This window comes from Salvelinus namaycush, chromosome 21 (assembly GCF_016432855.1).
Source record: "Salvelinus namaycush isolate Seneca chromosome 21, SaNama_1.0, whole genome shotgun sequence".
Lineage (NCBI taxonomy): Eukaryota > Metazoa > Chordata > Actinopteri > Salmoniformes > Salmonidae > Salvelinus > Salvelinus namaycush.
In genome coordinates this window covers 40,540,021-40,684,199 of record NC_052327.1, presented here as the reverse complement: position 1 = coordinate 40,684,199, position 144,179 = coordinate 40,540,021, and the positions used below count along the sequence as shown (strand labels likewise).

The window sequence follows — 144,179 nt, the reverse complement described above, 5'->3', positions numbered from 1 at the left end:
AAATATCCGCAAATTCACTGATGCAAAGATAGCGGAGCATTCCATCGGCCCGCACGACATCATAAATATGGATGAGGTTCCTCTGACGTTTGACCTGCCTCTCACTCGGACTGTCAACAGGAAAGGCGAATCATCCATCACGCTGAAAACAACTGGGCATGAAAAAACACACTTCACCTGTGTTCTGAGCTGCACGGCATCGGAGAAAAGCTTCCACCGATGTTGATTTTCAAACGCATGACAATGCCAAAAAGAAAAATTCCCGAGAGGAATTGTTGTGAAACTCAACAAGAAAGGATGGATGACGGAAGGCCTAATGCATGAATGGCATACGGAGTGTTACGGCAAGCGACCGGGAGGATTCTTTCACAAGAACAAGGCATTGCTCGTAGTTGGACAGCATGAGGGCCCACATAACAGATTTTGTGAAAGAAGCCATCAAGAGGACAAACTCAATTCCAGCTGTGATTCCTGGGGGCACAACAAAGTATTTGTAGCCACTCGACATCAGTGTAAATCGTGCATTTAAGGTGGCGCTCCGTGTTCAGTGGGAGGCTTGGATGACAAGTGGGGAGAAATCCTTCACTAAAACGGGCCGCATGCGAAGAGCAACTTATGGTCAAGTCTGCCAGTGGGTCCTGACAGCGTGGAGCATTGTCAAAAAATCCACTATCATCAACGGGTTTCGAAAGGCTGGACTGCTGCGTGTTGAAGGAGGGCAGCATGAGCTCAGCGGGGAATTTGCCTCTGGATGAAAGTGACGAGAGCGACAATGAAAACGATCCAACATCGGATGAAGCAATTCTGAGGCTATTCAACTCCGACACCGAAGGAGATGACTTCAGTGGTTTCAGTGCACAGGAGGAAGATAGTGACCAATGACTTTCTTGGTAGGCTACTGTTTACTGCTATTTTTACATTTTTGTTACAAGCCGTGTTTCGTTAAAGCCTATTTATTTTTGTTACAAGCCGTGTTTCGTTTAAAAGCCTATTAATTTTTGTTACAAGCCGTGTTTCGTTTAAAAGCCTATTTATTTTTGTTACAAGCCGTGTTTCGTTTAAAAGCCTATTAATTTTTGTTACAAGCCGTGTTTCGTTTAAAAGCCTATTTATTTTTGTTACAAGCCGTGTTTCGTTTAAAGGCTGTGTAAAGTTCATTTGTTCCAATGTACCGGTAGGCACCTGCGGCTTATAGACATGTGCGGCTTATTTATGTACAAAATACTTTTTTAAATTTTATTCAGTGGGTGCGGCTTATATTCAGGTGCGCTTAATAGTCCAGAAATTACGGTACTCGACACACTCAACGACAGTTACATCCACTACTCACTCGCCTGCGTAGCCGAGGGAAGAAAAGAGGACATGATGCTGGGTGTTTATAGGGGGTGGGGGCACGCGCATCACACGGATTTACTCTGATATTAATACCTCGGCTCATCCTGCCGCCAGGCGAAAGGATATCCATTGAGTGACTAGCATAGTCCCTAGTTCATTGAACTCTGGTTAAGTGAGTAACCTTGGTTCCATTGACCTTCAGTCTAGAACACTAGAGGCAATGCCATTTAGCAGATGCTTTTATCCAAAGTGAGCCACACAGGACCACAAGAGGCAAAAGGCAACAGGCAACACATCCAAAATCTCCACTTTCGCTTACCTGTGGGCGTGCTGCTACGGAAGGAGGAGGAGGGTGTGATGGGAGGAGTCACGGGGGGAGTCAGGTTGCCGTTGCTGTGCCGTGGAGGTGTGGCCACGCTGTTCCGAGACACGCCACCTGTGATTGACAGGGAAAGTTTGGGTGTGGCCTTCTTCTTCAGGGTCTCCTGCTCCCGACGTGCCGCGTCCGTCATAAACCTGGACACAAACATTGCTACACAGGTTACACACACACACACACACACACACACACACACACACACTATTTAAACAATATGTATTATTTATCTCCCTCTCTTCTGGCTCCTTCTTTTCTCTCACCACTCCTCCACCCACACTAGGGCTGTGACGTTTAAACAAATTTGGGATTGTTAACGTTTAGAAAAAAAAACTAACCAATTAAAATCACAGTGCAGTAATCGCAAATCTACCATTAACAGGTTCCGATCATGATCATAAAAGGCAAAAATGTAAATTCACCAAATACCTAACGCAACAATGCTGTAAGGAGATGGCTATGCATCTTTCTAATGATTTGCCACTCCGCACATCAAATGGTGAGACAGGGTAGCGACAGCTTCGAAGTACTGTATGGCAATACTTTGAGAAATTAAATGAGAAGGTGATGAAATGCAAACTTTGCGAGGTGGAATTGAGATACAGTGGTAGGCAGTACAGGTGCAATGCTGAAAGGAAAGCCCGGTGAGACCCAGCCTGCTGCTGGCAGCAGTGCGATAAGGGACGGAGTGAAAATCACAGCGCTGACTACAGAAATGATTGATATGCAGCCATTGTCAATGGTAGAGGATATCAGCGTCAATGCCTTAATGGCATATCTAGAACCAGACTACAAGATGCCATGTGGAAAAACTGTGACAGCCCTGAAGGAGGAAAGTGCATTCAGCCACAAGAGCGTTAGTGAAGTCAAGCACTGATGTTGGGCGATTAGGACTGGCTCGCTATTGGCCTTCAAATTCATCCCAAAGGTGTTTGATGTGGTTGAGGTCAGGGCTCTGTGCAGGCCAGTCAAGTTCTTCCACACCGATCTCGACAAACCATCTCTGTATGGACCTGGCTTTGTGCACGGGGGCATTTTCATGCTGAAACAGGAATCAAATCACATTTTATTTGTCACATGCGCCAAATACAACAGGTATTCACCTTACAGTGAAATGCTTACTTACAAGCCCATAATTAACCATGCTGTTTTTTTTTTTTTAAGTACGAAAATATTTAAGAAAATAATTCAACTAAAGTAAGAAAAATGTAACACAATAAAATAACAATAACGAGGCTATTTACACGGGGTACCAGTACCGAGTCAATGTGCGGGGTTACAGGTTAGTCGAGGTAATATGTACATGTAGGTAGGGGTGACTATGCATAAATAATAAACAGCGAGTAGCAGCAACTTAAAAAAGCGGGTCAATACAAATTTATTTATTTATTTATAGGGGACAATGCACATTAATCAACAGCAATATTACAATAACGCAACATCCATGTAAATATGGCGGAGTTAGCATAAAGCTAATTTGCAGCCTTAGTCCCAGGACAGCTAAGGACAATTACACAGACACAATACACATACAAATACATTATATCCAATAATACATCATTCTAACGACAACACTATCATCAACTGTCGTCTTACATACAGTTGAAGTTGGAAGTTTACATACACTTAGGTTGGAGTCATTAAAACTCATTTTCAACCACTCCACAAATGTCTTGTTAACAAACTATAGTTTTGGCAAGTCGGTTAGGACATCTTTGTGCATGACACAAGTAATTTTTCCAACAATTGTTTACAGACCGATTATTTCACTGTATCACAATTCCAGTGGGTCAGAAGTTTACATACACTAACCTGACTGTGCCTTTAAACAGCTTGGAGAATTCCAGAAAATGATGTCATGGCTTTAGAAGCTTCTGATAGGCTCATTGACATCATTTGAGTCAATTGAAGTTGTACCTGTGGATGTATTTCAAGGCCTACCTTCAAACTCAGTGCCTCTTTGCTTGACATCAAAAGAAATCAGCCAAGACCTCAGAAAAAAAATTGTAGACCTCCACAAGTCTGGTTCATCCTTGGGAGCAATTTCCAAACGCCTGAAGGTACCACGTTCATCTGTACAAACAATAGTACGCAAGTATAAACACCATGGGACCACGTAGCCGTCATTCAGCTCAGGAAGGAGATGCGTTCGGTCTCCTAGAGATGAACGTACTTTGGTGCGAAAAGTGCAAATCAATCCCAGAACAGCAGCAAAGGACCTTGTGACGATGCTGGAGGAAACAGGTACAAAAGTATCTATCTAGTATCTATCACAGTAAAACAAGTCCTATATCGACATAACATGAAAGGTCTCTCAGCAAGGAAGAAGCCACTGCTATAAAACCGCCATAAAAAAAGCTAGACTACGGTTTGCAACTGCACATGGGGACAAAGATCGTACTTTTTGGAGAAATGTCCTCGTCTGATGAAAGAAAAATAGAACTGTTTGGTCATAATGATCATCGTTATGTTAGGAGGAAAAAGGGGGAGGCTTGCAAGCTGAAGAACACCATCCCAACCGTGAAGCACGGGGGTGGCAGCAGCATCATGTTGTGGGGGTGCATTGCTGCAGGAGGGACTGGTGCACTTCACAAAATAGATGGCATCATGAGGGAGGAAAATTATGTGGATATATTGAAGCAACATCTCAAGACATCAGTCAAGAAGTTAAAGTTAGTTGCAAATGGGTCTTCCAAATGGACAATGACCCCAAGTATACTTCCAAAGTTGTGGCAAAATGGCTTAAGGACAACAAAGTCAAGGTATTGGAGTGGCCATCACAAAGCCCTGACTTCAATCCTATAGAACATTTGTGGGCAGAACTGAAGAAGCGTGTGCGAGCAAGGAGGCCTGCAAACCTGACTCAGTTACACCAGCTCTGTCAGGTGGAATGGGCCAAAATTCACCCAACTGATTGTGGGAAGCTTGTGGAATGCTACCCGAAACGTTTGATCCAAGTTAAACAATTTAAAGGCAATGCTACCAAATACTAATTGAGTGTATGTAAACTTCTGACCCACTGGGAATGTGATGAAAGAAATAAAAACTGAAATAAATCATTCTCTCTACTATTATTCTGACATTTCACATTCTTAAAATAAAGTGGTGATCCTAACTGACCTAAGACAGGGAATTTTTACTTGGATTAAATGTCAGGAATTGTGAAAAACTGAGTTTAAATGTATTTGACTAAGGTGTATGTAAACTTCCGACTTCAACTGTATGAGGAACCACAGATAACTCATGTGTACATGTTTGGATAGATTTTAGCCATGTTTCCAATTCAAATGTAAAAGTACAATAATCAGTGCAGCCTCTCAAGTCCATGGGCATTGCAGTCCAGTATATTGTAGCTCTAACAGAGAAGACCAATTGGCCGATTTTACTGTGTCGAAAAGGGACAACGCAGTCCCCTCTAGTTACTGCCCTTGTTATCCTGGAGGTGCTTTCCTTGAGCATGATATGCCGACATAGGGGTGGCTGGTCAAGACCATGCAGCATCTTAAAGACAAGGCTTGCATCTACATACTGCTTAAAGCTATCCAGACTAAATAAATGATGTTTGTAAATGACATGACAATGGTGGTAACTGTTTGGTTTGTTATCAAAAATCAAAAAAAAAATTTTTTAAGAGTGATGCAATTGGTTTCAGAATAGTAGCTCCTGCTTGTGACCAGCATGTGAGGCAACATATCAGATGTGAGAAGATCATAGCATACATAGTTTGGCGGCCTCCAGAGGAAGGAACGGTCTGATGAACCTAAAGTTGGATAATCCAAACATAACCGTGTTAACCACCTTCTTCACATGTTTCTTAAATTTCAAATTGGAGTCCAAAATGACACCAAGATACCTGAAGTTAGACAACTTTCAGATTCTCCCCATTAACAGGAACAGCTCGTTGGGAAGTAGTACGGGTAGCCATTTGAGTAACTGTTTAGCAGTCTAATGGCTTGGAGGTAGAAGCTTTTAAGGAGCCAGACTTGGCGCTCCCGTACCGCTTGCCGTGCGGTAGCAGAGGAAACAGCCTATGACTAGGGTTGCTAGAGTCTTTGACAATTTTTAGGGCCTTCCTCTGACACCGCCTGGTATAGAGGTCCTGGATGGCAGGAAGCTTGGTCCCAGTGATGTACTACCCTCTGCAGCGCCTTGCGGTCTGGTGCCGAGAAGTTGCCATACCAAGCGGTGAATCAACCAGTCAGGATACTCTCAATGGTGCAGCTGTAGAACTTTTTGAGGATCTGAGGACCCATGCCAAATCTTTTCAGTCTCTTGAGGGGGAATAGGGGTTGTCGTGCCCTCTTCACAACTGTCTTGGTGTGTTTGGTTTGGACCATGATAGTTTATTAGTGATGTGGACACCAAAGAACTTGAAGCTCTCGACCCGCTCCACTATAGCCTTGTCAATGGCCCCCCTTTTCCTGTAGTCCACAATCAGCTCGTTTGTCTTGCTCACGTTGAGATAGAGGTTCTTGTCCTGGCACCACACTGCCAGGTGTCTGACCTCCTCCCTGTAGGCTGTCTCATCGTTGGCGGTGATCAGGCCTACCACCGTTATGTCGTCAGCAAAATATTATGGTGTTGGAGTCGTGTGTGGCCACGGAGTCGTGGGTAAACAGAGAGTACATGCGGGGACTAAGCACACACCCGAGGGGCCCCGATGTTGAGTATCAGTGTGTCAGATGTGTTGTTGCCTACCCTTACCACCTGGGGACGGCCCATCAGGATGTCCACGATCTAGTTGCAGAGGGAGGTGTTCAGTCCCAGGGTCCTTGTCTTAGTGATGAGCTTTGAGGGCACTATGGTGTTGAACGCTGAGCTGTAGTCAACAGCATTCTCACGTAGGTGTTCCTTTTGTCCAGGTGGGAATGTGCAATGTAGAGTGCAACGGAGATTGCATCACCTGTGGATCTGTTGGGGCGGTATGTGAATTGTATTGGGTCTAGGGTTTCTGGGATGGTGGTGTTGTGAGCCATGACCAGCCTTTCAAAAGCACTTCATGGCTACAGACATGAGTGCTACGGGGCGGTAGTCATTTGGGCAGGTTACCTTGGCATTCTTGGGCACAGGGACTATTGTGGTCTGCTTGAAACATGTAGGTATTACAGACTCTGTCAGTGAGAGGTTGAAAATGTCAGTACAGTCGCATGCTCTGAGTACGCGTCCTGATAATCCATCTCGTCCTGCGGCCTTGTGAATGTTGACCTGTTTAAAAGGTCTTACTCACATAGTCATCCGGAACAGCTGGTGCTATCATGCATGGTTCAGTGTTGCTTGCCTCAAAGTGAACATAGAAGGCATTTAGCTCGTCTGGTAGGCTGGCGTCACTGGACAGCTCGCAGCTAGGTTTCCCTTTGTAATCAGTAATAGTTTGCAAGCCCTACCACATCCAACAAGCGTCAGAGCCAATGTAGTAGGATTCAAAGCCAGTGTAGTAGGATTCAATCATAGTCCTGTGTTGATGCTTTGCCTGTTTGATGGTTCGTTGGGACTTGATTTGATTTATTAGGATGTATTAGGATTAGCCGATGCCAATGAAAACAGCAAATTTTACTGGGGTCTGGCATACAGTACCAGTCAAAAGTTTGGACACACCTACTCATTCAAGGGTTTTTCTTTATTTTTGCTATTTTCTACATTGTAGAATAATAGTGAAGACATCAAAACTATGAAATAACATGTATGGAATCATGTAGTAACCAAAAACGTGTTAAACAAAATATATTTTATATTTGAGATTCTTCAAAGTAGCCACCCTTTGCCTTGATGACAGCCTTGCACACTCTTGGCATTCTCTCAACTAGCTTCATGAGTTAATCACCTGGAATGCATTTCAATTAACAGGTGTGCCTTAATGAATTTGAGCCAATCAGTTGTGTTGTGACATGGTAGGGGGTGGTATACAGAAGATAGCCCTATTTGGTAAAAGACCAAGTCCATATTATGGCAAGAACAGCTCAAAATAAGCAGAGAAACGACAGTCCGTCATTACTTTAAAACATGAAGGTCAGTCAATCCAGAAAATGTCAAGAACTTTGAATGTTTCTTCAAGTGCAGTCGTAAAAAGCATCAAGCGCTATGACGAAACTGGCTCTCATGAGGACCGCCACAGGAAAGGAAGACCCAGAGTTACCTCTGCTGCAGAGGATAAGTTCATTAGAGTTACCAGCCTCATAAATTGGCAATTACTGCACCTCAGATTGCAACTCACAGAGATCAAGTAACAGACACATCTCAATATCAACTGTTAAGAGGAGACTGCGTGAATCAGGCCGTCATGGTTGAACTGCTGCTAAGAAACTACTACTAAAAGGACACCAATAAGAAGAAGAGACTTGCTTGGGCCAAGAAGCACGAGCACTGGACAGACTAGTGGAAATCTGTCCTTTGGTCTGAGTCCAAATTTGCGATTTTTGGTTCCAACTGCTGTCTTTGTGAGACGCAGAGTAGGTGAACAGATCTCCGCATGTGTGTTTCCCACTGTGAAGCATGGAGGAGGTGGTGTGATGGTGCTTTGCTGGGTGACACTGTCTGTGATATATTTAGAATTCAAGGAACACTTAACCAGCATGGCTACCACAGCATTCTGCAGGGATACACCATCCCATCTAGTTTGCGCTTAGTGGGACTATCATTTTTTTTCAACAGGACAATGACCCTACACACCTCCAGGCTGTGTAAGGGCTGTTTGACCAAGAAGGAGAGTGATGGAGTGCTGCATCAGATGACCTGGCCTCCACAATCACCTGACCTCAACCCAATTGAGATGGTTTGGGATGAGTTAGACCGCAGAGTGAAGGAAAATCAGCCAACAAGTGCTCAGCATATGTGGGAACCCCTTCAAGACTTTTGGAAATCATTCCCCGTGACGCTGTTTGAGAGAATGCCAAGTGTGCAAAGCTGTCATCAAGGCAAAGGGTGACTACTTTGAAGAACTTTGAATATAAAATATATTTTTTATTTGTTTAACATTTTTTTGGTTAATAAATTATTCCATTTGTGTTATTTCATAGTTTTGATGTCTTCACTATTATTCTAATATGTAGAAAATTGTAAAGATAAAGAAAAACCCTTAAATGAGTAGGTGTGTCCAAACTTCTGACTGGTACTGTATAACGAAAAAGATATTACAGACAAAAGACTTTACAATTTACATACATTTAAAAACATCTACCACGTCGCAGCTGAGCCGTTGTTGCTCCTAGATGTTTCCACTTCACAATAACAGCATAGTTGACTGGGGCAGCTCTAGCAGGGCAGACATTTGATGAAATGACTTGTTAGAAAGGTGGCGTCCTATGACGGAGCCATGTAGAAAGTCACTGAGCTCTTCAGTACAGCCATTCTACTGCCAATGTTTGTCTATGGAGATTGCATGGCTGTGTGTTCAATTGTATACACGTCAGCAACGGGTGTGGCTGAAATAGCCGAATCAACTAATTTGAAGGAGTGTCCACATACTTTTGCATATATAGTGTATATTTTTGGTCTAAATTTAAGCATAAGGTTAGCTAAGCATAAGGTTAGCAGTGTGGTTAGGAGTTAGGTTTAAAATCACATTTTTAGAAGATAATTTCAGAAATAGGTGGGCTTTATGTCTTTGTGGCTATGGCAACTAATGACGACCAGTAGGTAGCCATCACTGTGGTAGATTGAACTGCATTGCCCCATAGCGGTCATATGCAGAATTTATGCAGGATTGTGAATTCACCTCATTGGCAGTTTAAAAGTTAAGAACATTTGTACATTCGTCAAATCCCTAACTCACACACAGTATGATTTAAGAGGTGTGAGATTGGACATGAAGCTTTGGGATTAACACACATCTCATTCTCATTTCTGTGTTTGGCTAGGCTGTAACTGTGTAGAGAGCACGTTTCGCTTCTTCTGTGGTTTTCGGTGCTTCTAATGACAACACTGTTTATCTGGGAACGGATCAGTCATCCAAACACAAACAAGACACACTCACAGTCACACCAGCACGGTCACACCAGCACGGTCACACCAGCACGGTCACAAAAACACAAAAAGCACCATAACACACTAGGGGCAATTAGAATATCACAACTGCTAAACAATGGTCAAACACAAGTCTGATACAGGCCTCAGAAGAAGAAGTCGTATCAGATTTGCTACTAGACAGAATCATGTTTTTCAAACCAAAAGCCTGAAGAAAACCAAGGATGTGGTAGAACTGAAGCCAGGAATGTTGATCACATCAAATTTCAAATGACTGGCCACTTCTGTCCACGTATGCTAGTCTTTGTCGAAACTACTCCATCGGTGGAGCAACACTGCCCTGTGTGTAGGTTACCTGTTGATGTAGCTCAGGGCCAGGTAGGTGGGCTGTTGTTGCTCCTGTTTCTCCAGAACACGAGGATCTGTGTCTGAGACAGAGAGACCAAGAGAGAGAAAGAGAGAGAGAGAAACCAAGAGAGAGAGAAAGAAGGAGAGAGTAGGGTATTTAGTTACCGTAGAATAAATCTAGATAGATCATATGGATATTTAGTGCCTTCAGAAAGTACTCACACCCTGACTTAGGCATTTTGTTGTGTTACAGACGGAATTCAAAATTGATTAAATTGTGTTTCTCACCCATCTACACACAATACCCAATAATGACAAAGAAAACTTTATTGAAATTGAAATACAGAAATATCTCATTTACATAAGTATTCACACCCCTGAGTCAATACTTTGTAGAAGCACCTTTGGCGGTGATTACAGCTTTGAGTCGTCTTGGGTATGTCTGTATCAGCTTTGAGTCGTCTTGGGTATGTCTGTATCAGCTTTGAGTCGTCTTGGGTATGTCTGTATCAGCTTTGAGTCGTCTTGGGTATGTCTGTATCAGCTTTGAGTCGTCTTGGGTATGTCTGTATCAGCTTTGAGTCGTCTTGGGTATGTCTGTATCAGCTTTGCACATCTGGATTTTAGGATTTTCTCCCATTCTTCCCTGCAGATTTTCTCAAACTCTGTTAAGTTAGATGGGGAGAGGCGGTGAACAGTCTTTCCACAGATTTTCAACGGGAATCAAGTCTGGGCTTTGGCTGTGCCACTCAATGACTTTCACTTTCTTATTCTGAAGCCATTCCAGCATATGCTTTGGGTCATTGTCCTGTTGGAATGTAAATCCCGTCTAAGGTCGTTTGCACTCTGGAGATTCTCATCAAGGACTTGCCTGTATTACACTCCATTCATTGATCCATCTATGCTTACCAGTCTCACAGTCCCTGCTGATGAAAAGCATCCCCATAGAATGATACTGCCACCACCATACAACACGGTAGGGATGGTGTTAGACAGGTGATGAGCTGTGCCTGGTTCTCCAGAAATAGTGCTTCGCATTCAGGACAAATAGTTCAATTTATGTCTCATCAGACCACAGAATATTTTGCCTTATGCTCCAAGTCTTTCAAATGCATTTTTTGCAAATTCCAGGTGTGCGGTCATGTGCCTTTTTCTCAGGAGTTGCTTCCGTCTGGCCACTGGGTTCTTGGTCACCTCCTTCTGCCCGGTTGTTCAGTTTGGTCTGACAGCCAGCTGTAGGCAGAGTCAGGGTAGTTCCATATTTTTTACATTTCTCAATGATGGAGAACACTGTGCTCTTAGAAACATTCAACACTCTAGAAATTATTTTATCCCCTTCACCCAGATATATGCCTCATCACACTTCTATCTCAGATCTACGGACAGGTCCTTGGACTTCATGGTAGTTTCTGCTCTGACATTCACTGTGGTACCTTCTATAGACAAGTGTGTTTCTTTCTAAATCATGTCCAAACAATTGAATTGGCCACAGGTGGACTCCGATCAAGTTGTAGTGACATCTCAAGGATGATCAAAGGGAATTAGATGCACCGGAGCTAAATTTGGAGTGTGATAGCAAAGAGGTGTGAATACTTACAGTACCAGTCAAAAGTTTGGACACACCTACTAATTCAAGGGTTTTCTTTATTATTACTATTTTCTACATTGTAGAATAATAGTGAAGACATCAAAACTATGAAATAACACATATGGCATCATGTAGTAACCAAAAAAGTGTTAAACAAATCAAAATATATTTTATATTTGAGATTCTTCAAAGTAGCCACCCTTTGCCTTGATGACAGCCTTGCACACTCTTGGCATTCTCTCAACTAGCTTAATGAGGTAGTCACCTGGAATGCATTTAAATTAACAGATATGCCTTGTTAAAAGTTAATTTGTGGAATTTCTTAATGCATTTCAGCTGATCAGTTGTGTTGTGACATTGTAGGGGTGGTATAGAGAAGATAGCCCTATTTGGTAAAAGACCAAGTCCATATTATGGCAAGAAAGTTTCTTCAAGTGCAGTCGTAAAAACCATCAAGCGCTATGATGAAACTGGCTCTCATGATGACCGCCACAGGAAAGGAAGACCCAGAGTTACCTCTGCTGCAGAGGATACGTTCATTAGAGTTATCAGCCTCAGAAATTGCAGCCCAAATAAATGCCTCACAGAGTTCAAGTTACAGACACATCTCAACATCAACTGTTCAGAGGAGACTGCGTGAATCAGGCCTTCATGGTCGAATTGCTGCAAAGAAACCACTACTAAAGGACACAAATAATAAGAAGAGACTTGCTTGGGCCAAGAAACACGAGCAATAGCCATTAGACCGGTGGAAATCTGTCCTTTGGTCTGATGAGTGCAAATCTGAGATTTTTGGTTCCAACCGCCATGTCCTTGTGAGACGCAGAATAGGTGAACGGATGATCTCCGCATGTGTGGTTCCCACCGTGAAGCATGGAGAAGGTGGTGCGATTGTGTGGGAGTGCTTTGCTGGTGGCACTGTAGGTGATTTATTTAGAATTGAAGGCACACTTAACCAGCATGGCTACCACAGCATTCTGCAGCGATACGCCATCCCATCTGGTTTCCGCTTAGTTTTTCAACAGGACAATGACCCAAAACACACCTCCAGGTTGTGTAAGGGCTATTTGACCAAGAAGGAGAGTGATGGAATGCTGCATCAGATGACCTGGCCTCCACAATCACCTGACCTCAACCCAATTGAGATGGTTTGGGATGAGTTGGAGGCAAGGAAAAGCAGCCAACAAGTGCTCAGAAAATGTGGGAACTCCTTCAAGACTGTTGGAAAAGCATTCCAGGTGAAGCTGGTTGAGAGAATGTCAAGAGTTTTCAAAGCTATCATCAAGGCAAAGGGTGGCTACTTTGAATAATCTCAAATATAAAATATATTTTGATTTGTTTAACACTTTTTTGGTTACTACGTGACTCCATATGTTTTATATCATAGTTTTGATGTCTTCACTATTATTCTACAATGTAGAAAATAGGAAAAATAAAGAAAACATTGAATGAGTAGGTGTGTCCAAACTTGACTGGTACTGTATGTAAACAAGATATTTTATATTTCATTTTCAATAAATGTGCAAAAATTATAAAAACGTGTTTTCACTTTGTCACTGTGGGGTATTGTTTGTCGATGAGTGAGAAAAATGTTATTTTTTTAATCCATTTGGAATTTGGGCTGTAACACAACAAAATGTGAAATAAGTCAAGGGGTATGAATACTTTTGGAAAGCACTGTAGATCATGAATATGGAAATGGCGTCGGAGTCTTGAAATCTTTCAGTATGTATCCGCATAGTAAATCAGATGTGCAAGGGGAGGCAAAATGGTAGCAAACATCCAGTACAGTACACCGGTTTTGACTGAAAGTGCTTGTTTATGGGGTTTATGACTTGATTTGTGGAGGAATCAGTATGCAGTAAGGTGAGATGGGTGTGTGTGCAAATTCATGTCTGCTTGATACTTTAAGATACTCACACTAGTCTCTCTGTTCCAATGTTGTGTGGAGTATCAGTAAAGAAAGCCTATATTCTGTCCATGGTAGCAGAGGGTATCTAATTTACAACCCCTGGTTTCATTAAGTGTTCTTGGTTACATAGCCCTCTCTGTAACATGGTGCTACTGTATGTACACTGCATGTCAGGGGAGGGGAGGTTGATGGATATACTATATAATTACACACACACACTTTTTCCAGCCTATTTGCCAACTCAGTAACATTGCAGCAGGGAGCTTCCACTGCCTGAGGCCACCAGCCCAAACTTCAAAATCCCCCCTGCTAACTCAGCGTGTGTGTGTGTGTGTGTGTGTGTGTGTGTGTGTGTGTGTGTGTGTGTGTGTGTGTGTGTGTGTGTGTGTGTGTGTGTGTGTGTTCTCGTTTTTGAGATCGTATTAGGACCTCAACTTATATAAACACCTTCCATATTAGGACCTTTGACCAAGTTAGGTCCAAAACCATGGTCTCAACTAGGGAAACCATTGGAATAGCCTGCAAATAGCATGCTAATATGCCTGGTTTGAAAATCACACAAAACTGTCAGGGTCCTAAGAAGGGGGTATTTTTGTAAGCCACCTGGTGGTAACATACCATACTGCAGCGTATCAAAACAAATCAAATCAAATGTTCTTGTCACACACACACACACACACAGTCTTGTATTTGTAACCATTTTAGGACACATTGTAGTAATATCTAACAAGTAATCTAGCAATTCAACACCAACCGTTCCAGAACAACTACCTAATACACACAAATCAAGTAAAGGGATGGAATAGAATATATACATATAAATATATGGATGAGTAATGACCGAGCGGCATAGGCAAGATGCCATATATGGTATAACATACCGTATATAAAGACACATGGTTAGCAGATGTTATTGTGGCGAATGCTGTAAATCAGTCAGTTCTTAATGTAAAGACTTGAAACTCAGGATTCTGTAAAAGCCTACCCCAATGAGGATATGTGTTTATTTTCAGCTTCCTGTGACAACCGGAAGTGCCTTGAATTGGGGTCATAGGGGCTGTTTCAAAGGGTTAAAAAGGTCACATCTTTCTAAAATGTCATGTGTGTGATTAGGCAACCCTCATGAACCGGTACATATTATAAAAACAGATTTTTATCCGGTTTTTTTGGCTCTTTTTGGAGGACTTACAAGTTCCACCTAGGTAGTGCTATGTATCCATGTATAGTCTGAATTTAATATATTTCCAGATTATGGTTGGGGGCCATATACAGAGCCACATATGTGAAGAGCAGCTGTCTCTGACGTTTTTGGGGAACGATATTGACATCCAGAAAGGTCTTAGCACAAGGCCCAAAACGAAGCCTGACCTAAATGTGAGGTGCTTTTGGGTGACAGCGGCAGAACCGTTGAGGCTAGAAGCACAATTCAATCACAGGAACCTTCCCAAGGTCCTCCCGATCTGTGCAAGCCTAACCTTGACAGTGTGGAATTAACCCTTAACAGTGAAAACAGGGTGTTTTCTTCTAACAGTTTACATTGACATCTCTCCCCATAGGAATACATTGCCTGCTGCCCTAAATTCAACCTGATGCCTATGTGGGTTATGATTGCCATCTCAAGCTGTCTTCAATGACAATCCATCAGGCCACTATGAGGATTACCTGTGTTGAGTTTAAGCTTCCTAGAGCAACCGGAAGTGGTTAAATTACCCTAAAAGTGGTTTTGATATACCCAACCTGCAGTTTGTATAAACACTGAGTTCAACCCTCTGTAAATCAGTCAGTTCTTAACGTAAAGACTTGAAACTCAGGATTCTGTAAAAGCCTACCCCAATGAGGATATGTGTTTATTTTCAGCTTCCTGTGACAACCGGAAGTGCCTTGAATTGGGGTCATAGGGGCTGTTTCAAAGGGTTAAAAAGGTCACATCTTTCTAAAATGTCATGTGTGTGATTAGGCAACCCTCATGAACCGGTACATATTATAAAAACAGATTTTTATCCGGTTTTTTTGGCTCTTTTTGGAGGACTTACAAGTTCCACCTAGGTAGTGCTATGTATCCATGTATAGTCTGAATTTAATATATTTCCAGATTATGGTTGGGGGCCATATACAGAGCCACATATGTGAAGAGCAGCTGTCTCTGACGTTTTTGGGGAACGATATTGACATCCAGAAAGGTCTTAGCACAAGGCCCAAAACGAAGCCTGACCTAAATGTGAGGTGCTTTTGGGTGACAGCGGCAGAACCGTTGAGGCTAGAAGCACAATTCAATCACAGGAACCTTCCCAAGGTCCTCCCGATCTGTGCAAGCCTAACCTTGACAGTGTGGAATTAACCCTTAACAGTGAAAACAGGGTGTTTTCTTCTAACAGTTTACATTGACATCTCTCCCCATAGGAATACATTGCCTGCTGCCCTAAATTCAACCTGATGCCTATGTGGGTTATGATTGCCATCTCAAGCTGTCTTCAATGACAATCCATCAGGCCACTATGAGGATTACCTGTGTTGAGTTTAAGCTTCCTAGAGCAACCGGAAGTGGTTAAATTACCCTAAAAGTGGTTTTGATATACCCAACCTGCAGTTTGTATAAACACTGAGTTCAACCCTCTGTAAATCAGTCAGTTCTTAACGTAAAGACTTGAAACTCAGGATTCTGTAAAAGCCTACCCCAATGAGGATATGTGTTTATTTTCAGCTTCCTGTGACAACCGGAAGTGCCTTGAATTGGGGTCATAGGGGCTGTTTCAAAGGGTTAAAAAGGTCACATCTTTCTAAAATGTCATGTGTGTGATTAGGCAACCCTCATGAACCGGTACATATTATAAAAACAGATTTTTATCCGGTTTTTTTGGCTCTTTTTGGAGGACTTACAAGTTCCACCTAGGTAGTGCTATGTATCCATGTATAGTCTGAATTTAATATATTTCCAGATTATGGTTGGGGGCCATATACAGAGCCACATATGTGAAGAGCAGCTGTCTCTGACGTTTTTGGGGAACGATATTGACATCCAGAAAGGTCTTAGCACAAGGCCCAAAACGAAGCCTGACCTAAATGTGAGGTGCTTTTGGGTGACAGCGGCAGAACCGTTGAGGCTAGAAGCACAATTCAATCACAGGAACCTTCCCAAGGTCCTCCCGATCTGTGCAAGCCTAACCTTGACAGTGTGGAATTAACCCTTAACAGTGAAAACAGGGTGTTTTCTTCTAACAGTTTACATTGACATCTCTCCCCATAGGAATACATTGCCTGCTGCCCTAAATTCAACCTGATGCCTATGTGGGTTATGATTGCCATCTCAAGCTGTCTTCAATGACAATCCATCAGGCCACTATGAGGATTACCTGTGTTGAGTTTAAGCTTCCTAGAGCAACCGGAAGTGGTTAAATTACCCTAAAAGTGGTTTTGATATACCCAACCTGCAGTTTGTATAAACACTGAGTTCAACCCTCTGTAAATCAGTCAGTTCTTAACGTAAAGACTTGAAACTCAGGATTCTGTAAAAGCCTACCCCAATGAGGATATGTGTTTATTTTCAGCTTCCTGTGACAACCGGAAGTGCCTTGAATTGGGGTCATAGGGGCTGTTTCAAAGGGTTAAAAAGGTCACATCTTTCTAAAATGTCATGTGTGTGATTAGGCAACCCTCATGAACCGGTACATATTATAAAAACAGATTTTTATCCGGTTTTTTTGGCTCTTTTTGGAGGACTTACAAGTTCCACCTAGGTAGTGCTATGTATCCATGTATAGTCTGAATTTAATATATTTCCAGATTATGGTTGGGGGCCATATACAGAGCCACATATGTGAAGAGCAGCTGTCTCTGACGTTTTTGGGGAACGATATTGACATCCAGAAAGGTCTTAGCACAAGGCCCAAAACGAAGCCTGACCTAAATGTGAGGTGCTTTTGGGTGACAGCGGCAGAACCGTTGAGGCTAGAAGCACAATTCAATCACAGGAACCTTCCCAAGGTCCTCCCGATCTGTGCAAGCCTAACCTTGACAGTGTGGAATTAACCCTTAACAGTGAAAACAGGGTGTTTTCTTCTAACAGTTTACATTGACATCTCTCCCCATAGGAATACATTGCCTGCTGCCCTAAATTCAACCTGATGCCTATGTGGGTTATGATTGCCATCTCAAGCTGTCTTCAATGACAATCCATCAGGCCACTATGAGGATTACCTGTGTTGAGTTTAAGCTTCCTAGAGCAACCGGAAGTGGTTAAATTACCCTAAAAGTGGTTTTGATATACCCAACCTGCAGTTTGTATAAACACTGAGTTCAACCCTCTGTAAATCAGTCAGTTCTTAACGTAAAGACTTGAAACTCAGGATTCTGTAAAAGCCTACCCCAATGAGGATATGTGTTTATTTTCAGCTTCCTGTGACAACCGGAAGTGCCTTGAATTGGGGTCATAGGGGCTGTTTCAAAGGGTTAAAAAGGTCACATCTTTCTAAAATGTCATGTGTGTGATTAGGCAACCCTCATGAACCGGTACATATTATAAAAACAGATTTTTATCCGGTTTTTTTGGCTCTTTTTGGAGGACTTACAAGTTCCACCTAGGTAGTGCTATGTATCCATGTATAGTCTGAATTTAATATATTTCCAGATTATGGTTGGGGGCCATATACAGAGCCACATATGTGAAGAGCAGCTGTCTCTGACGTTTTTGGGGAACGATATTGACATCCAGAAAGGTCTTAGCACAAGGCCCAAAACGAAGCCTGACCTAAATGTGAGGTGCTTTTGGGTGACAGCGGCAGAACCGTTGAGGCTAGAAGCACAATTCAATCACAGGAACCTTCCCAAGGTCCTCCCGATCTGTGCAAGCCTAACCTTGACAGTGTGGAATTAACCCTTAACAGTGAAAACAGGGTGTTTTCTTCTAACAGTTTACATTGACATCTCTCCCCATAGGAATACATTGCCTGCTGCCCTAAATTCAACCTGATGCCTATGTGGGTTATGATTGCCATCTCAAGCTGTCTTCAATGACAATCCATCAGGCCACTATGAGGATTACCTGTGTTGAGTTTAAGCTTCCTAGAGCAACCGGAAGTGGTTAAATTACCCTAAAAGTGGTTTTGATATACCCAACCTGCAGTTTGTATAAACACTGAGTTCAACCCTCTGTAAATCAGTCAGTTCTTAACGTAAAGACTTGAAACTCAGGATTCTGTAAAAGCCTACCCCAATGAGGATATGTGTTTATTTTCAGCTTCCTGTGACAACCGGAAGTGCCTTGAATTGGGGTCATAGGGGCTGTTTCAAAGGGTTAAAAAGGTCACATCTTTCTAAAATGTCATGTGTGTGATTAGGCAACCCTCATGAACTGGTACATATTATAAAAACAGATTTTTATCCGTTTTTTTTGGCCCTTTTTGGAACGTTTACAAATTCTATCTAACTAAGGGTATTCGTACATTTCTAGTCTTCAAAGCTATTGAGGGGATTTGTCTAGGGGGTCATAGCTTAAACATGTCTATGGCAATGAGGGGAGATGCGTATGTGAGTCTCGAGCTAATCAGACCATTGATATAAGAAGCCTTGCCCCTGGACACTTGTAACTTAACTGGGTGGCACAACGTGGCACTCCCGACATCATACTTGAATACTGAGCCAATAGCAGCATCTATATATTAGAAATGGCCTTAGGCCCCATAAAGTTCATAAACGAGATGGGCGTGGCCACCCTACCTTCATACTTGAGGCTTTAGCCAACCGCAAAATATATATACAGTACCAGTCAAATGTTTGGACACACATACTCATTCAAGGGATTCTATATTTTTACTATTTTCTACATTGTAGAATAATATTGTAGACATCAAAACTATGAAATAACACATATGGAATCACATAGTAACCAAAAAAGTGTTAAACAAATAAAAATATATTTGAGATTTGACATTATTTTAAGTAAACACCCTTTGCCTTGATGACAGCTTCGCACACTCTTGGCACTCTCTTCGCACACTCTTGACAGCTTCATAAGGTAGTCACCTGGAATGCATTTCAATTAACAGGTGTGCCTTGTTAAAAGTACATTTGTGGAATTTCTTTCTTTCTTAATGCGTTTGAGCCAATCAGTTGTGTTGTGACAAGGTAGGGGTGGTATACAGAAGATAGCTCTATTTGGTAAAATACCAAGTCCCTATTATGGCAAGAACAGCGCAAGTAAGCAAAGACAAACGACAGTCCATCATTACTTAAAGACATGAAGGTCAGTCAATGAGGAAAATGTCAATAACTTTTTAAAAGTTTCTTCAAGTGCAGTCACAAAAACCATCAAGCGCTATAATTAAACTGGCTCTCATGAGGACCGCCACAGGAAAGGAAGAACCAGAGTTACCTCTGCTGCAGAGGATGAGTTCATTAGAGTTACCAGCCTCAGATTGCAGCCCAAATAAATGCTTCCCAGAGTTCAAGTAACATCAACTGTTCAGAGGAGAATGCGTGAATCAGGCCTTCATGGCCGAATTGCTGCAAAGAAACCACTACTAAAGGACACCAAAAATAAGAAGAGACTTGTTTGGCCCAAGAAACTCTAGCAATGGACATTAGACCGGTGGAAATCTGTCCTTTGGTCTGATGAGTCCAAATTTGAAATGTTTGGGTCCAACTGTGTCTTTGTGAGACGCAGAGCAGGTAAACGGATTATCTATGCATGTGTGGTTCCCACCGTGAAGCATGGAGAAGGAGGTGTGGTGGTGCTTTGCTGGTGACACTGTCAGAGATTTATTTAGAATTCAAGGCACACTTAACCAGCATGGCTACCACAGCATTCTGCAGCGATACACCGTCTGCGCTTAGTGGGGATATCATTTATTTTTCAAAAGGACAATGACCCAAAACTCACCTCCAGGCTGTGTAAGGGCTATTTGACCAAGGAGAGTGATGGAGTGCTGCATCAGATGACCTGGCCTCCACAATCAGCCGACCTCAACCCAATTGAGATGGTTTGGGATGAGTTGGACCGTAGAGTGAAGGAAAAGCAACCAACAAGTACTCAGCATATGTGAGAACTCCTTCAAGACTGCTGGAAAAGCATTCCAGGTGAAGCTGGGTGAGAGAATGCCAAGAGTGTGCAAAGCTGTCATCAAGGCAAAGGGTTTAAAGAATCTCAAATATAAAATATATTTTGAGTTGTTTAACACTTTTTTGGTTACAACATGATTCCATATGTATTATTCTCAGTTTTGATGTTTTCACTATTATTCTACAATGTAGAAAATAGTAAAAATAAAGAAAAACCCTTAAATGAGTTTGTGTGTCCAAACTTTTGACTGGTACTGTATATTAGAGTTGGCTTTAGGCACTTAAAGTCACAGATCTAGGATCAGTTGACCTCCACTCAATGTTAACATGAGCCACTAATATCTTACTTCAGTATTGTCTATAGCAGTTTCTTCATTAAGACTTATATTTGGCCTTAATATACACTGCTCAAAAAAATATAGGGAACACTTAAACAACACAATGTAACTCCAAGTCAATCACACTTCTGTGAAATCAAACTGTCCACTTAGGAAGCAACACTGATTGACAATAAATTTCACATGCTGTTGTGCAAATGGAATAGACAACATGTGGAAATTATAGGCAATTAGCAAGACACCCCCAATAAAGGAGTGGTTCTGCTGGTGGTGACCACAGACCACTTCTCAGTTCCTATGCTTCCTGGGTGATGTTTTGTTCACTTTTGAATGCTGGCGGTGCTTTCACTCTAGTGGTAGCATGAGACGGAGTCTACAACCCACACAAGTGGCTCAGGTAGTGCAGCTCATCCAGGATGGCACATCAATGCGAGCTGTGGCAAGGAGGTTTGCTGTGTCTGTCAGCGTAGTGTCCAGAGCATGGAGGCGCTACCAGGAGACAGGCCAGTACATCAGGAGACGTGGAGGAGGCCGTAGGAGGGCAACAACCCAGCAGCAGGACCGCTACCTCCGCCTTTGTGCAAGGAGGAGTAGGAGGAGCACTGCCAGAGCCCTGCAAAATGACCTCCAGCAGGCCACAAATGTGCATGTGTCTGCTCAAACGGTCAGAAACAGACTCCATGAGGGTGGTATGAGGGCCCGACGTCCACAGGTGGGGGTTGTGCTTAGAGCCCAACACCGTGCAGGACGTTTGGCATTTGCCAGAGAACACCAAGATTGGCAAATTTGCCACTGGCGCCCAGTGCTCTTCACAGATGAAAGCAGGTTCACACTGAGCACATGTGACAGACGTGACAGAGTCTGGAGACGCCGTGGAGAACGTTCTGCTGCCTGCAACATCCTCCAGCATGACCGGTTTGGCGGTGGGTCAGTCATGGTGTGGGGTGGCATTTCTTTGGGGGGCCGCACAGCCCTCAATGTGCTCGCCAGAGGTAGCCTGACTGCCATTAGGTACCGAGATGAGATCCTCAGACCCCTTGTGAGAACATATGCTGGTGCTGTTGGCCCTGGGTTCCTCCTAATGCAAGACAATGCTAGACCTCATGTGGCTGGAGTGTGTCAGCAGTTCCTGCAAGAGGAAGGCATTGATGCTATGGACTGGCCCGCCCGTTCCCCAGACCTGAATCCAATTGAGCACATCTGGGACATCATGTCTCGCTCCATCCACCAACGCCACACTGCACCACAGACTGTCCAGGAGTTGGCGGATGCTTTAGTCCAGGTCTGGGAGGAGATCCCTCAGGAGACCATCCGCCACCTCATCAGGAGCATGCCCAGGCGTTGTAGGAAGGTCATACAGGCACGTGGAGGCCACACACACTACTGAGCTTCATTTTGACTTGTTTTAAGGACATTACATCAAAGTTGGATCAGCCTGTATTGTGGTTTTCCACTTTAATTTTGAGTGTGACTCCAAATCCAGACCTCCATGGGTTGATAAATTTGATTTCCATTGACCATTTTTGTGTGATTTTGTTGTCATCACATTTAACTATGTAAAGAAAAAGGTATTTAAGAATATTTCATTCATTCAGATCTAGGATGTGTTATTTTAGTGTTCCCTTTATTTTTTTGAGCAGTGTATATGACTTTGTGGTTGTGGGTGGATGTCAACTGCTGGCTGGAATTCTCACTCAACTGTACCACTAATATGAACCTGTTCTACAGACTCTTGTAGACTACTATGCACTGAAAAACAGTTAATATGTTACAAATCAAAGCTTAACATTGAAATATGTGATTTCAAATGATTAAGTTAAATTCAGATAGGCATGTTATGTGCTCTCTAACACAAACATAAAATGTGTTGTTGCTGTAGACCTTTTAACAGATCTAGTTGACCTCCACAGAATGTGCACATTAGCCACTAATATCTGACTTCAGTACTGTCTATAGCTGTTTGTTCATTAATACTTATATGTGGCCTTAATATACAGCATATGACCTGGTAAAGGAGAGGGGGATGGGAGCAGAGAAGGGGATGGGAGGCTGCTCAATGATTGGCTGTAGTGTAGGGCGTGTCATACAATGTATCAAAATTTCAACTGCTGGCTGGAATTCTCACTCAACTGTACCACTAATATGAACCTGTTCTACAGACTCTTGTAGACTACTATGCACTGAAAAACAGTTAATATGTTACAAATCAAAGCTTAACATTGAAATATGTGATTTCAAATGATTAAGTTAAATTCAGATAGGCATGTTATGTGCTCTCTAACACAAACATAAAATGTGTTGTTGTTGTAGACCTTTTAACAGATCTAGTTGACCTCCACAGAATGTGCACATTAGCCACTAATATCTGACTTCAGTATAGTTTATAGAGGTGTATATGTCTGTCTGTGTCTTTCAGTTTCTATTTAGACTACATCAAATATGAAGAAGCTGTGCAGCCACACCATGTTCAACATGTTACCTAATTAGCTAGCTAGCTGACAATCTGGTTTACCTGTAGCATATAAACATTTGTTGGCACAGAAAGAAAGGGGATACGAAAAATGATTGATCAAATTCCTCCTGACACTATCTGACTGGGTTAATAACTTAATATTAAGTTAATATGGACCCATTGTCTTAGACTTGAACTCTTGGACCAAACAGTGGGACTCTGATTTCAGCCATAGGGACTTGTGACTCGACTCCTGACTCCAACATTGGTGACTTTGACTCAACTCAGAGTAGCCATAGGGTCTTGTGAATTGACTCGGACTTATGCTTTTGTGACTCAACTACAACACTGCTGCCATTACATGGCTACTACTACTGCTTCAACTACCAATTCTAGCAAGTTGTACCCCAGGTTGGGTACACTTTTCTGCTGCTCCCTCAAAAGCATTAAGCAGACATTTTGATTATACCTCCCTCCCCATAACTCTCTGTTGGGGTGAGGCTTTCTACAAATATACGCAGCAAGAGGATTACAACAGCTAACACAGGAAGCTGAAATCCTGGGGTCTGCCTTATGTTCCCTCAGTTCTACCCCAGTTTGAAAATGTGCTTTTCATCCATGACCAGGCCATGTTTCGGCCATTTTGCCGCACTAGGCAAGTCTGCAATAGACCTTCTCCTACCCGGAAAAGAAATAGGCCTATAGTGTACAATGTTGGCCTATAATGTCATTTTATAACTAGGCCTAACATTTGATAGCCTACCATTTGTAAAACATGCAGTTGCGTTGGCTTTATTAACCCAGTCCTGATTCCTGACAAAGGCTTATAGGGACTTGTCCTTTAAGATATGAACATCAGCTACTCATCAGCTACCCAATGTTATTATGAGTTTTCTTGAGGCTTTTTGCAAAGAGATCAATGCTGATGTAAAGGCCTACGTCTTCACAGCAGTACAAACCTGAAATCACGTATTATCATTACATTTTATTCCACATTGTGAAACCAGGGATCTAGTGGAAGATAAATGCAAATATGATTAAAAAAAGGCCTGTTATAAGAGAGAAAGAGAGATTGTGGGAGTAGCTGAGTGCCTATAGTGAGAGATGGCTGTTAATATCAGTAGGCTGTTTGAGTGGTCTGTGGGCAGGTAATTAATCTGATTGCTGATGGGTTAGGTTGCTAGATCAAATCTTAACCTGCCATAAGCTACTTTTGTGTCAGCAAGTCTCCCCAGTGAAAAATGTACATATCCACCACTCCATCTTTCATGTACAGACCATTCAAGTAGCTGCACTTACCACCTCACTGATACTGATTGTGTAAGCTACAAACCCAAATTGTCTAAGGAAATGTGGCTAACAGTAATAACATTGCAGACATATTCAGAAATCTGGGCTGATGGAATCATTGTTATGCATATCTACTGGCCATAATTTCCGCTTGAGGTCCTGCCCCTCCCCCACTGCAAAGTGCACAACAGTACCAAACTATCAAAGGTTTTATAGGTCAACACAGTCCCCCCCCTCCCCCGTCCTGTATATTATTTATATATACTTGTGTTCCCATATGTACTTCCTGTATTTATGTGTTGTTAATAAAAATATTATAATAATAAAAGATACACAGTTCCCCCTCCCCCATGTTGCAGCATAAATCTCTGCTCAAGGTTGCCATGTACACTATTTGTGGTTTATTGATGTACTTTTAAAACTTTGTGGCAGGTGAAAGGTTTTGGTCGCTAGGTGGAAGTTGTTATACTACTTCTATATTGCAACGTTACCAACATGGCATTTAAAAAAAATCATTAATTTCGCCGTATTCTGCTAAAATTGTGCTAGTGAAGGTGGGTTTTGAAGGCTGGTTTTGAGCAGACTCCTAGAAATTTGAAATTGACCTGGCAAACCTGTCCCTGCCTGAGCGTGATCACCACTGAAGTAGCTGTGCAGCACGTGTTTTAAGGAAGAGGAGGATGGTTGCAGATGTTTGCATTCATGCAAGAAGGTAAGCTATTAACTAAACTGTTAACCAATATTCTAGCTAAAATTGTATTTGGTGTATTGACAAGCAATGCATGTTCTCGTTGTCTTTATTTTTAATGAATTAATGTCAGTCATGTATGTCTTTCGGTGGAATCCAACATGCATTGACGATGTCTGAAAGCCGCATTGTGTCAGATATACTGCGTCATGACATTGAAATTGGCAGGTTTATCCAAACAATTCATTAATGTGCAATTGTTACTTTGCATGTTTCTACCTTATAGTTATTTGTGGCTTGCTAACGGTTAGTGTGCTAGCTAACTGTTAGCGTGCTAGCTAACGGTTAGCATGCTACCCATGCTAGTTAAAAAAAGAAATATGCTAGCTATGGTTGCAAGCTAGCTAATAAGTTTAGCATAATTGGTAAACGTGTCTATGATTTAGAATACATGATTGTGGTTAACACAATGTTACATGCATTGGAAAATAATATTGCTATAGTGTAACAAGCTAGCAAGAAAAGCCAGTTCCTTTTCATCTGTTTTGTCAAGTCATAAGCCTGTATGTGTGTTAAAATATTTAAACCCCCTCATTAAATTAATGTATTGAAGTTGCGCCCGTTTTTTATAGCCCTTTCTTACCCAAATACCGTTTTTTACATTGAAATAATTCAGATGAAAATAAGAAATATGTTAAACTAATTAAGAAATAAGTGACCAGATTTTTTTTATTGAAAACCATGGACATTAGTTTGGGTGGGGGGAGGGGCGTGGTGGGGTTCCTAGTTCTTTTTTTTTGCACATAAAAGAGTGAAACACCACAACAAGTATAAGGGTTGTGGAAAGTGTCCATTTTGGTAGGACTGTGACAATTCACTGTCTTGAAAAAATATATACATATACTGGCAGATTCTTTAACCAAATCCCTATTTCTTACACACATTTTTTAAGATCGAAAACATAATGGAAGATAAGAGTCCAGGAACCTACAAAGTAACCAATGCGGTATGTTTTCTGATTTGCCTAGTATTTAGAGTACGCTTGCCTTGCTTTAGCCAAACCACTCATACTGATTCTCTTTTAGTCCATCCATAAAAGCAGATTCAGCTTTAGTTGCATGCAGGAACTTGCATAATGTGCTTCTGTTATGCTTATACTTGCTTTTTTACCTTGAAAGTAGTTTTAAAAAAACAGAAATTGTAATAGATGTTTGTTGGACCTCTATTAGTCAATGATAACAGCCCCTCTATTAGTCAATGATAACAGTCATTGGTGTCCCCCAGCCCCTCTATTAGTCAATGATAACAGTCATTGGTGTCCCCCAGCCCATCCCCTGTTGTGTGCCGAGCAATCTTGTCATTCTATTAAGTCTCAACGTTTCTTTTTGTCTTCCTTTACAAAGGCACTGCAGAGGCTAAGAAGGCGCATGGAAAATCTAAAGAAGCATAGTTCAACTTGTGAGGCCAGATTTGAAAAGGAAAAGATAAATCCCGAAGCGCAGGTTTGTCAGTTGTTTAGAATGAGGATACTGGGGATGGTTGAATCGTTATCATATCCTATTGCCTAATTTGCACATGACTAATATCATTTTATTGTATCCTTAGATGTCAGACACCGAGGCTGCCAGTACCTCTGAGGCTGCCAGTACCTCTGAGGCTGCCAGTACCTCTGAGGCTGCCAGTACTTCTGGGTCGATAGTCAATGTGTTGGATGATGCACCACCGTTGATCAGAACAGACAGTATATACGTAAGTTAAAGTGTCATTCAACACCAGCACATACTGTAAGTTCTTGTGAATCAGCTTTGTAAATCAAAGATGGGCAAGTCTGCACTTTCATCCCATATTCATAGTATTATAACATAAACAAGTAGAGGAGCACAGTCGTAACTAATCAAAATGTGCCGGTGTCCAAATACTTTGTAATCTGTCTAGTTATCCAATATAATTTTTTTCTTCAATACAGTTGACCAAAGCTATGCTTGGATACAAGACTGATGACTCAATAACCAGCATTGACAACAGTGAAGGTGATTATGTCCCAGGGCCATCAGAATCATCAGAGGAAGACAATTCTGATGATTTTTCAGAACCAAAGACAAGGGTGGACAGCAGTAAACACGTTGATTTAGTCTCAGAGGGAGACAGTTCAGATAAAATAGCAGGAGTCAAGAGAAGGAATCACTACAAGAAGACTAGCAAGAGATGCAGAAGTTCCTCAGAAGAAAACAGCTCAAATGAAGAAACAGAACTCAAGAGAAAGAATCAATATGCAAATACTTATAAGAGATGTACTAGTTCCCCAATGTCAAACACTAGCAGTGAATCATTGCTTGTAATGAATGTCTCAGAATTAGATGGATCCAAAAAGTACCACCAAAAAAAGCACTTCTGTCTGTTTTGCGAGCAACCGCAATCCAAAATTGCCCGTCATTTACAACGTAAACATGGGGATGAAATAGAAGTAGCTACTGCACTTCGGTTTGCAAAGAGATCAAAAGCTAGGAGACTTCAGCTGAATCTTCTTCGCAAGAAGGGGAATCGGGCACACAACATTCAGGCACTTAAAGAAGGAAAGGGGGTTTTGGTACCATGTAAACAAACAAGTAATGACAAGACCAATCACCAGGACTATCAGCATTGTTTTGCCTGCCATGGGCTCTTTAAACGCAAATCTATGTGGAGGCATGTGGCAAGGTGCACACTAGCACAACACGTTCGAAAGGAGATGCCTGGCAAAACCAGAATACAGGCGCTCTGTGCTAATGCTCAACCGGTTGCTAAAGGAGTGAGTGAAAAGGTATGGAAACTTGTGAGTAACATGGCTCAAGATGATGTAGCCCATGCAGTAAAACAAGACAGATACATCTTGGCATTGGGTGAAAAAATGTACAACAAGAAAGGGGAGAACCCCTCACAACACCAGCACATTCGTCAAACTTTGCGAGAACTAGGGAGACTTGTGATTAAAGGTAGAAAGGTGACACCACTGAAAAAGATGAAGGATTATATCAACCCAAAACACTTCCAACACATCATAAAAGCTGTCAAAGAAGTGACTGGCTATGATGAAAAGACAAACAAATTCGAAAAAGCAACCCTGGCGACAAAGCTTGGGCAAAGCATCCAGAAAATTGCAGACATCATGGAGGGTGAAGCTCTTATTACCCAGAATGAAGAAAAGTTGAAGCTTGTCCGAGACTTCCAAGGCATCTACCGTCTTCGCTGGAATGAAATGATCTCTTCTGCTGCATATCGTACACTTGAACAGAAGAAATGGAACGCACCGCAGCTTATTCCATTAGCAGATGACGTTAAAAAAATACACATGTACTTAGATGAAAAGCAGAAACAATACTACAACCAACTGTGCGATGAGAAAACCTCAGGAAAATGGAGCAATCTAGCAAAAGTGATACTGGCTCAGATGATTATCTTCAACAGGAAAAGAGAGGGAGAGGTGTCAAAGATGTCTGTGGCAACATTTCACTCCAGGGACAAATCCCCACTTAACAAAGATGTTGCAGTGGCGCTAACAGAGGTTGAGAGACTACTCTGTGCGCATTTTGAACGCATTGAAACCTGTGGGAAGCGTGGCAGGAAGGTGCCTGTAATCCTTACTCCAGTGATGGTGGAATCTTTAGAGCTGCTTATCAAAGAGCGGTGCTCATGTGGAGTGAGCGAAGGAAATATCTACTTATTTGCCAGGCCAGGATATGATACACATTTTCGGGGGAATGACTGCATCCGCGCCTATGCCAAACAATGTGGTGCCAAGTTACCTGAAGCATTGTCATCAACTAAACTACGAAAACAGGTTGCCACCCTCTCCAGAGTGTTAAATCTCAATGATACAGAACAGGACCAGTTTGCTGACTTCTTGGGTCACGACATTCGGATTCATCGAAAGTTCTACCGTCTTCCAGAGGGAACGCTTCAGTTGGCCAAAATAAGTAAAATACTGATGGCATGTGAACAGGGCAGATTGGCAGAGTTCAAGGGGAAAAGTCTGGATCAAATAACCATCAGTCCCAGTGGTAAGTTTACCCCCAGTGTTTAGTTTAATGGCAAAAAGTTTACACTGACAATAAAAACAAAGGTTTTGTTTTGCGCAGATTTAGCTTGCCTCAATTTAGCATTCTTCTTTTGGCCATCTTTTAGAAAAAAGCATGGCTGAAAATAATGAGGCTGCAGACTCTTGTTCATCAGAGAACGACTCTGAGAGAGAGGAGTCATCTGAAAAATCCTATGAAGAAAATCTGACCGGTATGCCTATACCTTACATAGATATGGACGTATTCTTAATTACAATGTCCTTTTCGAAAAATACATGTTTTCCACTGATGTTTTCCAGGAGAGATGTCAGCGATTCGGGCCAAACAGCCAATGACTAAGGGAAAGCTGGGACAAAAGAGAGGCTCACATGGTTAGACTGTTTCCTGCTGTCTTCAGTCAGTGCATTTTCACTCTGGCAAAAAATGCTGACTCTAATTTCTTGTGCACTGATTTAACTTGCTGCAATTTGCTTTTGTTTTTATTGTCTTTTACAAACTGTTATGTCTGAAGAAATTGATGCTGCAGCCACTGATTGTGCATCAGAGAACGACTCTGAGAGAGAGGAGTCGTCTGAAAAATCCTATGAAGAAAATCTGACCGGTATGCCTATACCTTACATAGATATGGACGTATTCTTAATTACAATGTCCTTTTCGAAAAATACATGTTTTCCACTGATGTTTTCCAGGAGAGATGTCAGCGATTCGGGCCAAACAGCCAATCACCAAGGGAAAGCTGGGACAAAAGAGAGGCTCACATGGTTAGACTGTTTCCTGCTGTCTTCAGTCAGTGCATTTTCATTCTGTAGTGTCAACGTATAGTACAGTGCTGGTCCAGATCAATCCTGTCTTCATCAGTTGGTGTATTTCCAACCATGCCAGTACAGAACGGATTAGTTTGGATTGGACACAAGTCAAGACGTTAGATCTGAACTAGTGTGTCAGGATAGATGATAACACAGAAGGATTACCACACTTTACATTGTTTTTCCTGGGGGAGGGAACTTAATTTAATAAGTATTGCTTTTATTAGAAGGTTTACATTGCAAACAATTTGATGGGCTTAGATTCCATACAGATTGAGTCTGCCTTGATGTCAGCATTGCACATTCTTCTCTCACATCCTTATCTATGTAGTTATTTAGTTGGGATTGTTAGTTTAACCTCAACACACTTTGCAGAAACAGCTGCAACCTTGTAGAGTTAATACAGAGATGAACACATACTGTATTGTACTCAACCTTTATTTAATGTAGTCATTCATAATGTCATCTCTTTCCAAAGGTGCCAAAGGAACAAAAAGGTTTTGGTCGACAATAGAGGTGGATGCAGTTGAAGATTCCTTGATGAATTTTATCCGAATGGGAAAAACGCCTGGAAAACAAGACTGTGAGAAATGCATTGCTGCTTCTGGCCAAGCGCTAGTAAACAGGGACTGGAGAGCAGTAAAGTTCTATGTACACAACAGAATAGTTGCAGATCAGAGAAAATAAGTGTATAAGATGCTTCTATCTTGGTGTACCTCTGAGGATTTAATGGGACTTACTTGACTTAAGCTCATAGGCAGTTAATGAATGTCCTCCATCTCACTCTGTTTGGGGGAAGTTTTCCCAGGTGGGTTGTTCACTTTTGGAGTGATTAAGGTCTCAAGAATACAAAGCCTGCTGACTTTGAATGTTACAGAAAAATAAAAAACATTTTTCTAAACTATTAATCTGTTACTTGGATATAATGACTCTATTACTGAAATGGTTGTTCCAGTTTAAATACTTTACAGAAGAACTACACTACAGTAGAACTACACTACAGTAGAACTACACTACAGCCGTTGAGTTGCCATCCGTGTTGCATCATTGTGGCATTCTACATGCAATATTTTCAGTCATAAAATAGAATGAATGCATCAAATATCGATGTAATAAATGTATCACTAGTCACTTAAACAATGCCACTTTATATAATGTTTACATACCCTGCATTACTCATCTCATATGTATATACTGTTAAACCAGCTATAATGGTACCCTACATTACTCACCTCATATGTATATACTGTTAAACCAGCTATAATGTTACCATACCCTACATTACTCATCTCATATGTATATACTGTCCTCTATACCATCTACTGCATCTTGCCTATGCCGTTCGGCCATCGCTCATTCATATATTTATATGTACATATTCTTATTCATTCCTTTACACTTGTGTGTAAAAGGTAGTTGTGAAATTGTTACATTACTTGTTAGATATTACTGCACGGTCGGAACTAGAAGCACAAGCAATGCGCTACACTCGCATTAACGTCTGCTAACCATGTGTATTTGACCGATTTGATTTGATTTGATTTGCAATGTGCGGTCTCAAGTAGGTGGTAAAATTACAAGTGATCTTTTTTCAAGATGTCGGCAACTTTCGGTGATTTCCTCATATTAGATTTTTTTTCTAGCTCATGAGTGTAATTTCTGTGATTCTATGATGTCTGGAAAGCAGGGTCCTAAAAAGGTATGTAAATGTGAGGAGTCCTAAATTGGTTAGAAATGCAAGACTGTGTGTGTGTGTGTGTGTGTGTGTGTGTGTGTGTGTGTGTGTGTGTGTGTGTGTGTGTGTGTGTGTGTGTGTGTGTGTGTGTGTGTGTGTGTGTGTGTGTGTGTGTGCAAGAGAGAGAGTGTGAGAAGAAAGAGCAAGGTGGGCGAAGGTAGATGTGCTGCAATGTATAGCAGAGAACAATGGACACACACACACTTACAGTACATCACACACATCACACAAATATGGTCATGATAAGTACAAGCTGATCAAAAACTGTGCTGGGCTTGTGGGCTAGTTCTGACTTCATGCTTTGTAGATGTTGTGGACATTGTAAGAGAGAAAGTGGAGTTAGTACCATTTTGGTGTGTATGAATACCCAATCCCTCTGGCTGTGAGCTTTGGGCTGAGCCTGTTTCCTCTATTTGACTTAGATAGTTTGTGTGTATGTATTGAAATGTAGGCTACGTGTGTCTTTTTTAAATTGATGTAGTTCTGTCCTTGAGCTGTTCTTGTCTATTCATCTTCTGTATTATGTCATGTTTCATGTTTTGTGTGGACCCCAGGAAGAGTTGCTGCTGCTATTGCAACAGCTAATGGGGATCCTAATAAAATACCAAAATACCAATACCAGAGCATCCCTCCACATAAATCCATATAAATTGACGTTTTAAAACTGCCACCCTGTGGCTAAATGTTCACACTACACTTTCTCCATCGATTACTTACCACATTTTCTCTTTAGATGCTTGCAGAGGGGTCAACACTTAAATTATTAACTGTGTTATACACACATTATTAACTGTGTAGGCACATACATTATTTTGTTAATGACTTCAATTTGCAGGTGTTCGATTGCAGCCCTTCATTGTTTATACTTGATCTGGATTCATTCATAGGCTTTCTCTGGCCCTAGCCAAATGGCTGTCTGATTTACATAGCAAGCACCAGGTTCTCTCTCTCAACTCTATTTAGTAGAATCACATGGTATCCTTTGAATTAATGCTGGATGAAAGCTCACAGAACCACAGTCGATGAACAACTCAGACCGCCGTGTCTTTACACACAACCACATATCTTTAATTAAAAACAACATGACTTTTATGTCCTTCAATACAATATGTACATCCCTTGAACCACGTGCAGAGCCATAATAATAATACATTACATTATATATACATATCAAAGAATACAATGAAAACCAGCTTTTCCCAGGGAACTGGTTTTCAGGTTGTTTTCAAGTCTAACACCAAATTTAAGGTAAAACCTGAAAACTGAAGTACTGTGCTGAGTGGAGGGCAGCTCTACCTGATCAGTTTGTGTTAGGGCCTCCTAAAGTCAGCTCAGAGCACTGTACAGTCCAGTGTTACTTTCATCTTCACTGATCACAGGGGGGGGGGGGGGGGGGATAATGATGAAGAAAAAGATTGAGTTGTTGGTTGAAGAGAGGGAGGAAAAGAGAGATACAGGGCGAAAGAGATAAAAGAGAGATACAGGGCAAGTCACATCCTGGTGATGTCACTTCATATGGCTCTCTATCCAGTCTTTGAAGTTGGCCACATGTGTGTACACTGTAAACAGGTCTGGGTCACACTCTCCCTGGTCATACCCAAAACTCACCAACCCCAGCAGCCGCCACTCCCCTTTGGACTTGTCCCGCCACCCTGGAGAGGCAAGAGAGGGGTCTTGGGTGGATCCTGTCTGGGCAGGAAGGATCAGGATACCCCCTGTGTCCGCGGGACAGATGTTAGATGGGCTGTAGTCGGGTCGCTGGCGGCCACAGAGCATGTTGTCCGTGACGCTCACGGGCACCCCTTTACGGGCATACTGCTGCTCGCAGGGCACCACGTCGGCCAGGTGCTGCACACCCACCCTGGCCTGCTCCTCTTCCCCGATACGGGGATCTGGCAGGGGGGCCCAGCCCATCACCAACCCTTCTCTGGAGGTCACCTCTCCCCCCTGGGTATCAGGTAGGCAGAGGGGCAGGACCTTCTCCCCGATACGAGCCTTGTCCAGCAGCTTGATCACTGCCAGGTCTGAGTCAAGAACCAGGGGGTCGTAGTTGGGGTGGATAGAGATTGAGGCCACCTGAAGGAAAATAGGAGGGATGGGAAGAGAGACAGAAATACATTATTATCAGGGAGTGAGAGAAAATAGACTGGTCAGAGAAAGAAACAGTACAGGTGGGATGGTCAGGGAGCGAAGGGATAGTCAGAATGAAGAAGGAATTGTCAGAGATAGAGAGGAGGGATGGTAAGAGAAAGAATAGAGAGAGAAAGGCGGTGTCAAAAAAAGAGAGCTCCTGTGCCAAACGTAACAGCAGGGTGACAGCTTGGCTGTCAGTGGAATGACGTTAGCTGTGCTTGTTACCTGGCAACTCACTCACACTCCTCAATCATGTGCACATACACTAGATATATACACAAAATTATTTGGGCACCCCTTCAAATTAGTGGATTTAGCTATTTCAGCAACATCCATTGTTGACAGATATAAAATTGAGCACACAGCCATGCAATTTCCATAGACACACATTGACAGCAGAATGGCCTTACTGAAGAGCTCAGTGACTTTCAACGTGGCACTGTCATAGGATGCCACCTTCCCAACAAGTCTGTTCATCTGTTCATCATTTCTGCCCTTCTAGAACTGCCCCGGTCAACTGTAAATGCTGTTATTCTGAAGTGGAAATGTCTAGGAGCAACAACGGCTCATTCGCGAAGTGGTAGGCCACACAAGCTCAAAGAACGGTACAGCCGAGTGCTGAAGCATGTAGCGGTTGTAATACTTACTAACGAGTTCCAAACTGCCTCTGGAAGCAACATAAGCACAATAACTATTTGTTGGGAGCTTAGTGAAATGGGTTTCCATGGCTGAGCAGCCACACACAAGCCTAAGCTCACCATGCGCAATGCCAAGCGTCGGTTGGAGGGTTTAAAGCTCGCCGCCATTGGACTCTGGAGCAGTAGAAACGCGTTCTCTGGAGTGATGAATCACGCTTCACCATCTGGCAGTCTGACGGATGTATATGAGTTTGGCGGATGCCAGGAGAACGCTACCTGCCCCAGTGCATAGTGCCAACATTGTCAGCATGACAATGTCCCTGTGCACAAAGTGAGGTTCTAGTGGAAAGCCTTCCCAGAAGAGTGGAGGCTGTTATAGCAGCAAAAAGGGGACCAACTCCATATTTCTGCCTATGATTTTGGAATGAGATGTTCGATGAAAAGGTGTCCACATACTATTGGTAATGTGGTGTATATTAATTGACAGCCCTTTATAAAGCGCATAATGTACCATTAGACCATATTATTTACAATATACTGCAAAATGCCAATACGCTACTGTATATGTTAGTTAGATCCAGACTAGCCATGTCGCACAACCACATTGGTGTTTACTTACGGTCAAAGTAGCTTTCTGGCACTTATTCAATGACTGAACGTAAAAAAAAACATGGGGCTGTTTTACATGGCTAGATGGAGTAGACATGATGTCATGGTTGTGAAATTATACATTTTAATTGGACACAGGTTCAAAACCACCCAGCCATTCGTATTATATAGATGTAGACCTTGAGTTTTTACCATCTCATAAGGCTTGAAAATGTACTTATAGTGTGTAACATCATGTGTGGTGAACTGTACACCATAGCTGTATTTCAGTCTAATCATTGCAGTGTGTGGCTGAATACAGGTGGTCTCAGCCAACCACATCATTCATCATTCCCTACTCCTCTCCAAACTCACTCTCACTACCCACCCCCACCCACTAACCCATTTAGCCACTCTCACTCTCTACTCCCCACCCTTAAGCCCTCTCCATCCCCTCTCTTACTTTGAGATGCTGCAGGCCCTTGGTCTCTCGGAGGTCACTGCGGTAGTGTTTTCCCATCACCACCTTGACCGTGGCTGCATCCAGAGGGTACAGCTTCCCCAGCTCAGTCACACAGTGGGCTGCCAACACCACACTCCGCTGGTTCACCAGGGCCCCGCTACACACCAGCTGCCAGCCTGAGGCCTCATCCTGCCCCTGGGATCCAGCCCCAGCACCTGATTCAGCTCCAGTCCCCTTCTTTAGTGACCCCGCAAGGCTGGCCTTCTTGTCCAGCTTGGTCCCTGCTCCGTTGGTGGGGCGTTGGTAGATGGCGGCTAGCCAGGGCCAATGGTACTCTGCCGGGCTCTGGGGGTCAAATGTGGGGTGCTTCCCACACACTGGGAAAAGAGAAGGATGGAGAGACAAGGGTGGAGGAGTGGAAAGTGTGGCCGGGCGTGAGAAGGGTGGGAAAGAAGAGGAAGGAAGATGTTAAACCTCAGATCTGCCAAAGTGATAAAACAACACTTGATACTGTTTGGAAACCTTATTCCACATCACACACACACCCTGGAATATTACTTTTTCAATCCAATTTTCTTGATTGCTTAGTGTCTATGTGTGGTTTGAAAGCGCAATTCTAGCATGCCTAGGTGGCAAGACAAACCTTCCCTTATATTAAGATATACATCAAGTAATGTGGCTCTGCTGCCCTCACCTGGCGAACAGGAGACATGACGTCCGCTCCACTTGCCAGTCTTGAGGCAGGTACGGCGTGCACTGCCTGAGTGCTGGTAAAAGGGAGAGGCACACTCGTACGCTATGTGAGTGTGGAGGTGGTGGAACCCCTGGTGCAGCTGGGATAGCATTGGGGGAACTTTGGTGGGACCGACAGACTGGAACATCTTCACAAACCCAGAGGATGAGTAGAGCTTATGCACAGGGGTCTTCCTGCGAGATGAGAGGGGTCCATTGAGATGCCTTTACAGAAACAAACTAGTGTATAATGTACCTAAAGAGGCTAGCAGTATTATAACTATTTTTAGGCTTTTAAATGGTTAATTTATAGGCAGAGGCTGCGGATCTGTAGGTAACCGCCCCGTTCCACCCCCGTCCCGCCCCCCCTGGAAACCCCGGAAAGATCTGTATCACGTTCTGAGCATGTGTTTCTTTACCTCTACTTAACGTCCCAAAAAATGTGTGGTCACTCTCCCTTCACATTTCTCACTGTCAATTGTGAATGATTTTCTTAGTTCTGTACGGTGTTGTTTTGAATGACGTACAGTGAGCAAATTGTAGAGCAGGTAGTGTTAACAAACTGTAGCATAGCCTACCTGTCTTTTGTTTCAATCAATGCACATATTTTGCCTGGTGGCACACTGTTTAGTTATGCGCGCATGAGAGAAAAATGCGACCATTCGCAAAATCATCCTAAAATCTCATTGGAAATGAGGTGGTGTTTTTTGTCTTATAGTAACGTTACATTTAGAGTATGCTATTATATTCGGTTCTGTTATGTACAATCTATCATTATGTGATCTTGCAGATATTGATTCAACTTTGATCGAGCACCATTTGCCAGAATAGCCCGTTCTCTACGAGTAGAGATTAGAGACTGTGCCTAAAGTAGAGAATCGTACACATGCACAGAAGCTGTGGGACCTTTAGCTGTTGGGAAGAAAGATCCAGGAAAAGTCAGATCCGCAGCCGCTCCGTAATTTATATGTGGGCTTCACGTGGTAAAGTGGTTCTGTCACACACAAAAAAAGAGCTAAGTCTTCTGTTGTGATGTGTGCATTAATCAGGGTCATACAGTACATCGTGTTTATGGTCCCTCTCGTGTGGTGTGCCAATGATGTTGATATATGATTATGCACATATACTATACGTTTTATGTATGTGGTTTTGATATATGATGATTTCAATGGCAATGTGGATATACAGTATAGTGTTGGTTAATGCTTACGTCTGGAATTAATGTAGACTATATAATGTGTATTATTATGTGTGCTCTGTAACATAATATATTATACGTCGTTAGACATACCTGGATGGAGCTTGTGGAGGCAGAACTCTCTGTCTGACCAGCTCTGAGACCTTGGGCTCTCTGCAGGCTGCAGACAAACACACACAGGGTTCCCATTAATACCTACTGACAGGCTGGCAGCTGCTTTCATTATCAATGTTGGGTTGATTAGAGGCTGCTAAAAATAGTGCTCAACTGGCAGGTGCTACAGTGTGTCCCTTGTTGATAATCACAAAGTAGAGGCACACACGCATGCACGCTCGCATGGACTCACAAAAACTCACACACACATCAGTGCCTACCTCTCACACAAAGGGGATGAGTGCCCCCCCAGGTGCCGCCAGGCTGGCAGGTGCGTCTGGCGTCACCACTCAGAGCGTAGGAGTGATTACAAAAGAAATCCACGGTCTCTGGCACCAGCCCTGGCACTACCTGCTGGTACCCATGGTAGAGCTGTGGGAGAGGGGGACAGCTCTCCTCTGGAAGGAGAGACGGAGGGAAGAGAGGGGAAATAGACCAGGTGCAGAATGTAAGATAGATAGGTGGAGAGCGAGCGAGAGAGTGGAGAACAAAATGTAAGATGCTAAGGGTCATTATAATATCTGTTTCAATAATGCAGTGTATCGTACAACATGCACCTGAAGTGTTTGGGGTGATTCTGAGTCTTACCACTGATGCTTTGGTTTTCTCTCTTCTCATCATCAGACTCCTCTTTAGTTGTTTTGTCAGAATCTTTTCCAGTATTTTCCTCTTCAGGTTTGTTTGTACTTGCCATTGTATCTTTAGTTGCTCCGATATCTTTGTGTGGCTTTTCCACCAGCTTCTCGGTTTCCTGACCTCCTGATGAATATGGGGTGAACTGTGTGTTGTTGTTTCTAGTTGGAATAAAAATCTTCACAATGTCTTTAGACATTGTTGTATTCATACCCTGCTCTATGTCATTGGTGCCAAACACATCCGTAACAGTGTACTCTACAGCAAATGTGTCTCCCCTAGGTTTTAACTCAGTGTAATCTATGGCAAATGTGTCTCCCCTTGGTTTTAACTCAGTGTAATCTATGGCAAATGTGTCTCCCCTTGGTTTTAAGTCATTAGGATCCACTATGTTTGGATCACTGCTTTTATCTACTGGTTCCTCTTTCTTCTTCTCTTCCTCCTGTCCTTTATCTTCCTCCACCACCACTATCTCAGGGATCTCTGTTGTCTTTCCTATCTCCCGTATCACGTCTGTGTCTCCCCCAGTATCTGGACTGCCATCTATGTCTGTGGTGGTTTTCCCCACGTCATTTTCTCTCTCTCCCTCCACTGTGTTTACAATGTCATCAGTTTCTTTATTGTCCACTTTATCCTTGGTACCTCCAGTAGGTTTATCTAGCCCAGTTTCTTTTTCTTTGTCACTCGTTTTATCCTCGTTTCGTCCTGGGATGTTAACCAGAGTAATGTCTATGTTTTTATCTTTACCATCTTTTTTACCGTCCACTGTTGTGTTCCTCAGGCCTGTGTCTGGATCTTTACCAGCCACGTCCTCTTTGATACCTGTATTATAGTCTATCTCTTTGTCTTTGGGTTTTTCAATGTCTTTGTCAGTGTCTTTCTCTTTTTCTGCATCCTTTTCTTTGTCCTTTTCTCTATCTCTTGCTTTGTCATTTCCTTTGTCTTTGCCTGGTTCAGCAAGTGTATTATTCACTGTAAGAAAAAAAGAGAGAAAACAAGTGAATTTCTGGATTGAAATAAGTGTTGTTATACAGTTGGCTAACCATTCTAATAACCATTCTGAATGGTTGTACACATTCTACTAGTGAAATATTATCAATTGCCTGGTCATGTAGTCATAGTCATTCCTAATAATAGTAGGTCCACCTTTGATGTCTATCAACACCTGTTCCCACTGTCTCCAAACTCTGATTCCCATCATGCCTTGCTCTGATCCTAACCTTTACCACATGTGGGGGGTGTTCCGCTCCAGGTGTTGTTGGGCAAACAGGTCCTCTGGTGCGTCCCGCTCAGCTTGTAGGGCCGGTAGCACAGGTACTGCAGGGCTATGATGACATCATTGGGCCCGTACACTAGGAAGTGGTCTCCATGGACAGGCTTGGCTGGGATGGCACATAATTTCACCATAGGCACTGCAGAGGAACACAGATAACATGTAGGACCAGTGATGCTGGGAGTCAGATTGTCAGACACTGTTGAATTTGCAGATGAGTTGTAAATATGTTTATTCCTTAGAGGAGCTGTTGTGTTAACATGTCTCAAATGGTATTGTATAAAACAAACCTACAGTGTCAAGGTCTCTTAGGTCAATCAGGTTGGATTTTTCACCAAGCATCTAAATTGTTCGTTGTGCTGTGCCCCTCTCTCTCTGGCCTCTTACCACACTGGGGGGCAGGGGCGCTCCAGGTGCCATCCTGGAGGCAGATGGCGGTGCGGATCCCCCTCAGCTCGAACCCAGGGTCACAGCGGAACGTGACTCGCGTCCCTGAGTGATGGAATATCCCCTCTGTGGAGCCATGGACAGGTACTGGGGGCCTCCTGCACCCTACAACTGGAAGGACACAAAAGCATATGTACAAAGTCATTAGGAGACCTCAGAATGTAGTGCTACACACACACACTGAAATATAAACAACCCTCCTCACACATTCTTATTTAATTGGATATCACAATTTCGTGATATCCAAATACAATCTTGTGTCATCACTGCAACTACCCAACAGGCTCGAGAGAGGCATAGGTCGAGTCATGCGTCCTCCGAAACATGACCCGCCAAACCGCTCTTCTGAACACCCGCCCGCTTAACCCAGAAGCCAGCTGCACCAATGTGTTGGAGGAAACACGATTCAACTGACGACCGAAGTCAGCCTGCCGGCGCCTGGCCCGCCACATGGAGTTGCTAGAGTACGATGAGCCAAGCCAAGTAAACAATGCCCGACTGTGAAAGAGAACTTGATTGACACAAATAGCACACATCAACTTGTAATTCACCATTGGGTCTCCTCTCTCTGATCTGGAACCAAGCTAAATACCAATCACACACATGTCTGCACAAACACATGCACACACCTACACACACCTACACAGACTTATTATGTTCATTCTATATCACTCTGGCCTTACTGTGACTATTGGGGCACAGCATTGCAGGACCCGCCCCATGCCTCTCTCCCTCTCTCTGGCCGTGGTCTGACAGCAGTGTAGTCCAAAACCATCAGAGGAACACTCCCTATAATCACTGTCTCCCTGCCATCCAGTGTTTCCACCCTTCAGTTGAGCCGCACGTGGGACGGGACAGGGGAAATTCGCTTGGAATTCCAGACATGGAAAATAAAAAACGTGCACAACCCTATTGAGTCATTTTCTTATTGGAAATACAGCTAAAATGTATAGGGATGTTGAATTGAGAACCAATCATGTCCTCTGTTTGCCCACACCCAAGTCCTCCCATACCAGTGTCTGTCTGTCTGTCTGTCTGTCTGTCTGTCTGTCTGTCTGTCTGTCTGTCTGTCTGTCTGTCTGTCTGTCTGTCTGTCTGTCTGTCTGTCTGTCTGTCTGTCTGTGTCTGTCTGTGTCTGTCTGTGTCTGTCTGTCTGTGTCTGTCTGTCTGTCTGTCTGTCTGTCTGTCTGTCTGTCTGTCTGTCTGTCTGTCTGTCTGTCTGTCTGTCTGTCTGTCTGTCTGTCTCCGCCAGTATATCTCCCACTGGGCTCTCTCTACTTGGATGAGTCATAGTGCCATTATGAAGGAATGCTAACAGAGGATGTTATGATTAAAGAAGCACAATTAATTCACCACTAAGTCCTGTCAACGTCTCGGAAACTATGGTTCAATATTCTTAGTCTAAAATAAAGACTGCATCGGACATATACAGAGAGTTAGGAAAGAATCCTTTCTTGAAATCATGTTATTCTGACAAAGGTTGTATACGACATTAGTGTTATCCTAAATCTACCTCACAAATGAGCAGTCCATCCCTCCTCACGGGAATACCAGATGGATGAAATTCCATCCCTCCACTTCTCCTATGCGTTTTATGATCTCCTCTCATCCAATGGAAAAGCTGCCTCATATTATAGAAGCAGTTTTGTTCAACATTAGTTGAATAGACTCAATTTTAGCCCTGAAAAAATTACAAGGCTCTTGGCCCGGGCTGTTTTTCACAGGGTCCGGGGGGAGGACAGGGGCGGGTGGAGGGGTGTGATGCTGGGTAAGGAAACCTAGGCCTGAGTCCAGACGGCCATAAAGAAGCAGGGTTGTGGTGGAGCTGTGGACAGAAGGAGCTCCAGCTATACAGGGCCCTGTTGGAGCCCTCTCAGGACGAGGTAGAGGGCTGCCTGGCATGGTTTGGTTGGCAGGCAGGTGACTGACCCAGATTCAGATGGGCTGAGGGAAGCTTAGCCTAGCTTAGTCTTGCTCACTTATTTTCCATTTGCTCATATCTGTCATTCTCTCTCTCACTCTCTCTTCCTCTCTGCCTCTCTCTCTCGCTCTCGTCATTCGCGCTGGGTCGGTCTTTCTCTCCAAGATGTTTACTATCCATACATACAGTAAACTCAGATGGTGAGGTGCAGTTTCATGAAGTCAGAATTCTGTCAGGTGGTCATAGTGGTTTATTGACCATCTGTCGACATGGGACACAGCTCATGTTCGTGCTGATTGCACAGGGCTAGAGAGGGAGATGACAGCAGGGAATAGGGAGATGACATTTACATTTACATTTAAGTCATTTAGCAGACGCTCTTATCCAGAGCGACTTACAAATTGGTGCATTCACCTTATGATATCCAGTGGAACAGCCACTTTACAATAGTGCATCTAAATCTTTTAAGGGGGGGGGGGGGGGGGGGTTTAGAAGGATTACTTTATCCTATCCTAGGTATTCCTTAAAGAGGTGGGGTTTCAGGTGTCTCCGGAAGGTGGTGATTGACTCCGCTGACCTGGCGTCGTGAGGGCGTCGTTGTTCCACCATTGGGGTGCCAGAGCAGCGAACAGTTTTGACTGGGCTGAGCGGGAACTGTACTTCCTCAGAGGTAGGGAGGCGAGCAGGCCAGAGGTGGATGAACGCAGTGCCCTTGTTTGGGTGTAGGGCCTGATCAGAGCCTGAAGGTACGGAGGTGCCGTTCCCCTCACAGCTCCGTAGGCAAGCACCATGGTCTTGTAGCGGATGCGAGCTTCAACTGGAAGCCAGTGGAGAGAGCGGAGGAGCGGGGTGACGTGAGAGAACTTGGGAAGGTTGAACACCAGACGGGCTGCGGCGTTCTGGATGAGTTGTAGGGGTTTAATGGCACAGGCAGGGAGCCCAGCCAACAGCGAGTTGCAGTAATCCAGACGGGAGATGACAAGTGCCTGGATTAGGACCTGCGCCGCTTCCTGTGTGAGGCAGGGTCGTACTCTGCGAATGTTGTAGAGCATGAACCTACAGGAACGGGCCACCGCCTTGATGTTAGTTGAGAACGACAGGGTGTTGTCCAGGATCACGCCAAGGTTCTTAGCGCTCTGGGAGGAGGACACAATGGAGTTGTCAACCGTGATGGCGAGATCATGGAACGGGCAGTCCTTCCCCGGGAGGAAGAGCAGCTCCGTCTTGCCGAGGTTCAGCTTGAGGTGGTGATCCGTCATCCACACTGATATGTCTGCCAGACATGCAGAGATGCGATTCGCCACCTGGTTATCAGAAGGGGGAAAGGAGAAGATTAATTGTGTGTCGTCTGCATAGCAATGATAGGAGAGACCATGTGAGGTTATGACAGAGCCAAGTGACTTGGTGTATAGCGAGAATAGGAGAGGGCCTAGAACAGAGCCCTGGGGGACACCAGTGGTGAGAGCACGTGGTGAGGAGACAGATTCTCGCCACGCCACCTGGTAGGAGCGACCTGTCAGGTAGGACGCAATCCAAGCGTGGGCCGCGCCGGAGATGCCCAACTCGGAGAGGGTGGAGAGGAGGATCTGATGGTTCACAGTATCAAAGGCAGCCGATAGGTCTAGAAGGATGAGAGCAGAGGAGAGAGAGTTAGCTTTAGCAGTGCGGAGCGCCTCCGTGACACAGAGAAGAGCAGTCTCAGTTGAATGACTAGTCTTGAAACCTGACTGATTTGGATCAAGAAGGTCATTCTGAGAGAGATAGCAGGAGAGCTGGCCAAGGACGGCACGTTCAAGAGTTTTGGAGAGAAAAGAAAGAAGGGATACTGGTCTGTAGTTGTTGACATCGGAGGGATCGAGTGTAGGTTTTTTCAGAAGGGGTGCAACTCTCGCTCTCTTGAAGACGGAAGGGACGTAGCCAGCGGTCAAGGATGAGTTGATGAGCGAGGTGAGGTAAGGGAGAAGGTCTCCGGAAATGGTCTGGAGAAGAGAGGAGGGGATAGGGTCAAGCGGGCAGGTTGTTGGGCGGCCGGCCGTCACAAGACGCGAGATTTCATCTGGGGAGAGAGGGGAGAAAGAGGTCAAAGCACAGGGTAGGGCAGTGTGAGCAGAACCAGCGGTGTCGTTTGACTTAGCAAACGAGGATCGGATGTCGTCAACCTTCTTTTCAAAATGGTTGACGAAGTCATCCGCAGAGAGGGAGGAGGGGGGGGGAGGGGGAGGAGGATTCAGGAGGGAGGAGAAGGTGGCAAAGAGCTTCCTAGGGTTAGAGGCAGATGCTTGGAATTTAGAGTGGTAGAAAGTGGCTTTAGCAGCAGAGACAGAAGAGGAAAATGTAGAGAGGAGGGAGTGAAAGGATGCCAGGTCCGCAGGGAGGCGAGTTCTCCTCCATTTCCGCTCGGCTGCCCGGAGCCCTGTTCTGTGAGCTCGCAATGAGTCGTCGAGCCACGGAGCAGGAGGGGAGGACCGAGCCGGCCTGGAGGATAGGGGACATAGAGAGTCAAAGGATGCAGAAAGGGAGGAGAGGAGGGTTGAGGAGGCAGAATCAGGAGATAGGTTGGAGAAGGTTTGAGCAGAGGGAAGAGATGATAGGATGGAAGAGGAGAGAGTAGCGGGGGAGAGAGAGCGAAGGTTGGGACGGCGCGATACCATCCGAGTAGGGGCAGAGTGGGAAGTGTTGGATGAGAGCGAGAGGGAAAAGGATACAAGGTAGTGGTCGGAGACTTGGAGGGGAGTTGCAATGAGATTAGTGGAAGAACAGCATCTAGTAAAGATGAGGTCAAGCGTATTGCCTGCCTTGTGAGTAGGGGGGGAAGGTGAGAGGGTGAGGTCAAAAGAGGAGAGGAGTGGAAAGAGGGAGGCAGAGAGGAATGAGTCAAAGGTAGACGTGGGGAGGTTAAAGTCACCAAGAACTGTGAGAGGTGAGCCATCCTCAGGGAAGGAACTTATCAAGGCGTCAAGCTCATTGATGAACTCTCCAAGGGAACCTGGAGGGCGATAAATGATAAGGATGTTAAGCTTGAAAGGGCTGGTAACTGTGACAGCATGGAATTCAAAGGAGGCGATAGACAGATGGGTCAGGGGAGAAAGAGAGAATGTCCACTTGGGAGAGATGAGGATCCCAGTGCCACCACCCCGCTGACCAGAAGCTCTCGGGGTGTGCGAGAACACGTGGGCAGACGAGGAGAGAGCAGTAGGAGTAGCAGTGTTATCTGTGGTAATCCATGTTTCCGTCAGTGCCAAGAAGTCGAGGGACTGGAGGGAAGCATAGGCTGAGATGAACTCTGCCTTGTTGGCCGCAGATCGGCAGTTCCAGAGGCTGCCGGAGACCTGGAACTCCACATGGGTCGTGCGCGCTGGGACCACCAGGTTAGGGTGGCAGCGGCCACGCGGTGTGAAGCGTTTGTATGGTCTGTGCAGAGAGGAGAGAACAGGGATAGACAGACACATAGTTGACAGGCTACAGAAGAGGCTACGCTAATGCAAAGGAGATTGGAATGACAAGTGGACTACACGTCTCGAATGTTCAGAAAGTTAAGCTTACGTTGCAAAAATCTTATTGACTAAAATGATTAAAATGATGCAGTACTGCTGGCTGGTGAAGTAGGCTAGCTAGCAGTGGCTGCGTTGTTGACTTTGTTTGAAAGTGTTGCTGGCTAGGTAGCCTCGATAACTGGCTAGGTAACCTCGATAACTGGCTAGATAATTACTCTAAACTACACAATTATCTTAGATACAAGGACAGCAAAGACAACTATGTAGCTAGCTAACACTACACTAATCAAATCGTTCCGTTGTACTGTTTCGGTAGAAGTTGGCTAGCTGGCTAGCTAGCAGTGTTGACAACGTTAGGACGGCGAAAATAGCTGGCTAGCTGACTTTGTTTGAAAGTGGAGCTGGCTAGGTAACCTCGATAACTGGCTAGATAATTACTCTAAACTACACAATTATCTTAGATACAAAGACAGCAAAGACAACTATGTAGCTAGCTAACACTACACTAATCAAATCGTTCCGTTGTACTGTTTCGGTAGAAGTTGGCTAGCTGGCTAGCTAGCAGTGTTGACAACGTTAGGACGGCGAAAATAGCTGGCTAGCTGACTTTGTTTGAAAGTGGAGCTGGCTAGGTAACCTCGATAACTGGCTAGATAATTACTCTAAACTACACAATTATCTTAGATACAAAGACAGCAAAGACAACTATGTAGCTAGCTAACACTATACTAATCAAATCGTTCCGTTGTAATGATTCGGTAGAGGTTGGCTAGCTGGCTAGCTAGCAGTGTTGACAACGTTAGAAGATGACAGCAGGGAATAGGGAGATGACAGCAGGGAATAGGGAGATGGCCAGTAGGGAATAGGGAGATGATCAGTGATTGACTTATTGTTGTAAGCACTAATGGGACTCTCTGAAGAGATGGTCATGGGAGAATTCCAACATAGATACTCTGCATGCTTGTTGTCTGAGGTCTTTGTTTTAACTGTACTATACAGCTGGAAGACACCAGTAACACAAGTCACATCACCTCTGTGAATAGTTTGACCCAAAGTTTAGTGTACACACCATTCTCACACCTCTGTCCAGTGTAGCCAGCCAGACAGCCACAGTGGTAGGAGTGGGACGTGTCCAGGATACAGGTTCCATCATGGAGACAGGGGGAGGAGCTGCATGCTGAAAACACACAGGAGCAGAAAGGATGCTTAGACACATGACATGGGCTACATAACAGTAGTTAAAAAATATACAAATAATTGCAGGCTTTCCTCGCTCCCACCCTTCATCTGCACTAATCAAAGGAGACCAGGAGAGGAACCATTGATCTGTCCTGAGTATTGATCTGAAATACAGTCAAAGTTTGTGGTGGATTGTTTATTTTGGGGATATGGCAAAAAATGTATCAACTGTATATAGGTGAGAAAATACTTTGGTGTTTAAATTCATGCCTACTCTCCAACACCCATCCCCAAAATGTACAGTAGCCTGTGGTAAGTATTTTTTGGCTTGAGTGGAGTGCTTGGAGTACTGTGTTACCATGTGTGTTCATGGTGATTGGGTTTGAATGAGGAGCTGAGTGACAGGTTAAGTTGGTACTTATGTGGTTTCTCTCTTAGGCTGCCAAGCAGGGATTCCCTGGAATGAGTATGATAAGGGTGTGCTCTGCTTAGTTATCATAACAGCCATAAGTTAACATTCAGGTTGCTACCGAAGCCCTCAAGTATTTTTCTAAACTTTCCCAACTTATGATGGGATATTTGCAAACCACAATATATTCCCAGATCTTATTCATCAATTTGCCAACTTTAGGTACTAAATCTACTCTGGGAGGTACTGTTCCTACCTGAGCTTTCTTGGAAGGTGGCGAAGAAGCCGTCAAAGTTCTTATAGCCATCGGCTACAAACAGGACGTGTAGGGAGTTGCCAGAGCTCTGGATTGGAGCAGGCCTGTTGTTCCCACAGAACCGACCAATCACACGAGAGTTGATACTGTCACCATCACGCACCTCGATGTAGTCGTAGCGACAGGAATGGTCAAACTCCAGGCTCAGCATCATGAACCTGTGGGTGGAGAGGAAGGGATAGAGGGAGGGAGGTGGTTAGAAGTAGCTTGGGGAGACTGTTCTAAATTATTGTACCTGTAGCAGAGGTCAACTGAGTTTATTTAGTGGTTTTGACAGTTTACCTCAATGTGAAGTACTAATGGGAGTATAGGCTTTGGGGGGTTGGTTTGCGACACAAATCCACATAAATTGATCTCCACACCTTGAATAAACCTGGAAATAGATGTGTCTACAGCTAAAACATTGCAAGTGAAAAAAGTATGTATTTTGACAACGTACCTATTCTCTTGCAGTGACATTTAAAAGGTGTGTATACGGAAGCCAATTGGCACAGTTTGTTTCAGCTAGTCACATATTGTCACGTTCCTGACCTATTGTTCCTTTTTCCTTTTATTTATTTAGTTGGTCAGGGCGTGAGTTGGGGTGGGTTGTCTATGTGTGTTTTTCTATGTTGGGGTTTTGTGTTCGGCCTGGTATGATTCTCAATCAGAGGCAGCTGTAGATCGTTTGTCCCTGATTGAGAATCATACTAAGGCAGCCGGGGTTTCACGTGTGTTTTGTGGGTGGTTGTATCGCGTGTCTGTGTTATCACCACACGGGACTGTTTGCGGTTTGTCACGTTTGTTGTTTTTGTATGTTAAGTGTTCAGTCTGTTTTCATTAAACAATCATGGACACTAACCACTCTGCATATTGGTCTGATCCTTCTCGCCTCTCCTCCTCGTCCGAGGAGGAGGATTACGACGATCGTTACACATATACCATTCAGTCATCCCGTCACTCCTCTGTTTATTTCAGCCAGAAAGTTTTCATTGCAGTAGCCAGGCCTGGATTTTCCATTTAAAACCAATTAAGAGGTTTCTCTCTTGGTATATATGGTAAACATGATGTAAATGGTGTGTTATTGCACCTCGTTGCCCCCCTTGACTCTAAGTAGGGAGACTTCTCGTTCTTTCCTGCTAGAGCCCTTGTTTTACTGGAGCACTCTGAGAGGGAGCGCCTACCTGGCTTTACAGGCTCTGCCATCCTGGCTGGCACCATCTCACACCCCTGACTTTTACTACAGCCAGCAGTAGTGATTGGAACAGTGATTCCACTACTTTGCACAACCCACTTCCTTTTAAATGGAGGTGAGAATTTAATGTTTAAATTCCTCCCATTGTGGTGGAAGCGAAATCTATTACGGATATGGAATCTTTTTACCAAGGCAACACTGATGAGTACTTTTTCATACAGTCATCTTTTTTTATGCTTCCCTCGCCTGCAAAAGAGATCAATGCTAAAAACAAATTGACTCAGTCGTTATAAAAAATTAATCTGCAAGGCTTTCAGCTGAGATCATGTCTAACAAAGCTACAATTGTTACTGTATGGAACTAATGGGAGAATAATGCACTTGAGCTAAGGTGAAAAATGTAAGATATGACAATACAATTGTTAGTGACACGGACTGCAAAAACAGAACATATTTTAGACATACATTTTACAACGACAGATGTTTAACACATGTCCAGTTATAGAAAACAGACGCTATATTAATAGTCAAGCTTCAGTGCTATTAGAAACATCTTAGGGATACTTGACGTGTTCACCCTAAATTTAAGAGTACATTTGCACATAACACTCAATATGGATCCCCACAGATTTCCATCAGAGTTGTATATTTTGAACACAGTGACAAATGTATGGTATGTGTGTTTGATGCCTGTAAACATCTCATCTCATTCTTCAGAATCAGTCATCAAATACAAACGTGTGACTGGTCTGATTGTAAGTGATTGATTATAAGTTGTTGAAGTGTCATTGATGTATGATTGCTTATTAACTCAAAATGTCACACTGCCAAGCTAAATAGTATGATTGGTGAATACACTGATGTCAACTCCCACCACGCTTCATCAGCTTTCTCTGTGAATATAAGGTCATCCAGAGGTCTGTGTGGGTTTGGGACCTGTTTTAATTGGAGTTTAAAGGAATAGGATTATTGGTGAGAGAAACATATTGGTGTATATCCTTTTAATGAACATGCTTGGATTTGTGTTGGGACAGAACAGTGAGTGATGCCAGCTGGAAACAGTACAGGGAATACAGAGAACAAGGATTTGGATGCAGTGTGAGTTTACAATCTATATTGGTAGATTTAAGATCTTTGGCTCGACATACAAAGGAGAATTTTACAGACTTTGTCACAATACCAAGTTCCCCTAAGTGTTATCAAAGTCTCTTAGGTCAAGGGCGGCAGGGTAGCCTAGTGGTTAGAGTGTTGGGCTAGCAACGAAAAGGTTGAAAGTTTGAATCCCCTAGCTGACAAGGTACAACTCTGTTGTTCTACCCCTGAACAAGGCAGTTAACCCTCTGTTCCTAGGCTGTCTTTGAAAATAAGAATTTGTTCTTAACTGACTTTCCTAGTTAAAAAAAGAAAAAAGGGGGGCTTGTGCTAATTGGCCCTGGGTTTTCGTTTTCAGGAATATCTTAGGGCCTTAAAAGTATTGGCGTGCAGCATGTGTTGCTGTGTAACTCGCTGAGTCTGTTGTTGTCCGTCATTAGTACGGCAATAAATAAGTGTGATGTAGCCAAGAGTAGTGAGTAATAAATAGAAGATGGCCCTGCCAGTAAGGTTTAGCTGGCTGATGCCAAAACTCATAACTTTCCATTAGTCCAACTATGAGCAGAGCAACATGAAACAGAGAGGAGCACTATTTCATTCATGGTTTATGTGGCTTGTATGTCATAAAATACATAAAACAGCAGTATGAGGCCCTATTTCTTCACTTGGAGATATTTCATCAATCTCTTTCTGTCAATAGACCATGTCGTGTGACGATAGCCCAAGCGGGCCTGGAAACCTGTTTTATTTCTTTACTGTACTTGCAGACGCATTTTTCATCTGATCATGGAGCTTGTTTGAGCTTGGCATGGTTGTGTAGTTTAACCTGGAACTTTATGTGTATGTGAAAAATGCTAATGTTTTACTATGGATCTGTTTATTTTAACACAGAAAGCTATTACTGTATGTAATACGTATTGTGCCAACAGACTGAATGCAGCTCAATATTCAATGTGGCTTTTTTTAATGATAAAAGCCCTCAAATATATGCTTGCCTGTTCAAAGTTTTATGTATTTTGGAAAAAATACATCACATAAAAAAATACATCACATAAATGAAATGCAATGACTTTCCTCAAGACTATGAGTGGTTCCAACCTAGTCTTAAATGGGTCAAGTAATAGGAAAATATGACTAAGTGACACTTATTGTTTCACAATGCTAGACTAGCTAGAACTAGCTGTCATTTAGCAACACCAGGCTTAAATTAAAACCTCCTAAGGATCTGACCCTTTTTTCCAATTTTCGCCAAAAAATGACATACCCAAATCTAACTGCCTGTAGCTCAGGACCTGAAACAAGGATATGCATATGCTTGATACCATTTGAAAGGAAACACTTTGAAGTTTGTGGAAATGTGAAATGACTGTAGGAGAATAAAACATATTAGATCTGGTAAAAGATAATACAAACAAAAAAACATGAGTTTTCCAAATATGTTTTGTTCCATCATCTTTGAAATGCAAGAGAAAGGCCATAATATAATAAGTACATAACAATAGAGAAAATACAAAAATGGTATGGTAATATAACATTTAAGTTTACACACTCCTGGGAATGTCATACATGATGGATCATTAGCTTATACACTAACTTTCACACATCTAGATGGCTAGGCGGGATAGGTGTGGAGCCGGAGGCAGCAGGGGTTCAAACTGTAGAATCTTACATTTGAATATAAAAATTGATTTTATCAAACAAAACCGTGGTACATTTTATCACTGGGACCCTCAGGATTCAAATCAGAGCAAGATTACTGAATGTAAGTACATTATTTACCTTCAGAGGTGAATGTATCAATTGATTAAAAAGAAAATTGTTATGCACTCTCCTCAAACAATAGTATGGTATTTTTTCACTGTAATTTTACTGTAAATTGGACAGTGCAGTTAGATTAACAAGAAGTTAAGCTTTCTGCCCATATAAGACATGTCTATGTCCTGGAAAGTTTGCTGTTACTTACAACGCCATGCTAATCACATTAGCGCACATTAGCTCAACCGTCCCGGTATGGGGACACCAATCCCGTAGAGGTTTTTAAGTTCAGTGAACTAACTCGGTCTTGAAGTTCAGAGACAACCCAGGTCAAATACATGGTTGGTCACACCCACCTGAAATCGATGGTGAATCCTCGGTCCACCTGAACAGTCCACTCACAACGAGCGTTGGTCGGGTAACTCTCCAGGACTATGTGGCCCTGACGTTTACGGATCACTCCTCCACACTCTGTAAACAGGAAAAGAACCACTCAGAGTTCACACTTTACATAATTATGCAATGCAATAGGCTATTCATTTCTTGATGTAATTATATGTTACTGTAAGACAGCATACTAGTTGATCATTTGAATCATAATTTGGCCAGTTTCTGTTCAATATAAGTAAATCATTGTGTTGTGTAGCTCATACAGTGCCTTCAGAAAGTATTCACACCCCTTGACTTTTTCCACATTTGTGACTCATTTCAGTGAACTAGGTGTATGTTGCGCCTCACTACTTTTTTAGAGTATGATAGCTAAGGGTATGAAGGAAATTCTGCCATTTGATTGCAAATACGCAGAGGGAGATGAAAAGAGAACACACAGAAGGCTGTTGTATAAAACACCTGGCTCCGGATTACATCTTCAAACTAAGGGCAACCATGGCATTCATGACAGAGAGGGAGAAGGGTCCATCCATGTATACGGTTAAGATAGTCTAGCTAGCTACATTTTCAGATATTATACTTTCTAATTTTGTCAGAAAGTAATTTCATTTGAAGTTAAAACATACTGTTAGCTAGCTAGCTAATGTTAGCTGGCTGGCACGTTAGCTAATGTTACGTGTATGATCTGTCTAGTAATATTATTTGTATCGCAGAGCCATTTGCATTGCTAGTTATAGCCTAATGTTAGCTAGCTAGCCAACATTGAACCTGAATGGTTGGCTACCTGAAGATTCATGCAGGGTTGTAACATTATGAGTTGGGATTATGGTTAATTATTTAGCTAGCTAGCTACATGTCTAAACAAAATACTCTACTATGCAAGTAACAATTTCACTACACCTTCTGTAACCTGTGCATGTGACAAATCAACTTAGATTTTATTTGAAATAGTATGTGTTTACCAGAGACGGTAATGTGAAGAATGTGACCTGCACCAAAGTCAAATTAGAATATAACATTAGGTCAATGAGACAGTGTCCAACTTCTAAAATTCTCCGGTAGAAAACCCTGCTTTTCTTTTGTCACACTCACACCCGTAAGCTATTTTCTGTAAAAAATAATGGCTCGCCATTAACTTGTAAATAATGATTTGTTGTGAGTTTATTTTTCTGTAATAATGAAGACAAATGAGCTAAAGTGAAGACGTTGTCAGCTATACGGCATGGTCATTATTTGAACTGGCTAGCTAGCTAACTTAACATTAGCTAGCTAGCTAACAAGCTAAAAACAAACCAAAACATTGTTTAGAAAAGTTGCTTTTAGTTGCCTGGTTTGCTAGATTGAGATACACTAAATACATTTTTAAACGGGTGGATTTATTGGTGTTAAAATACACTACAGGAGTTATGCTATTTTGTACCACCAGGCTGCTGATGTCATGCAGCCTGTAGTTTTTGTGTTTATACTTTTTCAAAACGACAACGACAAGTTTGATGTCGGACAACAATAGCATGTTCATGATGTCACTGCAACAACTGTCAATAGACATAGTATAAACCAGCCCTGTCTTGAAATCTTTGGTTGTTTAGTACTTGGCCTCACTTCTTATGGCTGCAGGGGCAGTATTGAGTAGCTTGGATGAAAGGTGCACAGAGGTGCCCAGAGTAAACGGCCTGCTCCTCAGTCATAGTTGCTAATATATGCATATTATTATTAGTATTGAATAGAAAACACTCTGAAGTTTCTAAAACTGTTTGAATTATGTCTGTGAGTATAACAGAACTCATATGGCAGGCAAAAACCTGAGAAGTTCCACTTCCTGTTTGGATTTTTTCTGAGGCTGGTAGATTTTCAACCAAGATCCCATTGAAATTACAGCGAGATATGGATGAGTTTTCACTTCCTACGGCTTCCACTAGATGTCAACAGTCAATAGAACTTTGTCTGATGACTCTAATGTGAAGGGGGGCCGAAGGAGACAGGAATGATTCACCACTGCCATGAGGTGACCACGCATTGAACACGCGCGTTCATGTGAGAGGCAGCTCCGTTCCATCGCTCAACTGAAGTCAATGTAATTCTCCGGTTGGAACATTATTCAAGATGTATGTTAACAACATTCTAAAGATTGATTCAATACATCGTTTGACATGTTTCTACTGACTGTTACGGAACTTTTGGACATTTCGTCACGTTATAGTGGACGCGCTTTGTGACTTTGGAATTGTTTACCAAACGCGCTAACCAAAGTAGCTAATTGGACATAAATAACGGACATTATCGAACAAATCAAGCATTTATTGTGGACCTGGGATTCCTAGGACTGCATTCTGATGAAGTTCATCAAAGGTAAGGAAACATTTATCATGTATTTTCTGGTTTCTGTAGACTCCAACATGGCGGCTAATTTTACTATTGTTCTGAGCTCCGTCTCAGATTATTGCATGGTTTGCTTTTTCCGTAAAGTTTTTTTGAAATCTGACACAGCGGTTGCATTAAGGAGAGGTATATCTATAATTCCATGTGTATAACTTGTATTATCATCTACATTTATGATGAGTATTTCTGTTGAAACGATGTGGCTATGCACTATCACTGGATGTTTTTGGAACTAGTGAATGTAACGCGCCAATGTAAACTCAGATTTATTTATATAAATATGAACTTTATCAAACAAAACATGCATGTATTGTGTAACATGAAGTCCTATGAGTGTCATCTGATGAAGATCAAAGGTTAGTGATTAATTTTAGATATATTTCTGCTTTTTGTGACTGCTATATTTCGCTGGAAAAATGGCTGTGCTTATTGTGGTTTGGTGTGACCTAACATAATCGTTTGTAGTGCTTTCGCTGAAAAGCATATTTTAAAATCTGACATTTTGGTGGGATTAACAACAAGATTACCTTTAAAATGGTATAAGACACATGTATGTCTGAGGAATTTTAATTATGAGATTTCTGTTTTTTGAATTTGGCGCCCTGCACTTTCACTGGCTGTTGTCATATCATCCCGTTAGCGGGATTGCAGCCATAAGAAGTTAAAGAGATGGGTGGGACTAAGGTTTAAGAGGGTGTGAACGATGCTGAATGTGTGTAGACAAAGGAGAGCTCTCCAGTAGGTTTACCAAAACATTCAAGTGAGGTTACAAATGTATCAACTTTCAAAGCAGAATTACTTTTACATTGTTCCTCAACTGTAGTGTATGATATACCATTGTCTAGTTCTGAGTCTCTACTTTTATCCAATGTAAAAACTACAATTTCAAATTTTGCGACATAAGACCGAGGTCGGTCACATTTTGTTGTGTTACTGCCTGAACTTAAAATTGATTATATTGAGATTTTGTGACACAAATCTACACACAGTACCCCATAATGTCAAAGTGGAATTATGTTTTTAGAATGTTTGCCAATTAATTAAAAATGAAGAGCTAAAATGTCTTGAGTCAGTAAGTATTCAACCCTTTTGTTATGGCAAGCTTAAATAAGTTCAGAAGTAAAGTAACAAGTCACATAATACGTTGTATGGACTCACTCTGTGTGCAATAATAGTGTTTAACATGATTTTTAAAGGACTACCCCATCTTTGTACCCAAAACATCCAAGTATTTGTAACTTCCCTCAGTCAAGCAGTGTATTTCACGACAAAGACCAGGGAGGTATTACAAGGCCTCACAAAGAAAGGCACCTATTGGTAGATGGGTAAAAATAAAATAAAGGAGACACTGAATATCCCTTTGAGCATGGTGAAGGTATGAATGACATTTTGGATGGTGTATCTATATACACAGTTACTACAAAGATACAGGCACCCTTCCTAACTCAGTTGCCAGGGGGGAAGGAAACCGCTCAGGGATTTCACCATGAGGCCAATGGTGATATTAAAACAGTTACAGAGTTTAATGGCTGTGATAGGAGATAACTGAGGATGGATCAAAAACATTGTAATTACTCCGCAATCCTAACATAAATGACAGAGTGGAAAGAAGGAAGCCTATGCACAATAAAAATATTCCAAAACATGCATCCTGTTTGCAATAAGGCACTAAAGTAATACTGAATACAAAGTGTTATGTTTTGGGCAAATGCAACACATGACTGAGTACGTGTTTTCACGCATGGTGGTGGCTACATCATATTATGGGTGTGCTTGTCATTGGCAAGGGCTATATAGTTTTGTTTTGGGTAAAAATAAACAGAATAGAGCTAAGCACAGGTAAGATCCAAGAGGAAAACTTGGTTCAGTCTGCTTCCCACCAGACACTGGGAGAGAAATTCACCTTTCAGCAGGACAATAACCTAAAACACTAGGCCAAGTGTTTACTTACCAAGACAACATGGAATATTCCTAAGTGGCCTAGTCACAGTTTGATTGAAATTCGCTTGAAACTCTATTGCAAGACTTGAAAATAGCTGTCTGGCAATGGTTAACAACTTGACAGAGCTTTAAGAATTTTTTAAAGAATAATGGGAAACTATCTTACACTCCAGGTGTGCAAATCCCTTAGCGACGTACCCAGAAAGACTCACAGCTGTAATCGATGCCAAAGGTGATTCTAACATGTATTGACGCAGGGGGTTGAATACTTACAGTATCTAATCAATATATATTAGTGTAGAAATGTATGTAAAAAAAATATACAGTTGTTGTCGGAAGTTTACATAAACTTAGGTTGGAGTCATTAAAACTCGTTTTTCAACCACTCCACAAATTTCTTGTTAACAAACTATAGTTTTGGCAAGTCAGTTAGGACATCTACTCTGTGCATGACACCAGTAATTTTTCCAACAATTGTTTACAGACAGATTATTTCACTTATAATTCACTGTATCACAATTCCAGTGGGTCAGGAGTTTACATACACTAAGTTGACTGTGCCTTCAAACAGCTTGGAAAATTCCAGAAAATTATGTCATGGCTTTAGAAGATTCTGATAGGCTAATTGACATCATTTGAGTCAATTGGAGGTGTACCTGTGGATGTATTTCAAGGCCTACCTTAAAACTCAGTGCCTCTTTGCTTGACATCATGGGAAAATCAAAAGAAATCAGCCAAGACCTCAGAAAATAAATTGCAGACCTCCACAAGTCTGGCTCATCCTTGGGAGCAATTTACAAATGCCTGAAGGTGCCACGTTCATCTGTACAAACAATAGTACGCAAGTATAAACACCATAGGACCACGCAGCCGTCATACCGCTCAGGAAGGAGACGCGTTCTGTCTCCTAGAGATGAACGTACTTTGGTGCGAAAAGTGCAAATCAATCCCAGAAGAACAGCAAAGGACCTTGTGAAGATGCTGGAGGAAACTTATATCGACATAACCTGAAAGGCCGCTCAGCAAGGAAGAAGCCACTGCTCCAAAACCGCCATTAATAAAGACAGACTACAGTTTGCAACTGCACATGGGGACGAAGATCATACTTTTTGGAGAAATGTCCTCTGTTCTGATGAAACAAAAATAGGACTGTTTGGCCATAATGACCATCGTTATGTTTGGAGGAAAAAGGGGGATGCTTGCAAGCCGAAGAACACCATCCCAACCGTGAAGCACGGGGGTGGCAGCATCATGTTGTGGGGATGCTTTGCTGCAGGAGGGACTGGTGCACTTCACAAAATAGATGGCATCATGAGGAAAGAGAATTATGTGGATATATTAAAGCAACATCTCAAGACATCAGTCAGGAAGTTAAAGCTTGGTCGGAAATGGGTCTTCCAAATGGACAATGACCCCAAAGTTGTGGCAAAATGGCTTAAGGACAACAATGTGTATACAGTATGTATGATTTATTCCACTCGATCGTTAACAATAAATGACAATTAAATCAATTGTAGTCCGACAAGTCAAGGGGTGTGAACACTTTCTGAAGGCACTGATCTACAGTACACACAATACCCCATAATGTCAAAGTGGAATTATGTTTTTAGAAATGTTTACAAATTACACTGTATGTTTTTGCCTTGTAGAGTTGAGGAATTGCATGTTGGTTACTAGTTACATAGTAAGAAAATGGTATACACTCGTAGATAAAAGGGTTCCAAAAGGGTTCTTCGGCTGTCCCCATAGGATAACCATTTTTGGTTCCAGGTGGAACACTTTTGGGTTCAATGTAGAACCCTCTGTGTAAAGGGTTCTACCTGGAACCAAAAAGGGTTCTCCTATGGGCTCAGCCAAAGAACCCATTTAGTTTCTAGATAGCACATACAAAATACATGAAAAAAAGAATACATTTCAAGTGGGAGACAAAATAAAACTGCAGGCTGGAAAAAATATACAAAATACGCAGAAACCACAGGCCTGCGGCCTAGAGCCGCAAATACATGCCAAGTTTCTGCTGTTGATGAAAAGTCTTTCTACCTGTGCCTCACAGCACATTTTGTTATTTGCATATTGTTAAAGCTATACTCCAGACATGACATATCACATGGTATTGTGAGATTCCAGGATATTGATTAACAGTGTCTTGACTTGTCATTTCAGCTCATTGAATGATAAAACCCTGCGGCATTTGGGTTTCATCCACCCAACATACGGTTGTGCCAGACGTCTCTCCTATAGTACACTGAACAAAAATATAAACACAACATGTAAGGTCACAGAAATGTTCCATTCGCATAAAAAGCTTATTTATCTAACATTTTGTGCACACATTTGTTTACATCCATGTTAGTGAGCATTTCTCCTTTGCCAAGATAATCCATCCACCTGACAGTTGTGGCATATCAAGAAGATGATTAAACAGCATGATCATTACACAGGTGAACCTTATATAATGATCAACACAATGCTACAGATGTCACAAGTTTTGAGGGAGCGTAAAATTGGCATGCTGACTGCAGGAATGTCCACCAAATCTGTTGCCAGAGAATATAATGTTAATTTCTCCACCATAAGCAGCCTCCAATGTTGTTTTAGAGAAATTGGCAGTACGTCCAACCGGCCTCACAACCACAGACCAAGTGTATGGCGTCATGTGGGCGAGTGCTTTGCTGATGTCAACATTGTGAATAGAGTGCCCCATGGTGGCGGTGGGGTTATGGTGTGGGCAGGCATAAACTACAGACAACGAACGAAATGGCATTTTATCGTATGCAATTTGAATGCACAGAGATAACGTAACGAGATCCTAAGGCCCATTGTCATGCCATTCATCCGCCTCATGTTTCAGCATGATAATGCACGGCCCCATGTTGCAAGGATTTGTATACAATTCCTGGAAGCTGAAAATGTTCCAGTTCTTCCATGGCCTGCATACTCAGTAGAACTGTCACCTATTGAGCATGTTTGGGATGCTCTGGATTGACGTGTACGACAGTATGTTCCAGTTCCCGGCAATAACCAGTTACTTCACACAGCCATTGAAGAAGAGTGGGACTACATTCCACAGGCCACAATCAACAACCTGATCCACTATGAGAACGAGATGTGTCACGCTACATGAGGCAAATGGTGGTCACACCAGATCCTGACTGTTTTTCTGAACCACACCCCTACCTCTTTTTTAAAGTTATCTGTGAACAACAGATTCGTATCTGTATTCCTATTCATATGAAATCCATAGATTAGGGCCTAATGAATGTATTTCAATTGACATATTTGTTTATATGAACTGTAATTCAGCACAATCTTAGAAATTGTTGCATGTTGCATTTCTATTTTGGTTCAGTTTAATTAACTGGCTTGTAGGTAGAAGGCATGGAAGGGAAGCTAGTAGAAGTTGCCTATAACCTTGATACAGGGTGAGATATTATTTAATCCCCCTGATGGTTTTTGTTTGAACTGGGGGAATAAGGTAAACTGATCCTAGATCTGTGGTTAAGGGTGAGTTTTACCCGTAACCATGCTGGGAGGTAATGTGGGTAGAGGTATATGGGAGAAGGAGTGAACTCACTCAAGCAGTCACCACCTGACCAGCCGGGTCGACACTCAGCACAGTACTTCCCCTTGACGAAGAAATCATCTCTGGGCCCCCATGTCCCATTGTTACACCCCTTACAGTTCTCAAATATGCTGCAACCTAAGACAGAGAGAGGAGAGGAAAGAAAAGAAAAGAAAGAGGGTGAATGCGAGGAGAAAGAGACAAAGAGTGAGAGGTTATATAGTGCTGATTGAACACTAAAACATCTAAAACCTCTTCACCATAAGGGTGATGCATTCAGTCACAGTCTTGGTTTGACCGTTCCCAATGACTGTTCGGTTACAATCAGCCACATACGTCTACTGTATTCCCCTTAGTGCCTGTTTGCTCTTTAGCTCAGTCCTGCTAAACTCATCAGGCTCATCATCTACTGTACCAGGGTAACAAAACCTCAAAAACACATGTGTTCTTCCTGAAATAGAAATGTCCAGAAAACCCCCAGAAGGACTGAGTTTCAGATATATTTTCACTTTGGGGGTTCTGTGGTGCTCTGCAGTGCAGACATCCTGAGGACAGGCTGGGAGTCAGAGATATGGGTGTCAGAGATGCAGCAGCAGGACAAATAAACACCAACAGGTATCAGTGTAAACATCACATGACTTTAGCATGTGTCCTCCTCCATACAGTATCCTCCGAGTGGAAAGGAATGCGCGTGCGTGTGTATCTGTCAATAATGTGTGGGTGTCTGGCCAATAGTTCAAGCCGAGGAGTACATGTGATGTGAAGATGAAGCAGATGAAGAATATATGTTGATAAAGAGAAAGTATTAGCATATTCCCATTGGTCAATAATTCATGCAACAACTTGTGGTGAAATATTATATCTACTCATTGTGCTTTTTCAGCAATATGTTTTCTCTTAGGTTATTTATGCTGTATTAACCTTGTTATTGCCAACAGACCTCCCACACAGAGTAAATACACAACAGGAGAGCAAACATAGAGGTGTGAAGGAAAATGTTATGTTTGTGCTTTTCTCATAACCAATTCGACTGGGTTGCATGCAACTGACTGATTGATCGTGCCTGGGAGGAATCCTCTCAATCGGTATAAGCAATTTGTCAGTACGCCCAGAACATTGTTTTGAGAACCAAAGGGGGTGTCTCAGTTTCAAGGTCTCAGCTTGGAGAGAAGAAGCCTTTTGAGCAGTGCTTAATTTGTAAATCAGAAGGTGCCGGAACAAAAGTGAGTGCTAGAGGGGGGTGACCTGGGGACTTCTGAGGCATCAGAAAGCATGGGGGAAAAAATTATTTTATTATATAGCGTTGCATGCATATCATTGCATTTGCGGTAGTGGCATAGAGCAGTAGAGTACAATAGAGGCACTTACAGAAGTTGCACACATGAGGAACATTTTTAGTAGCCAAGGGTCCAGGAAATTGTTGGCCTTTTAAAAACACATTTCATGCAATTCTACGTCATTTTACTTTAGACTTTGGCAGAATCCTTTTTAATACTGCACAAATGATCGAAATTGCACTGACAATCTCATAATCTGAGATCAATAAAAACAACATTGTCTTGAATCCATCAATAGCCTAAGCCTAGGTGTGTGGAGACATTATATTGTAGGCTACAATATGAGGATGAAATTATAGTCCAAAAAAATGCTTTCCAGTTTCACTGGCGATTGTTGATGCGCTCGTGCCAAAAGCCTACCCGCTCTCTTTTGTAAAACAATATTTGGAAGTTGATCAAATATTTCGGTAGCCTTCCAGTATAGTCTTCTCTTTTCAGCAGGAGTCATTGCTTTCCAACCTGTGTTTTCCCTCGACTGTATTTGAAATTGTCACGCCCTGACCTTAGAGAGCCTTTTTATGTCTCTATTTGATTTGGTCAGGGTGTGATTTGGGGTGGGCATTCTACGTTTTTGTTTTCTATGATTTTGTATTTCTATGTTTTGGCCGGGTATGGTTCTCAATCAGGGACAGCTGTCTATCGTTGTCTCTGATTGGGAACCATACTTAGGTAAGTTGTGTGGGAAGTTAACTTTGTTTGTGGCACATAGCCCCTAAGCTTCACGGTTGTTTTGTATTGTTTATTGTTTTTGTCGGCGTCATTTCTAATTAAAAGGAATATGTCAACTGTGCTTATGTCTGCGTAATGAGAAAGTAGGGAAAAAATGAAAACTTCTGACTATTTCTGGTCTAGTGATCGATTACAAATGAGTTCGCTGCACACAGTTACATAGTTACAAAGAGGAGATTCTCCTGATTAAAATGGTGCCTGACTTGAAAAAATCTAAATATACACATTGTGAGATATTTGGCGAAATAGACCGGCATTCCTCTCCATAGGAAAACAATGGGGTGAGCTCAGTGTTCCAAGGGCAAAAAGTATTTTGGGGCTAGCATTTGATGACAACCGAGCTCGCTGCCCAGACTTACATAAATAAAAAGAGGAGATTCTCATGATTAAAATGGTGTCTGACTTGAAAAAATCTAAATATACACATTGTGAGATATTTGGCGAAACAGACAGACATGCCTATATTTCCCCTATAGGAATCAATGGGACGACCTCAGAGTTCCATGAGTAATTTTTTGGTTAGTTTACATTTTAACTATAAACAACGTGAGCAGGTCTCATTGCCAGCAATAGCGAAGCAGGCATTGTGACGTAGAACCATAAGTGGGGAATAGAACTTTCGGAAGGCGAGTTGGTGCCACGGTGCTCAATAGAACTAATAGGAGCTGGCAGGGTGAAAAATGCCCTAAAATAAGGTCTGTTTTTTTGTGATTACTTCAAAACAACGGCAAGCAGCTGGGAAATATTATGAAACTGGGCTCCATGGCGGATACAATGAACTAGTTTTTATCAGAAAAAAAGCATTACAATGTTTCGCAAACCATAAACCCGGTCCGGCCTAACCCAAATCAACTCATAGAATATTAGGCCCAGGCTGAAAATCAACTTTTTCACATTATGTTTTTTTGTGAGGGGCAGGAGAATTAACGAAGAGGCACCACAACTTGAACTTTGGTCTTGTACATTGCAAAAAGTGATAGTAATTTTTCATGCCACGTGGTACCGGATCCGGCCAATTAGGTTCCGGAATAAAACAGTCCAAAACGGAGAGGTGCCAGATCTTGTTCCGGCAGGATCCGACTCAAATTAAGCACTGCTCATGAGGTATTGGTCGGTCACATGCATGAACCAAATGTTAATGATTAATCAATTATGAATTAGCAAAATCATGCAAATATAACTTGCCTGTGTAAGCAGTATATAAGAGAACTAACGGGACTGCCCGGGGGAGCTCCTGACCGACGTGTACTATGGTGCATGCATTGATTTTGTTGGAACCTCTCCAGCTTGCTGTTAATAAAGAATGATTAATTTAAGATTGACTTCAGGTGTCCCTGGCGGTAATTTCCACGACAGAGGGATGCACTCAACGAAAGTAAAAGTCAATTTAATGGATTGTACAATGTCTCTCAATATGTAGCTCTCTATTTTCTGGAAAATAATTGGGTTCAGGCATCGCTCTCTAATGTGGTTGGCCGAAACTCACTTCATTTCACTCTAGGTGACATAACACTGCTCTTGTATGTCTGCCAGGCTTATAACAGAGCCTTGGAGGCAGATGGCATAGAGGCTACAACATCAGTCAAGATATGATGCTGGATCTAACGGATACTGTAGGGACAGACATTTCAGACATGTACTGGTAGAATGACCTCATATACTGTGTATTTTTGCAAATTAAACATGTATTAACAAATCCAGCACCAAGGTATAATGATTCTGACCATGTTGTCAATAAAATTGAATACACAGCATGCAGGAATGCATTCAACCAGTCCTCCATGGGTTTACCAGACAAAAGAACCAGAATGAGTAGACATCCCAGGTTTTGAGCCAGCATGGTGGTGTGTTGGACAGGTTTACCTGGGTGGATGATGCAGGGGTCACACTCGTTGAGGGCATTGCGGCAGCAAGGCACAGCGTAGCCAACGGGGGTGCCCTGGAGGGGACACTTACAGCGGACCACGTCGTACTCACAGCAGCCCCGACACATGACGTTCCACTCTGGGCCCGGACAGTGGTTATATAGGTACCTGTAGTCTGGGAACCAACCAGTACATCAGGGTCAAATACATAAGTCAGACACTTTCAAATAATTGAATGTTTTAGCTTGGAGTTTTTGGAACTATTCCATTATCCTGACAGCCTATAGCTGGTATTTATTAAAGTGAGGGTGATGGAGAAGACTGGATCCGGAGTTGTATTTACAAAATGAATTTACTTAATGGGGACATCCTATCCATATTTTCCTCCTCTGCCTGCTCATCTGTGTGTGTTTTGTAATTTTCTTTTACATCAGACATCATTAATTTGGTAATAACAGCTAGTTTTCAATCGGCACCCCGCTCAGACCACTCCTAGATAGTCCTAGCAAATTCTTGCTTGAGAAATTGCTCTTTGCTAACAAAATATTGAAGTTTTTTTCTAACCATTTTAATTGAAAACAATCACAGTAAGAAACTTAATTGTTACCCAGAAATGATGAGGAACATTCATTTAGTAAAAAAAAGTATCTCTCTCTTGCTCTCTGTCTCTCTTGCTCTCTCTCTCTCTAACTTATCTTCTCTTCCTGTCTCTCCCTGCATTGAAGACTTCAACATACATGTTTCCAGTTTTCATATGAGGTGTAAATTCAGCCAATGAGGCCTGAACTGTTCAATTTATTAAGAAGCTCTCTGGCTCCTCTTTTTAACCCGAAGTCCTGTTGCTGTGCAGGTCTGTCATGGTAACAACCTCAGCAGTATGTTATTGTGTTTTAGCCCACACATTCACACACACCCATACACACACAGAGTATGTGACTTAGTGTTGAGGCTTTGATTAATCTGTGAGAGTCTGTTTGAGGACAGTCAGCTGGACAGGATGTACAGATGTCCTGGAATGCCATTAGATATCTCTCCCTACAGTTCCCACATCTCTCTGGCCCTGTAACATTAATGAACTCATAAATTATATTCTACTCCTGGGAAGATCTGCACTTCTCCTTAAGAATCTAATCTTTGCCATCCAAGAACAGTGTAGGAATGGCATACTGTTCTATATTAATCACTCTGAGAATGGATTACATAAGAGGCCAGGTCAAATGTATTAGCAGTGCTAAGTGAAGATTAATGGCGCTGCTTTCATACTTTGTTTGGAAAAATCAATGAGTGATTTTGCAATTCTCTTTGTTTTGGATCCGTTGTTCTTTGGCTGACGTATTATTGCTGTGGTAACCCTGAAAAGAAGGGTTATGGCAAATGTAAAACAACAAAACAATATGTTCTACTCAGTGAGAACAGGGAGGGTAGTCTAAACAGGGTGTAGTCTACACAGGGCATGCTTTACTAACGTAATGTCTATGACCTCAGGATTCCAGTATAATTCCAGTATGATGCTATTACTCATGTAAACACCAGCCCCTTGCTCAACAAGCCTGTCCCTCCCCTTCAATAACCCCCAGATGGTTTTATGTGTTCAAAACACATGTGGCCTAGTACTCTTGTTCTCATCCATACTCGTCTCTTCTGTATTGTATGATGTTTTCAGATTTCACCGGCTGTCTGCTTCTCCCTGACTAAAAATGAGTAACTCATAGTGTCTATTTATATTGACATTTTTGTGGATTTCCTAGTCTGAAAACCACAAGCATCCTCCTCGGCATGGCCTCGTTTGGAGGGACGGGGGGGGGGGGTGCGCAGAGAGAGAGAAAGAGACAGGGAGAGCAACTGAGAGAGATAGCATAAGAGAAGTACAAATGAGAGGGGGGGTGACCCACGCCTCGACCGCTCCCCAGGGTGGCTGATGGACCGGGTTGTGGGGAGGAGGAGGTCACCTGGGCCAGGTTTTCGAGGATCAGAAGCATGGAGTTCGCAAGAGACTCTACACCAGCTCTGGTCGCATGACCCTCACCACAGTCACACCGTGTCTCTCTCTCTCTCTTTCTCTCTTGCTCTCTCTTCTTAACTTATCTTTCCTCCCTGTCTCCCTGCATTTAAGACCTCAGCATAAATGGTTTAAAGAGCATGTAGGGATATTTGAGAAAACTCCACATTCAGCCTGCCTCACTAGCATTGTTACTGGAGTCAATTACTCATACATTTAACCAGACCGCATCAGAGGCATGCTCACTGTAAATGGCCACATTCCACAGAATGAACATAATAACCGTGTTAAATGTTTTTGTCTCTGACCTGTTTGTGTATTTTGTTTAAGCCAACAAGCCTTACAGCATCCAGTTTTGACAATTTGACCAACTTCCATTTATCCTCCAGCAGTGGCTGAATATCTTTTCACGTATCCAGTTTGTTTTTCTATTCACGCATCGAGGTTAGACGGCAAGGTAGCAACAATGAACCCTATGCTTTTATAAGAAGTACAGTAGAAGGTCTACTTTGTCCTTGCCTCATATTCTGCAGAGCTCAGTACTAAGTGCACTACCAGCAGCAGTCTGGAGGGGATCCATGGTGGAGGCGACAGTGACTGGAGCCTGTGATTTCTATGGCATCTTTTAAGTGTCTGTGTAGACTAATCTAGCCCCCGTGGTTATGGACCTGGACTCCACCCAGACTCACATCTGCTACACTCACTGATCTACAGCAATGTACAGCAGTACAGACGCTAGGGCGGTAAAAACTGTCAAATAGTCATCCTCGTTGATATGATTAAAGAATAAAGTGGATTACACAAGATTATAAAACGGGTTGTTTGGATCCTGGATGCAAAATACCATGAAGTGTTAAGGCTGGTTAACAGTCCATCTAGTTAGCTACTTGGCTAGCCATTTCAAATAGTGAGCATAGCTGACAATGTCTTAACTTTAGCTACTTTTATTCATTATTAGAGGAAAATAAACCCTCAACATCTTAATTATTTACAAGGTAATGTTGAGCTTCCTGAAAATAACTCACTGCCACACTGTGATGAAATAAAAGTGGATAATTATATCTGAGAATATTAGAACGCCTGCACAGGAGGATTTGGTCTGGTTGCTGTGGCCGTCCGATAACCACAACAATATACTTTTTTCATATCTGTGTGACAAGGAAGACCATCGCAGTGACGGTCTACAGACATTCCGGAGTATAAATGAAATGCGTTTTGACCAGTGACACTTGTCGTATTCTAATTGTCTACAGACATGTCATTAGACCAATTATAAACTGGCCTTTAATCTCAAAATTCCCCTGTCCCGCAGCCCAGGCAGGAAATTCATAAACTTCATCTTCCTTGGGGAAAAAAGCGTGTACACATTATTTTTCCATGCTACTGTTTGGTTTGCAACAGTTGGGGGTGGTATAAACCTACCTGTCTGCCTCTATGACCTGTGCAGCACAGTATAATTTTACAAATGCCAGTAGGATAGCTATCCCAACAATGAACATGAAACAAATAATTCACCATGGAAACTTTAAACTCTCAGAATTTCATTAATTCATTAACCAGCGTTGTGCGGCCTATGTATGCCTATTGGATATGTATTCAATTATTTATTGAAGTTCTTGTCTCTCATCATCATTGAATCTCTGCTAGCTAGCTACATGCCAAAGATTTGTTCAGCGTAGCAACGTCGAATGAATAGAATGATTAGAATTAACGACTGGGTCAAAACATGAGAAGAGAACAGTTTAACGACCAGCTGATTGAGTAGCAACTTCAGAATGCAAAAATTATATTACTCGTTAAAATAATGTTTTAAATGAAAAAAATCCATTCATATTTTTAGAAATACTGTAATTTATATTGGCCTACAGGGCAACTGGGATTAATAGGTTAATTAATATTGTTACTTCCACTAAAGCATGAGGGCAGTTGGGAACATGGCTACTTAGGATGTCGTTTGTAACATGGCATTTATGCTATTAAATGTGGTAACACATTGAAAAGAACCTACAGATAAAAGTCTCTTTTATTTAGCTATAAACAAGGCCATTACAGCAAATACAAGAAAGGGTCAACAGGTTTTATGGCTGGTCTGGCATTGTCATCATATCAATCGACACATCGTCTCCGACCTCTAGAGATAGTGAAATTCATGCTTTGTGGTCTCAAATGGTAAGCTGCCCCATGCACATTCATGTGATATCAAAACAATATACCACAGTGTATCATATATATGATATGATTTAATATGTCAGGATATCATATAATACGATCTCAGGAGTGCCATGGGTGTACAGTTTATTATCGCTTGCCCCATTTAGTGTAGTTTATAACACATTTTCGGGAAGGGGAGCTTAAGTTTCAGATGACACATTTAATTAATATATGGGCTTGTCTTTAGTATTTGAATGCAGCCAGTGCAGGACATCCTGTTGGTGGTGGTGATAGTGGTGAAGGAGGAGGAGGAATCTTTTTAGGAGGAGGACATTTTTGCCTCAGGGGATGAATTTTCTGACATAGCCGTCCCAGAAACTATCAGGGCTCTATTGCATAAAACATCTTAAGTAAATTTTACCCTTATCTTTTCCCGTTAGATTTTCTTAAAGCTGCAACATGTAATGTTTTGGGGGACCTGACCAAATTCACATAAAAATGTGAGTATAGATCTCTCATTCGCATTGAAAGTAGGTCTAAGAAGTGATAGATATGTTCTATGTGCACTATTTCTGTGCTTGCTGTTCTGAAAATGCAATATTTTTGGTTATGGAAAATATATTTCACAGCAGGTTAGATGGTACCTTGATACTCCACACTATACTTGATTGTTTTGTCACATAAACTGAAATTAGGCAAACTATTAGAATTTTAGCAAACAGGGCGGAGTGATTTCTGCATAGTGCATTTTTAACTTTAAGTCAGTTGCACAAAATATTTTAAGTCAAATTCCCCCCTTAAATTAACGGTGCCCATGCTGTCCCTTAAGTGCTTCATTCAGTATGGATATCAATGTAAACAGCATTTGTGGAGTTGCATGTTGCTTTCCTCTGCCCTGGTGGCAAAAGGAAAACATCAACCAGCTAGCTAGGTGTATAGGTAGCTATTTAGTTAAACAATGGAAGGTGCACAATCCATGGCTACAAAGCTAGCTGGCTAGCTAGCTACAGCGCATTCAGAAAGATTTCAGGCCCCTTCCCTTTTTTCCACTTTTTGTTACTTATTCTAAAATAGATTTTTTTTAAAAAATCCTCTTCAATCTACACACAGTACCCCATAATGACAAAGCAAAAAGAGGTTTTTAGAAATACCATATTGCATAAGTATTCAGCCCCTTCGCTATGAGACTCGAAATTGAGCTCAGGTGCATCAGGTTTCCTTTGATCATTCTTGAGATCTTTCTACAACTTGATTGGAGTCCACCTATGGTAAAGTAAATAGATTGGACATGATTTGGAAAGGCACACACCTGTCTATATAACGTCCCACAGTTTACAGTGCATGTCAGAGCAAAACTCAGGATTGTGTCAAGCCACAGATCTGGGGAATGGTACCGATACATTTCTGCAGCATTGAACATCCCCAAGAACACAGTCGCCTCCATCATTCTTAAATGGAAGAAGTTTGGAACCTCCAAGACTCTTCCTATATCTGGCTGCCTGGCCAAACTGAGCAATCGGGGGAGAACCCGATGGTCACTGACAGAGCTCCAGAGTTCCTCTGTGGAGATGGGAGGACCTTCCAGAAGGACAACCATCTCTGCAGCACTCCACCAATCAGGCCATTATGGTAGAGTGGCCAGATGGAAGCCACTCCTCAGTAAAATGTACATGACAGCCCGCTTGTAGTGTACTAAAAGGCACCTAAAGGACTCTGTGTCAGGATTTGGCCAGGATTGTTCCGGTTTTGGCCACTAGATGCCCCCATTGTGCTTTTGTTTTCCCTTGTTTTCCCTTTTGTTTTCCCTTGTTTCCAGTTATTATTTGCACCTGTGCCTCGTTTCCCTTGAATGTATTTAAACCCTTAGTTTTCCTCAGTTCTTTGCGCTGTGTTTGAATGTTAGCACCCAGCCCCAGCAATGCTGTGTACATTTGTTACTCCAGTTGGATTCTCTTGAGGTACTCTGTTTTTGTTCTTGTTTATTTATTTTTGATTATTTCTTTTGAGGTTTTATCTACCACCTTGTGGATTTACCTTTTGTCTTGGAGGATTACCTTTTTTCTCTTGGAATTACTTTGGATTTATATTTTTGCCTGAAGTACTTTCCTTTTTACTTTATTAAAACACCGTCTCAAGTACTGCTGTGTCTGCCTCATCTTCTGGGTTCTGCCGTCTATTAGTGGCTCAGTTTGCTAAGTGACTGTTTCTCACACCGGAGACCCGAGTTCGTAACCGGGTCCTGACACTCAGACCATGAGAAACAAGATTCTCTGGTCTGATGAAACCAAGATTGAATTCTTTGGCCTGAATGCCAAGCGTCATGACTGGAGGAAACCTGGCACCATCCCTACGGTGAAGCATGGTTTTGGCAGCATCATGTTGTGGGGATGTTTTTTAGCGGCAGGGACTGGGAGATCAGTCAGGATCGAGGGAGAGATGAATGGAGCAAAGTACAGAGAGATGCTTGATGAAAACCTGCTCCGGAGTGCTCAGGACCTCAGACTGGTGTAAAGGTTCACCTCCCAACAGGACAACGACCCTTAGCACAAAGCAAAGACAACGCAGGAATGGCTTCAGAACTAGTCTCTGAATGTCCTTGAGTGGCCCAGCCAGAGACCGGACTTGAACCCGATTGAACATCTCTGGAGAGACCTGAAAATAGCTGTGCAGCAATGCTCCCCATCCAACCTGACAGAGGTTGAGTGGATCTGCCGAGAAGAATGGGAGTAATTCCCCAAATACAGGTGTGCCAAGGCTATAGCGTCATTCCCAAGAAGACTCAAGGCTGTAATCGCTGTCAACGGTGCTTCAAAAAAGTACTGAGTAAAGGGTCTGAATACTTATGTAAATTTCCGCTTTTTGTAAAAAAAAAAAAATGAAAAAATTGAAAAAAAACTGTTTTTGCTTTGTCATTATGGGGTAGTGTGTAAATTGATGAGGGAAAACAACTGTAATGTAACAAAATGTGGAAAAAGTCAAGGGGTCTGAATACTTTCCAAATGCACTGTACCTACTCTGTAAATTAAATAAATATGATCTCCTTGATGAGACTTTCAGTCAATGAATCAGGTCGTATCCATGGTAACCAGAGACTCTTTTTGCCTTCAAATTACCATATAACCCCTTAAGTATGCCCTTTCCTAAGGAAAACATTTGATGGGCTCTATGTAACGCCCTTAAACAATTCCTTGAAATCATTCCTGAAAGCTATATCCTTAAGCGAAACACTTAAGATGTTTTATGCAACCGGTCCCAGGTTCCTGCCAGGTTGACAAGCTGCACTTGCTGTGGCCACTCTCGTCATGGGAATGCCTGAGCCCCCTTCCCACCACGGCATTTCAGGTCAAGAGCCCTCCGATATCCAAGACTGGACATCAACACACTCACCCAGCAAACCAGAGCCACCATCCTCCATGGCCTCACCTCCAGCATCCTACAAACCTACCGGACTCCATGGAACTCCTTCAGAACTTTCCACCACCAGCACGCACTCTGCTTACCCCAACTTCAACCTTCCCACCATCCCATCCTATGTCACGTACGCCCACCAGCACCTCTGCCCCTACACCACCATTAGAACCTACCTCAGTTGTCTGCAATTCATACTCAAAGTCTTACATGGCTCCCCCTGCACAGCCATCACACATCCCAGACTGCACTTCTACTGAGGGTCCACCGCAAGAGGCAACAACCCTCCAGCGCACTCACCCGGCTCCCCATCACCTTTTGATATCCTCTCTGCCTGCATCACCACTCTCAGGATAGGACTCGTTTCTCTCCACACCAACCGGACCATGGAAGCTATCTTCACTCTTGCTTTCTTTGGGTTCCTCCGTTGCTCGGAATTCACAACCCTTGCACACATCTTCAGTCCAACCCACCAACCTTGTTTTTCTGACCTCACCATCCTCGACCCAGAAACCATTCCCTCTCCTCCCTCTCCTCCTACTTCCACTACCACGCCCTTTACTCTTCCCCTTACGAGCCTCGGTTCATAAGACAGAGGCCACCCCATCACCAGACACTGGTTTCAGGCACACCTGAAGACCACCATCTCCCATGCCGGTTACCCTGCTCACCTCTACTCCTCCCAATTCTTCCGGATCAGAGCTGCTATCATGGCACAACATAATGGATTATGTGGCGAGCTACCTTGCCATTATCAAGCACCTCGGCCGTTGGTCATCTGAAGCCTAAAACACTTGGATCCGCTCAAACACAATACACGTCCGATATGTCCAACAAACCCTTGTGCGCCCCAGGTGTAATCACAACGGGATTACACCCCTTTCCCCCACAACAAGGCTAACTTCCACCATCACTGTCTGGCCAATGCACAAACAATCCAGCCACCAGACATCTTCATGCCCGGAAAGCGCCCACGACCGCTTTCCCGCTCATTCAACAAACAGAAGTCTAAAACCCCTACTTACCCCTCCAGTTGGCTGGATGTTCCTTTTGGGGGTGCCAGCTCCACTTCGGGCCACTACCAGGGACTGTCCCCGCCAGCAAGAGGACAAACACTTCCTCTGCCTACGGCAGGGGGTTGACCCTGCCAGCAGGCTCAGCACAACCACAGTTCACAACTGGGGGCTGACACTGCCGGGAGGCCAGCTCGCTTCCCCGGTCCATGACCAGGGGCTGGCTTCACAGACCACCATCCACGCCAAAACCCTCATACCAAACTCCATCAACTACTACCCCTTCCGACATGTTCGTTAGATGGTGAGAAGCCGAACTTCTGAATTGTTGGTCTCTATCCAGCCACATCACCTGTGATACAAGTTAGTATTCGACGTCCATCCATGTCTGAGGACGTCGGGAGATGACGTGGAAACCGGCCACTAGGGGCAACAGTGAGCGCTGTTACCTTCAAGTAGGTTTCGGTTTTGGTAGGGCGTTGTAGATGGGCGTAAGCATCTGCCTCTGATTCCAAAGGTTGCAAATTGGAATCGAGTGATAGAATGTTGTTTTTGAGATTTTTTATTTTAAGCCTATTCCAAAACTTAACTCTTACCTTAACCATTTGGAGTTAACGCTTAACCTTAAGATGTCATTGTTAATGCCTACATTTAAACTTAAACTCTTCAAAATTTGACATTTGCAACGATTTTGAAATGTGCTGTTTGAGAAACATGACGTCTAATTCTGACGTGAGACTGTGAGAGCTAGTTGCTCTATCTCCTGTATATTGTGTTTATACTGTGTAAAGAGACAGACTGTGTTTACTGAGACAGAGTTCTGCTGATAAATGTGTTGTGTTTTCTCAGAGTGTGACGAAAAGGGTTCTCTCTGTCAGTGCTGGACCATGCAGGAATGCACAACACATACAGTATCTCTGAGGGGAGCCCAACCCCTTCCTCTACTAATTACTATTTGCCAGGCCTTAGTGGCAGCACATCTGCTTGTTGGTGCATTGGCATGTGCCTGAAGAGCAGGTATTATGCAAAGCAGAGAGATATGGCTTACTGCCCTATAAACACACCCCCACCTCTCTGTCATGGTTTAAACCTGTTTACTCAGTAGTTTTCCAATTTATTTAACCTTGATTTAACTAGGAAAGTCAGTAGCAAACAAGTTTTTACTGACAATGACGGCCTACACCGGCCAAACTCGGACGACACTGGGAACTGCCCTATGGGACTCCGAGTCACAGCCAGTTGTGACACAGCTTAGATTAGAACCAGGGTGTCTGTAGTGAAGCCTCTAGCACTGAGATGCAGTGCCTTAGACCAATGCGCCACTCGAGAGCACATTAGTGCTGCATTTCGGCTTCAGCTGAGCTCCTTTAGCATAGATTTTCATTGCAATTACTAATTTCCGACAGTTGTTTGCCATGCGTTTGATAAAAATAGCCTATGCCTTTATTCCAATGCATTAGATTAATCCATTGATTTGTTTGCTTTGGCCAGGGGTAACGGAGTGCGTAACTGGCTGCAGGGAAGTCAGGCGCAGGAGAGCAGAAATGCGTAGCAAACGGAGCCCTTTATTGAGGCGAACAAAACACGGCACTCAGAAAACTAAACACACACGGGTTACAATAACCTGGCGCAAACTAGGCTGGAGTACACATACATTTACACATAACAATTCCACACACAGCCATGGGGGGAAACAGAGGGTTATATGCAAGACGAGTAATGAGGGAATGCAAACCAGGTGTGCGGGAAAACAAGACAAAACAAATGGAAAATGAAAGGTGGATCGGCGATGGCTAGAAGACCGGTGACGCCGAACGCCGAATGCCGCCCGAACAAGGAGAGGGACCGACCTCGGCAGAAGTTGTGACAGTCAGTGAACTGTTTAGAACGCTCATTGCTTTGTTTTTCAGGTTGGAGCACGGATACTGGTGTTCTCTGTGCCATCCATGGCCCGAAGTACACTGAACAAAAATATAATAGCAAGATGTAAAGAGTTGGTCCCATATTTCATGAGCTGAAATAAAAGATCACAGAAATGTTCCATACGCACACAAAAAAGTATTTCTCTCTAATTTGTCAACATCCCTGTTAGTGAGCATTTCTCTTTTGCCAAGATAATCCATCCACCTCACAGGTGTGGCATATCAAGAAGCTGATTAAACAGCATGATCATTACACAGGTGCATCTTGTGCTGGGGATAATGAAAGGCCACTATAAAATGTGCAGTTTTGTCACACAACACAATGCACAAATGTCTCAAGTTTTGAGGGATTGTACAAATGGTATTCTGACTGCAGGAATGTCCACCGGAGCTGTTGCCAGAGAATATAATGTTCATTTCTCTACCATAAGCCGCCTCCAACTTCATTTTATAGATTCGGCAGCAAGTCCAACTGGCCTCACAACCGCAGACTACGTGTAACCATGCCAGCTCAGGACATCCACATCCGGACTTCTTCACCTGTGGGATCGTCTGAGACCAGCACACTCGGACAGCGGATGAATCTGTGGGTTTGCACAAGCAAAGTATTTCTGCACAAACTGAGAAACCGTCTCAGGGAAGTTCATCTGCGTGCTTGTCATTCTCACCAGGGTCTTGACCTGACTGCAGTTCAGCGTCGTAACTGACTTCAGTGGGCAAATGCTCACCTCTGATGGCCACTGGCACACTGGAGAAATGTGCTCTTCACAGATTAATCACGGTTTCAACTGTACCAGGCAGATGGCAGACAGTGTCTATGGAGTCGTGTGGGTGAGCGGTTTGCTGATGTCAATTTTGTGAACAGAGTGCACCATGGTGGCAGTGGGGTTATGGTATGGACAGGCACAAGCTATGGACAATGAACACAATTGCATTTTATCAATGCCAATTTTAATGCACAGAGATACCGTGATGAGATCCTGAGGCCCATTGTCGTGCCCTTCATCCGCTGCCATCACCTCATGTTTCAGCATGATAATGCACAGACCCATGTCGCAAGAATCTGTACACAATTGATGGAAGCTGAACATGTTACAGTTCTTCCATGGCCTGCATACTCGTCATACATGTCACCAATTGAGCATTGTTGGGAAGACATTGGTCAAGTGCAAAACATACAGAATGCTGCAGCATGGGTACTGACCAAGACCAGATGGAGAGCACACATTACACTAGTTTTAAGGTGTCTGCACTCTGGCTGCCTGTAAGTTTTAGAATTCATTTTAATATGTTCTATTGGTTTTTAAATCCATACACGATTGGGCACCCCAATACGTCAGATATGCTTTTAAGTTTTGGAGCCAGTAGGTCCCTCAGGTCCTCTGGCACTGGCCTTTTAACTATCCCAAAGAACCAAGGAGCATGGTGAGGCAGCCTTTGGTTATTATGTCCTCAGCCTCTGCAATAGCTTGCCAGAGAACCTGAGGGGGGCTGAAAATGTGGACACATTTAAAAGAGATCTTAAAACAAATATTTTTTGCTTTGCTTTCCTTAGGGTGCTTTTTATTTGTTAAGTTTGTGTCATTCTTTGTTTTTTATGTTATGTTTGTTGTGTAGTAAATATTTCAGCTATTATTTTCATAGTTTTTTATTCATTTTTTCCTGTAAAAAACACATCGCGTTGCATTCGACGTCTGAAATGTGCTGTATAAATAAAGCTTGATTTAATTTGACTTGTATAACAGCGTGTTCCAGTTTCTGCCAATATTCTGCAACTTCGCACAGCCATTGAAAAGGCGTGGTACAACATTCCACAGGCCACAATCAAGAGCCTGATCGACTCTATGCGAAGGAGATGAGTGGTCACACCAGATGCTGACTGGTTTTCTGATCCACGCCCCTACCTTTTGTGACCAACAGATGTATATCTGTATTCTCAGTCAAGTGAAATCCATTGATTAGGGCCTAATTCATTTATTTAAACCTTTGAAATTGTTGTATGTTGTGTTTATTATTTTGTTCAGTGTAGTAGACCATTTATTTAGCTTTATTATTTTCTTTCCTGGATCAGCTGATGATGGTGGACAATATCACTGGACAACTAGCCTACAGCTAGACACCAATTTGCATCCAATCTATCCAACAAGTAGGCTATGTGTTAATGACAGTAAGCCTATAAGGTGACTCTTTCGGTTAGAAGATGTCAATGTTCGGTTAGAAGCATTCGATTTTGCAATGGCATAGGTCTACATTATTTTGGATTTGTGCGCCCATGAGAACAGTTTTGTCGGCGAAACATAATGAAATGTTACATAGTGTTGCTTAGTTAGCCTACACTTATAGTGCATTTTCCCAGATATCCAAGATATATGATTCGTACAGGGTCCAATGTTCTACTTCAATTGTTAAATGCTTAATAATGACAAACAATACTGTCATAAATACCATTAATGTAAGGAAAGAAAAGTAGTGTTTTATGTCACATGATCTGTGAAGACTCCACGGATTAATGAATGAATTATGGACAACATATTAACTAGGGTGTAAAACATGTTTTAATTCAACTAATGTATTATATTGAATGTACGCTACTTGTTCTGCGTGTGTTCATGTGTGTAAACTTGCCTCAGCTAAGAGGGGTAGGCTACCTGTAGTGGTATAGGCCTAGTGGAGGGTAAATGCAAGTAAACGCCATTTACACACGTTTTTCTGAAAAAACATTGAAAGTATAGGGAACAAACCTTTTTTTTACCGCAGTGAAAACGTTCCAACGTTTTTTTTTTGGCCTATATTTTCATCTAATTGTCAAACAAATCACTTTAAAAATGTGTCTAACTTGTGGATGTTGGTCCACTCCCAAAGAATTCCAGCATCTAAACTGCATGTCTCAATAGAGGCCCCTGAATGTCATGGTGAAATTCACACTCTGGCACTAGTGTTGTGTAGCCTAAATGTGCAATTTCTTTCAGCGACATAAAAGCTGACAGTATTTAATTTTCAACCACAGAAAATATGCATCCAAAACAAACTGAAATGTTATCAGAAACATGTTGGGTCGTTTTCACGGCTTTTCATTTTATTAAAACCAGTGAAACAGATTTTTGCAAGGGAAATCTCCCCAGTCCCTAAACGGTCTTGCTCCATGAGAGAAGCAGAGAAAGGGAAAACTTTAGGCTAAAGATGTCAACTAGGTTCTTGATGATACATTGATCATTCTATTGATTCATGACAATATTCTGGTGAGCAAGGCTTTATTTACGTAGTATTCTAGACTAGCTTCAAGTAATAATGACAGAAGAGAAACTGTACTGTCACACCCTGACCTTAGAGAGCCATTTTATTTCTCTATTTGGTTAGGTCAGGGTGTGATTTGGGGTGGGCATTCTATGTTGTCTATTTCTTTGTTTTTGGCCGAGTATGGTTCCCAATCAGAGGCAGCTGTCTATCGTTGTCTCTGATTGGGAATCATACTTAGGCAGCCCTTTTTCCCACTTTCTGTTGTGGGATCTTGTTTTTGTTAGTTGCTAGTTTAGCGCTACATTACTTTACGTGTCGTTTATCTTTCTTGGTTTTTTGGTGTTCGTTTAATAAATTCAATATGTACGCCTACAATGCTGCACCTTGGTCTCAATCCGACGACGGACGTAACAGAAGATCCCACCACCAACGGACCAAGCAGCGTGGTCAGGAGGACTGGACCTGGGAGGAAATCCTGGAGGGAGTAGGACCCTGGACAAGGGCAGGGGAGTATCGCCGTCCGAAGGAGGAGATGGAGGCAGCGAAAGCGGAACGGCGACGTTACGAAGAGTTATACCAACAAAGCAAGCACGAGAGGCAGCCCCCCAAAAATGTTGGGGGGGGTGGCACACGGGGAGATTGGTGGAGTCAGGGTTCAGACCTGAGCCAACTCCCCGTGCTTACCGTGAGGAGCGAGTGACCGGTCAAGCACCGTGTTATCCGGTTCTGCGCACCATGCCTTCAGTGTGCAACCACAGCCCGGTGCGCTCTGTGCAAGCTCCCCGCAGTTGCCGTGCTAGAGTGGGCATTCAGCCAGGACGGATTGTGCCGGCTCAGCGCTCCTGGCCTCCGGTGCGTCTCTTCGGTCCAGGATATCCTGCGCCAGCTCTACGCATGGTATCTCCAGTTCGCCAGCACAACCCAGTGCGGCCTGTTCCAGCTCCCCGCACTTGCCGTGCTACAGTGGGGATTCAGCCAGGACGCGTTGTGCCAGCTCTACGCTCCAGACCTCCAGTGCGCCTCCACGGCCCAGTATATCCTGTGCCGACTCTACGCACTATGTCTCCAGGGCGCATTCATAGCCCAATGCGTGCCATGCCAGCTCTCCACACTCACCGAGCTAAAGTGGGTATCCAGCCAGGATGTGTTGTGGCAGCTCCCCGCACCAGGCTTCCAGTACGTCTTCTCAGTCCGGTGAGACCTGTTCCGGCTCCACGTACGAAGCCTCCAGAGACGATCCACAGTCCGGAGCCTCCGGCGACGATCCACAGTCCGGAGCCTCCGGCGACGATCCCCAGTCCGGGGCCTCCGGCGACGGTCCGCAGTCCGGGGCCTCCGGCGACGGTCCGCAGTCCGGGGCCTCCGGCGACGGTCCGCAGTCCGGGGCCTCCGGCGACGGTCCGCAGTCCGGGGCCTCCGGCGACGGTCCGCAGTCCGGGGCCTCCGGCGACGGTCCGCAGTCCGGGGCCTCCGGCGGTGGTTCCCAGTTCAGAGCCTCCGGCGACGATCCCCGGTCCGGGGCCTCCGGCGACGATCCCCGGTCCGGGGCCTCCGGCGACGATCCCCGGTCCGGGGCCTCCGGCGACGGTCCGCAGTCCGGGGCCTCCGGCGACGGTCCGCAGTCCGGGGCCTCCGGCGACGGTCCGCAGTCCGGGGCCTCCGGCGACGGTCCGCAGTCCGGGGCCTCCGGCGACGGTCCGCAGTCCGGGGCCTCCGGCGACGATCCGCAGTCCGGAGCCTCCAGCGGTGGTTCCCAGTTCGGTGCCTCCGGCGATGATCCACGGTCCGGTTCCTCCGGCGACGATCCACGGTCCGGTTCCACAGAAGCAGAGGGATCAGCGTAGGGAGCGGGGGCTACGTCCCGAACCGGTGCCGCCACCGTGGGTAGATGCCCACCCGGACCCTCCCCTATAGGTTCAGGTTTGCGGCCGGGAGTCCGCACCTTTGGGGGGGGGGGGGGGGGGGTACTGTCACACCCTGACCTTAGAGAGCCATTTTATTTCTCTATTTGGTTAGGTCAGGGTGTGATTTGGGGTGGGCATTCTATGTTGTCTATTTCTTTGTTTTTGGCCGAGTATGGTTCCCAATCAGAGGCAGCTGTCTATCGTTGTCTCTGATTGGGAATCATACTTAGGCAGCCCTTTTCCCACTTTCTGTTGTGGGATCTTGTTTTTGTTAGTTGCTAGTTAAGCGCTACATTACTTGGGTATCCAGCCAGGACTTGTTGTGGCAGCTCCCCGCACCAGGCTTCCAGTACGTCTTCTCAGTCCGGTGAGACCTGTTCCGGCTCCACGTACGAAGCCTCCAGAGACGATCCACAGTCCGGAGCCTCCAGCAACGATCCACAGTCCGGAGCCTCCAGCAACGATCCACAGTCCGGAGCCTCCAGCGACGATCCACAGTCCGGAGCCTCCAGCGACGGTCCCCAGTCCGGAGCCTCCAGCGACGGTCCCCAGTCCGGGGCCTCCAGCGACGGTCCCCAGTCCGGGGCCTCCAGCGACGGTCCACAGTCCGGGGCCTCCAGCGACGGTCCACAGTCCGGGGCCTCCAGCGACGGTCCACAGTCCGGGGCCTCCAGCGACGGTCCGCAGTCTTCAGCAACGAGCTGCAGTCCAGAGCCTCCGGCGGGGGTTCCCAGTCCAGAGCCTCCGGCGACGATCCGCAGTCCGGAGCCTCCAGCGGTGGTTCCCAGTTCAGAGCCTCCGGCGATGATCCACGGTCCGGTTCCTCCGGCGACGATCCACGGTCCGGTTCCACAGAAGCAGAAGGATCAGCGTAGGGAGCGGGGGCTACGTCCCGAACCGGAGCCGCCACCGTGGGTAGATGCCCACCCGGACCCTCCCCTATAGGTTCAGGTTTGCGGCCGGGAGTCCGCACCTTTGGGGGGGGGGGGGGGGGGGGGGGGGGGGTACTGTCACACCCTGACCTTAGAGAGCCATTTTATTTCTCTATTTGGTTAGGTCAGGGTGTGATTTGGGGTGTTGTCTATTTCTTTGTTTTTGGCCGAGTATGGTTCCCAATCAGAGGCAGCTGTCTATCGTTGTCTCTGATTGGGAATCATACTTAGGCAGCCATTTTTCCCACTTTCTGTTGTGGGATCTTGTTTTTGTTAGTTGCTAGTTTAGCGCTACATTACTTTACGCGTCGTTTATCTTGTTTTTTTGGTGTTCGTTTAATAAATTCAATATGTACGCCTACCACGCTGCACCTTGGTCTCATTCCGACGACGGACGTAACATGTAGGTCTACTGTATGTATCTAATTATAGGCAAGTTGACTAACAAATTGCCTACCAAGTGTCAGAACTTATAAGCACTAGCAGGTAGCCTAGTGGTTAGAGTGTTGGGCCAGTAACTGAAAGATTGCTAGATCGATTCCCCAAGCAGACAAGGTAAAAATCTGTTGTTTTGCCCCTGAACAAGGCAGTTAACCAACTGTTCCTAGGCCGTCATTATAAATAAGAATTTGTTGTTAACTGACTTGCCTAGTTTTATAAAAAAATGTCAACTATATTTGAACACACCTCTGTGCACGGGTATCCTACATGAGCCTTTTGAAGGAATTCTTTGACAATCAGATGAAAACCTCATGACTGGTTGTGTTAATGACACATTAAAACGTAGTCTAATACAAATCTTTACTTTTAGGCCCACAGAGTTTCTAATTAATTAATAGGGTTATATATAGCCTAATTCTATGATTAGGCCTATAAAAATGTTTCGTACACTTAGGAGGTCCCCGTATCGGGAAGATATTAGATCTACTTTCACCCCTGCAAAAATGTGTGCGAATTTCCTACGGCATGCATTTTTTAAACTAATTATCTTTAAATTAGGTGTTTTCTGCAATTGCCAAGCCTGACAAAATAATTGTGAGAGTGTGAGGGAAATAGCACAGACTTACCAAATCCTTTCCTACACTCCTTTCTCTCCTAGCTCTTTTCTTTAGGCATTAAATATTGAACCTGAGACTGTCTGTCTGGACTTTGAATGTGTCAATCTTACCTTTTTTGCCCTCTTTTGAACTGAAGGCACCGGTTTCATGTTTGTGTTTGCATAATCTTGTATAGTCTCTTTGGCTCCCTTTCTATGTGCACAGGCAATCACAGTATGAGGCCATTATCTTTATGCAAATATTATGCAGATCTGCCCACAACCACACCGGTGCATTGTAACAACCTGATATGGATTGTGCTTGGATTAATCTCTCCTGCCCATGGCACTGATAGTCCACACAACCCCTTACCACACAACAAGCTTGATTAAGAAATACATGCTTGCATGTTATGTGATATTGTCTTTGTCTCTTTCCTCACATAGCCTACAGACTATTTCTGATTGGGTTGCTTGTGAACAGCCCTGCTAGCTCTACGCAATTGTGCTAACTGCTCACAGCTTAAAACCTGTACTGCTCTGGCGTTCCGCCAGCGGAACTCCTCCCACATTCCACTGAAAAGGCAGAGCGCGAAATTCAAAATATATTTTTTAGAAATATTTAACTTTCACACATTAACAAGTCCAATACAGCAAATGAAAGGTACACATCTTGTGAATCCAGCCAACATGTCCGATTTTTAAAATGTTTTACAGCGAAAACAGCACGTATATTTATGTTAGCTCACCACCAAATACAAAAAAGGACAGACATTTTTCACAGCACAGGTAGCATGCACAAAGCCAACCTAACTAACCAAGAACCAACCAAACTAACCAACAAACAACTTCATCAGATGACAGTCTTATAACATGTTATTCAATAAATCTTTTGTTCGAAAAATTTGCATATTTCAGGTATAAATCATAGTTTACATTGCAGCTACAATCAGAAATTGCACCGAAAGCAGCCATAATAATTACAGACACCAACGTCAAATACCTAAATACTCATCATAAAACATTTCTGAAAAATACATGGTGTACAGCAAATGAAAGACAGGCATCTTGTGATTCCAGCCAATATTTCCGATTTATTAAGTGTTTTACAGCGAAAACACAATATAGCGTTATATTAGCTTACCACAATAGCCAGAAACACAAGCCATTCCCCAGTAGTAAAAGTTAGCGATCGTGACAAACCAGCAAAAGATATATAATTTTTGACTAACCTTGATAAGCTTCATCAGATGACAGTCCTATAACATCAGGTTATACATACACTTATGTTTTGTTCGAAAATGTGCATATTTAGAGCTGAGGTAGCATCTTTTTCCCACAACGTCCGGATATTTTTCTGACACTTTTTCTGACACACATATTCTGACCAAATGACTATTCATAAACATAACTAAAAAATACATGTTGTATAGGAAATGATAGATACACTAGTTCTTAATGCAATCGCCGTGTTAGAATTCTAAAAATAACTTCATTACGACATCCAGCTTAGTTATAGCGAGAGAGTACCCAAAAGCTGGGCGCAAACGACTAGCACAACATGTTCGACAGATATATGAAATAGCATCATAAAATGGGTCCTACTTTTGCTGATCTTTCATCAGAATGTTGTACAAGGGGTCCTTTGTCGGGAACAATCGTTGTTTGGATTTAGAACGGCCTTTTTCCCTCTCGATTTAGCAAGCACACTTGCCAAGTGGCGCGAATCTCTCCATGTCAACAAACGGAAGAGAACGGAACACGGCAAAACTCCCGAAAAAATTTCAATAATCTGATTAAACTATATTGAAAAAACATACTTTACGATGATATTGTCACATGTATCAAATAAAATCAAAGCCGGAGATAGTAGTCGCCTATAACGACAGCTTTTCAGAAGGCAATCCCCGGTTCCTTCTCGCGCCTTCCTGAAAACAGGAAATGGGTGACACGTCATTCCAAGAGGATTTATTCCAACTCAGACCAAGATAAACACTCCATTTCTTCTCTCACTGCCTCTTGACATCTAGGGGAAGGTGTATGACGTGCATGTATACTAATACGTATCATGCCCATTTATAGGCAGGACCTAGAACAGAGCATAGTTTTCAGACTTTCCACTTCCTGGTCAGGAAGTTTGTGCCAAATGAGTTCTGTTTTACTCACAGATATAATTCAAACGGTTTTAGAAACTAGAGAGTGTTTTCTATCCAATAGTAATAATAATATGCATATTGTACGAGCAAGAATTGAGTACGAGGCCGTTTAAATTGGGCACGTTTTTCCCCCAAAGTGACAACAGCGCCCTCTGTCCTCAACAGAAAAAAGAAAAACACACCAACAAATAGAAAACTCCCCGGTAAGTTATTTTCCAGGCTTTTGGCTAGGCATGCAGATCACTGTGCAGTTTGTGTGGCTTCTCTTGCCTTATGTAATTGGTATCTGTTTTTTCCATCCCAGATGTTGTGGGAGATGTGCTCCGACAAGAATGTCAAGGAGCCGGGGGAACCAAAATAGCAATAATCTGAGCATCTTCAAAGAAACCCTGTCACCTGGTGGATGGTGGAGAGAGGAGACCCACTTTCCCCCTTTAAAACATCATCCCCCACCCCATCCCATTACTGGGTTTAGATACAGGTTGTAAGGTTGTTAACATGTGCCATCCGGCTTTGATGTGGATCCAGATGCTGACATCATTGTTTTTGGGAGCAGAATATACACTCAGACAGTCCTCCTACAGAGGTTCTGATATGTCTGTATCTGAGCCCTGTCCTATTGCCCTGCTACCCTGCTGCCTTACTGCCCCCTCTATGCCACAGGTCTCACACAGCAACAAGACCGTCAGAAAGGTCATACACTATCAGACAAACACAAGGAGCATATAAAGGACAAACCATATGGACTGATACACCACGTACAATATGTAGCTGCTCTGACTGATATACAAAAAAAATATTGGCCAAAATCCTAATATTGACCATAAACCAGCATGCAATCCAGCCCTGGCAGCAGGCCAACTCATATCAACTCATGGCAGTCCCCCTATAAATGTCTATTTTTGGGTCAAACTCAAGGTTGCTCTACAGTCTCTTTATCTGTTGTGTATAAAAAGTCCACACACTTCTTTTCATTCCTCTCATCTCTGATTTCACATCCAAATGCTTTGAGGCACAGCTGTGAGTACTGTACTCACCCCCCCACCCCCAAAAAACTATACCGCTCTAAGTGTGTTAATGCGTGTGTTCATGCGTGTGTTCATGCGTGTGTTCATGCGTGTGTTCATGCGTGTGTTTAATGCGTGTGTTCATGCGTGTGTTCATGCGTGTGTTTAATGCGTGTGTTCATGCATGTGTTCATGCATGTGGGCGAGCGAGAGAACTGATGCGCTGAGCTTTGCTGAGCAGTGAGTGTCGTATCAGAGATTAATGCCGTCTGCATTCAGGGCTCTGTCATAGCTGTTAAAAATCTCCATATTTCTCTGCTGCCGCTTGTTGATGGCTACATGTGTTTATGTCACAGGAAGTGTTGTGATTCAGGAGCTGTGTGTCTTGTGGCCTCACCACTGTTGTGTCAGGCTCTTTGTCTGAGTCGTATGAAATAAACAGTTGTGTCAGGAAACATTGACTATCAATAAGATGACACATTGCATCTGCTAAGAAACAAATTGTCCCCGTACGCAGAGCAGAATAGCTGTAGTGTGTGCGCTTGTGTGTGCATGCTGACTCTGTGCTCCCTGGCTGCAGATGTCTAATATTTTGAGGTCTGAGCGATTTAGCGGCCGTGGAACAGGAAACTACTCTGGGGGTTGTGGTGTACCAGTGGAGGCTGCTGAGGGGAGGACAGCTCATTATAATGGCTGGAACGGAGGAAATAGAATGGTATCAAACCATGAATTTGATGCCATTCAACTCATTCCGCTCCAGCCATTACCACAAGTCCATCCTCCCCAATTAAGGTGCGACCAACCTCCTGTGTGGTGTACAGTATGTGGGATGGAGTGTGTTGGGGATACTGTAGCTCTGTTAACACATATGGATCCTGATCCCAAACATATGTCTCCATGGACAACCTCTGCAATGCTTTAAATAAACATCTGTCCGATAAGAAATCACAAGCCCATTTGAATACATACACCCGTTTCTCTATTATCCACTTTTGTTAAATGGTGTATCGTGTGTAAAAATGTATACTGAAATCTATGTCAAACAGGAGCCTGAAATTTGCACGTTTGTTTTAGACATTTGGTCTGTTAAAACTTCTTATGGCTGCAAGCCCTAAATCAGGATCAATATGACAACAGCCAGTCCAAATGCAGGGCGCCAAATTCAAAAACCATACATCTCATAATTAAAATTCCTCAAACATACATGTGTTTTATATCATTTTAAAGGTAATCTTGTTGTTAATCCCACCAAAGTGTCCGATTTCAAATAGGCTTTTCAGCGAAAGCACTACAAACGATTATGTTAGGTCACCACAAAACTATAAATAATCATAGCCATTTTTCCCAGCTAATGATAGCATCACAAAAACCAGAATAGAGATAAAATGAATCACTAACCTTCAATTATTTTTATCAGATGACACTCATAGGACTTCATGTTACACAATACATGCGTGTTTTGTTTGATTCAATTCATATTTATATAAAAAAATCTGAGTTTACATTGAGGCGACTAGATTCACTAGTGGCAAAAACATCAAGTGACTTTGCATAGCCCATCGTTTCAACATGAATACTCATCATAAATAAAGATGATAATAGAAGTTATACACATTGATTAATATATATACCTCTCCTTAATGCAACCGCTATGTCATATTTTTAAAAAACTTTAAGGAAAAATAACTGCACGCTATAATCTGAGACGGCGCTCAAATTAGCATGTCACAGTTGCAGAGATAGCGTCACTATAAACAATAAAATATATTATAAATATTTCATTACCTTTGTTGGTTTCGATCGGAAAGCAGAGCAGGAACTCCAGGTCCACAATAAATGTTTGTTTTGTTAGAAAAAATCCATTATTTATGTCCAATTGTTAGCGCGTTTGGTAAACATATCCAAACGCTAATTCTGGTCAGCTTCATATCGGACAAAAACTTCAAAATGTGATATTACCGGTCGAAGAAACATTTCAAACTAAGTACTGAATCAATCATTAGGATGTTTTTAACATATAGCTTCAATAAAGTTCCAACCGGAGTATTCCTTCTTGTCTGCGTGAGCCATGGAACGCAAGTGACTTGCATGAAGAAAAAGCATGATCAGGAAATGGGTGCTTGATGGACACCTGACTGATTCTGCTCTCATTCTCTCCCACAACACCATAGAAGTCTAATTGGAATTTCTATTGATTGCTGACATCTAGTGGAACCCCTAGGCAGTGCAACCCCAGTCATACGTCAATTGGACTTCTTTTGGGACTCTGTTGAATACAGACAATCTCAGATTTCTGACATCCGGTTTTGATTTCAACTCAGGATTTTGCCTGCCAATATGAGTTCTGTTAATCTCAGAGAAATAATTCAAACAGTTTTAGAAACTTTGGAGTGTTTTCTATCCAACATTAATAATAATATGCAAATATTAGGAACTATGACTAAGGAGCAGGCCGTTTGAAATGGGCACCTTTCATCCAAGCTACTCAATACTGCCCCTGCAGCCATAAGAAGTTTTTAACTTGAGACTTGAACTGAACTCTTTCAGACAATATGATATTCTATTTTCCAAACGCTCAATTTCCCCAACATTTTCTCATCAACCACAACACGGGCTGTACTCCCACTACTGCGTGGAACGGAGCGACGCCTGGTGAAGAATCCTGAGCTTGCTGAAGTTCATAACTGGGAGATTCATAACCTTGTGAAGGCAGGCTATGTCACAAAAGTGACCACTCATGAAGAGGGAAACCCACTCAGCGAATCCTGGTATCTCCCTCACCATGTTATCCAGCAACACGGTGGGAAGTACCGACTTGTCTTCAACTGTTCATTCCAAGCTGCTGGTCAAAGCCTGAATGACTGTCTACTCCCCGGACCAACCTTAGGTCCTTCCTTGCTCGGTGTCCTTCTCCGGTTCCGGCAGCACTCTACAGCCATCAGTGGAGACATCAAAGCCATGTTTCATCAGATTCGTCTACTGCCTTCCGACACCACACTGCTCCGGTTCATATGGTGAGATATGGAACGAGATGCAGAGCCCACCATCTATTGAATGGCAAGTACTCTCATTTGGCACCACCTGCAGTCCTTGCTGTGCCATATACGCTCTGCAGAGACACGCACGGGAGCACCCAGACAGTGACGCAGACGTATGGGATTCAGTGGAAAATGCCTTTTTGTGGACAACTGCTTACAGAGCATCCCATCCACGGCTGAAGCGAAAGCACTCCTTGATAAAGTACAGAATCTCCTGTCCAATGGGGGATTTGAGGTCCGACAGCGGGCGAGTAACAGCGCGGAGGTTATCCAGCACCTCCCGCCACAAGCCAGGTCCAGTAGCAGTGAACTATGGCTACCACAGTCTGGTGCTAACCCACAAGAGCCCACTCTAGGACTGAGATGGAGCTGCATACCAGATACCCTTGGGTACAAGCACCGCTCAGCCCTGAGTTCCGAAACCCCCACTCTGCGCACCATCTATTGGACACTGGCCAGTCAATACGATCCCCTTGGGTATATCCTGCCATACACAACCCGGGCCAAAGTCTTAGTCCAGGACCTGTGGCAGACCAAGAGGGACTGGGATGAACCGATCCACCCGGCTGACCTAGTGGAACGATGGATCTGTTGGGAAACAGAGTTATCGGAGCTCTCTGAAGTCCAAATGCCAAGATGTTATGTACCACCCTGTGCTGACCAACTGGGATCATGCCTGGAACTGCATGTGTTCTGTGACGCTTCAGAGCGAGCTTATGGGGCGGTTTCCTATCTAAGAGTGGAGGATAAGGCAGGACACACCCATGTCTCCTTTGTCATGGCCAGGTCCAGGGTCGCACCCAAGAAGCAGTTGTCAATGCCTAGGCTGGAACTCAGTGCTGCCCTTTCCGAAGCCCAGTTGGCCTCTACCTTGCGAGCCAAGCTCACCTTGCCAATCCAAAGGGTCATCAACTGGAGTGATTCGACCACTGTATTGACCTGGCTCACATCGGAGTCCTGCAGGTATAAAGTGTTCGTCGGAACTCGCATTGCGGAAATCCCAGACCTGACAGAAGTCCAGGACTGGAGGTATGTTGATAGCATAAACAATCCTGCTGATGACGATACTCGCGGTAAAACCCTTAAGCAACTGGCTCAACCCCATCGCTGGAGCTTGGGACCACCATTCTTGTCCCAACCAGAGAACGAGTGGCCGACAGCCCCCAGGCGTGCCACCTCAGATGGGGTGGCTTCTATACCCACCTCCCTCGCGGCAGAGACACTACTCCTCCAGCATGCACAAGCAGTTAGCTTCCCTGGGGAGCTAAAAGCTCTGAAAGCTGGTAGGGAAGTTGCTAAGGAGAGCCGTCTTTTCTCTCTCGCCCCAGAATATGATCAAATCCTTGGAGTGATCAGAGTCGGAGGGAGGCTGCGCCAAGCAGAAGTTTTGGACCCAGATGCTATCCACCCAATTATCCTTCACTCCAGACACCCTCTTACCAGGCTCCTCATCAAGAGTTATGATGAAAAGCTTCTCCACCCAAGGCCAGAGAGGGTCTATGGGGAGATGAGGCGGAAGTACTGGATACTTGGAGGACGAGGAGCCATTCGTAAGCACCAATACGCCTGCGTAGAATGTCAGAGATGGCGGGCCGGAGCCACTGTGCCCAAAATGGCAGATTTGCCATTTTGACAGCTCGCTTGCGCCTCCTCAAACCACCCTTCTGGTCAACAGGAGTAGATTGCTTTGGCCCCTTGACAATCAAGCTAGGTCGTTGAGTGGAAAAGCGCTGGGGCATTCTATTCAAGTGTTTGACGACTAGGTGTGTCCACCTGGACCTACTGGAGAGTTTGGATACTGAAGCATTCCTCATGGCCCTACGGCGGTTTATCTCCCGACGGGGGAAACCCTACAAGATCCTGGCTGACAGAGGCACAAACTTCAAGGCAGGAGAAGCCAGGTTGGAGGAAGCCTTCCAAGCCATGGAACCCAGCCTCCAGGATCAGCTGATGGACCAACAAATCCTATTCAAATTTAACCCTCCAGGAGCTCCTCATTTTGGAGGAACATGGGAGCGAGAGATCAAATCTGTAAAGACGGCCTTAAGAGTCGTGCTGGGGGACCAAACTGTCACTGAAACTGTCTTGCGGGCCGTCCTGATAGAGGTGAAAGGGATATTGAACTCCAAACCCTTGGGATATCTCTCTGCAGACATCGCTGACCCCGATCCGGTTACACCGAATATGCCCTTGATGGGACGCTGAGATGCGTCACTTCCTCAAGCCATGTATGCTGATACCAACCTCGTTGGCAGACGCCGGTGGCGACACAGCCAGATCTTGGCTGACCATTTCTGGGCCCGATTCATTCGGGATTACCTACCAAGCCTACAGCACAGGGGGAAATGGCGGAGAGAAATGGCCAGCCTGGAAACTGGCCAAGTAGTAATGATGGTGGACCCTCAGTTGCCTCGAGCATCCTGGCCGGTGGGACGTATCACTAAGACCATGCCTGGGACCGATGGTCGCGTTAGATCAGTGGAGATCCAGATAAAGAACCGGACATATATCCGGCCAGTTGCTCGACTAATTCCTCTCCCTGAGATGACGGAGGACGGGGAGCAATGAGCCTTTTTGAGGAGTGTGGAATTTAACAAATTTCCAGGGTGGCTGTAGAAAAGGCCCATGGAGTTGGTGGAATAATCCTTTAATTCATGGCCACTTACTCAGCTGGGCCAGGGGCGCTTTATTAGGTCAGGTGGCAATGACCGACAGATCTCATCCACATTAAAGGAGGAAAACGCCATCGCCTGATCTCGCTGCTTTCTCTTCCTTAACTTCTCTAGGATATGTGGGACGCTACCGTCCCACTTGGCCAATAGCCAGGGAAAATGTAGAGCGCCAAATTCAAAAAAATGATAAGATGATGAAAATGATGGTAAGATACCAAATTAAAGCTACACTCGTGAATCCAGCCACCATGTCAGATTTCAAAAAGGCTTTTCGGCGAAAGCATAAGATGCTATTATCTGATGATAGCACTACAGTAAACAAAGAGAGTGTAACATATTTCAACACTGCAGGCACGATACAAAACGCAGAAATAAAATATAAATCATGCCTTACCTTTGACGAGATTATTTTCTTGGCACTCCAATATGTCCCATAAACATCACAAATGGTCCTTTTGTTCGATTAATTCCGTCCATATATATCCAAATTGTCCATTTATTTGGCGCGGTTGATCCAGAAAAAAACAGCTTCCAATTTGCGCAAAGTCACTACAAAATATCTCAAAAATTACCTCTAAACTTTGCCAAAACATTTCAAACTACTTTTGTAATACAACTTAATTAAGGTATTTGTAAACGTTAATAATCGATCAAATTGAAGACGGGTCTATCTGTTTTCAATACAGGAGATCAACAAACTAACGCTACTTTTCTAGTCTTGCGCAACTCTCAAACAGTACACATGACGTTACGCTGTTTCCAGGTGGCCTCACTTCTTCATTGCACAAAGGAATAACCTCAACCTATTTCCAAAGAGTGGTGACATCCAGTGGAAGCGGATTAGAAATCCAGTATTCCAATGAAAACTCATTGAACAGACAGTGACTTAAAAAAATATATAATAATTAATGGTTAGTCCTCGGGGTTTTGCCTGCTACATAAGTTCTGTTATACTTACAGACATGATTCAAGCAGTTTTAGAAACTTCAGAGTGTTTTCTATCCAAATCTACTAATAATATGTAGATTTGTTATGATTGTTATGATTTGATCTTTGTGATTATGAATTTGATTGGATACATGTTATTTTGTTTCCTTTGTTATGCAGCACAGACTACTCAGTAAATATACCACTTTATGGTTAAAGGAATTCCTGCCTCAGTCTCATCTATTCCTCTGTCACCTGACACGTGACCACCTGTTCACCTTCACTGTCAGTCATCCTACCTGTCCAGCTACCCACACAGATTCCACTAATCTTTCAGGCAGACTCTCCATATCCTTCTCCCATCACTCTCACTTTGTCACGGATCCCTTCAGAACTTTCATTACGCACACTTGTCCCCTATTCCCACTGATTAGTACTTGTATAAGTGTGCCCTTTGGTTTCCATTGTGCGGTCGATTATTGTTACAATGTCCATGGTGCGTGTGAGTACCTGTGCTGTGTGTTTTGGCTTTCGTGCCATTGTGGATTGCGCAGATGATTAAGGATCTCGTCCCATGTGTTAATCATTGTGCGCATGTGCTATTTATTCGACGTACTCCTCGCTCTTTTGTTTTGGGTTTCTACCCTGTGTTTTGTCACGTGTTTGTTTGGTCTTCGCCCCCGTGCCTTTACACGGCACGCCGTCATTTGGGCTTAATAAAAAAAACTATTATGCATTCCTGCGCCTGTCTCCCGACCCATTTATGCCAAATTGACACTCTTCTCCTCTCACCTCTCCCACCTCCACTCTGCCCTTTCCCCTCACCCTTTCCCCTTTTTTCTTCTCTCCCCTATTCCCTCTTATTTCTCCCCTCTTCTTTCTCCTTTTATCCCTCTCCCTTCTCCCTCTCTTCCATCTGCCAGTGACCTTGGTCTCTATTTACGACTGCTAACTACCCATTAGCCTAAACCAGCCTCCTGGGGATCTTAGCCAAATAAGCTGTCATTGACTGACTGGAGAGTAGAACATGTGTAAGAAGTACAGAGGTCCTTTGGAAGCACAGTGGAGGGAGAACCCCACATTCAACAGGAAAGAATGTCCAGGCAGCCTGCAGCCTGTTGCTGACTTAAGGATTCTCACAAGATTTATCTGTCTTTGTCTTTGTTTTTATATCTCTCTCCTGCCCCCCTGTCTCACTTTGTCTCTCTCTTTGTCTCTCGCTCTCTTAAGTTTCCTCTCTTGCACTGCCCTCACCCCAAATACTTGGCTCCAGTGTGTAATCACTTCTGCTCTTTAAGAAAAACCATCAAACCCACAACCTTCCCTCTAGGCACAGTTCCATAGTGATTGCTGTTTTGCTCAACCCGATTTCATCCTTCATTAACTGATTGTATAAGGAATTTGAAGTGACTGGTAAATAAATAGCCTGAGTCAGCCTCACTGCTGTAATTGCTGTTTAATATCAGGTAAGTAGTAAACTCTGGCACATCTCTCATCGCCGAAGGGCGGTATCTTCATTACAGGCGTTTAAAACGGTTGTAGTCTACCCCATAAAACGTTTTACATTAGGCTTTATTGTACTGCCATAGCACCTGAAGGTGTTAGTTATAGTTAGTAAGTCTCTGTGTAGTTCACTGGAAAGTTCTGAGAGACACCGTATGGTAGACACATCAGCAGAGACTGCATTATTCACTCCAATATGATACACACCCTGCAGTGGTTCAAATGGTCACGAGGGCCAATAGACAGATGCTTCTGAGCAGACCTCATCCACAACACTCTGTCAATAGACACAGACTGCCAAATTTTTAACAGGATGATAAGCAGGCTCGGAACGGCTCCATCTATTTACAAGGAATGTGTGGCTTTGTTTGGGATCCAGCACATATCTCAGATAAGAGATGGTCAGTTGAAATTAAATAATTTAAAGTGCTCAGCAGATGTGAAATCATGTTGCACAATAAGTAATGGGTGAGGAAAGAAAGAGCGTGATGACTCTTAAGTGGACAATAACAAGTTAAAACACCAAGAGGTTGACTCATACAGGATCCCAAAGCAGGATCCCACAGCAGGTTCTTTAAGTCAAACCAACAACAAACTCTGTTTCCTCCCTCTACAAAAGCTTCTACTTAACATCTCACTGTATGGCTCTTCTTTCACAAGGCACTCTGAAAGCCTTTCTGCCCTTTAAGAGAAAGAGAGAAGGAGAGATAAAGACAGGAGGAAGGGTGGAGAGACAGAGAGAGACATATCTGATTTTGCAGGGGTTCTTACCGTAGGGCCATGCTAGCCCCTGGTACAGGGAGATGAGGATGAAGAGGGTGATGAAGAGGGAAGATCCATGAGTCCCGGGGGAGTGGTGGGTGCCGGTGTGAGGGAGCGTAGGGGTCCCCCCGTGGCTTTCCCCCAGCTGCAGTCCCCATACCGCAGAAAGCATGCTGCAGTCTGAAGCTCTGTTTACTTTCTGAGCTCAGCTGGTTTGACATCACACTCTTTCTCTCTCCCTCTGTTGCTTTCTCTTTCTCCCTCCCTCTCTCTTTCCTTCCCTCACTCTCTGACTTTGTTTCTTCCCCCTCTCTCGTTTCCACTCTCTCTCTCTCTCTCTCTCCCTCCCCCCTTTGCTTCAGGTTACAGCCCAGCCTGGTAAGGAGCTCCAGTCAGGAACGGCTTCCAACAGCCCTGCTCCTCTCTTCAGACGATGTCACTGCTCTTAAATTAAACCATAGGCTGTTTTAACTTCTAATTCATCACAATCCCGGATCCGGGAGCACCCCCATCAGTAAAAAAGCTGACTAGCATAGCCTAGCATAGCGTCACAAGTAAATACTAGCATCTAAATATCATTAAATCACAAGTCCAAGACACCAGATGAAAGATACACATCTTGTGAATCCAGCCATCATTTCTGATTTTTAAAATGTTTTACAGGGAAGACACAATATGTATTTCTATTAGCTAACCACGATAGCAAAAGACACAACTTTTTTTTCCCACCATTTTTTTCCTGCATAGGTAGCTATCAAAATTTCGACCAAATAAATATATAAATAGTCACTAACCAAGAAACAACTTCATCAGATGACAGTCTGATAACATATTTATTGTATAGCATATGTTTTGTTAGAAAAATGTGCATATTTCAGGTATAAATCATAGTTTTACATTGCAGCCACCATCACAACTCTCACCAAAGCAACTAGAATAACTACAGAGACCAACGTGAATTACCTAAATACTCATCATAAAACATTTATGAAAAATACACAGCGTACAGCAAATGAAAGACAAAGATCTTGTGAATCCAGCCAATATTTCAGATTTTTTAAGTGTTTTACAGCGAAAACACAATATAGCATTATATTAGCTTACTACAATAGCCAACCACACAACAGCATTGATTCAAGCCAACAATAGCGATAACGAATAAACCAGCAAAAGATATTAATTTTTTCACTAACCTTCTCAAACTTCTTCAGATGACAGTCCTATAACATCATATTACACAATACATATAGAGTTTGTTCGAAAATGTGCATATTTAGCGGCACAAATCGTGGTTATACAATGAGAATAGTAGCCAAGCTGCCAACAAAATGTCGGGAGAAATCTTGGGAGAGGCACCTAATCTAATCAGTAACTAATCATAAACTTGACTAAGAAATACAGTTTGGACAGCAAATGAAAGATACATTCGTTCTTAATGCAACCGCTGTGTTAGATTTTTAAAATTAACGTTACTACGACATACAGCGTGCGTTAAAGCGAGACCGCACCGAAATTAATGGCGGAATAGTAGTTTCACATTTTTCAACAGAACAATGAATTAACATCATAAATACTTCTTACTTTTTGATGTGCTTCCATCAGAATCTTGGACAAGTTGTCCTTTGTCCAGAAGAATCGTTGCTCCGGTTGTAGATTGTCGCCTTCAACTTTGGAATTAGCAGTAAATATTAGCCATGTGGCCCAGACGTGCCCAACTCACTATAACGCAGCACAAAGAAATATCCGAAAATCGCAATATACTGATATAAACTGATATAACTCGGATTAAAATAACAACATTATGATGTCTTTAACACCTATATCGAATAAAATCAGAGCCGGATATATCTAAGGCCTATAACGGGAGCTTTCCAGAACGCCATCCTGAGGTCTGTCTTGCGTCATGGCGAATGTTGAAAAGACTGCACCCCACGTTCCAAGACCCTTTATATGGCCTCAGATCTGCCTAGCAACTCCATTCCAATTCTCACTATTTGCTGACATCTAGGGGAAGGCGTATGCAGTGCATCTCGACCAATAGAAGACATGCAAATTAATAAACTGACCCCAGAACAGCCTGCCTGATTTCAGATTTCTCACTTCCTCATAGGAAGTTTGCTCCAACTTGAGTTCTGTTTTACTCACAGATATAATTCAAACGGTTTTAGAAACTAGAGAGTGTTTTCTATCCAATAGTAATAATAATATGCATATTGTACGAGCAAGAATTGAGTACGAGGCAGTTTAATTTGGGAATGAAATTTTTACAAAGTGAAAACAGCACCCCCTATTGAGAAAAGGTTAACCCATTATGCTCTCGCTCAGCTGTATACAAAAACACACACACACACACTCTCTTTTCAGAAAGATAACTAACACTAAGAGGTGTATTAAGGTGAGTGTCTGGTCCAGGAAAATAAAATAAAATGTTATTTGTCACATACTTCGTAAAACAACAAGTATAGACTAACAGTGAAATGCTTACTTACTGGTCCTATTCCAAAAATAAATACACAGTGAATAACAATAATCAGTAAAAATAACATGGCTATATACAGGGAGTACCAGTACTGAGTCGATGTGAACGGGTACGAAGAAATTGAGGTAGCTATGTACACTACAGTTCAAAAGTTTGGGGTCACTTAGAAATGTCCTTGTTTTACATGAAAACATACATTAGTTTCAAAATGAATATGAAATACAGTCAAGATGTTGACAAGGTTATAAATAATGATTTTTAATTGAAATATGAATTGTGTCCTTCAAACTTTGCTTTCATCAAAGAATCCTCCATTTGCAGCAATTACAGCCTTGAAAACCTTTGGCATTCTAGCTGTCAATTTGTTGAGGTAATATGAAGTGATTTCAACCCATGCTTCTTGAAGCACCTCCCACAATTTAGATTGGCTTGATAGGCACTTCTTACTTACCATAGGGTCAAGCTGCTCCCACAACTGCTCAATAGAATTGAGATTCGGTGACTGTGCCAGCCACTCCATTAGATTGAATACCAGCTGACTGCTCTTTCCTAAATAGTTCTTGCATAGTTTCTATTTATTTAACTAGGCAAGTCAGTTAAGAACAGCATAGGAACTTGTTCAGGGGCTGAACAACAGATTTTTACCTTGGGGATTTGATCTTGCAACCTTCCAGTTACTAATCCAACGCTCTAACCACTAGGCTACCTGCTCCCCAGCTGTGCTTTGGGTCATTGTCCTGTTTTAGGAGGAAATTGGCTCCAATTAAGTGCCGTCCACAGGGTATGGCATAGCGTTGCAAAATGGATTGATAGCCTTCCTTCTTCAAGATCCCTTTTACCCTGTACAAATCTCCCACTTTACTACCATCAAAGCACCCCCAGATCATCACATTGCCTCCACCATGCTTGACAGATGGTGTCAAGCACTCCTCCAGCATCTTTTATTTTCTTCAGCGTCTCACGAATGTTCTTCTTTGTGATCCGAACACCTCAAACTTAGATTTGTCTGTCCATAACACTTTTTTCCAATCTTCCTCTGTCCAGTGTCTGTTATATTTTGCCCATCTGAATCTTTTGGCTTCTTCTTTGCAACTCTGCCTAGAAGGCCAGCATCCCGGAGTAGCTTCCTCACTGTTGACGTTGCAACTGGTGTTTTGTGGGTACTATTTAATGAAGCTGCAAGTTTGAGGACTTGTGAGGCGTCTGTTTCTTAAACTAGACACTCTAATGTACTTGTCCTCTTGCTCAGTTGTGCACCGGGGCCTCACACTCCTCTTTCTATTCTGGCTGAACCAGTTTGTGCTGTTCTGTGAAGGGAGTAGTACACAGCTTTGCACGAGATCTTCAGTTTCTTGGCAATTTCTCGCATGGAATAGCCTTCATTTCTCAGAACAAGAATAGACTGATGAGTTTCAGAAGAAAGTTCTTTGTTTCTGGCCATTTTGAGCCTGTAATCAAACCCACAAATGCTGATGATCCAGATACTCAACTAGTCTAAAGAAGGCCAGTTTTATTGCTTCTTTAATCAGAACAACAGTTTTCAGCTGTACTAACATAATTACAAAAGGGTTTTCTAATGATCAATTAGCCTTTTAAAATGATAAACTTGGATGAGTTAACACAACGTGCCATTGGAACACAGGAGTGATGGTTGCTGATAATGGACCTCTGTAGGCCGATGTAGATATTCCATAAAAAATCTGCCGTTTCAAGCTACAATAGTCATTAACAACATTAACAATGTCTACACTGTATTTCCGATCAATTTTATATTATTTTAATGTACAAAAAAATGTGCTTTTCTTTCAAAAACAATGGCATTTCTAAGTGACCACAAACGGTAGTGTACTTATACGGTAGTGTACTTATAGGTATGGCTAAAGTGACTAACCAACAGGATAGATAATAGACCGTAGCAGCAGCGTGTGAGAGTGTGAGAGTGAGTGAGTGAGTGAGTGAGTGAGTGAGTGAGTGAGTGAGTGAGTGAGTGAGTGAGTGAGTGAGTGAGTGAGTGAGTGAGTGAGTGAGTGAGTGAGTGAGTGAGTGAGTGAGTGAGTGAGTGTATGTGGTGTCAGTATGCATGTGTACGCATGTTATTTGTGTGTGGGCGTATATAGTGTATGTGTGTGTTGGGGTGTCAGTGCAAGTATGTATGAGTGTGTGGGTCCAGTGAGTCAGTGCAAGAGAGTTATTGAAAAAAAGGGTCAATGCTGGTAGTCCGTGTAGCCATTTTATTAGTTATTTAGCAGTCTTGTTTAGCAGTCTTATGGCTTGGGGGTAGAAGCTGTTCAGGGTGCTGTTGGTTCCAGACTTAGTGTACTGGTACAACTTGCCGTGCATTACCAGAGAGAACAGTCTATGGCTTGGGTGGCTGGAGTCTTTGACAATTGTTTGGGCCTTCCTCTGACCCCGCATGGTAAATATATATTTGTTTTATTTATTTCATTTAACCTTTATTTATCGAGGCAAGTCAGTTAAGGACCAATTCTTATTTACAATGACGTCCTACCAAAGGCAGAAGGCTGGGATTAAATAGAATAAAAATTAAATAAAAATATAGGACTAAACACACATCCCGACAAGAGAGACAACACAACACTACATAAAGAGAGACCTAAGACAACAACATAGAAAGATTAGCAACACATGACAACATAGCATGGTAGCAACACAACATGACAACAACATGGTACTGTAGCAACACAACATGGCAGCAGCACAACATGGTAGCAGCACAAAACATGGACAAACATTATTGGCACAGACAGCAGCACAAAGGGCAAGAAGGCAGAGACAACAATACATCATACTGTTAGTAAGAGTGTCCATGATTGAGTCTTTGAATGAAGAGATTGAGATAAAACTGTCCAGTTTGAGTGTTTGTTGCAGCTTGTTCCAGTCGCTAGCTGCAGCGAACGTAAAAGACGAGCGACCTAGTGATGTGTGTGTTTTGGGGACCTTTAACAGAATGTGACTGACAGAACAGGTGTTGTATGTGCAGGATGAGGGCTGCAGTAGATATCTCAGATAAGGGGGAGTGAGGCCTCAACCAGTGGGTCTTGCGATGGGTATACAGAGACGACCAGTTTACAGAGGAGTATAGAGTGTAGTGATGTGTCCTATAAGGAGCATTGGTGGCAAAGCTGATGGCCGAATGGTAAAGAACATCTAGCCGTGCGAGAGCAGCCTTATAGTGGTCCTGAATGGCAGAGAGCTCAGGCCCAGTGATGTACTAGGCTCTCAATGGTGTAGCTGTTGAACTTTTTTAGGATCTTTTCAACCTCCTGAGGGTGAAGAAGTGCTGGCAAGACCTCTTCACCACTGTGTGGCTGCGTGTGGACCATGTTAATTCCTTAGCGATGAGGACACTGACGAACTTGAAGCACTCAACCCGCTCCACTACAGCCCCATCGATGTGGATGGGGGCGTGTTCACACCTCCATTTCATGTAGTCCACGATCAGCTCCTTTGTCTTGCTGACATTGAGGGAGAGGTAGCTGTCCTGACACCACACTTCCAGGTCTCTGACCTCCTCCCTATAGGTTGCCTCATCGTCATCGGTGAACAGTCTTACCACCGTCGTGTCATCAGCAAACTTCATGATGGTATTGAAGTCGTGCACACCCATGCAGTTGTGGGTGAACAGGGAGTACAACAAGAGGGGACTAAGCACACACCCCTGAGGGGCCCCTGAGGGGCTCCCGTGTTGATGGTCAGCGTGGCATATGTGTTGTTGCCTACACTCCAGGATCCAGTTGCAGAGGGAGGATTTTAGTCCCAGGGTCCTGAGCTTGGTGACTATGGTGTTGAGTGCTGAGCTGTAGTCAATGAATAGCATTCTTACATAAGTATTACTTTTGTCCAGGTGGATGAGAGCAGATAAACAATAGAGATTGTATCATGTATGAATATGTTTGGGCGGTATGCAAATAGGAGTGGGTCCAGGGTGTCTGGGATGATTGAGTTAATATGAGCAATAACCAGCCTTTCAAAGCATTTCATGGCTATAGATGTGAGTGCTCCAGGGCGATAGTCATTTAGGCAGGTTACCTTGGCGTTCTTGGGTGAGGGGACTATGGTGGTCTGCTTGAAACAAGTTGGTATTACAGACCGGGTCAGGGATAGGCTGAAAATGTCAGTGAAGACACTTACAGCTGGACAGTGCATGCTCTAAGTACGCATCCTGGTACGCATCCTGGTATCCTAACCCTAACCCCACGGCCTTGTGAATGTCATCGGGAACAGATGTTGCTCTTATACATAGTTCAGTGTTGCTTGCCTCAAAGCAAGCGTAGAAGGCATTTAGCTCATCTTCAAGGCGTGCGATGCTTGACAGCTCCCGGCTGGGTTCCCCTTGTAATTCATGACAGTTTGCAAGCCCTGGCACATCCGTTGAGCGTCAGAACCGGCGTAGTAGGATTTGATCTAGTCCTGTATTGACACTTTGCCTGTTTGATTGCTCGTCGGAGGTCGTAACGGGATTTCTTATAAGCATGCAGATTAGTCCAACTCCTTGAAAGCGGCAGCTCTAGCCTTTAGTTCAGTACGGATGTTGCCTGTAATCCATGGTGTCTGGTTGGGATATGTAAGTACGGTCACTGTGGGGATGACATCGTCGATGCACTTATTAATGAAGCCGGTGACTGACGAGGTAAACTCTTCAGTGTTATCGGATGAATCCTAAAACATATTCCAGTCTGTGCTAGCAAAATAGTCCTGTAGCTTAGCATCCACTTCATTGGACAACTTCTGTATTGAGCGCATCACTGGTACTTCCTGTTAGAGTTTTTCCTTGTAAGCAGGAAGTAGGAGGATAGAGTTACGGTCTGATTTACCAAAGGGAGGGTGAGGGAGGGCTTTGTATGAGTTTCTGTGTGTGGAGTATTTGTATTTGTATTTGCCAAGGCAGCAGCTACTCTGACTGGAGTCCAGCCAAATAAGGTAGTTTATGCAGTTAAAAAAAGTATTACAATACATTCACAGACCATGTTCCCTCAGGCAACTACTCCACCAATACCACATACAGTTAAAGTCGGAAGTTTACATACACCTTAGACAAATACATTTAAACTCAGTTTTTCACAATTCCTGACATTTAATCCTAGTAAAAATCCCCTGTCTTAGGTCAGTTAGGATCACCACTTTATTTTAAGAATCTGAAATGTCAGAATAGTAGTAGAGACAATGATTTATTTCATACTTTATTTCTTTCACATTCCCAGTGGGTCAGAAGTTTACATACACTCAATTAGTATTTGGTAGCATTGCCTTTAAATTGTTTAACTTGGGTCAAACATTTCGGGTAGCCTTCCACAAGCTTCCCACAAGGGTGAATTTTGGCCCATTCCTCCTGACAGAGCTGGTGTAACTGAGTCAGGTTTGTAGGCCTCCTTGCTCACACACGCTTTTTCAGTTCTGCCCACAAATCTTCTATAGGTATGAGGTCAGGGCTTTGCAATGGCCACTCCAATACCTTGACATTGTTGTCCTTAAGCCATTTTGCCACAACTTTGGAAGTATGCTTGGGGTCATTGTTCATTTGGAAGACACATTTGCAACCAAGCTTTAACTTCCTGACTGATGTTGTTACGGATACAAGTGTTCTGTGTGTATCCTGTGTCTATTTCTTTTCTCTCCTTCTCCCCTACTCACAGGTGACAATCATCATTCCCCAATCAGTCATCAATCAGTCGCTAATCGGAAGACACCTGCTCCTTTTTCCTTACCCAATCACAGTCCCTTTCCCTTGGTTTAAAACCCCTGTAAGTTGTTTTCTCCCCAGCTCAATCTCTCTGTCAATGTCATATGTCTGTAGAGCTCTTGTTTGTTTTGCATCTATATGTCACCACCTGTGAGTATTGTTTTGGTTATGGTGTTTGTTTAATGGTGGGAAAAGGGGGTAACCAGATAAGTTGCCCATGGGCATACATTACCCGTAGGTAAACGTTGTTAACACTAGTTAGAACTGGGTGGACCACCCCCTGTATTTGTTAGTTAGTTAGTGGTTGTTGCAATAGGCTAGTCTATCTTAGGGGTGTTTTTGAATTATTATTGTTTCATTCCTTGGGTCCAGCTCAGCCCCTTTTCCTGCTCCCCCCCCATTACCGTGTGTTTTATAAATTAACCTTGAGTGTTTGACGGTAGTTCTTAGTAGTCGTGGTTATTTTGTTTTTCACTGTTACGTTTTCACTATTATAATTTGCATGAGTTATGTTACGGGTCCCATTACCATCACCCCTAGACTGTCGGGCCAAAGGGATTCATAACATAAGTGGGGGCTCATCCGGGATCTGTCTTTACTGACACCCATGCCGCTTGTGCAGATTGTTTTAGTGGTCTAGTTCAGTGTTGAGCGTCATAGTTGAAGTAGCATTAGTGTTTGCTATTTTGTTGGCTCTGGTGTGGTAGTTCAAGATGGCTACTTTTGATTTGAAGTCCTTTTTGGATAACCCTTTGTGGGAGTTTTTTGATAGATGTCGTAGATTTAATGACCTTGGCTGACCATTATTCGGTATCGATTCCACCGAGTTTAGTTAAAGCGGAGGTTAAACAACTAGTGTTGAATGTTTTGTTGGAAGAGCAGGTGCTTGTATTACCGCTGCCTGAGCCTACTACCCCTGTAGGGGATGTTGCTGCTCCTTTAAGCCCAGTGGTGTCTGAGGGCGAGGCTAAAGCTCCAGCCACATTGCCCCGTTTTGATCCACAGTCAACCGGTGATGCCAGGCGGGATGTCCGTTCCATACAGTTCCAACTGGAGGCGGAAGAGAGCCCAAATTAGGCGGGAGACTCTCCAGTTGGAGATGTGTAAAATTGAGGCAAAACGAGGACAGTTAGATTTGGAGGAAAGGCGAGAACAGCGGCAGTTGGAGATGTGTAAAATTGAGGCAGATAAAGAACAATGTCAGATGGAGTTCAAAATGCGCCAGATGGAGCTGGAGGCAGAGACAGCGAGGCTAGCCTTTGTTCCTGCTGTGCCTGTTAGTGAGGCGTCCTCACCAGCTGTAGCTTCCAACACTTTTGACATTAGTAGGCAGATTGCCTTAGTACCTTTGTTCAGAGTCAGAGGTTGACTCCTATTTTTGTGTATTTGAACGAATAGCCGTAGCATTGAAATGGCCTGAAGAGGTATGGTGCCTATTACTTCAGTGTAAATTAACTGGTAAAGACCAAGAGGTTTTGTCAGCGCTACCTCTGGAAGACCGTTTGAATTATGAAGTGGTCAAAGCTACTGTTCTTCGTGCATATGAGCTTGTGCCTGAGGCATACCGACAGATTTAGGTCTCATAAGAAGTCTTCTAGTAAGACTTATGTGGAATTTGCTAGAGACAAGGGAAATCTGTTTGATAAATGGCATGCTGCTAGTAAGGTAACTGATTTCAACTCTCTCCGGGAGTTAATCTTGTTGGAAGAGTTTAAAAATTGCTTACCCGAACGCATTGTAGTTTACCTAAACGAACAGAAAGTATCATCCCTGTCAGAAGCGTCTGTGTTGGCAGACGAGTGTGTTGATGCACAAGAGTGTGTTTTCGGCTCATACTGAGAGTAGAGCTACTGAATTGCCTACTTATAGCCCTAGTCGGCCAGCAGTATATCAAGCACGCCAGAAAAATGAGCGTCCCTGTTTCTATTGTCATAAGGTGGGGCATATGATTAATGATTGCTTCCTGCTAAAACGTAAACAAGGGATGCCTCTTCGTGCCAAGCCACCAACAGGTGTTGGTCTAATTGGTACGGTTGTGAGGTCTGAAACGAAACAGTGCCTCAGGGTAAATGCAGTTTAAAAGACCCAGTCCCCGACCGTAGTTATGAACCGTTCATTTTCGAGGGGTTTGTGTCCCTAGCGAATTACGAAGCGTCTCAGCGTCCGGCTAAAATCCTTAGAGATACTGGTGCGGCGCAGTCGTTTATATTGTCTGATGTGTTGCCCTTATCCGACGATACATACTGTGGTTCCAGTGTGTTAGTTCAGGGTATTGAAATGGGTTTTGTGCCATTGCACTTTGTGAAGGTACACTGAGTTAATCAGTAGAATATTCAGAGTGGGGGTACGTCCTATGTTGCCAGTAAAAGGTGTGACCTTTATAATGGGTAACAATATTGCCGGAGGAAAGGTAGTACCCGTTTTGGAAGTAATGGATAAAAGTGACCACTCTCTCTCCAATGAGCTGGCACAGTTATCCACATGTGTTCCCTGCTTGTGCTGTCACTCGTGCTCAGTCACGACAAGTGGGTGACCTGATAGATTTGTCGAACACTGTTCTGTTCAAAGAGGTTGCTCAAGGGGATGGGTTGTGTGCTACCTCTGGGAAGCTGATCACCTCTGACAAACAGCCCAGGAAAGAAGCAAAGAATGTTGAACTTATTGCTGATGCAATACAGTTACCAGTCACTCGTGAGCAGCTTATTGCTAACCAAAAGGTTGACATCAAGCTTGCTAAATGTTTTTCTAGTGTTGTCTCATTGGAAGATGTAAAGAAGAAGAACGTGGCTTACTTCATTGATGGTAATCTCCTCATGCGTAAATGGACATCCCATGATGACGCGGACGGAGATTGGAATGCTGTTTACCAAATAGTGATTCCTACAGCCTTTCGACAAAATGTGTTATCCCTTGCTCATGATCACCAGTGGTCTGGTCATTTAGGAATCACAAAAACTTATGATCGGATCCTTTGCCATTTCTTTTGGCCGGGTTTAAAACAAGATGTGGCTCAGTTCTGTCGGACATGCCACATGTCAGATAACCGGAAAACCAAATCAGGTTATTCCTCCCGCTCCTCTTTGTCCAATACCTGTCATAGGTGAACCATTCGAACATGTGGTGGTTGATTGTGTTGGACCGTTACCGAAGACAAAATCGGGTAACCAGTTTCTGTTGACAATTATGTGTATGGCAACAAGATACCCCGAGGCCATTCCTCTGCGAAGGATTACAGCTTGAGATGTTGCTTCAATATATCCATATAATTGTCCTGACTCATGACGCCATCTATTTTGTTAAGTGCACCAGTCCCTCCTGCAGCAAAGCACCCCACTACATGATCAAATCAAATCAAATGTATTTGTATAGCCCTTCTTACATTAGCTGATATCTCAAAGTGCTGTACAGAAACCCAGCTTAAAACCACAAACAGCAAGCAATGCAGGTGTAAAACCACAGTGGCTAGGAAAAACTCCCTAGAAAGGCCAAAACCTAGGAAGAAATCTAGAGGAACCAGGCTGAGGGGTGGCCAGTCCTCTTCTGGCTGTGGCGATTATAACAGAACATGGCCAAGATGTTCAAATGTTCATAAATTACCAGCATGGTCAAATAATAATAATCACAGTGGTTGTCGAGGGTGCAACAGGTCAGCAGCTCAGGAGTAAATGTCAGTTGGCTTTTCATAGCCGATCATTGAGAGTGCCACTCCTGCTGTCTCTAGAGAGTTGAAAACAGCAGGTCTGGGACAGGTAGCACGTTCGGTGAACAGGTCAGAGTTCCAAAGCCGCAGGCAGAACAGTTGAAACTGGAGCAGCAGCACAGCCAGGTGGACTGGGGACAGCAAGGAGTCAGCATGCCAGGTAGTCCTGAGGCATTGTCCTAGGGCTCAGGTCCTCCGAGAGAGAGAAAGAGAGAAGGAGAGAATTAGAGAAAGCATGCTTAAATTCACACAGGACACCGGATAAAACAGGAGAAATACTCCAGATATAACAGGCTGACCCTAGCCCCCCGACACATAAACTCTGCAGCATAAATACTGGAGGCTGAGACAGGAGGGATCAGGAGACACTGTGGCCCCATCCGATGATATCCCCGGACAGGGCCAAACAAGCAGGCTATAACCCCACCCACTTTGCCAAAGCACAGCCCCCAAACCACTGGAGGGATATCTTGAATCTCCGCCACGGCACAATCCAAGGGGGGGGGGCGCCAACCCAGACAGCTAGACCACGTCAGTGACTCAACCCACTCAAGTGACGCACCCCTCCTAGGGATGGCATGGAAGAGCACCAGTAAGCCAGTGACTCAGCCCCTGTAACAGGGTTAGAGACAGAATCCCAGTGGAGAGAGGGGAACCGGCTAGGCAGAAACAGCAAGGGCGGTTCGTTGCTCCAGTGCCTTTCCGTTCACCTTCACACTCCTGGGCCAGACTACACTCAAACATATGACCTACTGAAGAGATAAGTCTTCAGTAAAGACTTAAAGGTTGAGACCGAGTCTGCGTCTCTCACATGGGTAGGCAAACCATTCCATAAAAATGGAGCTCTATAGGAGAAAGCCCTGCCTCCAGCTGTTTGCTTAGAAATCCTAGGGACAATTAGGAGGCCTGCGTCTTGTGACCGTAACGTACGTGTAGGTATGTACGGCAGGACCAAATCGGAAAGATAGGTAGGAGCAAGCCCAAGCCCATGTAATGCTTTGTAGGTGTTCAGTAAAACCTTGAAATCAGCCCTTGCCTTAACAGGAAGCCAGTGTAGGGAGGCTAGCACTGGAGTAATATGATCAAATTTTTGGGTTCCAATCAGGATTCTAGCAGCCGTATTTAGCACTAACTGAAGTTTATTTAGTGCTTTATCCGGGTAGCCGGAAAGTAGAGCATTGCAGTAGTCTAACCTAGAAGTAAAAAAAGCATGGATTAATTTTTCTGCATCATTTTTGGACAGAAAGTTTCTGATTTTTGCACAATTACGTAGATGGAAAAAAGCTGTCCTTGAAACAGTCTTCATATGTTCGTCATAAGAGAGATCAGGGTCCAGAGTAACGCCAAGGTCCTTCACAGTTTTATTTGAGACGACTGTACAACCATCAAGATTAATTGTCAGATTCAACAGAAGATCTCTTTGTTTCTTGGGACCTAGAACAAGCATCTCTGTTTTGCTCGAGTTTAAAAGTAGAACGTTTGCAGCCATACACTTCCTTATGTCTGAAACACAGGCTTCTAGCGAGGGCAATTTTGGGGCTTCACCATGTTTCATTGAAATGTACAGCTGTGTGTCATCCGCATAGCAGTGAATGTTAACATTATGTTTTCAAATGACATCCCCAAGAGGTAAAATATATAGTGAAAACAATAGTGGTCCTAAAACGGAACCTTGAGGAACACCGAAATGTACAGTTGATTTGTCAGAGGACAAACCATTCAGAGACAAACTGATATCTTTCCGACAGATAAGATCTAAACCAGGCCAGAACTTGTCCGTGTAGACCAATTTGGGTTTCCAATCTCTCCAAAAGAATGTGGTGATCAATGGTATCAAAAGCAGCACTAAGGTCTAGGAGCACGGCTTGATCCTAAGCCATGAGTGAGTGAGTCACTCAGCTTTATGTAGGGCCCAGGCTATATGACTGTGCCATCAACTTGATAATATATAATGATATTTTCGAGGTTATTTCATTTTCAAAAAAAATGATAGTGAGCAATTGTAATCTGAAAAAAGGCCAAAATAATATTTGTAAAGGCCAAAACTTTTATTTTTGTTTTCAGAGGGAGAGAAACGCTGGGCCAGTTGTGCGCCGCCCTATGGGACTCCCAATCACGGTCGGATGTGATACAGAATAATAATAATAGTTTTTGTATGATTTGTTTTGTCTTTTCTGGTAGATTAAACTGAAATTGCAACCAATCATGGCCGGGTGTGATACAGCCAACCTAACTAAGAAATACATTTAACGATAGAATTCTCCCCCTACCCTCTTCATAGGCAAGTCTATTCTCCAGCTACCTGCTAATAGCCATAATGGTGCTGTGCAACGTGACCGTGTGTGTTTTGAATAACTATTTTCCAGTAAGAAACAATTTGTTACCTTCATTAGACAACTTTGTTCCAATATTTCTGTAATTCAGTGATATTTATTCCCATAGCAATTCGTTACGGATCCATAACTAGATAAATATCGGCATTTTGAAAGTATTTATTTTCATTATTTTATTAACGAAAGCATAAAGATGGTGTTGAAGAAATACAGTACTGTACAGTATATGCTTTTACATTTGGGTAACAAAGCATTTTGAAGATATAAGCCACCTGCATTTGTTTATTAGGTTATAGCAGAACAGCATAACGGTTCGGACGGCCCTTGCTGTGCCTGGTGAGCAGTTGGTCAAGTTCTGTTGTCAGAAGAGGAATACAAATGTCAGGATGAACCGACGACATGATGAACCCACCAGGTATGTTGACTCTGCCTGTCGAAGGTGGACTTCTAGAGCTCACAAGTGGGCTTGGTATGGATTGTGACTCCACCTCATTCCTCGCCCTCTTCAACGCGTCATTCCCGACAATGCCGCCTGGCTCTGGACCAATGCTTCAGCTGTCGCTCGTATCTCTGCACATAGATAATGTTTCTCTTTCTGCTGGTCTGCCTTCAATGACTCGATCTCGGTCTTCAAAGTTTGAATCTGATCCATGTGCACCTTCATCAGATGAGCAGAATGGTACCTCCCTGAGCCCCCATCTATTACAGTGGCCGATGATAGAAACGGTAGATAAATTAAGAATTAAAAATGACTCCAACACACAAATGCTGCGTACACATTTTAAGAATCTAGCAAAATTAGCTGCTTTCTTGGCAACCATGAGTTTTCGGTGCGGCCCGTTGTCCAGCCATTTGTCCACTGATCTCCACGGATGGTTGTTGTATGCTATGCAAAAACACATTCATGTTTTTAGTACAGATTCATTGTTTTACTTGTTTTAATTGAACCTTTATTTAATTATCCATTTTATTACACAGTATGCCTACACATTGATACACTAAATATTTTTTTTTAAAGGAAATGCACTGAAACCAAAAGACCTTTAAGTTTTGGTTATCCTCTCCGCTCCGGCTCATTTTCAAGTCCTCTCGTGGTTATGGTCCTAACTTTGGAACGGGTAGCACCATAGAAAACAGCTGGCTTGATGAAAACAATGTCCATTTTGTTTGTTCTCTTTGGTCTCAATGTCATTTTTTTTAGATAAACAGCTCGTTTTTGAATGGTGACTGGGTTAAGGGTGGACCAAATAAAGAATTTAAACACCCTAATAACATATAATACAAATAGAATGAGACTTCCTTGACCAATTAGATCATGAACCCATATGACATATGGTTAATAATAAACCTTGATTTTTGTAATTTCTTATGTCCATAGTTGGGAAGTTAGCTACTGAGATTTCTACTGTCTCTGTTGACTATGCATCCAGCCAAACAGTCTACAGTAGTTGCTTTGTGTCTTCCAATATCTGGAAATGTTGTTCCAAAACCAGATGGCAGAGGGATTTATTGGCTTGTATCTACAAATGTTAGCACACACTGGTAGGTACAGTTGAAGTTGTAAGTTTACATACACCTTAGCCAAATACATTTCAACTCAGTTTTTCACAATTCCTGACATTTAATCCCAGTAAAAATTGCCTGTCTTAGGTCAGTTAGGATCACCACTTTATTTTAAGAATGTGAAATGTCAGAATAATAGTAGAGTTATTTATTTCATATTTTATTTCTTTCATCAAATTCCCAGTGGGTCAGAAGTTTACATACACTCAATTAGTATTTGGAAGCATTGCCTTTAAATTGTTTAACTTGAGAAATGTTTCAGGTTCCTACAACAAGTTGGGGAAATTTTGGCCCATTCCTCCTGACAGAGCTGATGTAACTGGGTCAGGTTTGTAGGCCTCCTTGCTCGCACACACTTTCAGTTCTGCCCACAATTTCTATAGGATTGAGGTCAGGGCTTTGTGATGGCCACTCCAATACCATGACTGTGTTGTCCTTAAGCCATGTTGCCACAACTTTGGAAGTATGCTTGGGGTCATTGTCCATTTGGAAGACCCATTTGCGACCAAGCTTTAACTTCCTGACTAAAGTCTTAGATGTTGCTTCAATATATCCACATAATTGTCCTGCCTCATGATGCCATCTATTTTGTGAAGTGCACAACTTCCTCCTGCAGCAAAGCACCTCCACAACATGATGCTGCCACCCCCGTGCTTCACGGTTGGGATGGTGTTCTTCGGCTTGCAAGCCTCCCCCTTTTACCTCCAAACATAACGATGGTCATTATGGCCAAACAGTTCTATTTTGTTTCATCAGAACAGAGGACATTTCTCCAAAAAGTACGATCTTTGTCCCCATGTGCAGTTGCAAACCATAGTCTGGCTTTTTTATGGCGGTTTTGGAGCAGTGGCATCTTCCTTGCTGAGCGGCCTTTCAGGTTATGTCGATTTATAGGACTCGTTTTACTGTGGATATAGATACGTTTGTACCTGTTTCCTCCAGCATCTTCACAAGGTCCTTTGCTGTTGTTCTGGGATTGATCTGCACTTTTCGCATGAAAGTACGTTCATCTCTAGGAGACAGAACGCGTCTCCTTCCTGAGCGGTATAACGGCTGCGTGGTCCCATGGTGTTTATACTTGCGTACTATTGTTTGTACAGATGAAGGTGGCACCTTCAGGCATTTGTAAATTGCTCCCAATGATGAGCCAGACTTGTGGAGGTCTGCAAAAAAAAAATTCTGAGGTCTTGGCTGATTTCTTTTGGTATTCCCATGATGTCAAGCAAAGAGGCACTGAGTTTTAAGGTAGGCCTTGAAATGCATCCACAGGTACACCTCCAATTGACTCAAATTATGTCAATTAGCCTATCAGAATCTTCTAAAGACATTTTCTGGAATTTTCCAAGATGTTTAAAGGCACAGTCAACTTAGTGTATGTAAACTCCTGACCCACTGGAATTGTGATATAGTTAATTATAAGTGAAATAATCTGTCTGTAAACAATTGTTGGAAAATTTACTTGTGTCATGCACACAGTAGATGTCCTAACAGACTTGCCAAAACTAGTTTGTTAACAAGACATTTGTGGAGTGGTTGAAAAACGAGTTTTTAATGACTCAAACCTAAGTGTATGTAAAGTTCCGACATCAACTGTATACACTGGGAATAAATACACTTCTTACAAGGAAATAGTTAATGCCTTAGGCACCTCTGGTTTTAATATGGTGTTAACTCTTCCGGCAATGCATGGTTCTATAGACTATTTCAAAAGTGGTTTGAGATTTGATTATTATAGCTGTTTTTGATAAAATATTGAAGTAAACAAGTAATATCTTAGTAGTTGTACATATAGCTTTCATTTATTTTTTATTTAATTATCTCTTGAAATAGATATGTCTAGGGTCTTTCATACTTGTTGGAATATTAATCATATCAGCTTAATACCCTGTTTTCACAGGAGGCTTGTGAGGGGAGAATGCCTCTTAATAATGGCCGGAACAGAGCAAATGGAATGGCATCAAACATCTGGAAACCATGTATTTGATACCATGCCAATGATTCCGCTCCAGTCATTACCATGAGCCTGTTCCCCCCCCCCCCCCCCCAATTAAGGTGCCACTAACCTCCTGTGCCTGTTTTATGTTGTAAATTTGATTAACATGGCAGACTTGATTGAGTAGTAAACAGTCCACCTAATGAAGCATTTTCATAACTAGGTGGCACTCTACACTACATGCAGGCAATAACTGAGGTTCGAAGAGGTCAGGAATCAGTTGTGTAGAAAAACATTTAGAATCGAAATCAAACTTTATTTTTCCCCATTCCTGTATCAACAACATCAAGCAATATGTCTCAACAGGGAGAGACTATAAGGACACGCTCGGCCAGAGAAATGACTAATCAAGATCCAACACTTACCATAACCAAACCCTGAATCTTACCTTAACCAAAGATCAAAGTTTATTTGTCACGTGCGCCGAATACAACAGGTGTAGACCTTACAGTGAAATGCTTACTTACAGGCTCTAACCAATAGTTCAAAAAAGGTATTAGGTGAACGATATTGAAATTAACCTGTTGAGGACAGAGGGCGCTGTTTTCACTTTGGGGGAAAATCGTGCCCAATTTAAATGGCCTCGTACTCAATTCTTGCTCGTACAATATGCATATTATTATTACTATTGGATAGAAAACACTCGTTTCTAAAACCGTTTGACTTATATCTGTGAGTAAAACAGAACTCAAGTTGGAGCAAACTTCCTGACAGGAAGTGGAAAATCTGAAATCGATGCTCTGTTCTAGGGCCTGCCTATAAATGGGCTTCATATATATCAGTATACATGCACTTCATACGTCTTCCACTAGATGTCGACAGGCAGTGAGAGAAGAAATGGAGTGTGTAACTTGATCTGGGGTCGAATAAAAGCTCTTTGCATGACGTGTCACCAGTTTCCTGTTTTCTGGAGAGCGCGTAAAGGGACCTGGTTTTGCCTTCTGAAATGCTGCCGTTATAGACGACTAATATCTCCGGCTTTGATTTTATTTGATACTTTACGATGATATTGTCACATGTATGTTTTTTCAATATAGTTTTATTCGATTATTGAAATTTATTCGGGACGTTAGGCGTGTTGCGTTGTGTGCCTTTGTTCAGGAAGGAGAGCTTCGCGCCACTTTGCTAGCTTTCCGTGCTAATTGACTGGAGAAGAGGACATTCTAAATCCAAACAACGATTGTTCCCGACAAAGGACCCCTTGTACAACATTCTGATGAAAGATCATCAAAAGTAGGACCCATTTTATGATGCTATTTCATATATCTGTCGAACATGTGAAATAGTCGTTTGCGCCCAGATTTTGGGTACTCTCTCGCTATACCTAAGCTGGATGTCGTAATGAAGTTATTTTTAGAATTCTAACACGGCGATTGCATTAAGAACTAGTGTATCTATCATTTCCTATACAACATGTATTTTTTAGTAACGTTTATGTATAGTTATTTGGTCAGAATAGTTGAGTGCCATAAAAATATCCGCACATTCTGGGGAAAAAGACGCTACGTTAGCACAATGTATAACCACTGATTTCAGCTCTAAATATGCACATTTTCGAACAAAACATAAGTGTATGTATAACCTGATTTTATAGGACTGTCATCTGATGAAGCTTATCAAGGTTAGTCAAAAATGATATATCTTTTGCTGGTTTATTCGCTATCGCTAACGTGCCTTGATGAATGAATGCGGTAGTGTGGTAGGCTATTGTAGTAAGCTAATATAATGCTATATTGTGTTTTCGCTGTAAAACACTTAAAAAATCTGAAATATTGGCTGGATTCACAAGATGTTTGTCTTTAATTTGCTATACACCATTGATTTTTCAGAAATGTTTTATGATGAGTATTTAGGTATTTGACGTTGGTGTCTGTAATTACTCTGGCTGCTTCGGTCCTATTTGTGACGGTAGCTGTGATGGTAGCTGCAATGTAAAACTGATTTATACCTGAAATATGCACATTTTTCGAACAAAACATAGATTTATTGAATAACATGTTAGACTGTCATCTGATGAAGTTGTTTGTTGGTTAGTTTGGTTGGTTCTTGGTTAGTTAGGTTGGCTTTGTGCATGCTACCTGTGCTGTGAAATGTCTGTCCTTTTTTGTATTTGGTGGTGAGCTAACATAAATATACGTGCTGTTTTCGCTGTAAAACATTTTAAAAATCGGACATGTTGGCTGGATTCACAAGATGTGTACCTTTCATTTGCTGTATTGGACTTGTTAATGTGTGAAAGTTAAATATTTCTAAAAAATATTTCGAATTTCGCGCTCTGCCTTTTCAGTGGAATGTGGGAGGAGTTCCGCTAGCGGACAGGTTAAATGTTTTGCATGCCAGGTTTGTGTATTTTTTGCCATCTCAACAGCAACCATGATTTGTGTATTCAGAACTACAATTTCACGAACAACTTTCACCTCAAATAAATACCATGAATATGTCAATAGCCTACATAAAAATGAATTTAAACACCGTTATATTATACACAAAGACGTGCACACACACCTTAGTTGGGTATGGAGACAGCTGTGATTTCCCCCCCCCCCCCCCCATGGAACCACCAAATTCATCTAACATGTAAGTGAGAAGAGTTTATTAAATGTTGTGTATGATTTTTATAATTATTTGTATTGTACTTGTCATAGTAATGTGACTTTCAATGCTGCACTGATTGGAGGAGATCATCCAGAGGGGATCACAGAGGTCGACCGATTAATCGGAATGGCCGATTTAATTAGGGCCGTTTTCATCACAATCGGTAATTTTGGACGCCAATGTTTCCGTATTTTTTTTTTTTTTTTTACACCTTTATTTAACTAGGCAAGTCAGTTAAGAATACATTGTTATTTTCAATGACGGCCTAGGAACGGTGGGTTAACTGCCTTGTTCAGGGGCAGAACGACAGATGTTTACCTTGTCAGCTCAGGGATTCAATCTTGCAACCTTACGGTTAACTAGTCAGACGCTCTAACCCCCTGCCTCACGAGGAGCCTGCCTGTTACGCGAATGCAGTAAGAAGCCACGGTAAGTTGCTAGCTAGCATTAAACTTATCTTATAAAAAATCAATCAATCATAATCACTAGTTATAACTACACATGGTTGATGATATTACTAGTTTATCTAGCGTGTCCTGCGTTGCATATAATCAATGCAGTGCGCATTCGCGAAAAAGGACTGTCGTTGCTCCAACGTGTACCTAACCATAAACATCAATGCCTTTCTTAAAATCAATACACAGAAGTATCTATTTTTAAACATGCATATTTAGCTAAAAGAAATCCAGGTTAGCAGGCAATATTAACCAGGTGAAATTGTGTCACTTCTCTTGCGTTCATTGCACGCAGAGTCAGTGTATATGCAACAGTTTGGGCCGCCTAATTTGCCAGAATTTGACGTAATTATGACATAACATTGAAGGTTGTGCAATGTAACAGGAATATTTAGACTGGATGCCACCCGTTAGATAAAATACGGAACGGTTCCGTATTTCACTGAATTAATAAATGTTTTGTTTTCGAGATGATAGTTTCCGGATTCGACCATATTAATGACCTAAGGCTCGTTTTCTGTGTGATTATGTTATAATTAAGTCTATGATTTGATAGAGCAGTCTGACTGAGCGATGGTGGGCACCAACAGGCTCGTAAGCATTCATTCAAACAGCACTTTCGTGTGTTTTGCCAGCAGCTCTGCTGTTTATGAATTCAAGCCTATCAACTCCCGAGATTAGGCTGGTTTAACCATTGTGAAATGGCTAGCTAGTTAGCGGGGTGCGCGCTAATAGCGTTTCAAACGTCACTTGCTCTAAGACTTTCAGTAGTTGTTCCCCTTGCTCTGCATGGGTAACGCTGCTTCGAGGGTGGCTGTTGTCGATGTGTTCCTGGTTCGAGCCCAGGTAGCGGAGAGGGATGGAAGCTATACTGTTACACTGGCAATACTAAAGTGCCTATAAGAACATCCAATAGTCAAAGGTATATGAAATACAAATCATATAGAGAGAAAGTCCTTCAATTCCTATAACTACAACCTAAAACTTCTTACCTGGGAATATTGAAGACTCATGTTAAAAGGAACCACCAGCTTTCATATGTTCTCATGTTCTGAGCAAGGAACTTAAACGTTAGCTTTCTTACATGGCACATATTGCACTTTTACTTTCTTCTCCAACACTTTGTTTTTGCATTATTTAAACCAAATTGAACATGTTTCATTATTTATTTGAGGCTAAATTGATTTTATTGATGTATTATATTAAGTTAAAATAAGTGTTCATTCAGTATTGTTGTAATTGTCATTATTACAAATACATTTTTAAAATCGGCAGATTAATCTGTATTGGCTTTTTTTGGTCCTCCAATAATCGGTATCGGCGTTGAAAAATCATAATCGGTCGACCTCTAATCACAATGCCTGCTGTTTGTTGGCTTCCTCCTTGTAGGCATTGCCTGTGCCATTGTGGACTTATGCAGAGCCTGAACCTAGCCCGTCCGAGTGAGCACAGTACTTTCCAACCTCATAGTTGCTGTGGAAAGACAGCCACTTTACGCCCTCACAGAGAACCACGACTGAAGTCATAAGCCATTCAGCTAAGTAGAACGGCTAAATCCCGTCCTCGTCCTTCTTGAACATTAACACAACTTACATTTTATAATGTGTAGTCCACAACAAAAAGCTACAGAAAAGTGATCAATTAAGATCCAATTAATTGTATGAAGAAACACGCATTTTCCTGTTCCTTTTTTCTCCATTATCCTCAGTCTCTTTCCTCCTCTATATAGACTGTTGTTCGCAAGCTTGCATGCCAGCACCCCAGATTGTCTGTGCCTCTTTCAGGCCTTTGGTGACTGTTGGATACCGGAGGTCATCCACTTCATAAAGTCCTCACAAGTGGCATGCACAGGGAACCACAAGTTTAACATACATGTGTTGGCCTTTGGGAATATTATTTTTTGTTCCTGCAACATTGCTTTGTGTAGGAACTTGATGGTTGGCATTTCATCAAATCCAAACAGTGGGATCTTTGATGCCCCAGTGGCAAAAACCAGTACATCTTCAAGAGTTAGAGTGATGGTTTCACCCCTCTCATCTGACTTGATGAATGTGTCTCTCCCTACAAAATAAATTATAAATGAAGCAACCATTCAGTGAGTGTAAAGTGCTTTTTGAGGTACAAAACATACACAATTTATATGTTTTTTGAACACTTCGTTTGCGGTCAATATCTCAATTCAATCACGTGTCACGTGGCTGAGACAACTCCAAACTACCTAATCCCTGCCTGTTACCCTGGCCTCACTCAAACCTTGACTGGTCAACTGGTCCTGAATAATAATCCTGGGCAGGTCATACTGCCACATAATAATCCTGGGCAGGTCATAATGCCACTAAGAATATTTACATATCTGCATTACTCATCTCATATGTATATACTGTATCCTTCACGATCTATTGCCTCTTAACCGCTTTGTCACTGCTCATCCATATATTTTATACTTCTATATTCTTATCCCACTCCTTTACTAGATTGTGTGTAAGGTTTTGTTGTGAAACTGTTAGATATTACTTGTTAGATACTGCTGCACTGTCGGATCTCGAAGCATAAGCATTTCACTACACTTGCAAAAACATCTGCTAACCATGATACGCCAGCTATCGTGAAGCCCTCAACACAATCATATCTTTATAACAGACGGAGGACCAGATCTGCCTCACATTTTAACTTCTCTGGGATATGTGGGACGGTAGCGTCCCACTTGGCCAAAAGCCAGTAAAAATGCAGAGCGCCATATTCAAATAAATTACTATAAAAATCTAACTTTCATTAAATCACACATGAAAGAAACCAAATTAAAGCTACACTGGTTGTGAATCCAGCCAACATGTCAGAATTCAAATAGGCTTTTCGGCGAAAGCAAACAATGCTATTATCTGAGTTAGCACCATAGTAAACAAAGAGAAGCATATTTCAACGCTGCAGGCGCGACACAAAACGCAGAAATAAAAATATAATTCATGCCTTTGACGAGCTTCTGTTGGCACTCCAATATGTCCCATAAACATCACAAATGGTCCTTTTGTTCGATTAATTCCGTCGATATATATCCAAAATGTCAATTTATTTGCCGCATTTGATCCAGAACACCGGTTCCAACTTGTGAAACTTGACTACAAAATATCTCAAGTTACCTGTAAACTTTGCCAAAACATTTCAAACTACTTTTGTAATACAACTTTAGGTATTTTTTTTACGTAAATAATCAATAAAATTGAAGACGGGATGATCTGTGTTCAATACAGGATTAAAACAAACTGTAGCTAGCCTTCTGGTCATGTGCCTCGAACAAACAGGACACAACAAGTGACTCTGATTCAAAATGGTCGTACTTCTTCATTACACAAAGGAAAAACACTCACACAATTTCTAAAGACTGTTGACATCCAGTGGAAGCGGTAGGAACTGCAAGAAGGTCAATTAGAAATCTGTATTCCCAATGAACATCCATTGAAAAGAGACTGACCTCAAAGAACTTTGGTTTGTCCTCGGGGTTTCGCCTGCTAAATAAGTTTTGTTATACTCACAGACATGATTCAAACAGTTTTAGAAACTTCAGTGTTTTCTATCCAAATCTACTAACAATATGCATATCTTATCTTTTGGGGATGAGTAGCTGGCAGTTGAATTTGGGTATGCTTTTCATCCTAACGTGAAAATGCTGCCCCCTATCCTAGAGAAGTTTTAAGTCCCTGCATAGCTCCCAGTTTGTAAACTGGCTTTCTCCATTCAGACAGCACGTCTCTGGATTGGTAACCCGCAACAGCCACAAACTGAACAGTCCCATAACACGGACAGGCCGCTATCAGAACTCTCCAATCCCATACATCACTAAACTGATCAATGTACATACCAATTAACACAGCGTAACAAATTAAGGTAGCCTAGCAGTTAGAGCATTGGTCCAGTAACAGAAAGGTAACGGGTTCAAATTCCTGCGCCGACAAGGTGAAAATCTATCTATGAGCCCTTGAGCAAAGCAGTTCAACCTAAATGCTCCTGTAAGTCACTCTGGATACAAGCGCCTGCTAAATGACAAAAATGTCAGGTAAATGTCTACCCAAGTAATCCTGTATTTTCCAAACCTTGTCTTTGTGTTATTGTTGTTTTGTATATTGCTTATGATAAACTATATTATATTAAAGAGATTCTCATTTAGATTTGCATACTTTTTTGCCAGTAGTTCTGAAAGTAGCACCCAAGAGCCTAAACGTGTCCCCTAAAATTGTGTATTATGTCATATCTGTTCAGATATATGCAGGATGTCATTGCTTTCTATCTCTCCGCTGTGTGTGCATCTTGATAACTGTTACTCAAATGATGTGGGGCTGAAGCTCATTGGATGAAACTCAAGTTGCTAGGGGGCTGGCCCACAATGTCAAAATGTATTAAATTACACAGCTTTCAGAAGGTAGCCCCTTTTTAAACTAGGAATTTCATGGTGATGGGTTCTGACTCAAACTTGAAATATTGAGTGCCATAATCTGGTTTCTAAACCAGAAGTTAATGGTTATCTGTAGGAGGAATGTATATTGTGGAGGCAATTAAGCTTGGAATGTATTGAGTAAAGGAAAGGCGATCACATGGTTGCAGGCACTGATAAGGATGGAGAGATGTAGTTTAGTGAAGAATAGGGGCCTAGGTCAGGTCAGGTCACATTAAGGGAGAAGGACCAGTTTATTGTCCTTATCACTTAACTTCCTGCCTGGCAATAAAGTTAGAGAGAAGGAGGATACTCACCCAAATGGGGGTATATATACTTGTGCTGGTGGCATAGTGTCTTTGTCTGTTCAGCTGTTCGATCCTTTGGGTGAGTAGACTTGATTTGAGCTTTACTAATCATCTGAGTTTCACTCTTCATTTAGAACCTAACAATGGCTAAATGAGGTCAAACAATAATTATCCTCATAGATGATACATGTATGGACTACACATTGACACATCCAGCCTAAAGCCGGAGGTTTAAAAAGTACTTACATAGTCACCAAAGTTACATTGAATTTGTTTACAACTTTTATGCTAGTGTAGAATTTTACTAGTTCACTATTATCTGTGATTTGTAAATTGGTGTATAATTAAGTTTATGACAGCAAACTTGACAATAAAACCTACTACTACTATGTCTAGGTAAACTCACCTTTGACAATCAGTCAGTCCCTCCAGAAGCCCACCACCAACCTTTTGGTTCCTCCCGAGTGGCGCAGCGGTCTAAGGCATTGTGTCTCAGTGCTAGAGGTGTCACTACAGACCCTGGTTTGAATCCAGGCTGTATCACAACCAGCCATGATTGGGAGTCCCATAAGGTGCCGCACAATTGGCCCAGAATCGTTAGGGTTTGGCCGGGGTAGGCCGTCATTGTAAATAAGAATTTGTTCTTAACAGTTTTATAAATTCCTTTTTAGAAAACATTTTAATCCAGCCTTTGTGGTTTGGAAAGTGTAGTGACTATTACTGTTTTTATTTATTTATTAAACAAATGGGGTTTTGGCAAAGTAGGTACTTTTCTCAAATCAGTCCCATCTGGTGGATGGAAAGTGTCAATGTGTTTTTTCTCACATGGACGTAGAGCTTTATACTTCAGTCAAGGAAAAATTATGGATAGCTAATTAAAATGAAAAAATACCTTTATGTGCTTTTTCTCAATACATACATGCTTAAAAAAATCAGAATGTGACGTTAACTCTAAGTTATTTTTGTCAATTATCCTAAAACAACTACAAAAACACCATTCTCAGATTATTGCATGGTGTGCTTTTTACCAAAGTTTTTTTTTAAACTCCGACACAGCGGTTGCATTAAGAACCAGTGTATCTTTAATTATATGTAAAACATGTATCTTTCATCAAAGTTTATGATGAGTATTTCTGTTATATGACGTGGCTCTCTGCAATTACTCCGGATATTTTGGAGGCATTTCTGAACATGGCGCCAATGTAAACCGAGATTTGTGGATATAAATATGCACATTATCGAACAAAACAAATGTATTGTGTAACATGATGTTATATGAATGTCATCTGATGAAGATGTTCAAAGGTTAGTGATTCATTTTATCTCTATTTCTGGGTTTTGTGAAAGCTATCTTTGGCTGGCAAAAATGGCTGTTTTTTGAATTTGGTGGTGAGCTAACATAAATATATGTTGTGTTTTCGCTGTAAAACATTTTAAAATCGGACACGATGGGTAGATTAACAAGATGTTTATCTTTCATTTGCTGTATTGGACTTTTTAATGTGTGAAAGTTAAATATTTCTAAAATATTTGAATTTCGCGCGCTGCCTTTTCAGCAGAATGTTGGGGGGGGGGGGGGTCCGCTGTTGGAACGAGTGTCCTAGAAAGGTTATTCCCAAACATTCTATGAATTTATGACAATGTGAAAGTTACCATATCTAAGTGCTCGCTTGTCGGAATGTATTTATTTTTATTGTCATATTCTTCCTGGGGGTGTATATGAACATATTTTAATTAGATTTCATGTTTCTTAAACACTGTCAGTTCCACTTTAAATGGCATTAGCCTGCTTTATTCCAATATTTTCATAATTCAGTACTATTCATTCCCAGAGTAATTCTTAAATGAATCCATTCAATTCTGGTTAAGAAAACGTACGTGCAAAGTGGTGGGCTTTGCGAAGTGATGGGCAATGTAACATGCCTCCCAAAGTTTAGAACTGCCACGAGGATGGTAAAATCTTAGCAACAGGCACTTGCCTAGCAACCTTCATTATGAAGTTTCAAATCTCATGAACGCACATTGCTTACGCTGGACTTAGCTATGACTAGTAGTATATTTGGTTGGTGCAACAGGTGTAAATTCTGATCACAAAGTCGGACGTAGCTACGCTGGTCTATGCTAGTCCAGCATGGTCTAGCTAGTCCAGCATGGTCTAGCTGGTCAAGCTGGTCTGACCAGCATGGTCTAGCTGGCAAACCCACACCCATTTCCCAGCAATCTCTATTGCAGTTATAGTTTAATAATTGTTTGTTTCGATATCTTTTTCTGGCCACGTATACGAACGTCAGTTTTTCTCTGCAGTGAGTCTGGATCTGAGTACTAACCTCTGCTGAGTACCCAGGAACCAGATGTTCTGGTTTTTAGGGGAAATGGAAAGAGAGACTGACGCCACCTCCACTTTTAGATGCTAACAAGGGTGACACTCCATCTTAACTCCTCTTCCATAATAAACAATTATTATATTTTTTTACTGGATTAGTTGAACACTGCAGAGGAGACCTTCCCTGACAGATTTTTTTATTCTAGTCAAGACCAATATGTAGGAGATCTAGTTGGAAGTGTTTCTTTAATTATTTTACGTTAGGTTACTAAAATGCAAACACATTATAACCATTCTGATTGGTCCCACAAACTGATTGGTTGGGCCAGATCCAGAAAACATTTGTGGGTAAAGTGCAGTTTTGAAAATTTGTCATTGACTTTGATACTCTGAGTTGGTTTGTACACCACCACAAATAACTTAAACAATGGCAGTCTCAGACTGAAGTATGTCCAATAGAGAACATGGAGCTGCAGAAGAATTAAGTTTGAGTTGTCAAGCAACCAATATCTGTTTTTTTTGCATGTATATTGATCCATTAATCTTATGCTACACAAAGATAACACATTTTTCTAAACTAATCCAATCTGTTAGGTGGACTTTTTGCACCTTTTACTGAAATGGTTGTTCCAGTTTACATTTTAGTCATTTAGCAGTTGCTCTTATCCAGAGCGACTTACAGTAGTGAGTGAATACATTTTAATACTTTTTTATTTCAATGGATTAAGTGGTCTCAATTGACCTTCCTAAACCAGGCAGTCATTCTGAATGGAGATTGTGGCTGAATAAAAGTTTCAATTGTTGGATTTCCTCACTCTGGCAGGATTCCAATAGGAATAAATCCATAAACCCTGACTAAGCCAGGTGAGGGTGGGTTCTATTAAGCTATATGGAATTGTTTTAAGGTCATAACAAGAATCATTTTGTTATTTTATTTTTAATCTAAAGACCCGGAAGTGGAAGTTCGACATAAACGGATGCGGTGGATTGAGACGCATGTATTATGCTAATTAGATTTCCTCAGGTGTGTGGAAATCGACCTTGGAAGGTTAAACAGTGCTTTGTAAGCCAACATAATGTGACTTGCAGGCTGATGTGGCAGCAACTATATTAGGGAAAAACTAGGCCTTATGATATACACTGAGTGTACAAAACATTATGAACACCTGCTCTTTCCATGACATAGACTGACAGGGTGAATCCAGGTGAAAGCTATGACCCTAATTGATGTCACTTGTTAAATCCACTTCAATCAGGGCAGATGAAGAGGAGACATATTAAAGGAGGATTTTTAAGCCTTGAGACAATTAAGACATGGATTGTGGATGTGTGACATTCGGACAAAATATTCAAGTGCATTTGAATGGGGTATGGTAGTAGGTGCTAGGAGCACCGGTTTGAGTGCTCAACAGTTTCCTGTGTGAATCAAGAATGGTCAAGGACATCCAACTAACTTGACACAACTGTGGGAAGCATTGGAGTCAACATGGGCCAGCATCCCTGTGGAATGCTTTTTTGACACCTTGTAGTCCATGCCCAATACACTCAGTGTATGTAATTTATTGTCTTGAATGATTAAGCAGTTTGATGGTGGTTTTGCTGGTGGCCAGCTTATGATGTCACCAGCATACCAGCATAAGCTGGTCAGCAAGTGTACAAAGCACAATGAAGGCTGGTCACCAGCAAAACCAGCACTATAGCCCCCAGCATATGCTGGTTTATGCTGTTTTCTTCAGCATGGTAATAGGTTTAAAACGGTGCTATCTAACCTAAAGGTTTTTTTTGGCTGTCCCCATAGAAAAACCCTTTGAATAACCATTTTTGCTTCTGGCTAGAACCCTTTTGGTTCCTGATAACTATTTGGGTTCTCTGTAAAACACTTTCAACAGAGGGTTCCAAATGGAACCCATAATGGTTCTACCTGGAACTAAAAATGGTTCTCCTATGGGGAAGGTCAAAGAACTCTCTCTGAACCCTTTTTTCTAAGAGAGTGGGGAAAAGCGCTACTAAGTAACCTACACATTCTCCAACATCCCTGGGATTTGAACTTAATTTCATAGGGAGCTATAAAGAAGCTATAAGCTCAATCCAATCAAACACACATTGCACTATCATGGTTTTGGTAGAGGGGGAGGCTTAATTATTTACTGGGGCTTTTGTCAGTTTTGCTTGGTTCAGTGTCTGGAATGACTAAGTGAGCACAGTAGCCTATCAGAGAAGGCTAGAGGAGGGACATAATTAATAGCCTGTTAATTGTTCAAAAAGATGCTTGAGAGGTTAATGTGAACTTCAGGGTCAGATGAGACAGGGGTGAGCCTGTGGAACCCATGTGGTTTTAATATCAAGAAATCGAATCATAGTGTCTTGTGACAGAGTTCCGTTTCCATGGTTATATAGTCATAGGATATACATGAGGATCATGCGTGGATCATCTTTCTCATACTGTCTCTAATTAAATCTAATTGTATGTGAAGTGTACTCATACACCAATCAATATTACAGTGAAATACACAATAAGACATTAACCCCGGTAAATCTAAGTCGGGGGGGGGGGGGTTCTAAACTGACATATGGAATTGTTTTGGATCATTAAGCTATTTGACTTAGAATTTTAGGACCCATTTAGGTGTCCCAAAAATGTATGAAAAAATGATTTGATAAAATATTGAATTTGGCCTTTATTACTATAGCCAATGGAAATGCATTGAATAACACATTCATAAAAGGCAAAAAAATAGTCTATACTATAGGGGCGGTTTCACGGGCACAGATTAAGCCTAATCCTAGACTAAATTACACTTTTAAACTGAACTAACTGAAATGGCATTTCTCAAAACCATTATCCCAGAAACCCTAGACCCACTCCAATTTGCATACTGCCCGAACAGATCCACAGATGATGCAATCTCTATTGCACTCCACACTGCACTTTCCCACCTGGACAAAAGGAACACCTATGTGAGAATGCTATTCATTGACTACAGCTCAGTGTTCAACACCATAGTGCCCTCAAAGCTCATTAATAAGCTAAGGACCCTGGGACTAAGCACCCTCTGCAACTGGATCCTGGACTTCCTGACGGGCCACCCCCAGGAGGTAAGGGTAGGTAACAACACATCCGCTACGCTGATCCTCAACACAGGGGCCCCTCAGGGGTCCGTGCTCAGTCTCCTCCTGTACTCCCTGTTCACTCATGACTGCATGGCCAGGCACGACTGCAACACCATCATTTAGTTTGCCGATGACACAACAGTGGTAGGCCTGATCACCGACAACGACGAGTCAGCCTATAGGGAGGAGGTCAGAGACCTGGCCGTGTGGTGCCAGGACAACAACCTCTGCCTCAACGTGATCAAGACAAAGGAGATGATTGTGGACTACAGGACAAGGAGGACCGAGCATGCCCCCATTCTCATCGACGGGGCTGTTGTGGAGCAGGTTGAGAGCTTCAAGTTCCTTGGTGTCCACATCACCAACAAACTAACATGGTCCAAGCACACCAAGACAGTCATGAAGAGGGCACGACAAAACCTATTCCCCCTCAGGAGACTGAAAAGATTTGGCATGTGTCCTCAGATCCTCAAAAGGTTTTACAGCTGCACCATCGAGAGCATCCTGACTGGTTGCATCACTGCCTGGTATGGCAATTGCTCGACCGCAAGGCACTGCAGACCTCATACTGTTGGAGATATGCAGAACACCTCTACACAGCTGAATGGAACAGTATATACAGTACATCTGAAGAAAGGAAAGAACTGAGATACTGAACTTCTTAGTAGGTAGTTCCCCTGACTAAATCTGGAATAGACCCCCAGGGCATACTGTGTCTCTCTGGGGGGGGGTCTAAGAAGAAAGAGAGAGGAGACTGACTTCCTCCAGCGGTTGGACTGCTGACCGAACTCCTGGCCTGAAAGACAGGAGCACTCTCGAGAGGGAATGACACACAGAGGAAAAGAGGAAGAGAAAGAGGAATGAGTCTTTCCGTCTGGCACGGCCACATGTTCCTACAGGGAGCCACGAGGTATCTGCACACGCCACTGCTTCCTCTGGTCCCTTCGTGCTCATCGGTTGGGTTGTTTTTACCAGTCAGATCACATGGTCGGTGTAAACTCTTGCCCCTACTCATCAGTTTCACTGCATACCCTGCTGTATACAAGCCTGTTTTCTCTTTTTCCACACATCCTTGTTTTGAACTCGATTCCGAGAGGAACCCTGAGCATGTCTGTGTTTTGAAAGCCTGTACTGGAGAACAGCCAGAGACAACGGAGCAGACAGACGGTTCACACTCAACAGTTTGTTTTGTTTCACCATAGCAACAAAGTTTCCATGTTGTATGTCCCTTTTTTTGTTTCCAGTTCTGTTTTGGGTGGGCCACCATTCCTATGCCATTACTTTGGAAAATTGTTAATTATATATGGATGTGTTACATGCCCTTAGGTGGGTTGTGAAAGTATTGTGTGTGCGTCTGTGCTTGCGTGTGTGTTTGCGTCTACAGAGAGGGTGAGAAAATGGAATTGGAAGCTGTCAAACCAAAAAAGAAGGGAACACCACCCAAAACTGTCCAGACACTCCAAGACATTACAGCAAAGACATCGTCTCTGTTCTCATTTTAAAGTCCTTTTATCCTGGACTTTTCAGCAAAACCCAAGTCTGGATCGCACGGCTATGTTTTGTTATTGGTTTCTATTGGTAATAATGTCACGTGAGTCTACGCAGAAAGCGGGCAATGATCTCACCCAGTTGGTGGTGACATATGCACAGCCAGTGGAATCTGGGTGGGTGAGGAACTGTTGGCAGGACCAAACCTTGGTTTCACAGAACCAGTTAACGAGCCCCAAAAATTGAAAAAAAACAAAAAAAAACAGAGGACGATCAGTCACATTGTGCTGATGTTGGAACAGGGGGTGTGGGTGGATCTACACCACAGGAGGTTGGTGGCACCTTAATTGGGGAGGATCAAATCAAATTTTATTGGTCACATACACATGGTTAGCAGATGTTAATGCGAGTGTAGCGAAATGCTTGTGCTTCTAGTTCCGACAGTGCAGTAATATCTAACAAGTAATCTAACAATTCCCCAACTACCTAATACACAAATGTAAAGGGATTTATGAGAATATGCACATATAAATATATGGATGAGCGATGGCCGAGCAGCATAGGCAAGGTGCAATAGATGGTATAAAGTACATACATATGAGTAGTGTAAGATATGTAAACATTATTTAAAGTGGCATTGTTTAAAGTGGCCAGTGATTGGGTCTCCGTGTAGGCAGCAGCCTCTGAGTAAGTGATTGTTGTTTAGCAGTCTGATGGCCTTGAGATAGAAGCTGTTTTTCAGTCTCTCGGTCCCAGCTTTGATGCACCTGTACTGACCTCGCTTTCTGGATGGTAGCGGTGTGAACAGGCAGTGGCTCGGGTGGTTGTTGTCCTTGATTGTCTTTTTGGCCTTCCTGTGACATCGGGTGCTGTAGGTGTCATGGAGGGCAGGTAGTTTGCCCCTGGTGATGCGTTGTGCAGACCGCACCACCCTCTGGAGAGCCTTGCGGTTGAGGGCGGTGCAGTTGCCATACCAGGCTGTGGTAATGGCTGGAGTGGCATAAGTGAAATGGTATCAAATACATTAAACACATGGTTTCCATGTGTTTGATGCCATTCCATTTGCTCCGTTCCAGATCATTTTTTTGGAGCAGTCCTCCCCTCAGCTGATCTTCACCCAACTGATATGTGTGTTTGTGTGTGGTGGTTCATGTCTGTCTGTCTGTCTGTGTACACTTGCTTTAATCTTTTATCTTGTTTCTGGGTGGGTTATCCATCATAATAAGAGTTGGGGTGGTATCCCTGTGTCCTGACTAAATATTAGAGGAAGAGTTACCGTATGTCTCAGTGCATTGCAATGGGCTATGGTTGTATAGAAAGACGTCAATCTCTCAGGTAATGGTTGAAGTCCAAAGTTTGACTGATTTTATTGTCCACGATGGATAGATGTGTTTTGTTCCTCCATTACACAGCCTCAATCAAACGTGATCAATCAAACACGACATCACAATAACACAAATTATATAATCTCTAGCATGTACATCAGTATCTCTCACCTTTAACCTCCTGTATCTTCTTGATTCGCTGTTGAACGCTGAACGAGAGACCTCAGTTTATCGGTTTATTGTTTTTGTCAAGATGTGACTTTATATACTTTTTTGAGGGGAGGTTGGATTTTGGGTCCGGCGGCTCAGTTGCTGTGTACGCTACTATCTGTCCCGGGATCCTGAAAGATTCCATGTAAAGAGAGAAACACAGCTTCTGTGGCCTAGCTGGCTCAGCTGTTTCAAATGGAGGTCGCAATTGAACGTTTTCAACGCTGCAGGAGCTGTGTTTACTTTGCTTTATTCCGGGATAATGTGGACCGCCCGGACTTTCAATGTAGCAACTGTTTGCTTGCAGAGGACTACAAGGGCAAAGTGGCTACTCTTAGCAAACAAGTAGCGAACCTGACACAAGCTACTGGGGAATCCATGTCCGCCTACTTTTTGTTTTTCTTCTACCTCAGTAGCCAGATCCCGCTCTGGTCTGATGGAAGTATTGTCGCCGTGTCAGCTCTCCACAGCCGACTGGCCAGTACTCTGCAGGGATCCCTCCCGAAAGGGTCTACCCCTTCCCTGGTGATCGGATGACTTGGGGGATGTTCCTGTTCTTGATCCTACCAAACAGCCATGGAGATATGTCACTCGCCGTGGAAGTGTTATGGATATGTTAATCCCGGACTGGACACAGACCAGAAACGGCTTTCCCACCCTGGATCCAGAGGTTCCGGTGCCTTCTTCCTTTGGGGCTTCCGTTTCGAGATTAGATCCAGAGATACCTGCGCCTTCGTCCTCTGTTCTGTCTCCCTCTCCAGTGGCTTCTACCTCGGGTTCAGATCCTCAGAGCTCCCACCCTCATCAGACCTTGAGGCTGCCTGAGAAACTGTCCCATTCATCATCCATGATGGATACTACACCCGTCTCGGGTCCATCGGGCCCCACCACCCTTCGGTCCTTGAGGGGTCTTCTAAACCACTCGAGGCGAAATAACGGCTGGACCTCCTCGGCTCTTTCCCCAGCTGTCATCATCGGCAGCTCTATGGCGAGAAACATCTCGTTTCCCAGTGCAAAAACCCTGTGCTACCCAGGAGCACAAGAACATTACAAGGATGCTTACAACCTTTCCACGACAGATGCCGGGAGTTGACACTGTCTTAGTCCATGTGGGGTCAAACAACATCAGGAGGCCTAGCTCAGAACTTCTGAAAATTGATTTTAAAGAACTGATTCTAGTACTGAAAGATTCCAAAAAGCGGACAATAATTTCAGGTCCGGTACCATCGCTGGGCCGTGGGTGTGAAAGATTCAGCAGGCATTACTGGCATTACACACCTGGCTAAAAGATTACTGTAGCTCTATTGGAATCACTTTTATAGATAACTTTGACACCTTCTGGAAACAGAAGATACTCTACAGGAGTCCATCCAAATCATCTGTTCTCCTGGACTCTGTCCGCGCATTTCAAGGCTGCGTTGAGACAATGACTTATCAATGACCCAAGACCAGCTCAGTTAATCAAAACAAATCAAATTTTATTTGTCACCTTACAGTAAAATGCTTACTTACAAGCCCTTAACCAACAATGTAGTTTTAAGAAAAATAAGTGTTAAGTGGGGACAATGTAAGTAGTCTGGGTAGCCATTTTATTAGCTGTTCAGGAGTCTTATGGCTTGGGGTTAGAAGCTGTTAAGCTTTTTGGACCTAGACTTGGTTCTCTGGTACCGCTTGCTATGCGGTAGCAGAGAGAACAGTCTATAACTAGGGTGGCTGTAGTCTTTGACAATTTTTAGAGCCTTCCTCATGTAACAGTATAACTTTTTAAACCGTCCCCTCGCCCCGACCCGGGCGCGAACCAGGGACCCTCTGCACACATCAACAACTGACACCCACGAAGCGTCGTTACCCATCGCTCCACAAAAGCCGCGGCCCTTGCAGAGCAAGGTGCAACCCTACTTCTAGGTTTCAGAGCAAGTGACGTAACTGATTGAAACGCTACTAGCGCGTACCCGCTAACTAGCTAGCCATTTCACATCCGTTACACTCAGACACCGACTGGTATAGAGGTCCTGAATGGCAGGAAGCTTGGCCCCAGTGATGTGCTGGGCCGTACGCACTACCCTATGTAGTGCCTTGCGGCTGAGCAGTTTCCATACCAGGCAGTAATGCAACCAGTCAGGATGCTCTCAATGGTGCAGCCTCCATTGTGACGCTGAGTTGTCATAATGCTGCATCAAATGTACATTATCCCAGGGGCGATGGCAGACACAATGTAAGTAACTTAATGTACAGTGCTTTCGGAAAATATTCAGACCCCTTGAATTTTTCCACATTTTGATAGGTTACAGCCATATTCTAAAATTGATTAAATTGTTTTTTCCCCCCTCATAAATCTACACACAATACCCCATAGTGACAAAGCAAAAACAGGATTCTATACATTTTTGCTCATTTATAAAACACACAAAAATGAAATATCACATTTTAAAGAAGTACTCAAACCTTTTACTCAGTACTTTTTTGAAGCACATTTGGCAGCAATTACAGCCTTGTGTCTTCTTGTGCATGAAGCTTGGCACACCTGTATTTGGGGAGTTTCTCCCATTCCTCTCTGCAGATCCTCTCATGCTCTGTCAGGCTGGATGGGGAGCATTGCTGCAAGGCTATTTTCAGGTTCTCCACAGATGTTTGATCGGCTTCAAGTTCGGGCTCTGGCTGGGCCACTCAAGGACATTCAGAGACTTGTCCTGAAGCCACGCCTGTGTTGTCTTGGCTGTGTGCTTAGGGTCATTGTCCAGTTGGAAGGTGAACCTTCGCCCCAGTCTAAGGTCCTGAGTGCTCTGGAGCAGGTTTTCATCAAGGATCTCTCTGTACTTTGCTTTGCTCATCTTTGCCTCAATCCTGACTAGTCTTCCAGTCCCTGCCACTGAAAAACATGCCTGCAGCATGATAAGGCTTCCACCACCATGCTTCACCGTAGGGATGGTGTCAGGTTTCCTCCAGAAGTGACGCTTGGCATTCAGGCCAAAGAGTTCAATCTTGGTTTCATCAGATCAGAGAATCTTCTTTTCTCATGGTCTGAGAGTTTTTAGGTGCCTTTTGGCAAACTCCAAGCAGGCTATCATGCACCATTTCCTGAGGAGTGGCTTCCATCTGGCCAATCTACCATAAAGGCCTGATTGGTGGAGTGCTGCGCAGATGGTTGTCCTTTTGGAAGTTTCTCCAGTCTCCACAGAGGAACTCTACAGCTCTTTCAGAGTGACCATTGGGTTCTTGGTCACCTCCCTGACCAAGGCCCTCCTCCCCCGATTGCTCGACACAATCCTGTCTTGGAGCTTTACGGACAATTCCTTCGAACTCATGGTTTTGCTTTGTGGGATCTTATATAGATAGGTGTGTACCTTTCCAAATCATGTCCAATCAATTGAATTTACCACACGTGGATTCCAATCAAGTTGTAGAAACATCTCAAGGATGATCGATGGAAACAGGATGCACCTGAGCTCAATTTCGAGTCTCATGTAAATAAGGTTTTTCTGTTTTTTGATTTGGAATACTTTTGCAAAAATGTCTAAACAGTTTTTGTTTGTCATTATGTAGATTGAGGATTTTTTATTTTATGTAATCAATTTTCGAATAAGGCTGTAATGTAACAAAATGTGGAAACAGTCAAGGGGTCTGAGTACTTTCCAAAAGCACTGTATGTCCCCTTAACTGCACTGAATACCTCTGTTGATCCTGTAGCTATTGTATGCAGGTATCATCTGCCTATGAACCAGAGTTACACTGTTAGCACTGAGCGGAGTGCCCTAGTAGGACGTCCACTGTGTACAACTCACCATGCACTATCAGCTCCAATATGAATAACATGAGCAAGTCTACTTCTGATAAGCTTCCAAGTAAAGTATTAAAATATCCCATATATATTAGCATATGTAGCCTAAGAAACAAGGTTAATTAATTAATGGAAGCCTCCAACATAATCCAGGTATAATCTTTGAGTAAAGGCAGTGTGTCTATGCATGCGGATGACTCAACATTATACACGTCAGCAAATACAGTGACAAATGACTGCAACACTTAACAAAGAGCTGCAGTTAGTTTCAGAATGGGTGGCAGGGAATAAGTTGGTCCTAAATATTTACAATGCTTTAAGTTTTGAATTTGGGACAAATCCTTCACTTAAACCTAAACTAAATTGTGTAATGAATAATGTGGAAATTGAGCAAGTTGAGATGACTAAACTGCTTGGAGTTACCCTGGATTGTAAACTGTCACGGTCAAAACCATATTGATACAACAGTAGCTAAGATGGGGGGGGGGGGAGTCTGTCCATAATAAAGCATTGCTCTGCCTTCTTAACAACACTATCATCAAGGCAGGTCCTACAGGCCCTAGTTTTGTCGCACCTGGAATACTGTTCAGTAGTGTGGCCAAGTGCCACAAAGAGGGACTTTTACAATTGGCTCAGAACAGGGCAGCACGGCTGGCCCTTAAAAGTACACAGGGAGCTAACATTAATGACATGCATGTCAATCTCTCATGGCTCACAGTGGAAGAGAAATTGACTCATCACTACTTGTTATTGTAAGAAGTGTTGACAAGCCTAAGCTGTCTGTCTAAACTACTAGCACACAGCTCAGACACCCAGCATACTCCACAAGACATGCCACCAGAGGTCACCTCACAATACCCAAGTCCAGAAGAGACTATGGGAGGCGTACAATACTACATAGAGCCATTACTACATGGAACTATTCCACATCAGGTAACTGATGCAAGCAGTATAATCAGATGTAAAAATACACCTTATGGAAAAGCGGGGACTGTGGAGGGACACACACAAAAGGTACAGATACGCATATAAGTGCTAGCACACACATTCTACACACACGTACATTGTAATATTGTTGTATAGTGGTATTTTACGTACCTTTTGTATTGTAGTGGTGTAATAATGTTGTACTGTTTTATATTTTGTTTTATATGTAATATAATTAATGTGTTTGGACCCCAGGAAGAGTAATTACAAAAATTCCCATGGGAGAAAAGGACAATGCTCATTACTACCACTCTTTCCTCAGCCTGAGCCTCTGGAACCAGATCACCCTCTTGTGGCAATAGTTGGACTTTATGAACTGTTGCTTGTCTCAGTGTGTGGGCAGAGGTTCTGACCACAAGGCAAGCTGTAGCCACACCAGGACCAGCATGGTATTCACAGTGTAGTCAGTCAGTTTAACGCTCGCCTGGTGTTTACAGCCAGGATTGGTACACCCAAAACCACTAGGGTCTGTGGTGCAAAAGCAAGGTTTGTGTACACTGTATATAAGTAATTTGAGCCAGTTCTTGATTTTCTGAATGCCTTGAAACCTCTTAACGACCTTTGGGTTTTGAGGGACCTAGGCTAAGTAGAGGCCTGCTGTCCTTGTTCACTCTGTTGATTATGAGCTATGAGTCTCTATACACTCATTTTTAACACAGAGCGGTTTTCTGAGAAGCTGACAAGTATGATCTGAATCTTATGTGGACAAATGCTAGGAGGCCTAAAATATGATTTTCTCTTCACTTTCTCTGACTTAGAGGGAAGCATTTAGATGAGTTGTTGCCCAAAATAGTGCATAAATGTCAATGTAGACCATTTCTACTTTTTATATTATTGGACACTTCACATTGTTATGAGTTTCCAGGTAGTTGGATAAGACAACGCAGAATAGTTATTTTGATATTTTAAATATCACCTAGGCTACATTCAACTGTTGGAGACATCTTTTGTAATCCTCAGCCAAGGCAATACTCTGTGTGAACACTGTGTTACTGCATGTGTGGTGGTCCCTTGTGACATGGAGAGGGTAGATTGTTGGGTTAGGTATTGGACATCTTTGCTAAGAGGATGAGGGTGATCTGACACCCCTTTAGGGGGTTCTGTGGAGACTGGTGAGGTGTCTGATATAGCTCAGAGCTGAGACAGCGACACACTGCCTTGATAATCATCAGCCAACAGGGAGGGAGCACATATCATCATGAGAGAGAGCGAGAGAATAAAATGGGAGGGGGAGAAGAAAATGGGATCGAGGGAGGGACGGAGAAGAAAATGGGATCGAGGGAGGGAAGGTGGGAGGAGGAGAAGAAAATGGGATGGATGGAAGGAGGGTGGAAGGAGGGAGGGTGGGAGGAGGAGAAGAAAATGATGGAAGGGAATGAGTTAATGAAAATGTATTGCACAATTCATTAATACAGTTGTGTTTCACCTTTAAAGAAAACAAAGGTCAACAGGCCAAAACAATATGTCAGGACTGAATTATGAGGACAAAAATAGATAATGCTGAGACACATAGCATTTCTTTGAATAGATTAAAGTGGGTTTGAAAGGCCAGTCATTATCAGTATAACTGTCCATAATTATTCATGAGGATGAGTTATCAGTCATCGGGATTAATGTGGTATTTAAACAAAGGCCGGGAGTATAGGCAGATTGGTTCTCTCTGTTTTTACTAACACCCTCTAGGGGGCACCATAACCTCAAAGTCAGCAAGAAGCTACAGAAGGAGGACAGGACAATTGGCTTCATCTCCTCGTCTCCTCCTCTCCGTCATCTCCACTGAACTGCGGATAGGAGAGGACAGTCTAGATGAAGGTGTCCACAGACAGAGCTTTCTTCGTACTCGTTTGACTTCTTCCAATGTTGCATTTAAATCTATGGTGTATGGTATTGATTTCCAATGTACCAGCTAAGAGCAAGACATCCTCTCCAGCTGAGTGGGTGCAGTAGGCTGGAACAGAACAGACCCACCATACTGTAATAGATCCTTTGATCCTTTTATATATTTGGTCTCCCGAGTGGCACAGCAGTCTAAGGCACTGCATCTCAGTGCTAGAGGCGTCACTACAGACCCTGATTCAATTCCAGGCTGTATGACAACCGGCCGTGATTGGGAGTCCCATAGGGCGGTGCACAATTGGCCCAGTGTCGTCCGGGTTTGGCCGGGGTAGGCTGTCATTTTAAATAAGAATTTGTTCTTAACTGACTTGCCTAGTTAAATAAATATTATTTATACCCCCCCCCCCTTATGTGTGTGTTTGATAATGGTGTGTATTTGTATCACCCCCTATCTATCAGGGATGTTCTGCTACCACCACTACCCACCACACTAGATAATTGAATTGTTAATGGTGATAATCATTCTCTCTTAAACTGAGTAATGTATGCGCTGACAAGCCAGTCCCAGGGGACACATTCATCAGTGGCGATAGGCTATTCGCCACTTTAGAGCTCACAGGCACAAGTGAAGCATGGGGAAGCAAAAACACACGTAACACCAAAACCTATGGAGATGCATGCTTTGGCAAGGGCGAAGTCATAAACGATCTGGTGCCCACTTTATGGCTGACGTGGAATGAAATACAGCCAATTATATCAGGTGCTGGTGTTGTGCATCCTGTTTGGATCAAATGGATGGCTCCACTCTTTGTCATTCAACTGCGCTATTAAAAAAATAGGACTTTTTGATTAATACATAGCACAGTTCAGTGAAATGAAAAGAGATCAGAGTAAGCGGTTACTCCCAGTTTGGGGGAAAACATAATATATACCGTATATATTTTTTTCTATAGTTTTGTTGTACTGTGCAAAGCAAAAACAAAAAATTTGAACAATTAATTTATATATTTGTCCAAGTAAGCACTTCTGGCTGAACTACATGGGCTGAATGGTAACTTGAGATCAAGCATTAAAAATGCAAAAGTTCTTGAAACCACTTCACTCAGAACTTGGGGTGTGTGGATGAAAATAGTAGCATCAAATGCTGTGTGGGGGATCGGTGCTCAAAAATAGATTTAAGTATTTTTTTCTCATGAGAGGCATGCAAAAAGCAACACGAATGATTAAAGCATGAGAGGCTTGAAAGAACATTTGAATCTCTTTTTAGAGTGCAGATTCCCCCACACAGCATAGCTTTAAGCATAGTCTTGTGAAAAACTTGTCAAATTCTGCCACATGAATAGCATAACATGAATGCATGATTTACATAGACGTTTAAGTCACTACAGCGTGTGTCTGGTTACAGGGGCTTTGGACCATTTGATCAGCCATGTCTGATTTTGTCCTCCAAGGCTGTTTGTGTTCCTGCCTAGCTGGTTTGAACCCTTCTTGCCCCTGTGACCAGTATGCTTATCCCTCCCCCACAAGGGTGGTGTCAACAGCCCTGTCCCAGTCAGGCTAATGGCAGTCAGGCTACCTCTGGCGAGTACATGGAGGGCTGTGCGGCCCTCCATGTGGAGGGCTGTGCGGCCCATGCACATTTGTGGCCTGCTGGAGGTCATTTTGCAGGGCTCTGGCAGTGCTCCTCCTGCTCAAATGCGGAGGTAGCGGTCCTGCTGCTGGGTTGTTGCCCTCCTACGGCCTCCTCCACGTCTCCTGATGTACTGGCCTGTCTCCTGGTAGCGCCTCCATGCTCTGGACACTACGCTGACAGACACAGCAAACCTTCTTGCCACAGCTCACATTGATGTGCCATCCTGGATGAGCTGCACTACCTGAGCCACTTGTGTGGGTTGTAGACTCCGTCTCATGCTACCACTAGAGTGAAAGCACCGCCAGCATTCAAAAGTGACCAAAACATCAGCCAGGAAGCATAGGAACTGAAGTGGTCTGTGGTCACCACCTGCAGAACCACTCCTTTATTGGGGGTGTCTTGCTAATTGCCTATAATTTCCACCTGTTGTCTATTCCATTTGCACAACAGCATGTGAAATTTATTGTCAATCAGTGTTGCTTCCTAAGTGGACAGTTTGATTTCACAGAAGTGTGATTGACTTGGAGTTACATTGTGTTGTTTAAGTGTTCCCTTTATTTTTTTGAGCAGTGTATATTCTTAATCCATTCCTTACTTAGATTTACGTGTATTTTGGGTATATGTTGTGAAACTGTTAGATATTACTGCACTGTTGGAGCTTGAAGCACAAGCATTTCGCTACCAAAATAACATCTGCTGAACACATGTATGTGATCAATGAAATTTGATTTGATTTGACATAAACGTGTTGATGTTGCTTTAGACCTTTTCACAGATCTAGGATCAGTTGACCACATAATGTTAACATTAGCCACAACTATCTGTGAGCGGACCAAGTAATTGGGCGTCACTCTAAAGCGGGAAGGTGGAACAAACGAGTCAGGAGTAGGTTTTCTTGATTGAACAAAGTTCTATATTGAGGGCATTTGGTCAACACAAACACTCCAACATAATCAATGAAAATCTCCAAAGGAAAAAACTTATCTTCTTCTCCAGAGCAAAACAGGAACACAATACGATTGTCTTTAAACTACCACAAAAAGTCACGGCATTGTCACCGTCTTAATGGTTCTTCCTAGATAGCTCCTCTGTCTCGGTGGCCATCTTCCAGAGATAGTTCCTCCTCTTGCTGGTTCCATACTCTCTCTTATAGGGGAAGGAGAATATCTCATTAGTAGTGTCAGCTGTGCTTAATTGCCTCTGGTTACCTTGTCTCCCATGCCTTGTTGGGCTACCATCCGTGAGCCCAGCCTGCCCTCTGGTGGTCCTTCCACATACCTTCCCCCTCAGGACCGAACCGGAGGGTCGGGCGCCAGACGCACCGTCTTGGTCGCGTCGGGACAGCGCGTCTGCATTCCCGTTCCTCGATCCGGCCCTGTGGATGACATGGAAAGAGAACGGTTGTAAAGACAAAAACCATCTGGCTATTCTGTTATTGTTTCTCTTACCAGCCATCCACGTGAGGGGCGCATGGTCCGTAACTAAAGCAAACCTCCGACCCAGTAGGTAGTACCGGAGATAATCGAGGGCCCACTTAATGGCTAAGGCCTCTTTCTCTACGGTAGCATACCTCTGTTCCCGATCGCTGAGCTTCCTACTTATGAAGAGAATCGGCTTCTCTGCTTCGCCTTTACCCTGAGCTAGTACGGCCCCGAGCCCCGTATCCGAGGCGTCGACCTGCACAATGAACTCTTGTGAGAAGTCCGGAGCCTGTAGGACGGGATCAGAACACAGGCAATCTTTTAGCGATTGAAAGGCCTCTTCCGTCTCGTCTTTCCACTCTACCTGGTTTGGCAAGTTTTTCTTGATGAGGTTTGTGAGGGGATTGGCAATGGTTGCATATCCCGGGATAAAACGGCGATAATATCCCGTTATCCCTAAGAAGGCCCGAACGTCCCGCTTGGTCCGGGGTCGCGGCCAGTCCCGAATTGCCCTGGTCTTATCTGCCTGTGGGCGTATTTTCCCATTCCCCATGGTGTACCCCAGGTATTCCGCTTCGGACAGACCCAGGCAGCATTTATTTGGATTGGCCGTCAACCCTGTGGCTTCCAAACTCACGAGCACCGCCCGTAATCGCAGGAGGTGACTATCCCAGTCCTCGCTGTGGATAACCACATCGTCTATGTACGCCGCTGCATACTCTTGATGGGGCCGTAGAAGGGCATCCATGAGGCGTTGGAAAGTTGCAGCGGCACCATGCAGTCCGAAGGGCATCCTCACATACTGGAAAAGCCCCTCTGGTGTGGCGAAGGCAGTCTTTGGGCGATCCTCCGGAGCCACCGGCACTTGCCAATATCCCTTCGTCAAATCCAGGGTGGTGATGAACTTGGCCTTTCCTAAGCACTCCAAGAGTTCATCCACGCGGGGCATGGGATACGCATCGAATGTAGAGATGGCATTCACGGCCCTAAAATCGTTGCAGAGTCTCATACTACCATCGGATTTGGGGACCAGGACTATGGGACTGGACCACTCACTCGTCGATGGCTCGATCACACCCATCCTCAACATCTCCCTTACCTCGTTCTTAGCGATGACTCAGCGAGCCTCAGGAATCCTGTAAGGGCGGATATGCACCTTCTTGCCGGGTTCAGTGTGGATATGGTGGAACAGGACATCTGTTTGTCCTGGGAATAGAGAGAATATTCGACCGAAGTTCATAATCAGCTTGTCTAGCTGTCTTGACTGCTTCGGCAGGAGAGTTTGACCACGGCGCACCGGTGGTAGAGCCTCCTCTTTTCCTTTTCCCTCCAGGGCCATCAAAGCCACCTCCTCCTCTCTTCCATGGTACGGCTTCAACAGGTTTATGTGATAGAGTTGGACCTTCTTCCTTCTATCAGGTTGCTTGATGAGGTAATTGACCGGTGAGACCCTTTTCATTACCTCGTAGGGTCCCCTCCACTGTGCCAGCAAGCGATGTTCGGCCGTGGGCACGAGCACCATCACTTTCTCTCCCACGGTGAACTCACGGGGGGTCGCGGACTTATCATAGGCCCGGCCTTGGGTCCTTTGTGCCTTCTCCATATGCTCCTTGACTATGGGCCACACTGCTGACAGGCGGTCTCTCATCAGGGTAATATGTTCTATTGTGGATCGAAAGGGGCATGGTTGGGTCTCCCAGGTCTCCTTGGCTAAGTCGATGATCCCTCGACAGGGTCTGCCATAGAGCAATTAAAACGGAGAGAATCCAGTGGATGCTTGGGGTACTTCTCGCAGGGCAAACATTAAGTGTGGGAGAAGCATGTCCCAGTTTTTCCCGTCTCGGGACACCACTCTTCTCAACATGCTTTTAATCGTTTTGTTCAAGCGTTCACACAACCCGTCTGTTTGAGGGTGGAATATGCTTGTACGTATCTGTTGAACCTGATACAACCGACAAGTCCTTCATCAACCGCGACATGAATGGGGTTCCCTGATCAGTTAAGATCGTCTTGGGGAGGCCCACCCGAGAACATCATGAATAATTCCTTGGCAATTCCCTTTGACGACATGTTACGCAGGGGTATGGCCTCCGGGAACTTGGTAGCGTAATCTATGACCACTAGGATGTACTCGTGTCCTCTGGCGGATTTTGGGAGGGGTCCTACGAGGTCCATAGCTATGCGTTCAAAGGGAGTCTCTATGATGGGGAGAGGAATCAAAGGGTTACGCAGGTGTGGCCGTGGAGCTGTACGTTGACATTGATCACACGTCCTACAATACCTGGCCACATCCCGGGTGACCCGGGGCCAATAGAATCTCCATGATTCTGTCAATAATCTTCTCTCGTGCCAGGTGTCCTCCTAGGACGTGGGAATGGGCTAACTGTACACTGTATCCCTGTATGGTCTAGGCACCATTAGTAATTCCTGGTTTTCCCCCCTTCGTCGTACGACCCAGTATAAGAGACCCCGCCTGATTGCATAGTAAGGAAGAGGGGGCTCACCTGATCCGTCGACGTTCCTCCCGTCGATCACCTTCACCTTCCTCATGGCCTCCCTTAGGTCTGGGTCTCTATGCTGCGAGGTGCCGAACTGTCCCTTTAATTCCTGGGGCAGATCAACCTCGGTAGAGGGATGTGGAGGATGTTCCCCATCCCCCTCAGGGGTGACCGATGAGAACCCCTTCCAGGTTCCCTCCTCGGATGGAGCTTCAAATATATCCCTTAGCATCTGGTTGCTCCTTCCTTCCTGTGTAGTGTATAACCCTTCACAGGTGTCTTCATCGGTGGTTTCCTGGAATATCTGTCGTAAACGTTGGGTTGCTATTTCTTCCTCTGCTGCAGAGGACGAGGACGTAGCTACGTCTCCTTGTAGGACTACAACCTCGGGCTTGGATTTTCTCTTCTTTCCTGTCCCCCTTCTTTCCACGCATAACGTCATCTGCCGAAGCTCCTTATATAAGGGACAGTCTCTCCCGATCAATAATGGTACCTTCAGCTGGGGCACTTTCCCTGCCCTGACTGTACACCTTCCTTTTGGAGTGAGAATCGGCAGATTCACAGTGGGGTAATAGTGGGTGTCTCCATGGATACAGGATACGGCTACTTTGTCTGGTAGCAGTGTTGCGGAGGTCACCAGCCGCTCCTCTACTAACGTAACCAAACTTCCCGAGTCGAGAATGGCTACCACATCTTGTCCTTCGACTCGAACTGGAATCTCTGGGGCTGGAGCTATTTCTGCTAACCAACAGTGTTGATCCTGCCCCCTCAAACCGAGATGTGTGGGGGTGGGCAGTGATGACTCTGTGACCATGGGCTCGTCCTTGCTAGGACATTGTGGGGCATAATGGTTGGGAGACTGACATTTATAACACCGACCCTGCTGTGTGGGGGATGACTTCTCCCACCTCCGGAGGGGGTTTGGACGTTTCGGTGGCGGACGCGCCGGGGTGAGTCGTGGTACGGGATTGGAAGAATCCTTCCGTTCCTCCTTGTCACTTTTTAACCTGTTTGGGCTGAAGGGGCAGTATTGAGTAGCCAGATAAAAGGTGCCCATTTCAAACGGCCTCGTACTCAATTCTTGCTCGTACAATATGCATATTATTATTACTATTGGATAGAAAACACTCTCTAGTTTCTAAAACCGTTTGAATTATATCTGTGAGTGAAACAGAACTCATTCTGCAGCAAACTTCCTGACAGGAAGTGGAAAGTCTGAAATTGAGGCTCTGTTCCAGGGGCTGCCTATTATAGTCCATGTTATTTATTAGTTTAGATGCACTTCATACGTCTTCCACTAGATGTCGACAAGGAGTGAGAGAAGAAATGGAGTGTGTAACTTGATCTGGAGTCGAATTACAGCCCTTGGAATGACGTGTCCTCCATTTTCTGTTTTCTGGACGGCGAGAAGAGGGACATGGATTTGCCTTTTGAAAAGCTGTCGTTTTAGGCGACTACTATCTCCGGCTCTGATTTTATTTGATACATGTGACCATGTCATCGTAACGTATGTTTTTTCAATATAGTTTCATCAGATTATTGAAAATTTTTCGGGAGTTTTGCCGTGTTCCGTTCTCTGACTTTGTTGACGTTGGAGAGATCCGTGTCACTTGGCTAGTGCGCATGCTAAATGAAGAGGGAAATTTTCCGTTCCAGATCCAAACAACGACTGTTCTGGACAAAGGACACCTTGTCCAACATTCTGATGAAAGATCAGCAAAAGTAAGAAACATTTTATGATGCTATTTCATATCTGTCGAACTGTGTACTAGTCGTGGGCGTCCAACGTTTTGGGTACTCTAGCTATACCGAAGCTGCATATCGTAATGAAGTTATTTTTAGAATTCTAACACTGCGATTTCATTAAGAACTAATGGATCTATCATTTCCTATACAACATGTATTTTTTTGTTATGTTTATGAATAGCTATTTGGTCAGAATATGTGTGTCAGAAAAAGTGTCAGGAAAAATCCGGACGTAGTGGGGAAAAGTAGCTAAGTTAGCACAATGTGTAACCATTGATTTCAGCTCTAAATATGCACATTTTCGAACAAAACATATGCTATACAATAAATATGTTATCAGACTCATCTGATGAACTTGTTTCTTGGTTAGTGGCTATTTATATCTTTATTTGGTCGAATTTGTGATAGCTACTGATGGAGTAAAAAACTGATGGAGTAAAAAAAAGTGGTGTCTTTTGCTAACGTGGTTAGCTAATAGATTTACATATTATGTCTTCCCTGTAAAACATTTTAAAAATCGGACATGTTGGCTGGATTCACAAGATGTGTACCTTTCATTTGCTCTATTGGACTTGTTAATGTGTGAAAGTTAAATATTTAAAAAATATATATTTTGAATTTCGCGCCCTGCACTTTGAGCTGGCTGTTGTCATAAGTGTACCGGCGTCGGGCTTGCAGCCATAAGAAGATAACAACTCCCCTGTAGACCGATATGTTTCCACCGCCTGTGCTATGTCGTCGGCTGACAACGGGTTGGCTTGCCCCACAACCCTTTTTAAGTCACTGTGTAATTCCCTTGTTGGGCTACCATCCGTGAGCCCAGCCTGCCCTCTGGTGGTCCTTCCACATATCTGACTTCACTATAGTTTAAAAGTCTGTCTGTGTGTGTCTGATTTTCTGTTTAGACTACAAAGATAGAGAAGCTGTGCAGCTACACCATGTTCAATCATGTTACCAAATTAGCTAGCGAGCTGACAATCTGGTTCACCAGTAGCATACAAACATTTGTTGGCACAGAAAGAAAGGGGATATCAAAAATGATTGATCAAATTCCTACTGCCACTATCTGACTGGGTTAATAACTTAATATTAAATTAATGTGGGGCCATTGTCTAAGACTTGAACTCTTGGACAGGGATTCAAGTACTGGGAATCTGTTTTCAGCCAAAGGGACTTGTGACTTGACTCATGACCCAAACATTGGTGACTTTGACTCAACTCAGAGTTAGCCATAGGGTCTTGTGAATTGACTGACTTATGCTTTAGTGACTCGACTACAACACTGCTGCTATTACATGGCTAATACAAGTGCTACAACTACCAATTCTAGCAAGGGGGCCCAGGTTGGATAAACTTTTCTGCTGCTCCCTCAAAAGCATTAAGCAGACAATTTTTCCATTTTGATTATACATCCCTCCCCATAACTCCCTGTTGGGGTGAGTATCTACAAATAAAAGCAGCAAGGGCAAGAGGATTACAACGGCTAATACAGGAAGCTGAAATCCTGGGGTCCGCCTTATGTTCCCTCAGTTCTACCCCATTTTGAAAATGTGCTTCTCATCCATGACCAGGCCATGTTTTGCCAATTTGCCACACTAGGCAAGACAATTGCAGACCTTATCCAATCCGGCAAAGAAATAGGCCTATAGTGTACAGTGTTGGCCTATAATGTCATTTTATAACTAGTCCTATCATAAGATAGCCTACCATTTGTAAAACATGCAGTTGCATTGGCTTTATTAACTTCTTATGGCTGCAAGCCCGAGGCCGCCCACAATATGACAACAGCCAGCTCAAGTGCAGGGCGCGAAATTCAAAATATATTTTTTTTAAATATTTAACTTTCACACATTAACAAGTCCAATAGAGCAAATGAAAGGTACACATCTTGTGAATCCAGCCAACATGTCCGATTTTTTTAAATGTTTTACAGCAAAAACAGCACGTATATTTATGTTAGCTCACCACCAAATACAAAAAAGGACAGACATTTTTCACAGCACAGGTAGCATGCACAAAGCCAACCTAACTAACCAAGAAACAACTTCATCAGATGACAGTCTTATAACATGTTATTCAATAAATCTTTTGTTCGAAAAATTTGCATATTTCAGGTATAAATCATAGTTTACATTGCAGCTACAATCAGAAATTGCACCGAAAGCAGCCATAATAATTAGACACCAACGTCAAATACCTAATTACTCATCATAAAACATTTCTGAAAAATACATAGTGTACAGCAAATGAAAGACAGGCATCTTGTGATTCCAGCCAATATTTCCGATTTCTTAAGTGTTTTACAGCGAAAACACAATATAGCGTTATATTAGCTTACCACAATAGCCAAAAACACAAGCCCTTCCCCAGCAGTAAAAGTTAGCGATCGTGACAAACCAGTAAAAGATATATAATTTTTGACTAACCTTGATATTCTTCATCAGATGACAGTCCTATAACATCAGGTTATACATATGTAACGGATGTGAAATGGCTAGTTAGTTAGCGGGTACGGGCTAACAGCGTTTAACCTTTAACGAGTCACCAACCCGGATCCGGGATCACCCCCCACTCCCCCCCCACTGAGTAGCATAGCTAGCATAGCGTCACAAGTAAATTGTAGCATCTAAATATCATTAAATCACAAGTCCAAGACACCAGATGAAAGATACAGATCTTGTGAATAAAGCCACCATTTCAGATTTTTTAAATGTTTTACAGGGAAGACACAATATGTAAATCTATTAGCTAACCACGTTAGCATAAGACACAATTTTTTTACTCCAACAGTTTTTTCCTGCGTCAGTAGCTATCACTAATTCGACTAAATAAAAATATATATAGCCACTAACCAAGAAACAACTTCAT

General features: G+C 43.1%; 3 protein-coding genes across 7 annotated transcripts in view; 1 reads left to right on the top strand and 2 right to left on the bottom strand.

Annotated features, from left to right (window-relative positions):
• The window catches only part of LOC120065906 (juxtaposed with another zinc finger protein 1-like), a 16,021-nt gene extending 5,765 nt beyond the window's left edge, over positions 1-10,256 (bottom strand). Inside the window, exons 1-3 of the mRNA XM_039016950.1 lie at positions 10,241-10,256; positions 10,026-10,098; positions 1,655-1,851 (exon numbers count right to left, since the gene is read on the bottom strand). Of these exons, the coding sequence (XP_038872878.1) occupies positions 1,655-1,851; positions 10,026-10,098; positions 10,241-10,256 (286 nt within the window). The remainder of the gene's footprint in view (positions 1-1,654; positions 1,852-10,025; positions 10,099-10,240) is intronic.
• A 12,753-nt stretch (positions 10,257-23,009) lies between these two features.
• On the top strand, positions 23,010-31,104 carry LOC120066378. 5 transcript variants are annotated; one of them, XM_039017708.1, is made up of 10 exons: positions 23,010-25,363; positions 26,292-26,345; positions 26,743-26,841; positions 26,945-27,088; positions 27,306-29,376; positions 29,501-29,605; positions 29,694-29,765; positions 29,906-29,995; positions 30,084-30,155; positions 30,679-31,104. In XM_039017708.1, exons 2-10 carry the CDS (start codon positions 26,304-26,306, stop codon positions 30,885-30,887), a joined length of 2,904 nt encoding a protein of 967 aa, XP_038873636.1. In that variant the 5' UTR covers positions 23,010-25,363; positions 26,292-26,303; the 3' UTR covers positions 30,888-31,104. The 5 variants fall into 5 exon arrangements, 4 of the variants coding, with proteins under 4 accessions (XP_038873636.1, XP_038873634.1, XP_038873635.1 ...); XM_039017706.1 differs by having other exon boundaries at positions 26,292-26,841; XM_039017707.1 differs by lacking the exon at positions 23,010-25,363 and having other exon boundaries at positions 26,124-26,345.
• A 1,877-nt stretch (positions 31,105-32,981) lies between these two features.
• LOC120066377 (inactive serine protease PAMR1-like) lies at positions 32,982-93,670 on the bottom strand. Its single transcript, XM_039017703.1, has 14 exons — positions 93,412-93,670; positions 63,734-63,910; positions 59,817-59,942; positions 51,889-52,003; positions 47,453-47,670; positions 46,678-46,785; positions 40,134-40,304; positions 39,694-39,885; positions 38,429-39,445; positions 38,062-38,238; positions 37,781-37,847; positions 36,452-36,684; positions 35,758-36,134; positions 32,982-34,011 (listed from the first exon to the last, which is right to left on the bottom strand). The coding sequence occupies exons 1-14, from the start codon at positions 93,572-93,574 to the stop codon at positions 33,442-33,444; spliced, it is 3,711 nt and encodes a 1,236-aa protein (XP_038873631.1). The 5' UTR covers positions 93,575-93,670; the 3' UTR covers positions 32,982-33,441.
• Between the last annotated feature and the right edge of the window lie 50,509 nt (positions 93,671-144,179).

Bases quoted from the DNA above. Each gene is read 5' to 3' on its own strand.
- LOC120066377 (XM_039017703.1), bottom strand. From the start codon at position 93,574: ATGCTTTCTGCGGTATGGGGACTGCAGCTGGGGGAAAGCCACGGGGGG. The intron at 39,446-39,693 runs GTTAGGATCAGA...TTTTTCTTACAG, and splicing joins ACCCCCCACATGTGGTAAAG to TGAATAATACACTTGCTGAA. The intron at 34,012-35,757 runs GTAAGAGAGGGG...ATTTTCCTTCAG, and splicing joins AGGGCCTGCAGCATCTCAAA to GTGGCCTCAATCTCTATCCA.
- LOC120066378 (XM_039017706.1), top strand. From the start codon at position 26,572: ATGATAACAGCCCCTCTATTAGTCAATGATAACAGTCATTGGTGTCCC. The intron at 29,996-30,083 runs GTATGCCTATAC...GATGTTTTCCAG, and splicing joins CTATGAAGAAAATCTGACCG to GAGAGATGTCAGCGATTCGG. The intron at 30,156-30,678 runs GTTAGACTGTTT...CTCTTTCCAAAG, and splicing joins ACAAAAGAGAGGCTCACATG to GTGCCAAAGGAACAAAAAGG.